This window comes from Fundulus heteroclitus, chromosome 6 (assembly GCF_011125445.2).
Source record: "Fundulus heteroclitus isolate FHET01 chromosome 6, MU-UCD_Fhet_4.1, whole genome shotgun sequence".
Lineage (NCBI taxonomy): Eukaryota > Metazoa > Chordata > Actinopteri > Cyprinodontiformes > Fundulidae > Fundulus > Fundulus heteroclitus.
The window spans coordinates 32,008,856-32,153,034 of record NC_046366.1 but is presented as its reverse complement, the minus strand read 5'-3'; the positions used below and the strand labels follow the sequence as shown (position 1 = coordinate 32,153,034).

At 41.0% G+C, this 144,179-nt stretch overlaps 1 protein-coding gene across 2 annotated transcripts; it reads right to left on the bottom strand.

The window, feature by feature from the left end:
• Positions 1–26,064: 26,064 nt before the first annotated feature.
• Positions 26,065–111,260, bottom strand: LOC105915959 (zinc finger E-box-binding homeobox 1). 2 transcript variants are annotated; one of them, XM_012850247.3, is made up of 8 exons: positions 111,183–111,260; positions 55,547–55,726; positions 42,534–42,695; positions 40,349–40,551; positions 39,152–39,278; positions 33,546–35,293; positions 32,344–32,500; positions 26,065–29,845 (listed from the first exon to the last, which is right to left on the bottom strand). In XM_012850247.3, exons 1-8 carry the CDS (start codon positions 111,238–111,240, stop codon positions 29,178–29,180), a joined length of 3,303 nt encoding a protein of 1,100 aa, XP_012705701.2. In that variant the 5' UTR covers positions 111,241–111,260; the 3' UTR covers positions 26,065–29,177. The 2 variants fall into 2 exon arrangements, with proteins under 2 accessions (XP_012705701.2, XP_012705702.2); XM_012850248.3 differs by lacking the exon at positions 111,183–111,260 and adding an exon at positions 103,647–104,174.
• Between the last annotated feature and the right edge of the window lie 32,919 nt (positions 111,261–144,179).

Genomic DNA, 144,179 nt, shown 5'->3' with positions numbered 1-144,179 from the left:
CAATTGTTTAAATAATAGGACAGCTGCAGAATTGTGTGAGCTCATTTCCATGCACATTTGGCAACTTGTTTATTATTTAAATATCAGAAACTCTGTCCAGACAAGAACAGGCTATGCAGTGGAGAGTGGCTGTAAGGCAGAAACTCTTTCCAAGACCATCTCTGCAAATTAAATGTCTACTTGGTCTCAAAAATACCTTTCTTCAGAGATGGGTTGTCAGGATGTCTGCTCCAAAGTTTAAAGGCTGTTTATTCTCAGGAAGTGCTGAGTTCGAGTTCTAACAGGTATGTGGAGTGAGAATAACCTCAAACTCTGTGTTTGTTTTGCTTTATTGCAACAGGGTCCTTGCTGATAAACAGAAACCTTTTTTATGTGTGTTTGTCAAGAATTAACCGTACCCTGTTTCAGTCGCCCCAGGTACCCAGAAAAAAAGTGGTCTTCTCTATTTTTATACTCATTTAGTAATAAAATGACTCTTGAGACAGAAACTATACTTTAACATAATTAATCTAAGAAGCCAGATGAATGTTAAAGTTTCAGTACTGGACTCTTGTACATAAAACCATGCATACAGGTTAACATCTGGAAGCGAGAGTGCCAAACTCTCGGTTCTTCCAAAAAAAGTAAAAAAAGTTGTTTTGGGCAGTAGTATAAAGCTTGATGCTCCACATTACTCCAGAGTTTTTGAGTTGAGAAAGCTTCCTGGAGAGGAGGCGAAACGTCTTTAACTACGGAAAACTAGTCCAGTTGCTTTGTTTTTTTACTTTTTTTGGAATGACCAAGAACTGGATGATTGAGAATCTTCACCAGCAAACTCTTGGTTACATCAGCTCATATGGATCAGCAAAGACCAGCTCCAAGATTGGTCAATTCTTCCCATGTCGTCTTTGGGATTCGTGTCCCTGTTAGACTGAAAGATCCAGGCTCCAGGATATCCACGTGTGCATTCTTCCCTGAGATAACTGTCCATTTGTTTATGCACGCCACATCTGTGAAGTCCTAGGTGTCCGCGAGTCATCTGCTGTTTCCCTGTTAGCCGCTTTCTGCAGCTTCAGCCTCTGTGATCGCATAATCCTTAAAAAAAATTTCTAAAATATTTATTCAGCTTTAAGTCAGTTGGCAGGCCGGCTCCCCCTAAATGGTGTGAGAAATGTAGCAACTCATGATTAGGATAAATAAAACCGGACTTCCTCTCTGAAGTCGTGCGTTAAGACGGTCGGAGCCACCAGACTGAACTGCGGTCTGCATCGTGACAGACGGCCGTTCAACGATTTTCTAACTCTGGTCTGGACTCCAGTTTGTGCAAAATGATTCAGGACACTGCATCTGCTTGTTGCTCCAATGATTAAATACTGTCTCAACTCTTATTGTTGATGTCAAACTGTTTTGCCAACCTAACTTTGTCTAGTGGTTCCTTTTTTTCTTGACACAATCCCAAAATCATGGGATATTGTTTCATTTGTCCCCTCATTAGCCCCCATCTTTCACCATCACTCTCATTGGAAAATAAGCTTGTTGTGCCACTGCAATGATTGTCCCTCGTCACCGTGTTTTAGGGCTGCTTGATATCAGGCGAAAATTTGCAATATGGTAATGGAGATGTTGATATCAAACATGTTTAATCCAAGTTTTTCTCACTCTTGTCGGTCGCCATCATCACAGTTCCCCCGGCCTTTTCTGTGAACTTAATTCATTCAGTCGCCTGAAATCAAGTTTGTGCGTTCAGGGCAGCGAAAGTCCATCCAACTGGCCAAAAGAAAGATTTGCATGCAGAGTATCAATGCTTGCATATATAATAAACTACCAAATATTGCATCCAAGCAGGTTTACCATCTTTAAAAGAACAGCAAGTAACTTCTGAACCATGAGTGCTTAAATGAAATCAAAGATGCATCGAATAAGAAATGTTTGCCTGTATTTTCTGTTTTTAAATTAATTTGAGTTTCAATGACTCTTTCTTAACCTTAATAAATAACAGAGATGTTAACTGAAGAGGGGGGGGATAACTGTCGACTTCCATCGTTCACGTTGTTGCGTTGGGTCTTAAACCCGTTTCTGGCCCAATGGACACACCCATGGTGCAGAACCAGTGTTGTTCTCAGTCTTATCCAAGCATTAAAACTTTCCCTGGCTCATTCCTACAGGTGACAGGTTTGCTTTTTTTTTTTTTTTTTTTTTTTGCAGAACTAGGAGGGATGAAATTCCTGCAGGGTCAAGACCGCCGTTGGTGGGTTAAATAACACACTAGCTATTGTTGTTTCTTTTCATCTATTACATGGCCTCTAAGTCACTGTTGCTCAGTGAACTGTGTTTTACTATAAAGGGGCCTTTCTTCTTCTTTTTCTTACTTTTATTTCCTCCAGCTACGTTGTGAGCTTCAGCTCTCTGTACCTTTACCCAACCCTCCTCCTGTTCACAGAACAACGTTCCGATCACTTCAATATTTCATTAATCCACTGGTCACTACAAGTTTAAACAAGGAACACGAGATTTTCTAACTCGAGTGCTGTCGGGCAAATTACTCCAATCACAGGACTTAGAAGGTGGATATTTGATTTCTACTAAATTAAAGCCTCGGTAGTGATCAGTGTTTTACTCTGTAAAAATGAGGACAGGTAATGAACTAGAGAAACGGGGAATTGTGGAGCTCAGTGAGCCGTCAGCAGTCTGCTGTTCTGTAAATGTGCATGTCGTCCATGGTTTAGAGCTGCTAATATAACCAAACTTGATCACAAAGCCAGAAAAAACAACTTGTAAAGAGTTAATTGTTCATTAGTTTGCTCTGGAAGCATTGATTTCACATCTGCAGCCATGGCAAAGAGAGTCAACCACTGCCAGCTTCAGGTATTGTTAGTTCACAGAACCGAGGTTTGTAGATCAGGCACTTTGTAGAAAATGTAGTTTGAGACACTCTGTTATCTTAACAGGTACATAAAAAAGGAAATTAGAATATACGGAACACGTTTATTTTGTCAAAATTGAGAAGAGAAACTTACTTTTAATAGATTCATTACACGTAAAGTGACACTTTTCAAATATTTGAGGGGGGGGTCGTGGCCGAGTGGTTAGAGCAGCGCGCTTGCACTCAGAGAAGGATGAAAGTACCCGGTTCAATCCCCAGCGCCTGCACTCTGGGTCCCTGAGTAAGACCCTTAACCCTTGATTGCTCCCCAGGCGCCGCACAGTGGCAGCCCACTGCTCCCCAAGGGGATGGGTTAAGATGCAGAAGTGAATTTCTCCATTGTGAGATCAATAAAGTTCAATTATTAATTATTATTATTATTTATTCCTGTTTATCAGGAAAAAATGCTAGTCCTATTTAAAACCCAGAAATTGAAGCCGATGGGTTAGGATTTTGGTGAAAACTGGAGATTCTCCTCAAAGTCTCAGCCTCTCATGGAGGCTACCTTTTACATAACAGATTTTTCTTTCAGTGAGTCGTTGATTATATTTGTTAAATATTTAAATTACCTCAGCGATAAAACTCTACTTGCACCATTTTGGACACTCGTTACAGTTTTGAAATTGCAGGATGTTTTCCCCTAAAAAATATCGAAGTTAAAGAAAACATCAGAATTGTTATTTTGAGTATATTGTGACATAAAAGTTGCCTCTAAATTTATTTTAGATAATTGAGCTTGTACTTGGTTAACTAAAGATTACTCCAGTCTCAAAGGGGTTAAATTTAGATTATCTTTACTTTTTGCAAACAGAATCAGTTGCAAACTAAATAAGGTCCACTGCACTTTTGCAAACTTTGAAGCGTGTAAACTTTAAACAACTTCTCGACTTTATTCTATCTCTTTGAATTTGGCCTTTTCTTAAAAAGTATCGACTTTAAAATAAACATTATTTCAGAGTTGCAAAGTCAATGATGACAAAGTAGATGAGTCTAAACAACAAAGTTCATCATTTATCCTCTGAGAATAGAACGGGGGGAAAAAAAGTAGGTTTTAAAGTTTTTAAATGTCGTCTTTTATGTTTCAGTAACACTGTGAAGAAATGTACTTCATGAAGAAATGTCATCCACATCGTCTGGGTCAGCCTGGTCTCCTCTCAAAAACCTGCTTTAGGAACGGTTATAATTTGCTCCCAAAGAGAAAAATTCAGCACTCAAAAGAAATCCAAGTTTTTTACAGTTTAGCTGGAGTCTTTAAAGCCACTTTTACCTTAAACTGACAGAGAGAAATGAATTAGTCAGTAGCTGGTGAGCAGAAGAAGAAGAAGATGAAGGAACAGGAACAAACTGCTGCTCTGCAATGAGGAAATCATTCTGTTTTCCCACTTTAAACACATTGGGACATACGGGTATTTAAAATAATTTTTAATTGGGACTTTAAGGAAAACATATTCGGATCGATACGCCGATGCAAATCAGGAGAGCAGCTGTGAACAGATGCAGCTTTGGAGGCATCAGTTTTCACGTCTGTGCATCGATGAGGCTCGATCCGTTTAATAATGAGAGACTCTACACTTGTGTTTAGAGACGAATGTGGGATTCTGGGGGTTATTTGTCTGACTTTCACTCATTTCCAGAAAGCAGACGACGTCCAGATCCTGTCTTTGGACTGCTTTGAAATATTTCTAAGCTTCAAACTCTGGTGTCAAAACCTGAATTAGAGATTATTATTATTATTATTACATTTTTTTCTCATTGTCTTGATTATTGTGCCAGCCTCTATATGTGCTTGAATAAGGAGGATCCAGGAAGATTCACTCTAATAAAGTTCATAGCATCCATGTTTTAAAAATACTAGTTTTTTGTTATCAGGTGACAAAAGAAACAAAATAGCGTGGCTTTTATTGCTAATTTATGCTGTATGATGCTACACGTGTACTGTTTTTACCTTGTACTTTCACGTTCAGGTTTTCATCTGTGTTTTTTTTATGCTTGTTTGAAGGGTGCTGTATGAGTAGTTTAGTATTACTGAACAACGATTAGCACCAGCAATGAGGCCGAGGCCAGGGGTGGCCGTCCACTTTCACCATTCAGGGCTTGGATAAAATCCAGCAGCATTGCAAAGAAAACAAAATGTCCACACATTAGTGACACGTTGAATGCCAGATAACATAAATCTAAACTGTCTTTAATATTTCCATATCAGATTGTCTAATTCATTCAACAGCTGAAGACAAATTTGTCCTCAGGATCATGCGGGGCAGTGCCTGCTTTCTCCGCTTAAAGCCCAGTAGATCTCACTAGATGAGATGTTTATTTGTTTTTTCTACTTCCTGGATGGAGGGGGGTGGGGACGTTCATGTGTGCTGTGCCAACAAGCAAAAATGAGTCGCTCGCAGTGTTGTATAAAGTACTGAAATCTCAGAGTCAAGTAAAAGTATAAGTACCTCTCCAAAATATGACTTTGGTAAAAGTCCAAGTCACTGACTCAAATGTTACTTGAGTTAAAGTCTTAAATTATCTCAAATGTCTTGTACTTATGTATGAAAATTACTGTAAAAGTAGATGTACTCAAGTAATGTAATAAAAAGTATAAGTAAAAAGTAAAACAAAACAAATGCAGTTTGAATGACATTTTTTAGATTTTTTCTCTTAAAATATACACAACCAAGTGCAGGAGAAATTTAGACCAAGTTTAGACAGAAAATACAACATTTTTGTAAGCCTCAGTTTTCCTTATTCAAGTAAAGTCAGTGCTATACACTTTAAAACTGTACACAACCAAGTGAAGGCAAAATTTAGACCAGGGAGTGTATACTAAGAACATGGTTAAGTGATAAGCCAGGCTTGGTCAACCTACAGGAAGTGGTAAACCTACTAATAGATACACCTGCAGGTGTCATTTAGTTAAGAAAATTAAGACTCCTGGCTCTACTATTAGATGCTTTACCTATACCACAAGGTTAACTTAACCTGCTATACTACTGAACCAGCTTCTTAGTATACCCCCCAGGTTGAGACAGAAAAGACATAGTTTTTGTAAGCCTTCAGTTTTTCCTTCAAGTAAGGTCATAATTACATTACACCACTTAGGTAAGAAGTTACCTCGATGTGTTTCTTCAAGTTGGACGGGGAGTTTTTGTAAGATAGAATTTCCATAACAGACACTTCATGCAGTACGACAAATCTTTAACACCAACAAAAGAGTATATTCTGTTTAAAAATAAGGCCACGGCCACGAGTTCTCATCACCAACTGGCGGTTCCCCTGTAACCGAGTCCAACGTTGTTGCAGTCGCTGTTGTTGTCTCCGTCTCCTCTTTTATGTGGCTGCTACTGATTGCGAGACTGGCTTTGTGTTTAATGGGAGAAGCGAAACAGGTGTATCCTATTGGTGGTGATGAACAAGCCCAGGCAAGTCCAAACTTCGTTGTAGTCAATCAGTAGGTGGAGTCAAAACGCTTGCGTTTCTCTCTCTCTCTCTCTCTTTTTTTATTTTTTTTGTAACGAGTAACTAAACCAAACATTGAAAATGTAATGGAGTAAAAGTATGCAAATACGTTCGGAAATATAGTGAAGTAAAAGTGAAAGTTATCAAAAAAATGTTATACTCGAGGAAAGTGTAAAGTACTCCAAAATATACTTAAGTACAGTAGTGAAATATTTTTACTTCATTACTATACAACACTGGTCGCTCGTTATAAAGTGATCTAGCTTTCTGGTTTAATTGTGCTGCCATGGAACTAATCTCTGAACAGGTTTTTTAAATTTCCACCTCTGATAGTAATGTGACAAAATATGATAAAGTTCAAGGGGTGTGAATGTTTTTTGCAAGAAACTGAATAAGTTTGTACCTGAAGAAATAAAGTCGTTGATTAAATAAATCAGTGCAAAGGCGAGAGTTGTGTCCACGCATTGACTCGACTCTTTCACAAAGTAAATCTCCCTTCAGATCAGTTCCTTAATCTTTTTCCCTTAACACATTAAAGGGAACAATCTGCCAATGCTTTACTCACAGCCCTTTGTAGTTTTTTACTTACTGCTGAGCTCAAGTATTGGTTTAATGGCATTTTCATTCCTCATATATAGTTCATATATAAATTGCTGTAACTGTAATGGCATTAAAGTGTTTACTTGTAAATTAAATGTGATGTTTTAAAACTAGGGATAAATCTGTTTGATCGATTATTTTGAATTTGCAATTTATGAAGATTCAGTTTTTGAAACTGAAGATTTTTTTATTTTATTTTTTGCACTATATCGGTCCAAAAAAGGGGAAATTGCTTTGGTAATAGCATGCACTGTTGAATACATGTTTAAGAGAATATGTTGTTAAAATACTCCTAAAGAGGAAACCTTTTTACCCTAAGTCGAGGCACTCTGATTTAGTCATTTACTTATATATTTAAGTTAGTTTGAAGTGAGGAAAGATGCTTCAGACAGCTGTGCACATGGATGATGCAAGCAAAAAAAGTGGTCTGTGCTGATATGTCATGTCACGCAAAGGATTGTGGGATACCTTAAGGCTTCTTAGCGCCGGTGAGGGACATTGCAATGTTCCTAGGCAAAACTAGGCAGGGCAAGGCAAGGCAAATTTATTTATTTAGCACAATTTAGTACAAAGAGAATGCAAAGTGCTTTACATGATTAAAATATAGCAAAATAAAACAGAATAAAAGCAAGTAGGAATAAAATTTAGATAGAAAATAGAACCAAAAAAAGTGGTGCTTCAGTTAACTAGAACAGTTGAAGGCAATCCTAAACAAATGTGTTTTTAATCTTGATTTAAAGGAACTCAGGCTTTCCGCACCTTTACAATTTTCTGGAAGTTTGTTCCAGATAAATGGAGCATAGGAACTAAATGCTGCTTCTCCATGTCTGGTTCTGGTTCTCGGTATGCAGAGCAGGCTGGAGCCAGAAGACCTGAGTGGTCTGGAGGGTTGATGCACTGATAACAAGCCACCAGGGGAAGCATCCAGGCTAATTTTCCTACCTCCTTCCTTACTGAAGGACTATTCGGACAGCGCTTAACATGGCGACCGCTGACGCACTTCCGCTTAGGCTAAAAAGTCCTAACCAAATATTCGGATGGAGCCACTGCTTTTATTTGGTTGCACTTTGAATTCAGACAAGATGATTGACATGAAAGCAAATTTACTTAAAAATTAAGTTTTGATTAGTTTTTATGAAAAGAAAGGGAAAAAATAGATTAATTTGTAAGATAAAGCTGGAGTTTTTCTTTTCAATACTATTTTAACTTGAAAAAACGCAACTGTGTCAAACTTGTCCTGCAGATATTCTTGGTGGTTTTATGATAAGCAGTTCTGTCTTTAAAGGCCAACTGTGTGTGATAGTGGTGCAATGCAGAGCAGAGCTGTTGTCCTGATGACTTTGTGTCATTGCAGAGTTCAGCCGTCAGTCTTTCATCCAACGTTCCCGGAGGAAGGGAAGCGTCTCATTGACGACTTTGATATTGGATCTTTTTTTTTGTTTGTTCCTGGCACGAGACAATCTTGGACTGCTACTTTTACTGTCCTGTTGCGGTCGTTGTAAAATTGATTTGAGTCTCTGCTGAGCAATAACAATGCAAACATGCAAACAGACTGACAGCTTGATTAGCTAGCGGTGGCAGACGCACTCCCCCATCTCGTCTTGTCCTTAAAAGAAAGGGCCATTATGCTGGAGATGTACGGCGGCGGAGGCGCAGCAGAGCAGCCTGTCGGATCAGCACAGAGGAGAGCGTTTCAGCTGCAGCCCTGGGATTATTCGGAGAGAACGTGGGACAATAAACAGGTTTATTATAGACTGGGCTGTCAGTGATCCACATGCACTATAAATGGGATGTGTGCAGAGCGCAAGGGTTCTGATAAAGGCAATAACAACTATAGTCTAAGCTGAAGGTATATGCATGAGACGCTGGAACACATTCCCACAGTAGCGTGAGTAATCTGTGACGGACTCAGGGGAATGCTGTGTGCTGATATGGTTCCTGTACTGTCTGCACATTCACCTACCGACTGTGCTCGCTCCTGCAGAGCAAATTTATGCAGCAAGAATACTTCGGGACAGGTGGGAAACTAAGGGGAAATGACAGAACCCTGATCCATCCGGTTTCTGCAGAGGGACATTTTTCTACCCTGGTCTCATCTGTTTGCAGCTCTGATCTTCAACTGCTCACATCCGGTCTGGGATATATGATTTATAAAATTATGCTTAAATACATGCATGAAGAAGGTGTAAACCTACCATATACAAGGTGGGAAGAGCTGATACACTGCAAAAACGGATCTAAAAATAAGTAAAATGTTCTTAAAGGTAGTGTATTTGTCCTTGATTTGAACAGGTAAACAAGATTATATGCCAAAGGAATGAGTATTTTGACCCCTAAAATAAGATAATTAGACATCCTGCACTTAAAATAAGACGATGGAGATGAGTTGTTCCTATTTTAAGTGCAAAAATCTTATTCCATTGGCAAATCGTCGTATATACCTGCTCAAATCAAGGACAAACATACTCATTTTAAGAACATTTAACTTATTTTAAGTTCTGTCTTTGCAGTGCAGAGGAGCATTTACAAGATCTGTTAAATTTCTTTTTCTTTTTTGTAACAATGGGTCTTGGCAATAAATCTTACACGGCTGAAAAGCCTGTTTAGTTTCCATTTAAATTGTGCAACAATGACCTGCCCTCCAGTGCTGACCCCAACCCCTTTGGACATGTGTAGGATCAGCTTGGGCATGTTGTTTGTGCCGGAGTGACCAGCACAGCCATATTGGCCATATTGGCTGATTGAATGAAGGGATAGCATCCCACAGCAGTGTGGGACCAAGATGGTGACGAGCATGAAGGGGAACCGCCAAGGCTGCTCTGCTTGTGTTTCTGTTACAAGCTCCTATCCAAAAAACACTGATATTTCTCGGCAATCCTTCTGGGTTTTGGAAAATCAATGGAAGAAAACTTCCTTCATATGGTCACGATCATCGTCGCAAGTCAGTCCAGCAAATACCAACGCAGCGGTGTTTTGTTGTTGAGGCGATGTTCAGGACAGATCTCTTCACTATTTGACTCATTTAAACTATTGAAGCGTTACCGCTCTGTTTATACGACTCAAAGATGGCCGCTAGGCATGTGCACTACGCTGCTCTAAATGTAGTAAGTTAAGAAATGTCTTATTACAATGTGGTGGGTTGCTTTTTGGACTTGTTGTTTTCATAGAGCTGGTTGCTTGTTTCTCTCGTAAGAACTGGCAACACTGGCTGCATCTTTTTGACGCAGCTGCATGGGCACAAATGCGTCTACTGTCAAGTAAAAATTAAACTTTAAGTCATTTATCCTGAACTAAAACAGCCATCCCCTCAAACATGCAGCGATTCACACGTTCGTCATGCTCCATGTGTGCGTGCAGCACCTTTTGTCCGAAGGCATGAGACTCAGAGTGACAGACAGTTATTGGTTAGTGGCTAGCGTTAGCTTTCTCAAATTTCCTTATTTATCATCAGTTTAGCGGTAGAGAAGCTGATATTTTTGGTACATATGAGTTTGTGAAGCTAACATTGTGATTAGCTGCGGCCACCACTGCCAAAGAGACAGTTGGTTCGGACCGAGGCCGGTTCCCATTCACACCTGGATCAAACCGCACCAAAGTCCATTTGGAAGCTAGACCCCTTCAAAAGGTGTGTCTGGGTCCGCCTGTTTGGTCTGAGCCAGGATTCCCTGGAGTGCATTCAGAGCTGCACAAAAGGTCCTGACCAAGGGGGGAACAAACTCTGCTCTGTTGAAAGTGGACCTAATGTGGCCGGTGTGAATACATCCTAAAACACTTTTCAGTTACAAGACGATTAAAAATGCTTTTACTATCCCAGACAAGAGCGACTGCTAACCCTGCTACCCGCCTTTACAGCGCCAACAACTAACCATTGAGTCAGCTTTCTCTAGTGATATCATAGAGATGTCACAAATGTAGTAGTTTATGGTATTGCAAAAGACAGGCTTCTACTAAGCACGGTTGAAAACAAGGGATTCAGCTAGATGGTTAAATTAATGGACCCTCGTTACCAACTCCCTGGGCACAAACATTCCTCCAGGATCACACTTTCACAGATGTATACTGAGTGTAGAGAGACTTGAGAAGGAGAAGGAGTGTCTTACTTTACATCCCAAAATATATCTATATTGACTGATGTGAAAAATATTAGTGTGATAGGATTTTCTTGTCATATCATCCATGCCTTGGTCAGGTTTTTCCCCAACCCCAACCTCAAAATCCAAAATGGCTCCCACCTTGCTTTTAACTGTCTCTACTTATGATGACCCAACATTAGTCATTTACAAAAAAAGTGTTAAATTAGGGATACATTGTAATCTAATATAATTTCTTCAGTTTAATCTTGTTTGTAAACTTCAACACACCCGTGAGCTTGGCTGAGGCTGTTTCAGCTACATTGGTAATTTATCCACCACTAGAACCCATTTGACTTTACTGCATAGCGGGATTTGTTTAGATTGCAATGAGCTATACAAGCATCGCCCCCTGCTGTGTTTCTATATTTGTCCTTTTACAGAAACAATACATTGGAATATAAAGTCTTATGTTCATCTTGTCCAGAACGCCTCTCCACTGGTTTCCTGTTTATTTTCACATAGGTTTAAAATTGTATCACTCTTAAGGTTTTACCTGGACTGGCACCCTTAATTTATCAGAGCTTCCTAAAAATTCGCCTCCGTAAGAAAACCAAAGTGGACCCCCCCTCACCCCCGCCGCAAGGCCAGGTGAAAGCAGAGAGGTGACCGAGCTTTTGCTGCGGCTGCTCCAGTTGTGTGGGATGAGCTGCCTCTCCTTAGCCCCACAGCGCAGTGCACACTTTTAAATTTATTTTAAACACTCATTTATTTTCCTTGGCATTTGGTTCCCGCTGACACCGTTTTTAGATGATCACATTTTATGCCTTGCAGTGTTTTTAATAATTTATGCACATTGTGATATACTTTTTATTGTTTTATGCTAAGTATCTCTACATTTTATTGTACATCACTTTGGTTGAGGTATGATGTTTTAAATGTGCTATCTAACCACATTTGACCTTGACCTCAGTCAAAGACGACCAGGTGCCAAGAAACGTTGAAAGGGTTTATAGTTTCCGTACCGAGGAGTGAGCCACATCCCTCCTGTTTGCAAAGCCAGAGGCCGACTACAGGAAAAAAAAGCATGTTGTGGTTGGAGATAAAGGTTTCACATTTGACTTTGAAATGGTTCGATTTTGACTGCAAATAACATTTTTTTGCCCATTTAAAATTAAAATCTGGTGTTTGCTGTGAACAACTTACAGAAGAAAGGTCCAGCTTGTTAAGTAAAACTTTTACCAAGCAGATTCCAGCCAAACTCAACACCTATCAAAACCCTTTTTCAATAATTAGTACAGTCTCAGCGTCATTTAACCCCATTACAGATCAGGCGGCGCACCGGATTGGGACTGGGATCTACCTCTGCTACTGGGTCTGAAGTGTATATTAAGACCAGGTTAGTGACCGACACGTTTGTGTGCATGCCATTTCAGATAAACGAGGTCACTAACCTGTTGTCTCCTCCTGCAGAGGCTCCCGCTGGAGACGCTGACGCCTCCCGCTCTGTGTCTGATCTTAATAAACTGTTAAACCTAAACTGTTTGTTTGCCTCGAATACAGGGTCCACCTGCTCTGAGCCTAACACGTTACTGGATTATGAAACGCTGAAATCCAGGATGTACTGATCCAAAAACACAAGAAAAGTCGTCTACAGTTTAATCAGAGACGCATTAATGGGTCAAGGAGGTTTTGGGATTCTGGTTTTTGGAGCGATGGATCAAAACTGGTGCTTTTGCAGCTATGGAACAATTATAAGTGTAGAAGGAGGGGGATTGGTCTTTCTCACTTTGAATGACTGCATTGCTGCATCGAAAGCTACTCCAAATCAAGGCAGTTGAGGCGAGCAATCCCCAAAATACCGATGAACTGGATGCTTTGCCCTTCAGCAGCGGACTAAGACCAGTTTAAGCTGGGAGTGTGGCTATTAAGTAAGTTAGCAACAGCTAAAGCTAATTGCATCATTTTGTTGTATGGCGTTATTTACATTTTTCCCATGTTATTTATTTCAAACAGCTTTGAATCATGTCCATAAACCCAACTTGGATTGCAGCTGTGTGTCATGTTTTACTGGAGACCAAATATTTATATTAACAAACGTGCAAAGCAGCTTTTAACCTTTTTCATCTAATTTAGTTTTAGTTTTTCTGGGTCGGCTTTCTGTCTCTCCAAACTGAAGCCAAACCGCGCCGTTCGTTTGTTTACTAGCGAAATCACTTCTAAAATCCTCTTTCTGACATTTAAAGTCGTGCTCGGCTTCTCTCCGTCTCTCAGCTTCGTTGCAGCGACTCCCTAACACCGTGTCTCCGCTGTAATGATGAAGTAGCTGCAGATATTATGAGCTGCTCGGGACGACTCCATCAGCCTGACGCCTGCAGTTTAGACGGAGGGATTGTGATGCACGAGGCGGGCAGAGAGACGAATACAAACAGAGACAGATATAGATGGAGAGGAGCCGGAGGAGGAGGGGGGGGGGGGGGGGATCTGAACCCAGAGCGGCCTCACAGGGGCCCGTGACAGACAAACTGTTCCTCCCTGCATGGCTGCTTTAATGACAGGCAACAAACTCATTCAGCAGGACCAACAAATCACTGAGAGGAGCCTCAGCAGGGCCTCTCACGCATGCAAACACTGCCCCCTGTTGGCAGCAAAAGAGAGGCGAATGAGGCTGCAGGTGGTTAAGACTGGATTTTATGGGATTCGGGTAAAAGTTATGACAATTTAAGTGTAAATGCTAACGCAGATGTTCCCCTTTCTCATTGTGATCCCCTTCTTGTTGCCGGTAAACCCAGACAAAGGTTTTCCCTTTGACAGACAGGTGTCATGTGCTGCCGAGCCGCCGTAAAATAAGCTTTAATTACAACCTGTTGTCGCAGCTCTGGTGTTGTTCTGCTCCAGAGGGCGCAGAATCACACCCTAAGCAGCCTGATTGTCGTCAACGCCGAGCAGGAAACGTCTGAAAAGGGAGTCCTTTGTGGGGGTGGGTCAATCGTTGTTGTTGCCCATCTTCCACCTTCTAAGCACCCCCCCAAAAATAACGCCAAGGAGAACAAAGCCGCCATAATGACAGGACTCAATACAGCTGATTGATGCTTTCAGATGGTGATGGGTTCAGAGCTGTTTGCTGTAAAAATAGACATTTCTTTCACATTGGTTTGTTCAGCGCAGTGTGGAAAATGGAGATGATGATTTTAGGTCTTTTCCTTAAGTTTCGACAAGAATAGAACAAGAAAGTAGTTTCACCTCCATCCATCGATATGTCCATCCATCTATTACCCACCCACTGATCTGCACCAGTCTTCATCCATGTGACCATCATCCTATTATCATACATCTCATGTTGATTTCCATCCATTTGTCCATCACTCTATTATCCATTGCTTCCTCCGCCATGTTTGTCCATTCATCTGTTCTCTGTCCATCTATTCTTTTGTCTCTTCTTTTTCTAAGCATGCAGCTGAACTGGGTGATGTGGACAACAGCTGCAAAATGTGCTGCTTTAGTCCTGTTGTGATACTGGACTCTGCATCACGTTTGCATCTTTAATAGGCACTACCAACATTGCCGAACTTTTATTATCCATTTAAATAGTACACAGCTTAATGTTTACTGCATTTTTGCACATATTATTTGCACTGCGCAATACTTATGCATACAAATGCCTTTTTGCACCATTATTTTTGCACATAAACAATGGTTGAACATTCTCTGCGCGCTGTTCTTGCACGCTGTTTTTCTCCTGCACTGTTACATCTGATCACTGCTGCACTTTATATCGTAATGCTGCCTTATTCCACCTGGCCCACCGCTCCCTATGGGATGTGTTGGGATGTGTTGAATGCAGAGGACACATTTGATCGGGGCTGCACAGTGGCGCAGTGGGTAGCACTGTTGCCAAGAAGGTCCTGGGTTCAAATCCAACCCTCGATCTCTCTGCATGGAGTTTGCATGTTCTCCCAGTGCATGCGTGGGTTCTCTTCCTCCCACAGTTGGTTGCACGTTGGATGACCTTCAGGCATGGACCTTCTTCCTTAGCAGCGCAGTTATATTCTCGGCCATCTTCATGTTGGAGGACAAAGTGACGAGGCAACCCCAGTTCTGCTGCAGACAGCTTTAGGTTTTCTCTCTAAAGCTCCACGTTCTCCCCCGTTCCAGATGCACAGATGCATCCGCCGTGTTTCACCGTGAGGACGCCTCCTTGGCTTCTAGTCCTTCTTATTTAAACACAACCACAGCATCTGTGGCCAGAGAACAACAGTTCTGGGTCATCTGACTGAAGAAGGTGTTTCCAATATGCAGAAGCTTTGTCCAGGCTTTCTCTACCTCAGTTGGTGTCTCTTCTGCAGAAAAGCGTTTTTCTCTGGGACCTCCTGAGCTCCAGTGACCGTCTGAACCTCCTGTCATCGGTCAGAGTTTTAACAGTTGCTCTCTGGTCCCTGGAAACATCTCTCACTAGTTTCCTTTACCTCCTCCCTCCGCCTGGCTGCTTCTATACGGTTTGGCACATTTCTTCAGACCTGGACCTGCTGTGTTAACTTTATGGATCTCCTGCTTTCTGAGCATCAGAAAAAAAAAATTCTCTCACTCTAAACTGATTTGTTTTAGTCAGTTCTTAAAGGGGGGAATAATTCGGACCGCTTTAGTTTGTGTTGTTTGTCCAATAAATTCATTTCTGTTAGAAAGTAAACGTGGGAGTTAAGAATGCTTCGTTCCGTTTAACAGAGCTTCTGGAAATACTTGTAAAACATAAACTCTTCATAGGATGGACAAACTTTTTTGTCTTTATGCTGCAGAATTTGTCTCTTCTCTCAGTGCTTCTCTTTTATCTGAGCTGGTGAAACATCCTCTCCTGTTGTCGTGCAGCCCGCCCTGCTTCCTGATTGGCCTCTGACTGACACTTTTAAGCCCGTTAATGTGTTTTTCTGCAAAGAAGGCCAGTCAGCAAAGTGATGCAAACTTATATATATATATATTAAAAAAGCTATAATAGGTGCCGCAAATGACTAGAACAGGTTAATTTGCACAGAAATACCCCACGGTTCACATTAATGCCTTCAACGTGCAACGCTTAGCTTTGGGTTATAACCGCACATTTTCATTAGCTGCAGATTACAATGGGAGTTCCCAGCTCTCCATAAAACAGACTTCCCCTCTGGGTGCTCAAGTGTCCAATAGGTTTTGAAACAAACGTGCTGATTTCAGGTAAAAAGAGTCGCTCTCTCCTGTCACGTCTCCTCCCTGCTGCCTGCCTGTCGTTGCACCTCATCGTCGCTCCACCATAAAGTCGTTCACACGGATAATTCCCCATTTGTCTCGCCGAGCTAAATAAACGTTAGATTACACAGATTTGTCTTATTGTTATTATGGAGCTCGGTGTAATTTACAGGCACAGAGACGTTCAGGCAGCTGCCTGCGAAATGTTTTCCAGCTTTTTTCCAACGACTTTAATCTCAGCCGGTCAGAAGCTGGAGGACGCAGCAGACTGGTGGTGAAACGTCGAGTCTTTACTGGTTTTCCCGTCTATTTCAGGAGGTTTCTGTTTGTTAACGCCAGAGGTGAGGCTGTGAAGTTAAATCTAATAACTTCTGTTCATGTTCAGCGGGTTGATAAGGTCTGAGTAAAATAAAACTGCTGCACGTGAAATTAATACAATAGTTCTGCCTAAAAGATATTTATTTTAAAACGTGCTGAGAAAAAGTGAGGGATTTAAGTTTTGGTACCAGAATCAGCAGTACGAGTCTTATTTGTTTTTTTTGTTTTTTACGGTTGTTTACAGGTTTATATATATTATTTTGTTGTTTAATGCAAAAGAAAACTAGTGGAACATCATTTTTATTTTATTTTTTTCTACAGAATAACTGCACTGAAGCGTTCCTGCAGATGATTCACATCAACAGGACATTTGATAGGGATTCAGACTAAAAAAGAAAGTAAATTTATTTATTTTTACAATGATCATGTTTGAACAGGTGGTTTATTTAAAAAAAAAAAAAAAAGTTAGTTGGGAAACTTCTCCGACTGTTTGACAGAGGTTAAAGCACTCATTCTTTTTTTGTTCTTTAGTTTAACACGTTAAAAGCTGTGTTAAAAAGATATTTAAAAAAAGGAAATTTCAAAATCTTTTTAATTGTGGTTATTCCTACTCATGCAAATGTAATAAAATGTTCAGTATTCCATTTAAAATGCAAACACTGATAATGATTTAGACTTGTACGCCTGCATTATAGGCTAAAATTGTTTTTTTTTCTAACATAGAAAGTACTCCTGGGTCAATGTGAGCTTCTGTGCTTTCTGTGTCTCTGCTCTGTCTTCTCTAACCCCCAGTGGGTCGAGGCAGATGAGCGTTCACACTGAGCCTGGTTCTGCTGGAGGTTTTCCTTCCTGTTAAAGGGGAGTTTTCCTCTCCACTGTCGCTTCATGCATTCTCAGTATGAGGGATTGCTGCAAATCCATCAACAATGCAGACGACTGTCCACTGTGGCTCTACGCTCTTTCAGGAGGAGTGAATGCTGCTTGGAGAGACTTAATGCAACCTGCTGGGTTTCCTTAGAGAGGAAACTTTCTGACCAATCAGGAGGATTTGATTGAATTTGACTTTGTAAAGTGCCTTGAGATGATACATGTTGTAAATAGGCACTATATAAATCAAATTTAATTTGATTATATAATTAATGTTCACTGTGGTCATACATTAACATTAACCCTTCAACTGCCCCACCAACTGCCTTTCTTATTACCATGAATGACTAATAACAACAATCAATGATAGTCTTTCTATAACATACACTTTAAATAAAAAAAAAAAAAAAATGCAGAAAACTCCTTCAGCAAGACCAACAAATCAAAGAGATTGTCATGATTTATGTTTTTTTTTATTTGTTCTGGGCTTTTCAGGACTAATTAGTTTTCACTCCCCTCAGCCAACAGCCATCTGTCCCCATCCAATCAGTGCAGTCCACTCATCAGTCTCCAGCCAATCAGCTCAGATCAGCTCCACCTGCTGCCACTAATTACTCTACTCACCTGTTCACCTGGCTACAGATACCTGCCTCTTTCATCCACTCACTGCCAGAAGCTGCAAATGTTACACGACCTTCTGAACATAGTCGACTAATCTTTGATAAAAATCTACTATAATAACTTTGTGGCCATTTTTTTTTTAGAGAACTCCCATTTTTCCTATTTTTAGGGTTTTAAAATAAAGAAAAACATGAAACATTTTGCAAAACAGGGACAGACAGATTTTCTTTTACACAAACTCCAGGCTGGGATTTGAACCCAGGACCTTCTGTTGCCAGCTGCTCCACTGTTGAACCAGATGACAAGAAAAAAATGACTGAAAAGATAAATTACTGGTGCTTTTTGTGTGATTCTGTCATACAAAATCAAAGTATTCCATTACAAAACCTGCATCTTTTATTATATCTATATTTATTTTAGTTGGTTGTTAATTTCTTTTAGCCAAAGAGCAAATGTGGAAGATCCAAAGTGATCCACTTGCCTTAATTGGTAACACAGTTTTATGTGTTTTATGATTGGCTTATTCTGACTAATAGTGGTTATTAAACCAAAGCATCATCAGTGAGGCAGGAGTAAAGTGCCACGGGAATGAGGAAGAAATCCCTCTGCTCTCTTCGCCCACCCACCCACATTTCTGTTCTTGCAGTTTGATGCATATTCTGGGTGGAACTTTTTTTTTCTTGCGTTACGTCCAAAAAATAATTTAGTGGGAGACCAACGAAGGCTTCCTGTGAGTTCAGCACTCTAGTTCCTGTGATGAATGAAGCATCCCTGCCAGCAACACATTTCCTTCCTGCTCTCACAGCCTTGAGTAAAATAACGAATCTCTCTGTACAGCCGGGACTCTGCCCTGACCCGCGGGACGGTTCCAGTGCTGTGGGGGACGTCCTGATGTGTTCAAGCAGCAGAAGAAATCTCATCTGTCGCTCCTGAATGACGGTAGACCTGTTGCCCTGAAAACACACATAACCAAAGGTCCGGGGAAGACCTTTCGCTCCGTTTGTGTCAGCAGATAAGCTCCTCTCAGGACCGGCTTGTCTGCTTGCTTAGGGTTGTGGGTTTGGACTTAAAGACACCGTCACACATCGGCTTCAGCAAACCCACTGTTGTCTGGAGGAAGCAGGACGCACGTTGAAGATCATATTTCTTTACTTATCTGGTGTATCTACCACGATTCAGCCTGATTTACTATGTCAGAAACTCCAGAAGATACGGGCAGAGGCCTTCACAAGTGTAGTCGTCTGTTTACCAGAATGAATTTTAAAGCTTAAATAGGGTTGGACGATAATTCAGTAATATATATGGATCGATAGACGTATATCAATGTCAAAGGGTCAATAAAAAGTACAATAGAATAAAAGGTTTCCTTCCTTTTGCATTCTAATGTAAGGTAAGCTTATTTATATAGCACTTTTCAGTAACAAGACATTCAAAGCCATGTAGTGTAAAACTACAGGTGTTACATCCTCCCAACCAATCACAACGCAGACCCAGGAACGCTCCGTCACTAAGCTCCGCCCCCGTTTTCTTCTTTCTTTCTTTTTTAAACTTGGAGTTTTGCTAAAAAGTTGGTTGAATGAAATGTTGAGTTTGAATTCATTGTGTGTTCTCTATATAAAAATAGGTCACTAAGCTACAGCATAAAATGGCCAGGGCTGCACTTTAAATACATGTTTTAAATTTGTTGATAATTATCAATATCGATCAATATTTCTATTTTATCTATACGCTTTTTTCCTATATCATCCAGCCCTAAGTTTAACCGACATCTCTCCAGTTGATTAAATAATCCACATCTTAAACATGCATTGATGGGCATGTGGATGAATCGTGGCCGGACGTTTCCTGCCTCTTCTTCAGGAAGAACCAACGGCGTGCCGCTTCTGTCCGCACCGTCACTTCCTGTTTTAGCTACCAGTCTCAGTTTTAAAGCGCCTATTGGAGCTTTTTTCACAAACCTGGATCTTTTGAGCGTCTCTTCAGCCGCTCGGGCTTCATTAGCACGAGCCTCGTGGACCAACGCGGCCTGAGAGGTTGCGCGCGTGACTGACAGCTGTGACGTGCTTCAGAGCGGCCCAATTAATTCAGACAAACGGCTCGACGTGTTCAGCGTCACGATGTGCAACGGCATGAAATGAGCTTTAATTACCGCCGGCCATCGCAGGTCTGACGCTCCTTGTGCTCCGCCGTGCTTCAGCCACTGAGCTATGGCAGGCCGCACCATAGACATCATAAACGTAGACGCCTCGTTGGGCAGGTTCTGCGTCAGAGCGTCCGCCATGTTGAATGTGGCAAATCTTCTTCTTCTTCCTTTCCTTTTGTTGGTGGATCGCAAACAACTTATATGTGCATACCGCCACCTACTAAGTGGCAAATCTGCTGTTAGTCTGAGTCACTTAAAGGCATACTATGCAACATTTTTCAGTTAATTAATGTATTCCATACAATTTTGGATGATTAAATGACTCATTTCAGGTTGAACAAAGGTTTTCTTGGCCGCCCTGGTGGTCTGTGGGGGAAATACCGTACTTGCAATTGCAAGAGCTCACGGCCCGCACCCACAGGCTCAGAAGTCTCGCTTTACGGCGAGAACTCCATGTGTTTTTGCCCTGCCATTCACTATATGCATGCGCGAAAGCAACAACAAAGAACCACGTGTTAACGTCAAATAAACATGCAAGCATATCGAGTCTTATTATTATTATTATTATTTTTTTTTTATGTTGGCGAGACGCGGCCGCGGCGAGGCCGCGTCTTGGCGAGGCGGTGGCGGTAGCGTCTCGCCAACATAAAAAATAATAATAATAATAATAATAATAAAACTGCTGAGGCGGCCGCCTCGCCAAGATAGCGCTGCGGGAAGCTTGATGTTCATACTTTCACTCTGTTAGTCATTGTTTGTACTGCCGTTTTTTCCACTTTTCGTTGCGTTCGCCTGTCTGCTAAGCTCAAAACAACCGCGCCTGGCTTGACGGAGAAACCAGAACAGCTGAGCATCTTTATGACAGTGCACTTTTACTTTCGCCCTCTGGGGGGAGCCTCGCTGGAAAATCAACCCCGGTTGATCTCAGACTATACTTTATATTCGTAATCTTTTTATTTTTATTTTTGTATCCCTGACTTTATTCTCATAAAGAATAAAAATAATAAAAAATAATGTAACCTGGCCCTATTACTCCAGGACTAAAATAGAATAAACTGTGACTATTCTGAAAATGTTCCCCCTTATTTCTCATAATCTAATGTTTTTCTAATAATATTACCACTTTTGTCTTTTTTTACTTTATTCTCCTATGACTTTTTTCTCATATCAATACTTTTATCTCTTTAATACTCCCCAGAAAAGTCTGTTCCTAATCTGTGTCTATACCAGATCTTAAAAGGTTCACACGGTTTTATGAAATAATGATGACCACAGTGTCTACTTTGACCAATTGAGTTTATATATATAGATAGATAGATAGATAGATAGATAGATAGATAGATAGATAGATAGATAGATAGATAGATAGATAGATAGATAGATAGATAGATAGATAGATAGATAGATAGATAGATAGATAGATAGATCGATCAATTTTGACTTTAATCTCAGAATTCTGAGGAAAAAGTCAGAATTGAATAGACTTTTTTTTTTGAATGGCCTTAATCCTTTTACGTAGTTCTGCCAATCTCTATTAATTAATCTATATATTTTCTTACAAGTATATATAAGCTCCATCTATATATTTCAGTCTAAATACTTAAAACATATACAGGGAACATAGAGGCTCACTACTTTCTGCCACATACAATATGGCGGTGACGTTGACGTGCAAACCTGCGTCCAATGGGGCGTCTACGTATATGATGTCTATGGCCCGCACGACAAGCTCAGCGTGTTTTATTAGATCTGCGCAGCAGTGAGCGGATGCTGTTTATTTAGAGACACGCAGGTATGAATTTCCCACCCCAGTCTGATCAGGACTTTGTTTTCTTTTTTTGTTTTTTAGCTCCTAGGATTGAGTTAAAATGGTTATGGTGTGTATTGATCTTTTAATGCTGTGGATGTTTCCAGGATCTCCTTTCCCTGTTTGGTTCCACTATTGCTTCCTCAGAATCTAATTTCCTAATTGAACCCTCTGCTTTTGTATCTGGCTGGTAACATCTCCTGTTTATATCAAGTTTGTGTCTCTTAAGCTTTCATTCCGGCAGTTTTTTTTTTTTTTTTTTTTTTTTTTTAAGTTTTGTTGCGTTCAAATATATTGTTTTGTAGTTATAAAATTGCTTATCCTAACCACTGATGAGTCACTGAAAACCTAAGAAGTCTCATGTTGTTGCAAAGCATTTTGAGCTTGACTTAAAAACAAAAAAATAAGCTGAATTCGAACCGACTTGAAAAGAACGCCCTGATTTCCAGAATAGTTATCATTATTTTTTTTATTTTTTTTTTATTGGTTATTGGGAAACTTTTTTCTGTTTCTATTCTGTTTGCGAATTCCCTTTTTAGCAAACGATAAGCTTTCCTATAATGCTTGGCACACTATTTAGCATCAAACAGGGTGTTGTGCCCCTTAGTCTGAACGTGTGTGATGGTACTGTATGGGAATTAATTGGATTTGGACATTTTTGCCTCGTTAAAGTGTCATAAGATGGCATTTAATTTAATTTACTACATAAATAAACTTGATAGGAGTCATAGAGCCATATTTGTTTATTCAGCTGAGGCTTCTTTTTGTTGTTGTTGTTGAAAGTGTTCCAAATATTTACCCAATAAAATCAAAGCCGCTGTTATGTTTTCCACAACTAAATTGGTGCTTTGATGATTAAACATTGCCCTCGCAAAGCAACCTTTTTGTTTTTGATATTTGAGTTTGCTTTATTAATCATTAATTGGATTGTGGTATCCATGGTCTCTAACAGACGCTGTAGAGACAACCAGCAGGACTCTTACTGCCACCTAGTGGTCATGTTGGAGAACTGCAATGCGCATCTCAAACCTGCCCCCCAGTGACCACCATCCTATCCTGGGTCAGATTAATCTCAGTGGGTCACAAAGTTCAGCATAGGCCTGTGATTGAGACAGCAGGTGCATTTCTACTCTGTTTTCAAAAGTAAAAACTGATATTTAGTACTACTGTGTGCCTAAAACATTTTATTTTATTTTATTTTATTTGCCTTACAAAACAACACCTAAATGGCTGGCCTTTTCTACCCCGGTGCTTTACAAGATGCCTTAAAACGAACATGAGATAAAAATCTATTTAAAAGACTCAAAAGCACAAAGTAACACAGAACAATGCTAGAAACCTTTACCTTACAATAAACATAATATGATGTAACGATAACTAAATGATTTGAAAAATAAACAACAGACCCATTAAGACAAAGGAATTAGAACGAAAAACGGTCTTAGGGGAGTTTCAGCACAAAATAATGTTAAATAAAATACTAAAAAAAACATTATGTCACAAAGATGGTTAGAAATCTATCGATTCTTCAAACAAGAACCAGATTTGACATTTAATTTGGGAATCTTCTTGTTTTTGGAGCTGTGTCTGAATTCTTGTTCACATAATGATTTTCTGTTAAAAACTGTAGCAATGAGTGTGAAAGTCCTTTTTAATCTTTCAGGAATCCACACAGAAAATAAACTTTTAAATTAAGGCTGGACAATATAGAAAAAAAGCATATTGATAAAATAGAAATCATATTGCTTTATATCGATAATTATCAACAAATTTAAAACATAGATTTTATGTGCAGACTGCAATATTAACCTACATGGTTAGAATGCATAAGGAAGGAAAACTGTTATTCTATTGAACTTTTTATTAAACCTTTTATTTCTATAATCGATATACGTCTATCGATCGATATATATATTGTTATTGAATTATCGTCCAGCCCTATTTTACTGTCAGAGTTCTGGTACATTTTTATGCAATCTTCCAAGTCAGAAAACTGAGCTCATCATTAACCTCCTCCAGCAAAGCCGTAGCATTTGTTTTTACTGTTTTATTTTTATCCACCATACCTAATTGGTACGTAACATTTGCAGCAGAATAACAACCATCCATACATATAATCTGTCATTTGTACTCAGGAGAACAAGATGGATTTATATGTAGTTAAATAAAACCATCAAACTCTTTTATTTTCTCTTGGCCTCCAAGCAAAATGACGGAAACTAGTAATTAATCAAACTCACTCAGGGCCCTATTCAAGGCCCGCTGCTCTCATTAATCCAGACACGTTTGTGTTTTGTTTTATAATGTAAAAACACGCTAGAAGCGGCTGCACTCTTTTTTTTTTTTAGGACCCTTGAGCACTGACCCTTAAACAAGTCAAGTTGATCCTGATTGAGTGAAACTGTGTTAAGATCTGGGAGCAGAATAAACATGTTCGGTACATGATATGAGTGGTTCGCACACCTGGATGTGTCTCATTAGGCACTGCCAATCAAAAACCCGGCATATTAACAGAACAGTATTCAGGCATTCATGTAGCCTTGAAGCAACAAGGTCCTGGGTTCGGTTCTCCCTGTGCATGTGTGGGTTCTCTCTGGGTACTCCGGCTTCCTCCCACAGTGCAAAAACATGACAGGTCTGAACAAATTGATCCTAGGTTGTTTGTCCTGAGATGGACGGACAATGCCTGCTGGGAAAAGTGTTGACACAAACTGTCTACTACCATTAAATAATCGCTTTTCTGTTTACCTGCATTGTTTTGCTGTTCATTCTATCATCTTATTAGTGGTTTTAATGTAAACCAATGCATAGGATCTTTATGTATTTTGCTTCCAATGTTTCCCACTCTAAGACTCGTTTCCTGTAGTTTTATTGAGTCCGTTTTCATTTCTAGCCAGAAGATTAAAAAAAAATCACACTCTCTTCTCTTTTAATTCAGATTCCACACTCGCATTATTAAGTAGAGAAGTCAAAAGTAGCAGCTATTTAAATATAATTTCTTAAATGATCATTAGAAGGGTGTCATATGTATCTGTCCTCCAAACAGGGACGGTTCAAATGGCCATTTCCAAACAGACTGAGGTCTGTCGTTCCAACAGAGAGAAAGAGATCATTCATGAGTGAAAGACATTTAGGACTGCTGTCAATTTTCCCAGGACTGGAAATGCATCCATCGCACTCTAAAAACTTTAGTACATATGTTAAATGTTTATAGTAATTAGAAAAGGCCTAAAAATGTATGAATCCTTATCTAAAGTGGACAGGTTAAATGGCTACGCTGGTTTTCTCCCTAACAATATGGCAATATGGCTAAGGTTCGCCAAGTTTCATCTAAATAAAATAGCTTACAATGTTTCTTTTGGACGTATTAAAGTAAAGTTGAGCTGTTTGGCCATAATGTTTAGAGAAAACCAAAACTTCTCCACACTAAGGCCGTTCATAGCAGCTCTCCAGCAGGATGGTGGAGGAAGGTTGGTCCGGGATTGTTACGCAGCCACAGGACGTCGCAGGCATCGAGCCGACTATGAACTCAACTCTTTGCAAAAGTAATCTGGACTCAAATCTGAGGCCAGTTTAAACATCTTAGATTAAAATTATTCTAAAACCTCGACAAAAATCAGATCTTTCTTATTATCCGATGTGAACGGTCGAGGCAGATGAGCGTTCACACTGAGCCTGGTTCTGGTTCTGTGGAGGTTTTTCCTTCCCGTTAAAAGGGAGTTTTCCTCTCCACAGTCGCTTCATGCATGCTCAGTATGAGGGATTGCTGCAAAGCCATCAACAATGCAGACGACTGTCCACTGTGGCTCTACGCTCTTTCAGGAGGAGTGAATGCTGCTTGGAGAGACTTGATGCAACCTGCTGGGTTTCCTTAGAGAGGAAACTTTCTGACCAACCTGGAGGATTTGATGGAATTTGACTTTGGAAAGTGCCTTGAGGTGACATGTTTCATAAATTGGAGCTATATAAATAAAATTTAATTGAATATGTAAAACGCAAGAACCGAAAGAGTGAGCGGGGTTTGTTTCAAAGCGTTTAGTGTAGCTCAGGGTGCAGAGAGGAAGTCAGTCAGAGATGCTGTCTTACATTTTATTGTGATGGGAGTCATAAAAATGGAGCAAACCTAACATGGAAACCATACAAAAAGACAGTGGATTTACAAAGGGTTGAATAGACAAACGTTATGCAGCCTTCAACGGTACAATGGAAAAAATACAAAGTTGGCACGCAACAAAAGACGGGGCGGCGGGACGATGCAGATTTGGCTTCATCAAATAAAAAAAGGGAGGATTAAACACTTCATAACAAGATCCTTCATTAAAACGGCGACGACTCATGCGTTTAAAGTCACAGAATTCAGTAGCTTAATAACGACGGATGCACATGTAACAGTTTCTATTTCTCACTTCATTCCTGTCTTTTTTTTCCTTTATTTTCTCAGCTTAAAACAAAAGTCAAGTTTACGGAGTACACTTTTTTAATTTTCTTTTTTTTTTTTCACTATTTTTTTTATTTATTTTTTTGTTAACAAACTTCATCTCCCAGAACCACATTTTGGGAATCCTTGTTTGTCTCAAGAGTATTTTTCATACTAAAATATATTATTGTATCAATTCAAACTACAGTAATGTACACTACAATGTGTAATAAATAACCAAAAAAAAAAAAAAAGAAAATATAAAAATAAGACACATAAATATAAAAAAGTTTTCTAAAAACTAAACCGGATTTTTTTTTTCCCTTGTGAAAAGGGTTGAAATACTGCTGTTATTGACACAAACGCATAAAAACTAAAAAAAAAAACAACAAAAAAAAGGAATAAAAACAAACCACTATAAATACTGTTTGGTGAAAAAAAAAAACTCAAAACTCTTCAGAGACCACATTCACTAATGTTTGTTACCTGAAGTGCGGACAGCTTGTCACAGTTTCTGTGTTTGGAGCGAAAACAAGTGCGCAAGAGGGAGTCAGGTCTAATTCGGTAGTATTTTAACTTTTCTTTCTTTTTAAGCCAAATTAAGATAGAAAAAAGATAACATTAACCTGGACTGAGGACACGTTCAGGAAATACGACATAATTCTGTCACGCTAGTTTACAGGGTTGAAGATACAGGTCACCAGTGAGTTGTCCCACTGGCTATAAGTATTTACCAACAGCAAATATGTAATTATGTGTAGAGAAACCATGTGTAGCTTGTTTCGCCCGTTAGGACCAGATGCAAGAACTTTGTCCACCTCACGCCTTTGTCCTTTAAGACCAGAAATGGCTCTAAATGGGTTTTAGGGAAAAGAAGCCAAGGGGACGTACATTTCAGCTTCAAAGACTGAATTCAACTAAATATAATATATAATCTTTTACTATTTATACCGCGACAAGATAAGATTTCGGCTTTTATTTCAGTTTATGTTTTTGCTCCTACTACAAAAATGCACATGAGTAAATCCTGATTTATAGCACCTCCTGCTGTGTCGTTAATCACTCTGGCTGCATTTTGGAAATTTTAAACCTCTTTCCAAATGTGTTTCTGAAAATAATTCAACGCTCACAAGTGAGTGGAGTAAAGAACAGGGGAATTAGCTCAATTAAACGAGCTACATACATATTAAAACCAAATACAAAAAGTTTTCAACCATTATTTCTACTTTGAATATATAGCAATTAAAAAGAGCAGTAAAATATACCGTAAATTTAAAAAAACAAAATAAAAAAAAATTAAGAACTCCTCAGCAGATGTTGCCGCGTTAAACGGCCCATCCTTGTTCCTGAGTTTTGAAGTTAAAACTGTTGCTAAAGTCTTTCTCAGTCTTTAAGGAAACACTTGGGTCAAACATGTTGCATCAGGCCTGAACGGGTTTAAACCGGTTTAAGGGACTTAAAAAAAGCCACATGGTAAACCTTTTTTAGCGTATGGTATTTCGCCAAATGATTCTAAGCGTACTTCATAGTTTGACAAACAAAAAAATAAAATCAACACTGTGGTTAAAATATGCTGTAAGTTGCTTTTTTTTGTGTTGCATCGTAAAATATTAGAAAAGTTCTGTGACAGGTTAGCTGTTCTGTGCGAGTTAACAAACATTAACCAACATGGGCCGTGAGTAAATAAGAGAGGAAAATAATACTGGCTACATGTGAAGAAGAAGAAGAAGAAGAAGAAGAAGAAGAAGAAATAACACTGTTCAATGGCACTTTTAACAGCACACAGGTCTTGCATAAGGCTGGAGGCATCGGGGGTGGAGCAGGAAACAACCTGATCCTTCACATACACTTCCAATATAAGCTGATAACACTGACACGGAAAATAAAGTCGGACCGTAAGCAGGAGAAGCTCGCGAGGATTGAGCGTGCGTGTTCTGGACCCGAAGCCCAGCCTGGACGCCGGGGGTGGGGGTGGGGGGGGGGTTCTGCTCTGAAGACCCCGGCCCGGTCCGAGCTGTGCTGGGCTGCAAAACAGAAGCGCCGATGCTGGCTTTGAGGCTGTGACCTTTTCCTTCCCTGATTGGACAAATTTGGTTATGGCAAACAGAAGCCGCCCTCTCATCCCCGGACCCGTCCCGCCCAGAACCCCCTCTCCCCAGGAATACTTTGTTTTCCTTAAGGCTAACAGTCGGAACTGAAAACAAAACATAATGCTAGCTAGCGCAGGCTAACGCTAACACAAACAACATCCGGCTAGCTAGCCAACATGTATAACACTGAAGGGCATACGATGCATGAGGCATGTATCCGTAGGTAAACTAGGAATACTGTAGTGCAGAGGTTTTTTTTGTTCGTAGAACTCAATTAAATACTGATTTAGGAAAAAAAAAATCATTGGCAATACAAAGGTATAGAAATCTTTCTCTTTACAGGTTAAAATGTTTTCAAACAAGAACAAGATTAGTAACACTGACTGGCTGAGAAAATAAAAGGACGTGGGAACTCTCAGTAACAAGTCTAACAAGATGATAGATGGTACTACTTCGAATCTGTACTTCTATAAACACTTTAAAACATGAATATTTCATTTTTCACAAATAAAGTCACTGTCTTGTTTTTTTTTTTTCTGTTTTTAAGTTCAGGCACACCTGGGTTTTTGTACACAGTAGTGGACCGTTAAGATTAGGCAACCTCCGAGACTTGCTTCTTCTTGATGTGGTTTCCGTCCGAAAAGACTTTTGACGAGCGACAAATCGGAGCCGTCCTGTCCTTCATTTGTTTGTCGCCGCTTCCTCTGACGGTTCGGCGCTACCCGAACCCTCCCTGATAGCTTTGTCTCTTTCTGCGTCGCAGTCGGCCCGTTTCCCGGCCGCTGCGCCTGCGGGTTCCTCCTTTTCCTCGCGCTTCACCTCCAACCTGCCGTTCTCCAGGTGTTCGTTCCCCAGCTCCACTTCCACCACGTCGCAGAACAAATCCTGCGCGTGCCCAGTCTGAGTCTCTTCCTCCTCCTCATCCTCCTCCTCCTCCTCGTCGAAGTTACCCTCGTAGATCTCGCACTCGCCGTCGTCCACCTGCACCACCCGGATGTCGTCCATGCACATGGCCTCTTCGTCCTCTTCGTCGCTCTCCCTCTCGTCGGAGTCCATTTGGGATTGTGGGGTGGCGGTCCGGCTGTCCGACAGAGCCCCGCCGCCGGGGCTGCCGAGCTCCTGCTGAGCTCTCCGTGACCCCCAGCCGGAGCCGGGGGCCGACCAGTCCTTCTTGCAGTAGGAGTAGCGGTGGTTCATGTGCTGCGAGAACGAGCCCGAGTGGGAGAAACGCTTCCCACACTTGTCACACTGGTAGGGTTTCTCTCCGGAGTGCAGCCTGGAGTGTTCAATCAGGTGGTGTTTGTGTTTGAAAGCTTTATTGCAGATGGTGCATTCATGGGGCCGTTTTCCTGCATGGGGGAAACAAGAGTCAGAGGGAAACGCTGCCAAGAGCTAAACATATATTTTATATCAGCATCTTTTGTTCCTTGCAACACTTTAAATTAGGGCTGGGCGACGATTAAAATATTTAATCGCGATTAATCGCATAATTTGCCTGATTAATCATGATTAATCGCATTGTATTTACAAACTCCAAGAATGAATTCAAAAGTAGTGTAATGAGCACTTTTATTTTAATGTTCTGCTGCCATATGAACAAAAGTGTTGTAACATTTGTAGCACTTATCAGTAACACATATTTAGTGTAAAGCTCAACTTAAACTTGTTTTTTTTAAAACAAAAAATAGCAATAATAATAAATTAAAGGTTATTGCCACTAACAGGGAATTCTCTTTATGGGGAAAAAATCTACCAAAAACAGGCAATTTCTGAGGTAACAGCAGGGAGCAGCATTACCATTTTATGTTCAATACCAAAGTTTAACTTGGCAGTGGTTACAACTAACTTGTTTCTGTCATATTCCATGCTGGAAGAACTTTAAACTGAAATGCTAGCTAACTCGATATGCATGCGTTGCTTGCGTTTATTTGACGTTGACACGCGGTTTTTTGTTGTTGCTTTCTCGCGTGCATATAGTGAATGGCAGGAAAAAACAAGTAAAAACACACGGATACTTTGAAACGAGAAGCGACTTCACCGACGGCGTCGATGCAGACTCCGCTCCGCTCCGCACAAAACTTGTTCCGTTCGCCAACTCACCGCCTCGCCTAAGCAAATTCCTGCGGGAAATACCGCCTTCCGCATGTCGGCTTTGTTTTTTTCCGGGCAGCACCTTTCTTCTTCTTTGAATCCGAGGCTGGGCTGATAGCGAGGTTATTGGCACATTATCGCCACCTACTGTTCTGATTCAAACCCCTACACCGCAGCAACAGACCTTTACAAAATAAAAGCATGTGAGCAACATGCGTTAATGCGCGTTAAAGTAAATATTGCCGTTAATAGTCTAATGAATTAACGCAAAATTAACGCGTTAACTTGCCCAGCCCTACTTTAAATAAGTTGAAAATAACTTAATTAACTACTTGAAATAAGTAGAAATGTAAACGAGTATTTTCAGCTTTCTTCAGGTAAAGCGATGGTTTCGACTTGTATCCTGCAACGTTATCAACACTGGATGTAGTAATTAGCTTCATAACTAGCTTAACCATGCAGCCACATTTGTTTTTTGTTTTTTTGTGACATTTTGTGATATTCCAACTTAGAAACTTCTCCCCATTTAACGGGACCTTGTGTGATCTAGCATCACAGAGATGGGAAAGGTACGGCCCAACTGAACAGCTACCAGGGGACGGCCGTCCACCAACACTGACAGGAATGGAGAGGATTAATCAGAGAGGCAGACCAGAGGCCCATAGTAACTCTGGAGGATCCTCTACTGGCACTTCACAAATCTGACCTTTAGCGAAGCGCGGCGACAAGAGAGCGATTGTTGGAGGAGGCAATAAAAAAAAACTCCTGGTTAAAGTTTGGAACAAACCTGCAGAGGACATGTTAGATGGAGGTGCTTTGCTCAGATGAGACCAAGGCTAACATCAAAACATCATGTGTGGCAGAAAACTAGAAGAGGACGTCCATGACGTAAAACATGGTGAAAACCCTGGAGGACAGCTTGATACATGAGTCTAAACATGCAGCCACAATGACATGGTTCACATCACACAGGCTAGACATAAATTTAACAAATAATTTTAGGCCAGATCTGAAAAACAATGTTAACAGAGGCTCTCCAACTAATTTGAGTTTGAGCCATTTTACAAAGAAGTCTCCCTCCAAAGCTGGCAGAGACTCAACCCCGTCTGACACAGAGGGGCTGAATACAGATGTATGACAGATTGTATTCGTAAAAATAAAAATTAAAAAAATAAAATTAATCACTTTCTTTGACAGTTGAACACTATTTTTGATTGGATCTGTCAAATAAATCAATAAAACACAACAAATACCATGACCTTAAGCCGTAACACAACTGAAAGTGAAGGAGTTTAAAAGTCATGCTTAGTACACATTTATGTTTGCTTTGCCTTTAATGGTCCAGAAAATACAGGCCTTCTAAATGTGACAATAGCGCCCCCTGCTGTTTGGTCTGTACCTGCAGTCAGTCTGATAAATACTATTAATAACTCATAGAAAAAGTAAAAAACGTAATATAACTGAGGGTTATAGCTAGTTAAAAGTTGAATGCAGGTACGAGTCGGGCTTAAAGCCATTTATATTGTTAATATTATATAGTTAAAAAAGTGTGGCAATGTAGAAACATTATAGTTGGAAACCATTGTTATTTGTTATAAAGGAACCCACTTATATGTTATACATTTTAAGAGGGATTCTGGGTAATCTTTAGAACGACAGTTTCAATGCATTTCAATAGAAAAAGGTAAAAGTTAAATGTTTGACCCACAACAGAAAACATCTGAGAACCAACATGCCTGTGCGTGTGAGGGAATACCTGTGTGTTCATATTTGTGTCTGAGCAGTGAGCTGCCCTTCTGGAAGACCTTGGAGCACAGATCACAGGGATAAACGCCGTTTTCCAGCCGTCGCTTCTTGGTCTCTAGCTCCTCTGCCGAGGAGGCGCCATCGGCGACGCTCTCTGGACGCGTCTCCTGCAGAACAGAACACATTCCCTCCATGACCACAGAGGAAAGGCGGCTCGGACGGGAGCCCAAACGACAAGCTGCGACAGCACCAACCACTGAGCTATATAATACACTGGAGTGCTGATTTTGCCGAAAAACTGAAGTCACTGGCCGCCATCTTGCTACTCCCTACTCTCACAGAATCCCATAGAATTTGGTTGCAACAAGCAGTTTTCTGGCTTTGTGAAAACGTTTCACAGGTAATTATACAGTCAGTGGATGTACTAACACCATCAACTACTAGGAAATTAGGTGCTGAAATATTTTACATGTTATTCATATTAAATATATATATATATGTATATATAAGTATGTGTATATGTATATATATGTATACACATATGTAAATATATGTTTTTGTATATTGTTATTTATATAAGTGTAGCTATTAGAGTAACGACTGCAACCATGCACCATAGCTGCAACAATAACTGTAATAACTTATGTGCAATAAGCTATTTAAACAAGGTGCTATAATCCGTGCATTAAGCCTGTGCAATAGTCCTGTATAAACTGTATATTAACATATGTGCAATAACCTATTTATACATAGGAGTGTACAGAATTGTATATTGTGTATAGCTGTATAACTGTATCTAACTGATTCTACTTACCTACTTTGACACCTTCTTCTGACTTTTGACTATTGAGCCGATGGGACAAGTGAATTTCTCCACTGTGAGATCAATAAAGCTTATCTTATCTTATATATTTATAAATGTTAAACATATATATTTAAATAAATAAAATGCAAAATATTTCAGCACATGACTTTCTCAGTACTTGATAGTTTTAGAACATAGCATAAAAGTATATGGCTTTTGACATTTTAAAGGTTTTAAGCCCCCTGAACATGAGAAAACCCTCGTTATTCGATGCTGTAGCGCACATATTCCCTAGTTACTGGAGGAAAATAGGGAGTACCAATATGGCGGCTGGTGGCTTCAAAGCGACTCGTTCTAACAGCGGGCGATTAGCACTCCAGTGTATAATAATGATCAGTGGGACCAACCTTGTGGCCGTTCAGCACCACGGTCTTGGCTCCAGAGGCGTTGCCGGCGGTAGCAGCGTAGGTGTAGGTGAGCTGGGGGATGAGGATGGTACGTTTGGTGGTGGCGTTGATGGCACTGAGGCAGCCCACCGCTCCCTGACCGGCGATGGCCACCAGGGTTGGCAGCTGGGCGGTGGTGACGATGTTGACAGGGTTCCTGGTCTGGGGTGTGGTAACGTAGAGGGTTTGACCGTCCTTCCTCAAGCAGGTCAGGTTCAGAGGCTGCTCCTGCTGCTTTGCAGGAGGCGTGGTTTTGCTCTCTAACGGCGGGACGTCTTGTTTGGGAAGAGACAGATCCAGAGGCTCTGCTTGGGGGTCTGCTTCCTCCGGGTCCTCTGGCTCACTTTTGACAATAACAAGATCCGTACTGAGGGACAGGGAGTCCGACGGGGAGCTGGCGCGTGACAGAGCTCTGTCAGAGTCCTCCTGGGTGCTGGTCTCTTTGTCATTTAAAGTGTCCTCTGAGCTGGAATCCGTGGCTTTAGTCTCCTCCGAGGGATCTGCGTCCTCGGCGCGACATTTACTCGTGCTTTTCCCAGAGTTCATCTTGACAAACCACTTCCTCACCACCTCCACGGGAATACTGACGGACTTGGCGATTTTCGTTAGCTCCTCCTCGCTGGGATTGGTGTTGGAGGCGAAATAGGTCTTGAGGAGCGAGAGGAGGTCGTCCACCGGCGGCTCCTCCAGGATCACGCCGGCTTCGCTGAGCAGCGCGGCGAAGGACGGGTCCAGCGCGGCCGAGTCCACGGCCTCGCCGTTGGCCGCTTTGCGATGCTGCAGGAGATGCAGCGCCTCCAGGTTGTCGGGGCAGTCGTCGCACAGTAAACATGTAGTGGCGGCGCTGGACTTGGGTTTCAAAGCTGCGTCTTTCACAGCTCCTTCAGCCGCTGCCTCCGTCGGTACGTCTCTAACGGGCTCCGCCACTGGGTTTCTCTTCACGCTGAGGTCTGTCACCTCGGGCGTTTGGGGTCTGTCCGTTTTTGTCGGGGTCGCGGGGGCAGCGGCCGCAGTGGTGACGGCGGGAGCCGGGGGAGGGTTGTTTTTAATGACGAGCGGCGTGGGCAGGGCGGCGGCGGTGGCGCCCGCTGCGGGGCTGATGCTGTAGTTGATGATTATCTTTGTGGTACCGTCGTGGTCCACGAAGGCGGGCAGGCTGATGATCTGCTGCTGTGGCTGCTGGACTACGATCCCCTGCTTCCCCTGCGTCACCACCCCGTTGGCCGAACCCAGCACCTGCCTGAGCACGTTGCCGTCCATCGCCACCTTCAGCACGCTCTGCAAGTCGTTCAGATTGATGCTGACCGGCGACATAAGGCCCACCGTTGGCACGACCATGGCGACGCCCTGAGGGAGGGCTGCCGCCGGCTGCGCCGTCCCCCCGTTCACCACTCCGTTGCTCCCAGTCGAAGTCGCCGGTGGCGGCATGACCGGCTTACACTCGTATTCCACAGGTTCGGATTTGATCTGGGTGACGGGCAGCTGCTCCTGGAGGGGTTTGCTTTCAGTCTTTTCTTTGACGGTCACTCGCGCTGGAGCAATTGCAACGGGTTTAGTCTGAGCGCTCGGGGATGTGGTCTTGACCACCGTTACTGTCACGTTGTTTGGTGCTGCGGCACCCACACACTTCTTGCTACTGATGTGGGAGCTGTAGGAGCCAGAGTGGGAGAATCGCTTCTTGCAGTTGGAGCATTCGTATGGCTTCTCACCTGGAAGAGTCAAAGACGGCAAAGACTAGTTTAAAGAGAGGCTCTTCATCCTTCGTAGTTTCAGTCTGCCCAGTAGTTCTATTAATTGTCTTACTATTACAATGTTATCTTTATTATAATCAATATTATAAGGCTCATTTGCAATTTAACTCTACTTTTATATTAAATGTTTGTTTTTTTGTATTTTACAGGGAACAGAAACGAAACCGGAAACGTTATTATTTTTTTTTATGTTCTGGAACTGGAACACTTATTTAAAAATAATGGTAACCGGTTAATACCGGTTTTATTTCGTTCCTCAAAGTTTTCGTTGCCTAATTAACTAAAAAAAAAAAAAAGTAATTATTTTCCTGCGCACGTTATCATGACGGCTGAGGTTCACTTCCTGTGCGACGTTCGCTGACTGAATGGAGAGAGAGTGGTGTCTCCACTAGAGCTACACATGTTAAATAAGAGGTAAATTACGATCCATCGTTAAGTAAAACGCTCATTCCAAACACAATATCAATAGCTGGTTTAAGCTGGATGAGAAAGATGTGACATAATTATATAGCTTTAAACAGCTGATAGGAACGAAATTAACCGTTCCGGGAACAGTATTTTTTTGTTCTAACCGGTTCGGGAACGTCAATTTATTGGTGGAACTCATAATCGGAAACGTTATAATTCCGTTTCTGTTCGGAACGAATCGATTGGGAAAAAAAATCGGTTCAAAGCCCTGATTATAACTATAGTTGGTAATCCTGTTCAAAAACACGTTTTACTATACTGGCTATAATCATCCTTCCATCCTGAAAGTAGTAAATACATTATGTATTCAGAAAAGGAGGTTAAAAAAGCTGCAGGCCTGTAAAAACTAACCAATCAGGACCGCAACTTAGAATCTTACAGAGGCGAAAGTTCTGCCGCGACCTACAATACAGCCGACTTTAACGTGTGAAAAAGCACTGAGATGTTTTAGCCAGCACAACAAACTCTGCGTAGACTGCGAGCTGTGCACAATCCTCATACTCAAGCAATTGCCCACGTTTCTAGTGACAAATTGATACATTTCCCACACTTTTGCTAGTTTTGGAGAGCAGGGGAATGTATACTCGAGAGTTTAATGAGATAGTTGAGCGCCTAGTGGCGTCTAGTCTCCACCATTCAGCCACTGCACACCTGCGGCGCAGAGAGTGACTGATGCTGCGCATCATTACTGCTCCCAGCTTGGAGTATCTGCTTGCCGTCACAGATAAAACAGTTAAATGTGCCGAGAAAAATTCATCTAGTTTGTGCAAATGTGTCAGCTGGACGTTCAGAGATGTGGGAGCCTTTAAGTAGCAGGCATAATGCTTTTATAATCCACTTCCCATGTGGTTTAAATATCTCAAATTGCTACATTTAAGAGGGTAAAAAGGACAAAACTAAAGTAGAATTTAAAAAATAAAATCAAATAAAGTTAGGTATAAGTCTTGAACAGCAGGGACGTTTACCCTTTATGGATTTCTCTCTGGGATTTCATAAATATAGTCAATTTGAAACTTCTCCCTGTGAACACAGGAACAGACTTCTTTTGTGAGCTCAACTTATCCCAAACTGTATTTTAAGATATACATGCTTACGTTCATAAATATCCTACCAGCCTGTAGAAAGGAGTTTATTACAGCCTGTTAAAAGAAATCAACAACATGATGAGAATAACATTAAAGCAAAAAGAGCTCTGGTATCGGAAAAGTATTGGTATTGCCAGATACCGATATTCTGGTATCGGATCGGAAGTGAAAAAACATGGGTCGGTGCATCCCTATATTTTATCAAGCAGGAAAACACACTGAAATTCAATCATCCCTGATTTACACAGGAGAACATAAAAAGTGTGAGAAGAGGCCAGGCTGTGTGTCTGACCGCAGACTACCTGATGTCAAGGAGAACCACTTCATTAATGTCAGTAACATAGCATCTTATTGATGAAAACAAGATGGTGTCTGTCCTGCTGGAGTGCTTTCAATTGAGCGAGAGACAAACAGCAGACAACCAGAGAAAGCACCTTGTGAGAGTTGCGAGGGAGAGGGATACTGCAGATAAAGTGGTTGCCTGCGTATCTAATAATGCGTCTAATGTAATAATAAGTTGGCCTCACCTTTTTTTTGTTTTTTTTTGCTTTGCCCACACCCTAAATAGTGGCTACAGAAAAACTGTGAGCCACCCAAAAGCAACTGGGGCTGGCCAGAAGACTGCCCAACAAGATGGAGGCCAACATTTTATATGATCCTGAGCGTCCTTCAGAAAGAAATGGCAGCAGGGACAACTCTAGCATCGACACATCCAAGACTATCCACCCTAACAGCAGAAGAGTGGGAGGAAATACAGCCGACACGCGACGTACTGAACCCTGTGAGGAAGTCGCTGTGAAAATAAGACGAGAAGGGTATGCGTATGACTTTATTTTTATAGTGTTGTGATAATAATGCGGTTTAGTCGGCTTTGTTTTAAACCATCACATAGAAAGTTATAAAACGGTCAGTTGAGCTGCCTGGCTTGAGCTAGGCAAGCCAGGGACAACATCAGGGACAACTTTTGGTTTAATGTTTCTATTTTCAAAGAAAAAATAGAAATAGAACTAAATGGAGCGTATAGCTTAGTTAGTTCTCAACAAATGTTAATGAAGAGCACAATTATCATTACTATTAGTAATAATTTAAATTAATTACAACAGCAATATAAACATTATCGTCCTTGTTGTTACCGTCAGGCCCAAACCTTGTTTTTCCTTTCTCTCAGAGATGCACTGATACAGTTTTTGCCGATCCAATCTGACACCTGGGCTAAGCGTATCGGATGACATTCCGGTACCGATCCGATACCCGGTACCAATCCGATGCTACTGTTGAATGAATAAACCGTGTACCTTGCCCTGTGAGTGAAGATATCAGGCTTGACAGAAACATTGTTAAAAAATAAAGTTCTGCATGTTCTTTAGCATGGTGCTGTTGGAGGTGCTTATTTAAGTTTGTGGTGTTGAATTTACCAACCTTACCACGTTCCTCACAACTCATGCATTGCAAATACTGCATGTTGCAGTTGGACTTGTTGGCGTATCAAGTTTGAAATGTTTCCAAATAGCAGACTTGCTCTATGATGCTCTATGTTTGCTCATCGCCGGCTGCTCTGAATGAATGCCGTTGCAAACATAGGATACAAGTGACTAAATCGCCGTAACAGCATTGCAGTGTATGAGAATGAGCTAAAATGGTGCATTTATCCTGAGGTGGATACAAGTATTTTAATACAGAAATCCAAACACAACGTCATGATTTGAAAGAACATGGCGCCACAAATTGTGTGTTGATTGTTTCTATCCAATATGTGCGACTAAGTTATTAAAGTTTAATACACATTAGATCAACTCAAAAGGCATAGCAAAGTGATCTCAATGTGTTACTTGGTTGGTTGCCTGATAACATGCTTTGTGAGGAGCCTGTCTGTGTAACATTTTTTATTTTTTATAAACAGTCTGTTTTTTTTTTGATGCACGTTTTTGTATTTGCACTTTCAAACCACCCTAATTAGTGGCCCAGTTCTTTAATCTGAGTCTGTTTTTAATAATTCTTATGTTGCAAATTTTCCCTCACTGTACAATTTCTATATCTCTTGTTTTTATATATATATTTTTTCTTACCATTTTTTGTGTATCTGTATTCTTCCATTTGGCTTTCACCTTGCTGCAGGTACACTTTGGGACAGTAAAGGATATTTCTATTCTAGCATTTCCTCCAAGAGGAGTGGATCAGTGGGTGCCGCTCCGCTGTGACAGACGGCGGTCGTGTGCGGATTTGAGCAGCTGAGTGTTTCTGGATTTGTTAGTGGGCTCCTTACCACTGTGAATGCGCAGGTGTTCCTTCAGGTGGTGTTTGTATTTAAAGGCCTTTGAACATTCGGTGCACTTGAACTTGCGGGTCCCACCGGTTCCTCCTGATCCTGTAGAGGACTGCGAAACGTGACGCTGTGAGACATAACAGAGGTGTTCGGAGAATCGATTTGCACAAATGAAAAACTGGTAGTTTAAAAACACACATCAGATCAAAGAGTAATGCATTATCTAAAAAACTGTACATTATCATGTTGTTTTGCTGATACGTGAGAGAAATAATGGTGGGTGTGGGTTTGTAACAAGCTATGACCTGTAATAGTTTGAGTCTGCCACTGTTTAGTTTTCTGTTTTGGGTTCTTTCCTGTTTGATTTCTGTTGTTGTTTATGTTCTGTCTCTGGTGTGTTTTTGAGTTCTGCTAGGATCTCGGCACTGATGCCTGGTCTGATTACTCACGCTGCACACCTGCTCAGCTCCATCCCGCCTGCAATCATCTCTCACCGGTTTCACCTGTTTCCACCTCCATATAAACTGTGATCAGACCAGTCATCGGTGCCAGGTCATTTTTCCGTGCCGATCCTGCTTGTTTTCTGTTTGCCTGCCTGTAACTCAACGTAGTTCTGATCCAATCTGTTTTGGTCTGGATAATCTGACCTGTTCTGCCCTTCTGTTACTTGGCCAGCCTGACTTCTGACTAGTTTATTTTAATATGTCGGCTTTGGGCTATTTTTGAGTTTTTGGACACTGACTCCCTGTTTTTTGGCTTGGTGCCCATTTTTGGTTTCTGACTGTTGACTTCTGTTAATAAATTGCCTTTTATTCCAACCTCTGCTTGTCTGGCTGAATATGGGGTCTTCTCTCTGTGACTCATAACACAAACAGCTTTCCTACTGATTCAGTGGCTTTTAATGGATGAGGAAGTGTGCTTAGCCCGGGGAATGTCATATTTTCTGTTAACTGTCTGGACCTGGTCGGTCCACGGCAGCCCTCGATTCCAACACCAGCTTTCCTGCATGTTTACTGAGTGTTTATGGTGGGAAAAATCAAATACTAAAAGGATTGAATCATGCCGCCTGACTAATCAGAAACCCTCAAATCAACCGGGAGCTGGCGGCTGTTTTTCCACTTTTAGAGCTGATTTCAGTCTCGCCCTGTGGCCTTGTTAAAACGTGTCGGATGACACCTGGGGGCCGTGAGGTGTTACCTGCTCCCTGTTGCCTCGGTGGTGGCTCATGTGCCTCTCCAGCTGCGAGCGGTAGGTGAAGGTGTAGCTGCACTGCGAGCAGCTGTAGTTGTCCTCGCTGGTCTCGTGGCGATACTTAATGTGCTCCTTCAGCGAGGCGTTGCGTTTGTAGCCCCGAGAACAGTACGGGCAAATGTGCAGCTGGGAGAAGCTGTCGGGCGTGCCTGCAGGGAGAAAACCTGGGGTGAGAAGTTCTTGAGGTTTTCCATTTTCCGTCTGCTTGAAGCGGACTGTGTTCCTCTTCTGTCTCTTCAGGGGAGTTAACAGATCTTTTTTTTTCATGTATGCAAACTTCCTGCACGTTTCCCATTTCAGTTTGTTTGCTTCAGATACTTTTATAGCCTACTTCCCCTGACATTTAGGTATGAAACCTTTACCCTGAAAACAGTAGTCAGAATCTCCCATCTGCATATGTGCCACACATCATGAAACCAGACGGTGTGGGAGAGTTCTTAGATCAACCAGCACGGTAAAAGCACATTTCAACGTTTATTTTAGCATGCTGCGTAACTTAAATCAGCACAAGTTCAGGGCTGGACAATAAATTGTATTTGCAATATAATCACGATTTTAATAAACGCAATTTCCAAATTGCACAGGTCTGTGATTTCTGACTATGTTACAATTAAAGAAAAAATGCGTCCTTTAGGTGTCGGTATTGTGTTTAAAGTGGGTTTGCCTCCACATGTAAGGGAAGAGAGTTGCAGCAGTGAGATAATCTAATTTTATTATTTGTTTTAGACTTTATACAATCATACTTTTTTACCATAAACTTTCAGGAATCTTACCACAGCATTAAGTACCGGTCAAACTGTTTAATCTGTTTAATACTTTGTGTTTAACCAGGATTGATGTCCAACTCAATTAAAAGCTATTCTCTTGAATAATAATTGTCTGATTAATACAAATGAAAAAAGGGCCAACAAGATTTATCTAAAAAAATCTTTTAAATAGTCTACAAACGTCTTTATCTACTGGCCATTTTTGTTGCTTGTGGTACTACTCAAGTTTAAAATAAACTCAGTCTGTCAATTGAGTGGATAACCCTTAAAAACTATGCTTATGATCTGTGATTTCTACTTAAAAGTTAAAAATCGCAGTCCTCGTGCTTTGCTGGCATCTAAACCAGATCCAGTGTTTGATTCATTTTAACAAATACAACAAACGTCTGTTGATGCATTTGGCAGACGCTTACAAATGAGGATATAGCAATGCGGTTTATATTAAAGCTACTTGGAAGCAAGACCACTTGTCTGGTTCAGTCAGAGTAGAAACAGAGAGCAGGCATGTAGGGAAGAGCAGAACGAGAGTGAAGAACAGGGAGGGAAAGGCTCTCTGCACAGACAGGGACGCTCCTCTGAGAGGACTGCAGATGTTTGGGGACATTACAAAATTACAAGACTTGTGAAATATAGTTATTAATACAATTAAGAAAATAGAGATAATGTATTTTAGCATGTCTTTATGCATTTAACTTGCTTGGAAATTAATAGCAATAATAAAAACAGCATCTAAAACAGAGCCTGTTTAAATTTACCAAGCACACTTTAAGTTTAAATGTATTAACTTTTTTTATTCTACACCCACGCATTAATGACTAGGTTTTCAGTCAGTAACTCAAAAGCCAAAATTCAGATGGTTAAACAAGTTAAAAACCCAAAATATTTCTTTTCAATCCAAATCCAAGACTTTTTTCTGAAGGTAAGAAAATTTGTGTTACTTTGTTTTTTCTTCGTTATATCACAACCTGTTAATTTCCTCATGACTTAAAAAAAGGATTTAGGAATAGTTATGAACTAAATAACTTTCGACTTTCTTCTTTCACATCCAGAACCACTTGATGCACTGATTGGTCGGCTGCAGAGGTAAAACGCACCACTTTGACCTTCAGCCAGCAGTTCTTCAATGTCCCTTTTTCATGTTTTCAGTCGAGTTTATCTTTACAAATGTCTGAAGAGACTCTTGTCCTGGACGCCATGCTTCACTATTCACTTTGACATCAAGTCCTTAAAAGTCATCTGATCCAGTTTCATTGGGATAATCAACAGGCTACTTGTTCTTTTGTAATGAAACAGGAAGTTAAACGCACTGCTACACAATAAAATCTCATGATTTTAATGCAACAAAAAGAGCAGCGCTTTGTTACCGTTTTCATCAGCGTCTGCTGTCTCGGCCGGACTCTGCACGTCTTCTGGAGCTTCGGGATAAATGATGGCTGTGTCGCCCTGCTGGAGAATCTTCTCCACTAGAGCGTCCTTCACCTCCTCCTCGTCCTCCTCCTCCTCCTCTGACACACACTCCTCCTTCACTGAAACACACACCGATGAGGATCATTTCAGCAGCAGAGGAGTTTACCCATACGGAGCGTTCAGACCAGTCCTTGAAATGAAATCTGTTGGATAGGAGGTTTTGAGACATTTTTCCTGTTTCTGTGCTTATTTGCGGACCCTCCTCATAGTGATATGTGAATAAATTATTTACTTAATGTTACTGAGTAACATATTAGACGACATATTTAGGCATAAATATGCTTTGAGCCAAATGTTTACTGCAGGAATCTAATAAAGTCCTGATTTAATACGGATTTTAAGAACCACCACTAGGGGGAGCCAAATTACTTTTAATAATTCTAAGAGGTAAACAACGAGGTAGGTTCTGACTAATTCTTGAATGTTTATAAAACTGATTAGTATTTTAAATTTACAAGTATCAGAAACTTTAAGGATAATATTTAAGAAATTGGTTTCATCAAAAGGTTAGATTTAAAAATCGAATTTGTTAAGTTTGTTCTTGTCAAAATAAAAAGCCTTTGAAACAAGAGGAAAGTCAGAATAATGATCTCTTTTATTTTCAGAATCCAAGAATAAAAGAATAAAAAGAAAAGAAGGCTTTTGTAGCGCTCATTCCAAGAATAATTCAACTATCATCATGCACTCTACAATTGCTATCAGTTCAAACAGACATTTTTAGGCTTTAGTTTGTGTTCATTTATTTATCAGAGACAATATCCCATGTTAATGATTGTTTTTAATTGCCACAACAGCTACAAGTCGATAATTCTGTGGGGAAAACCATGCTAAAAAACCAAAACAGGCAGGTAAGAGAAAGGAAATATAAAAAAACAACCCTTATTCAATCATTTCTTTTGTTGTGCACACAACACCTCCAGTCAGCAAAGGCAGAACTGACTGGATATTGGAGACAGACTGTGATCCATCAAGATGAAAGGTCAGAGTACCTCCTACCTCCTCTGTGTGCGCCCCAACAACACCACGGGTGAGTTTGCAGGCAGCTAAAGATAACAACAATGCTTGAGCTAAAGCTATAAAAGGGTTAGATATATTCTGAAATAATCTGATCTGGCTGGGGGGGATCTGTTAGGGGGAAAATCACGATAGTAGGGAGAAGGTGTGTAGCAAATATAATGCCGTCTCTCCACCACAAGCTCAACTATGGATCAGATCTTTAGTTTTTTGCTGCCTGGAAACTAACTTCTACCAAAGATATCCTCTTGATTCTTTTAAATCAAGATTAAAAACACATCTGTTTAAAATTGCCTTTGACTGTTCTAGTTAAAGAGTTTTACTGTTTTTAATGTTCTTTTTTGTTACTACATTCTATCCCTACTTGCTTTTATTCTATTTTCTATCTACATTTTATTATTTTGCTATATCTTAATCATGTAAAGCACTTTGTATTGTCTTGTACTGAATTGTACTATATAAATAAATTTGCCTTGCCTTGCCTTACTTATCTATTTCTTTGTTCTGAGAGGCCTTATCAATAAGAAAACAGTGGTGTGCTACAGCTGTAGTATATCAGAGGCTATACATTTATTAAACATTAAGTAAAACCCAACCATATATAGCAGATAGCTGCATCGTTAAGCTTTTATTTCGAAACATTATCAAGAAATGGGTTTAGTGCAATTTTTAGTGCAATTTTTTTAATTTTTCTGTCTCTACACTAATTAAATATTTATAATCATACTTCTGTGGATTTTTGGCTTTTGATGAGAAAGTTTTCCAAAGCAGCTTTTAGCTGCTTCTGTAAGGATCTAAACTTTGAAATCAGGACCTGCTGCATCAGAAAGACCTGCTGTTTACTGCAGCCTGTAACAGCAGGTGAAAAGGGAACTGGTGCAGAGGCATCACTTCACGTTCTGCGTGTGAAAGCGCCGGTAACGAGCAGTGAAGTGAAACTGTAACCACCCCTGCTATGGAAATGAAGCCATTTTAAATGCAGGCAGGACTGATGCTAAGGGGCACGCCTCTTCCTGCTGAGACCTGTGCTCACAGAACCAGTCATAAAAAGAGAAAAAGAACCAGTCTCTACTGAGCTCTGTGTATGGGAGCCTTCATAAAGAGGCAGGCTCAGGCCAAGCCCTGTTAAACCTTGTTTTAAACACAAATCTTAGCTTCCCATGATCTCACCCAAAAGCTCTCCAAATCTCTTTTCCCCTGTGAGACTCCCTCCGCCTGCCTTTCAGAGTTTCATCTTTACCTCAGTGTTCGCACTCCTCTGTCTTCTTTAATCACCCTCACTCCCATCAACCTAAAATCTTCCTCTGGTCTGTTCTGTATAACTCAAATGTATGCGTTTTGGCGCTTATGTTTAAATCTAAAGACTCAAACGAACAGTTCTGGTTGCATGTCCTCATAACTTGTTCTTATGGCATTATAAATTAAACCCTCTGAATAAAAGCTGATCAAAAATATGAAAGAGGTCAAGTTTAAAGAGGGGCTCTGCAACCTAATAAAAAGAGGTGTTTTTTGCCCTCAAATTTATAAAGAGCCACAAAAAGAACACGACCCTTCAGAAAAACCAATGCATTAGTTGGTTAAAGGAGCTATAAGTAAGATATTTACTGTAAAATCAGCCTAAATGATTCTCATCTGTCATCTGGGATGGAAGTAACATTCCCTATAAACAATCGGTCCTCTCCATCAACAACGTCTTCGTCACGTTTTTCTCCTTTGAAACCTAGAAGTACGGTCCAGAACAGAGTGTAGCCCGTCTTTACTTCCTGGTTCCTGAGCCAATCATATGAGAGTTCCCAGGGTTCCCAAAACAGAGCGCAGCATTTGGTATTTTATCTTGCCAAAAGAACAACAGAATGCAAACATGGAAACCAGTAAGAGAAGCGGCCCCAAAATAAAACAGAATACAATATTATATCCCTGTGCTGTGGAAGTAAAAGTTCACAACAGCAACACACCGTTTAAAAATGGTCTATTAGATTGTTGTGATTGGCAAGATGTTGTACTGATTTAATCCACAAGGTGCCAGTAATACTTATCGCTCCTTTAAAACATTAAACAAACAGCTGTCAATAAATAAATACATCTATATTTAGTAAATACATGTAGATTAATGAATAAACAATACTTAGTATGTAAAATGTTCTTGTTTTTGTTTTGAAATTTAAGAACTGAAAAAACTTTCTAGGTTTTAAAAGGAAGGAAAAACGTCACACTTTTATAGGAGAATTAAAAAAAGTATGCATTATTTACAGTAAATAAAAAAATATTAATTGTTTACAGCCAAAAGACAAAAAAAACAAACAAAAAAGCTAAACAATATCCAAATCTTCCTGATAACAATGATTTTTTTTCTATTTTAATGAATTCTTAGCAGCTATTTAATGAATACCAGTGAGATGTTGCTCAGAGCACCAGAGCTACACCAGTGCTGCCGTTTTTCATGCTTATGTTCCAAGGCTTTACAGCCGCAAATATAGACCCACTGCACACTCATGCGTTCTTTGCGATTTACAAACATTGCGGTTGTTGGTAAAAAGCAGGAGTCGACGATAAAATCAGCACCAGAAAAAATCTATATTGCACGGAGAAAGAATTGCTTAAATTAAAAAAGCAATAAATTAACTATAACTGGATCCAGACTTGCTGGGAACAAGTGGCCAAGGTCTCTATTTTATCCACCACCCACTATAATTTACACAGGACTCTCTGGAGTCCAGGCAAGTCAGTGGAGCTTCTACCTGATTTTGTTCGGGGCGTGTTATATTTTGAGGAGTCAGACAACGCCTTTTTCAGGCCTTTTTTTTCTTTCTCCTGGTGGTATTTACTCATAAATCAAGGCCGTGTCGGTCTAGCATGTATAGATTCGCTGTCAGGGTCGGCTATAACCCAAAAGATTATTTAGATCACAGTCTTCATTATTAATGCATCTGAAAACAAACAGGGCTTTAATTACAGCTTAGAGATTTACAAAAAGAGCGCTGCCGCTGTAGTGAAAAGCTTACTCACAAAGTCAACACAATAATTAAACAATATTATGAAAGTAAACAAGTGAAAATATGCTGGTAGAAAAAAAAGCACATGCAATAATGATCTGAAGGTTCCCACATAAAGGGGGAGGCGCAGGGGACATAGCTTATGTGCGATTAGGAAAAGGAATGAAGAAGATGACGACGACTGAAAAAGAAAAGCTTCTTCATTCACAGTCAGCGTCAGAAACTAACCAGAACTGCCTGCTGGGAGCTTCCCTCCCTAACAACGACGTGAGCTTTAAAAAACACGCCGCCATCATGATGCTTGACGACATTAGAAACAGGTGGGCCTATTTATGTGCGTGGGCCTGTAACGGGGCCCAGATATTACAACAGTCTCCATTTATGACAGGGCTGCATGTTTTTAACAGAGATGCTTACAATGTCATGGAAAAATTTGTTTTTTTTTTTTCGTTAAATGATGCTGTCAGATATAACATGGAAGGCTGCAGAGTGTGAAAAGCTATCGGTCCTTTTTCTGGAAGCCATCCAGCTCAGTGGTCCTCAGTGGTACCGGGGCGCGCAGAAAGACTAAATCACACATTATTCACAATTTGCTATCTGAGCCTGTTTTTATTTTGAAAAATGTTTTATTTTGAAAAATGACCACATTCTCTTTGTTACATCGCTCATATCAACAAATGTGCTAATTGCGTCATATTTGGTGACTAACTACATCGTTAAGGCTAAGAAGCCATTTCCTGTTGCTGAAGGACGGATCCTGCCCTGATCTTCTAGGAGACGTTGTTCAGAAACTTAAAGGAGCGTTGCTCAAGTTTAAAGGTTACATTTCTTAACTTTTTTACCCCATGCATTGGCTAACACCTGCCTGATATGTAAAATGAGTTTTCCTCTATTAACCACAGTTGCCTCTAAAGGCTCCATTAGTCAGTACAGGAGAGAGCTGCACGTTCTCGTTCACTTGGCTACTTTGTTTAGTCTCCGCTGCCATGATGCATTGGCGAGCTAACTTTTTAGCTTTTTTTTTTTTATAACTTTTTAACCTCAAAAGACGTTACGGCTCTAAACAAAAGACCGGTGCAGTCACAGCGGCACAGGTCCTCTTCTTCCATGCACGTGCCCAACGTGCATGGAAGAACGTAATATGATTGAACTTGATTTTGTAAAGTGCCTTGAGATGACATGTTTCATGATTTGGCGCTATATAAATAAAATTGAATTGAATTGAATTGAACACTGGCGTCAGTTCAACTTGTCGCCACAAGGGGCAAACTTCTGCAAAAACTCTGCAAATTGCGCTACACTCCTTTAAAAGTATGTGAGGCTTGTTGCAATGAGAAAAGGTTAAATTTCAGCTTAGACTTGGCCAACACACTACCCATTACCTATAGGGCTCCACTGATTGGGCATTATAGATTTTCTTTTTTATTTGTGCACTTTAGTGTCTTGCTTTGTTTAGTTCCTTTGCTCCCTTTCTCTCTCTTCACCTTCTCTTCTTTTTTTCTTTGTAAACCAGCAGTTTCTCCCTCCATCTAATCTTCTCTCCAGTTTGGTCACATCTGTCAAATATCCCCCCCCTCCCTCCTGCACATGCCTCACTCCCTCCTCCAACTTTCTCGACTAAAACTCTCTGCATATTTTCCCACAATGCCCTACAATTACACTTAATGCCTCACAAAATGCACTAATAACAACCAGAACCCAGCAGCACACACGGCGTAATGTAAGAATGGAATGAAAACAGGAAATCGGTTGGAGGACTCAAACACATTGCGCACACATTCTCGACCCGCGCACACACAGAGCTCCTCACTGTCTCACACACACTCTGCACTCCTATACCTTGCCAGAACCTGTCACTGAGAGTCCGTGTTGAATTTATAAAGCAGGATGGATTGAAGCTGCAGTGCGGCCCAGACTGCAGGGGGAGTAGCGCACACTAATCTCTCACCAGAGGATCTATTCAACACCAGCTGCTCTCCCCTCTTGCCTTTGACGAGGAGGGAAGGAGGAAAGAAAGGGAAAACAATCCAAAAATACCAGGCGAGGCTTTTCAAGGCTTTCCACTGTGGCTCTACAGCACAGCCACTTTTCTCGTGACTTCTCCCTGCCTAAACGACCAGCAGAGCTCCTCGGCTCGCTAAAACCGTCACTCCTTCCTGGTTTGTTAATGTTTCTCTAAAGGAGGGAACAGACTGTTTTTTACTGCAGGTGCAGCTGGAAAACTTCAGGTACAGCCGGAAACACGTGCCTCGTCTACCTGTGTTACCCTTTGAAATCAATTAGTTATGCATGGCAAATTACCAGAATGGGGAAAATATCTACTCCCATGCCTTGATTTTCCAAGAACAAGCCAATTCATTTGAGTTAGCAACTTTTCAAAGGGTAACTTTCTGAAACGGAAATATAAAAATAGCAGTCATCTTGTTTTTTTTTTTTTCAATCAGCAGGACCCAAACAGAGAGGTCATTGGTCAAATGCAGCATTTACACTCAACAAAAATATAAACGCAACACTTTTTGTTTTTCTCCCATTTATTTATGAAATTAACTCAAAGACATTCACGTGGTCTGCGGTTGTGAGGCTGGTTGGATGTACTGCCAAATTCTCTGAAATGCCTTTGGAAGATGGGTATAGTAGAGAAATGAACATTCAATACACCAGCAACAGCTCTGGTTGACATTCCTGCTGTCAGCATGCCAATTGCACCCTCCCTCAAATCTTACAACATCTGTGGCATTGTGCTGTGTGATAAAACTGCACCTTTCAGAGTGGCCTTTTATTGTGGGCGGTCTAAGGCACACCTGTGCACCAATCATGGTGTCTAATCAGCATCTTGATATGGCACACCTGTGAGGTGGGACGGATTATCTCAGCAAAGGTGAAGTGCTCTCTATCACAGATTTAGACTGGTTTGTGAACAATATTTGAGGGAAATGGTGATATTGTGTTTGTGGAAAAAGTTTTAGATCTTTGAGTTCATCTCATAAAAAATGGGAGCAAAACCAAAAGTGTTGCGTTTATGTTTTTGTTGACATGTAGATTAGCTTGCCTTCAAGGCAAGGCAAGGCAAGGCAAATTTATTTGTATAGCACATTTCAGTACAAAGACAATGCAAAGTGTTTTACATGATTTAAACATAGGAAATTAAAACAGAATAAAAGCAAGTTGAAATAAAACGTAGAAACAAAATAAAACATGGGAAAATAGAAACAAAAGCAAATATTAATAAAACAGTTGGACTACAAAGTTGAACTAATGATGTTTCAGTCATGTCATGCTCTTAGACCCAAACTTTTCATCATGAAATCAAACTTTCCACCCTGGGGAAAAGATTACCTTGGATGACTCTTGCTTTCCTCATCCACGTTTTTTTAAGTCTAATGTCCTTATTTTAGTTGACCCATTATTTTAGATGTGAAGAGTTTTAAGCACCAATGGAAACAACCGTCCTGGTTGATCTATTGAGTGCTTTGCTAAAAAAGAAGGAAACAAAAAATGTATTACTGAAATAAATGTTGCGCATCAACATTGGTCTAGTTGTGCAATTTACATTTTCTGACAAATTAAGGTACTAGGTTGAGTCTAACGGAAACTCAATCAAAAATATAAAAAGTGCTGTTACAAGGTAGTCAGTTTCTCAGGGTTTTCTGTGGTATTTTCCGCCAGGATTTTTGGTCTTGTAAGATAATCAGTACATACAGAGTACTAAGCAACATGTTTTGTGACATGGAGCATTTTATTATTAAAAACATGCACTTCTCATGGACTGCAGAAATGGTGGATGTCAGAGTAAGAATAATATGAATGCCTCCTAACACATTCTCACTCCCAACTCCTCGTCAAGCCCCCTGTGAGTCAGATACCGACTCTATGGGGCTACCCCTCTTGTCATATATTGACATACAGGGTGCATGACAGGTTGCGGACATTGTGTCACATGACATGCATGTGACCTGCGACAAAACTTTTAGCCAACAAAGTTGCTTTTGGTAGCTTTAATAGTGTATAGTAACACGTATACTAGTGTTTATTTAGGTTTAGGGGTTAAGGTAAGGAATGGGTTAGTGTTAGTTTCCCAATTTAAAGTTCATGTAAAACTTTTGTGGGTTCCTGCCACAACCTTTGAAGCACCCTGCATGAAAATAAATGACGAGAGGGTCAGATATTGACGTGACGGGGGCTTGTCCAAGCGTCAATTTTTGACAAATTGGGAGTGAGACTGACTTGGAATGCCCTGACCACCTTCCAGCCCCCAGGCAAAATTACGCTGATAAGATGTAAAATATACACCTTTCTGCCTTCTGTCCAAATAATCTATAAATGTGGCTGAAAAGTTGTTACTGCAAAAACCTAAAATAACAAAGTCTAACTTAAAGGAGCAATAAGCTAAATGCTATAATTTTAGATAGAAATAACTAAAAATAGTTTTGTGACGAACAAAAGGTAATATTTCAGATGGACTATGGTATGACATCACACAGCATCTCTCTGTGTTGTTCAGTGTCTTGTTTACATAGCCGGGCCGGCTGCTCGTGCAGGTACGTGCACGTGAACAGCTGCCACTCAGGGTTTAGCCCCTCCCTGTCCATAAAGATTTTAATTGAAATGTTCCCTGAACACATTCATAATTGCAACAATAGGAAAAAATAAAAGGCAGAGGGACAATAAACGAAGAGCCATCTGGGAGCTGTAGGAGGCGGCTCTAAAGGTGTTTTAGAGTAAAGAGCTAGATTTGCCATCTTTGCATGTCATGAAATAATAACACAAGTGAGCCGATGATCATATCAAACCTGCAATCCCAGTTTTGGGAAATGCCCTGTGTAAAGGTTTGTGAGAAAGGTTCACCAGATGGTGCTACAGCAGAGGCTTACCAAACACAGTGTGCAAACTCTGAGAGACAATTAATACCCAACAACAGAGTACGTATGTTGGGATTATTGTCACAAAAAGAATCTGAAAAGAAAGGGTATGCGCGCTTGAGAGAAAACCCTACAGGAAGTATGCAGCAAACTGAAAGGAAACCTCTGTGTGAGCTGTGAGTACACAGAGGAGAGGACTGAGCTAAGAGGGGTAGAGAAACGTGTTTGAGAGGGAGCAGTTCTCACGAGCACGGCTCCCACCATGTAAGGCTTTATTCAGCAACAATGAAACGAGGCTTCAGAGCAACGAGTGTCACATTCTCAACGTCTCCATGGTTTTCCCGCTTCCTGCCTGGCTGTAACTAACCGCAGCCGAGATGAAGGCGGATGCTTGCGTAGGCTGAGGTGTTAGTGTAGAATTAAGGAGTAAAAAGACTCTGAGAAACGGTGAAAACCTGAAACCAATCAAACTTTGCTGTTGAATGAATCGTCGTTTCTGCCATGTGCTAGTCTTGCTCTACAAAAGTATTTTCCTGCGCTAACAGAGGTAATTAGTAGAGATTTAAACTCATATATGTCCATGTCTGGAAATAAAACGATACTGTGGTGATTAAAACTGTACATACTGCTTGTGGCTGCAGAACCAGTGGGTGGTAGATTTATGAGCATCGCGTGGTCCAAAAGCTTTTACTAAAGCAAATGTGTTGAATACTTCATTACTAAAATTGTTCTGCATTAATCTCCGAGCAGGAGTGTGGTGTAGAGACACCTGTCTGCAGTGATGAACAATAAACAGTGTGGCTGACTCACCTCCCCCGCAGCCCCTCGCCCTGTCAGCGCTGGTAATGATGGGACTCATTTAGGTATGTCATTATTAGCTCAGTCAACACTGCCGCGCCTCTAAAAAGTGCGTAGATGGAATTGGATGCAACTGTCGCCACAATATAAACAAGCGTTTAACAGATACATCTCAGTGTAATTGTTGTACGCTGAGGCAAAGAACGCGGATGAGGAAGACGAGAGTCATCCATGGTTTATAAAAGCTTGGTCCGCGGGGAGCTGGTCCCTGTGCGCACCCTGGGCAGATGACGGTCCATCAGAGGATTAACGTATACGGCTAATGAGGCAACCATACTCTCACCTGAGGGCAATGAACGACCTGTAATTAACGGCGCACGGTAACTGTGGGAGGAAACCAGAGAACAGACGCGTGCAGGAGGAGGACAGGCAAACATCGACACAGAGAGGCCCCAGCCAGGATTGCAGGCAACAGGGCAAATAAAAAAAAGATATATCTTATCACCAAAGAGACATGGTTTTATACCATGTCTCTTTGGTGATAAGATATATCTTTTTTTTGCCCTAGATCCAACACGGACCCACACAAATTCGAGCACTGAGAGAATTCTGTTGTTTTTGCCTCAGACGTTATTATCGGATCCATTTAGTCCATTTGCAAATTTAGCTTCAATGAAATTTGAAGATGCAGAATCTTAGATCTGTAAAGACATTTTTGAGACACCGGTGCAGCAGTTCTACCCCGGTTGGAGGGAAGGAGATGACAAGAAATCCTCCTGAAGGATGTCTGTGTTTTGTCAGACAAATGACATGATGATGGCCTTTGGTCTGTGTGTTTATGCTATGCTAGTTTGATTAGCTGAGAGGACGAGGTGTTGCAGACATGGATCTGAATGGAAGAGAAGGAAAGGGCAGAGCAGCTGGTTCTGCAGACGAGCTGGTCCTCCCTGAGGCTGAGAGGAGGAGGATGAGGTAATGTGATCAAAGACCGCTCAGAAGTACGCGCGTAAACAGTCTTATACCACCGGGCTCTGAACCATCCGTGATAGAACTCGCTCACTCAAACCCATGTGGGTGCATGAAATCACCGCGCTCTAATTTTTCAGAGCTCCCAGTTTTTCCTTCATTTCGCAAAGAGAAAGATGATCGCAGTTGGAAGTCAGCAAACGAGAAATCGAACGTCAGATATTTAGATTATCACATGAATTATTTGTGTATGATAAACACGTCTTAATCCAGTGTTCCTCCAACCTTTACTTCTTACTTCATAAGATTTGGGGTTTTATAGTCACACCTTAGCATCTCCTGTGTTTGCACTGCGTGCTACTGTAGCAGCACATCTTTTTTTTCTACGTGAAAAAGAAACATTTAAAATCGTACCTAGAAAAATCCCAGAACAAATGTTGCGGTTACCTGCCATCCCACACCTCAGTAAATAGTTGTCGTTTGATTGAGGCCTAGCATGCATATGCACGCTGTATTTTGAAAGAACAAATATTGCCTTTAAATGCATTATTTAATTTTGTTAAATATGTGAAACCCAATATGGCAATAATCTAATCTATGAAATATAAAAACTTTTACTTTAAAAAATGCATGTGTGAATATTTTGAAGGTTCAAAATACTAACCTTCTAATTACCAGTTTAGACCCGGTTGCACTGTAATTTAGAGTCTCTTATTTTGAATAGTATCTTTTAGCTGTATTTCCAGGTCTATATTACTCTCTTGCTGGTTGCAGGTGAAGGCGGTTCCCATTTGGAATGTGGAAAAGTTTGTACTTATCTCAGCTTTAAGATGTACAAGGCAAGTTTATTTGTACAGTACATTTCAGCGGCAAGGCAGCTCAAAGTGCTTTATATAACGAAAATATAAAAACATCATAAACACACTGGTTGTGAGACCAGTAACAAACATTAAAGTGTATCAGGTGAAAACATCGATACACATCAGATATGTTGGTCAGTGTTCCTGTTATTATTCGTTCTGTACGCACTCTGTGCATACAAAATGACAATAAAGTTGTCTAAGTCTAAGTCTAAGTCTTATTATGGCTGAAAGGTCTGTGTTTTGACTGATTTGCAGTTTTCTGGGAGTTTGTTCCAGATTTGTGGAGCATAGAAGCTGAATGCTGCTTCTCCATGTTTGGTTCTGGTTCTGCAGAATAGACCAGAACCAGAGGATCTGAGTGGTCTGGAGTGTTGATACAGCAGCAACAGGTATTTAATGTATCAGTGATCTTCCTGATTTTAGTGAAAATACGATCAGCAGCGTTCTGGATCAGCTGCTGTTGTCTGATCTACTTTGTTTGGACAGACCTGTGAAAACACCGTTGCAGTAATCAATGCGACTAAAGAGAAACGCATGGATGAGTTACTCTACATCTGGTTGGGACATCAGTCCTTTAATCCTGGAAATGTTCTTCAGGTGGTAGAAGGCTGACTTTGTGACGGTCTTTATGTGTCCCTGAAGGTTCAGGTCTGAGTCCATTACTACATCCAGATTTCAGGCCTGATCACAGTTCAAGATGTAATAACAGAAGCTGTGTTCCTCTTTAGGATGCCCGTATTTAGGGTAGTGCTCTCAGCAATAACACGAGTGATTTCGGTTATTGGTGAAAAGATGCACGTACGTGAAGGAGATGTTGCTTAGTGGAAGATGGCGCGTTCGTTCCTGACGGGGATTTTAAAGCGCACAAGTAGCAGCAGCCTCATGAAATGCCGTCGTCACAAGGCATGCAGGAAAACGAAGAGGATCTACTGAACCCTTGAAAGGTTTGAGCTGGAGATTATGCAGGAAAACCTCTGCATGACTTTTAGCAACTTTACATTAGAGCTTGACTGAAGTATGTATTCCCAGTTCTCACCTCTTCCTTCTGCCTCAGTCTCTAACACTCTGCCTCTCAGTCTACGTTCTCACTTCTGATTGCTCGGATGTGGAAATGCCACAGCGCAGCTGTGATTGTGCCGATAAAAAAGTCTTTGTGCACATTAATGTACAGAAAAACTAAGCAATCACACTGCTGGCTTTGGTTAACGAGATACGTTCATTTAGTATAACAGAGCTGCCATATAATGCACTGAACATTTAAAGTAATACTTTTACCCACATACCTTTAACCGTAACTTACAGCAGTGATATGGATCAATTAAAATGCTGCTCCTCTCGCAGCAACTTTTCCACAATAACTGAATGCATAAACCCACATGCTTTAATTGAATTTTTACAGTTCACGGTGGTGTCTCACCTCCATTCCAGGAGCCGTTGTGGGGTAATACTGTTACGGCGGCATCATGGCTCTCCGGCGCTGTGGCCCCGTCGGCGTCTGCGGCGTCAGGCTCCAACAGGCTGTCCTCCTCCACAATGTGTAGCTTGTCCTCGTCATCTGAGTCTGAACTGGCCTCCAAGCCATTGTTGAAATTGGTTACTGGAAAAAACAAAGATTAATATCCAGTCATTTTCTCCAGTAAAGCACAAAGCAGTTTATAAGACGGGCCTAACGGTGAGGAGCTGGCAGCGGATGGGTTTCCCATGTGTGATCCACGTTAAAGCAATCAGCTCAAGTATGTGTTTGGCATCTGAGCCGCATGACAGGAAACGGACTCCATTTTTCTCATTAAGACAAGCCAAGTAACCTCAAGTTGCATAATTATTTAATTAAAAACCACTGGTTAAATTGTGTGAACTCTGAACCACCTTCCTCTATCCTTTGCTTACTCATCATAAAATAAGAAATTCAATTATGCCACCATAACTACAAACTCTAGATCTTACATATTGTTTATGAAGGTATGATGGCGAGATTAGAAAGAAAATATATAATATTTTTACATTTTTCTGGGCTTTTGTTGTGATACAAAGTGAGTTATTGTTTTGGTGCAACTGTATTGAGCAAGACAAGTAAGATTTTATATTTTAAAGAGATGAGTTAAGTCTAGTTAACTTAAACAAATAAAAGCAGGCAGACTTAAAAAAAAAACAAGATAAAGAAGTAGGACTTAGCAATTTATCGGGATTTTGAAAAATACTGAGATTTTTTTTAAAGATATAAAATGAGACTATATCGTTTATATTGAGATTGTCTATGTTGCGTTAGAATTATACCTTTACGTATTCCAGAAGGTTATTTTTCAGCTGTTTCTCACATTTATTTTTTAGAAATTGCACCTGTGGGACATTTGGGATAAAGCTTTGATTCAGAGACGCCTTTTTAAAACAAGTTTATGAAAAGAAAAACAAAACAAGATAAATATTGTAAATCAGAATTCAAACTAAAAATAGTGATATTACATATCGCCCGGCCCTACAAAGAAGTAATCAACAAATCTTTTTTGCTAGAGGTTGATGGGCCAATGTCTGATTTTCAGCTTGCACAGTGCTGACCGCTTGGACATTTAAACCTTTGCTTGTTTTCCAGTCAGTGAATGCAACACATCAACACTGACCGTATGTTTACAACACGCCTCAGTGTGGAAGCTGTTATTTAAGGAAAAGGACTCATAGAACGTATAAAGCACATAAGATAGCATTAAAAAGGCAGGGAATAATATTTCCTGTGGAGTTGTGTGTCAACAAGACTCCTCTACAGAGATGGAGCCGGCTGGATTTGAAAAATATTGTACTCCCTAGATCCAAGGTAAGGATCTAGGGAGTACAGAGACACACAGACTGTTTGCTGTTACTAATGCTAACATCTAATTGCTAATATAGGATGCTAAAGATGAATTTAGATGATTTTACCTATTTTAACCTAATAGAGTAATCTGCTGACCACATAAAAGTTCTGTGAGGTTCCTTTACAATGCATAAATCAATTAAAATGCTTCTCCTCTCGCAGACGACTCTCCCTGTGGCTCTACGCTTCTCCAGGAGTGAATGCTGCTTGTCAGGACTTTGATGCAATCAACTGGTTTCCCTTATATAGGACATTGTTTGACCAATCTGTATAATCTGATTGAATTTGACTTTGGAAAGTGCCTTAAGATAACATGTTTCATGAATTGGCGCTATATAAATAAAATTGAATTGAACTGAACTTTATTGTTACCGTAATCACGGCCCACAAAGTAAACGGACAACAGTAAAACAGCTTTCTGCCTGTCAGTACGAAGAAGAACATCGCTGTTCTTAATTTTTAATGAATCTCAAAAGAAAACTGTAGACCGTCCTTTGTTACGGAGCTCTTTGAACGAGTGGGGAGTGAAAAAGATTTCAGTGAGCGACCTGTGATTTAAAGCTGTGGCTGCTTTAGGTTGCTGGTAGCTTTGTAGGTACAGACACCGTTTGTCGTACTGGTAGATTTCCAGGGAGAGACAGCTAAGATACGTGGTATTGTTTTGGTTTTGTGCGTAGGAAAACAACTTTTTATTTACATTAATAAATGTTTTTGTGAAGAATGTGAAGGTTTTAGTTTAATTTGAAAGCAGAGAAAAAGATTTTAAAAGTGAGTCTGTAAGGAAAATCAGCTCAGATTGTGTTCAGGGGGGGACAGATGTTGACAGAAATTAGAGCTGAGAAATGGTCAACAGAGCTTTGATCAGCGCCTCCAAACCTTTTACATCTTTTACTTCTCTGCTTAAATGTCAGAAAGAACATAGCTGGTCCGGGCCTCCTCAAAGACGACGTTTAATAACAAGGACCGAACAGTTTTTTTGCACACAGACACACACAGAACCCATCACACCAGCATCAACGTTGCTCAGCTTGGATCGAGGAGCACACAGGTCCTCTCCTGATCCACCGAGAAGACATAAAAAAAGGCCAAAACGACAGCCGAGAGGACAATGATCACTTGTTTATCGCCTTCAGATAGCAAACCTGCTTCACGCTGCAGTCAGTGAGTTTGTCTGAGGGGCATGATTTCATAATGGGAGCTCGCTGTGAAAAATGGACCAAATCAACTACTCTGACTCAACCGGTGTGCGTCTGTGTGTGTGTGTGTGTGTGTGTTCAGCTCAGAAGTCGTACATGCCAGGGACAAGGAGCCGTCTGGGGTTTCAGGTGATGATGAGCAAAATGCTTTAGTAGGTGTTTCGTCGTCAGCAGCTGTGCGATTGCAAACTGGTGCAAATGTATGTGTGGAAACAAGGGTGTGTGTGTGTGTGCATGTGTGTGTGCGCTCTCTGGAGAAAAGCGGTACGTCTCACCAGAGGTGCTGCACACGCCTAATGAGGAGGAAAGCTCAGTGTGTTTGTTTATCACTGTGACAGCTGCACACAAACACAGAGGACGACGCCGCATCACTCTGTAGCTCAGGTACAACAGGAGCTTGCGCAGACATAACACACACCTGTTCAGGTGCACATGCTCCAAAAAGGGTCACACACACCTGTCAGCAACACACACACACACACGCCGTGACACACCCTGAACAAACAACCACCCAAACGCTTATTACGACTCCAACACCAGCCTTCCAGGTACCGTGCGACGCTTTCTGGGATCGATGCTGACACAGAGATGGGCTGCATCATGACTAACCTCTGTGTGAGGAAAGCAGGAGCTCCGGCTGTCGGTCGCAACAAGTCAGACAGCGAAGGGACTAAAACACCTGGAGACATTTGTTTGGGTACAAGCCTATTTGGTTCAAGTTGAACATCACTGGCGGGTTTGTGTCAAGCATGAAGGCCACAACAAAAAAAAAGCAGCTTTTATGCAGAATCTCCAAATAAAGACAAACCAGTGATGTTCATTAAAGTCAGAAGTTAACGAACCTTTGCTTTAATCCTGTTAACTGTAAAAGGCAACATGCCGTAATATAGGAATTAGGCTATATGTGTTTAAAAAGTGTGCTTTTACTTTCTAAAGTACTTGGAAAATTATAGTTTTTCGATAATACAAACTTGAATGACAGAAGTTACATTCATAGTGGTGTGTTCTTCTAATTATTTTTACCCTTAATTAATTACAACATACACATGTTTTTTTTTTTCGTTACCCCCCCTCAGAAGAAGACAAACTACCTGACAGTACAGCAACTGTTTAAACACAAAGATGGCAATAACAGAAAGTGGCAAACAAACAGATGACAGAGGGACTGTAGTGTGATGACTTCTTAATTTATTTGAGAATATTTAAGAATTTCAACACTCTCAGCACATCTAGTCAACAATGATTTGGCTGGTACCATGAGGCAGGACTAAATTATTGTGACCCGCGTGTCAGGCGTTGAAGACTTTAAGCAGGCCCAGTTCGTCCCTGGAGGTGTTACCTCTACTTTCAGCAGGGTGCCGCTCCCCCGGCAGCCGACAGAGGGCAGCAGAGGGTAAAACTGGGAGAGACTCCCACAGCAGATCCTCTGTACAGGAGCTGGTGACACAGGCAGACCTGTCCACATCATCATTACAATGCATCGAGTCAACTGTTAAGTCCCCATCTGGAGCTCTGCGAGGGGAGAGGCGGGAGAGAAGTCTAGACAAAAGCCTTCCTCCCTTCCTGCCATCCGTCTCTCTGATTACACCTCTTCCTAAATCTGTCCCTTCGTTATTACTTTTTGAGCTAATGAAACGTTTGATTAATTATAAAGGTCGGAGAAGAACAGCTCTGAACAACAAAGTCGAAACTTGCCTGAAGGGTGAAATTTCCCTTTTGTTAAAACAGGGTAGAATATCTCTTTCCTCTCTGAATTTGACTTGACCTGATCAAGGAAGCAGCAAAAGAATGTAAGCAAAAAATCTCAAAAATAGCTGCGTCTGACGCCACCCCTGCATCTGTCCCCCCTCTGCCTTTGTCTTCTGATTAAATCGGCTGAAGGACGCGGACAGAAATTGGCCGCCACACAGCCGGGCCCTCATCCTGACATGCGCCCGCGGAGCGGAAACGGTGTGCGTCTGACGCACCACAACACGACCCCGACTGGACCACATGGACGGGGATGTGGGTCAAAGGTTGGCGCCTGCGCAGAGGACGGGAGAGTGGGGGCGGGGAGAGAGGGAGTAAGGTGGGTGGGCTACACAGGCAGCAGGGAAGGACTCTGCAGGCCTCGGTTAGAGGCTGAGGAGTGGTCCTCTGAGGCTGCGCCGAGGCACATCGTCACCGTAAACGGAAATTAAACCAAATAAATCCTTCAAATCCTACGTATCGTGTCCTAAAATGACACGAGTATTTGTTTTATTTCATTATTTCATGGTCATGTGTTTGCAGCGTGTTAGAAGTTATTTTTATCAGTCAGCCTCCTGGTAGACCTGCTGCGGACAAGGTGATTGGTCAGCGGTGGAGTAGTTCAGGTTAGCCAATCAGGTGACTGAGATGTTTCGTCATTGTTGTTACTGAAAAAAAACCAGTGTAGGATTTTTAGACATAAATTTATTCAATTGTTTCAGTGATGAAGTGAGTTATTTGCCTATTAAGAAATACTACTACGTTATAGAGCTGCACTGTGTATTTAATCACAGTCATCGTTATTCTATCAATGTGAGCATTAATTTAGTCTTAAAGAACTGCTTGGATCCAGCTGAAACCAAATATTTACATACACCATAACATTTATTTTTCTTCTTCGTTTATTTAGATTACAAAAAATTATTTTTATTTGATAAACAGCTGATTAAAGAGGGAGTTATTATGTCAGAGCATTTTTTTTCTTCACTTTCAGATGTTTATATACAGTTCCTTTGTATATGATCAGAATAGTTTTTAAGCCGTATAAGTTGGGTCAGAAGTTTTGGATTTTTTGTTTTCTATAAGCTTTTCACAATCATGTGAAGCTTATAGAAAGTCAGTTGGGATCATCATCATCATTGTAATATTTTAAGTAATACAGCATTGTCACATTTTCCTATAATATTTTTCACATTTGTAAATAATATTTACTAATAAGCATTAATTTAGTGGCTTGTAGTACTTTTGTCCGTTGATAATATTCCTGTAGCAAAGTGGCACATTGAAAATGACTCTGTGTGCCCTTCTTTTATCCTACAGATTGCTCTAAAATGGCAACCGTCAACCTCATGGTGGCGCTACAGGAGAAGTGAGCTAATCACTGATGTCAGTAGGCCGCAACATGTGACACAATTTTATGACAGTCAATAAAAACCTGTCTTGATCATTTTTAACCAGAGACTACAGTGAAAGCCTCCTGGGAACATCAATTGTTCTCATCCTGCACATTGCGGTTAAACTATAGAATACGACAAGTAAATAAATGCGATACGGCGTCACCTTTGAGAATATAACGAAAGAGCTTATCGTGGCCTCCATTCAGCTGAGTAAACATCATTACATCACACATGAACAGCAACACGTTTACTTGTGATTTCTCTAAGAAGTCCTGATGACTGACATGAAGGGTGTGTGACGAGACCACAGCTCGTTCTCTGGGTTTGTTGTGTGTGTGTGTGTGTGTGTGTGTGTGTGTGTGTGTGTGTGTTGACCCAGTGCAGCTGTGCAGCACGGGACCTCTGCCAAACCCCTAACGCACAATTACCCCACTGTGTGTGTGTGTGTGTGTGTGTGTGTGTGTGTGTGTGTGTGTGTGTGTGTGTCAGAGACGACCAAACGGAGGAGACTACATCACTAAAGCTGCCTGTCTGCTAATACATGTGACCAGACTTTACGTGCTGAGCAGCTGCGGAGAGTCAGCCCACTTAAAGGTGCAGTCACCCGTTTTATTCTTGTCTTATTATTACACCAGCGAACCGACCCGCCATCTTTATGCTGTTTTCAGCTAAGAAGGCAACAATTAACCAGCAGACGACTGGATTTGCCGAAAATGTAATTTGTGTACGTCTCTACCCGCTTCGTAAATCTAGAGACTGAATTGTTGCCCACTTGAATAACACCTCAAGACCACTGAAACTGGATGGAGAGCTTCTGCTAACATATATTTATAAGTCAGATTCTTAATGGCATTTAGTTCTGGACTTTGACTGGGCCGTTCCAACACATGAATATCTTGGACCTTACTAATTCAGTCATAGTTCTGGCTGTTTATTTATAATATTTTCTGAAAAGCTTTGTAGTCTTTAGTGGGTTTTCCTCCTGTATTCAGCTCCATCAGCTCCTCTGCCCTGTTAAGGTGCGTTCACACCGAGCGCGGACATGGCAAATTTTCCGCATTGATCGTCTGCCGTTGGTTTCTTGACTTTTCGCCTCTCTTACATGCAGCAAATTTTTGTCCAGCTCCCTTTACTGCGTCATCAAATAGGTAGAGCGTCTATCCTATCAGCTTCACTCGCCATGGCGGACATGGATTTTAATGATGGCGGTCGCTGCTGCCCTCTGGGACTGTCACTATCCCATCTGTACCGGGTATCAGCTCCAGAATAACTCCCAGGAAGGCGATTTTTAGTTTTTCTTACTTTTATTGGTGGGATGTTTCTTTTTGTATTTCGTTGTAATTGTGTGACTATTGCATGATTTAAAGGGAATAAGAAAAATACAGAAAAAAAGGTTGAATCACATTTCAAATGACGCTTTGTCAGAGCAAAATTTTTTATTCATTTTAAAATATATATATATTATTGTTCTGTTCATTAATATATGTTTTGTTTTTTGTAATATGAACATGATTTAGTAGAAAATATTCTTTTTACTCTGAATTTAACTGTGCACTCCAACTGTGCTGATCAAAGAACGGCTCCGTTTGCGGTCTTTCGTCACATGCAGTTACGTTTTTACAAGAAATAAACGATGTGGCTGCCATAACAAGATCCTCTAGTGTCTGTGAAGGATCCACCAGGGGACGCATTGACAGTGTAAATGCCTTACAGCTTACTCAAGGTATTTTCTAATATATTTCTAATATACAATAATAACAGTTGTTATAAAGATAGCATTTTGTAGGAAAGGATGGAAATACTTTCTTTCTGGTCCTTTTTAAACTAATAAAGCACATTCAATGGCGACCCGGGAGTTATTCTGTTTGCGTATGCGCCAATGAGCCAGTGGTATGGATCGTGCTACCGGTACAGATCGGGTACACTGCAAAAACGGAACTGAAAATAAGTAACTTTTTTTTTAAATTAATGCATTTGTCCTTGATTTTAGAACATAAATAAGATTATCTGCCAATGGAATGAGTATTTTGGCCCCTAAAATAAGATAATTAGACATACTGCACTCTAAATAAGATGATGGAAATGAATTGTTCCTATTTTAAGTGTAAAAATCTCATTCCATTGACAAATCATCTTATTTACCTGCTTAAATTAAGAACAAATACACTAATTTGAAGAAGATTTATTTTTGCAGTGTATAGAGACAGGGACACGAACTCCAGGAGTCTACAGTCAGTAAATCCATCACTGCTCAATAGAAATCTAGCCTAATTGTACTGTCTAAATATGTAACATATATAAAATGTTTTTGTCTTAAATAAATGGATGAGGAGGACCCTTAACAAATTGTCAGAAAAGTTCAGATTGTTGACCTTCGCTCTAGACTAAACTGTTCGTATCGCTTGAAACACGTCGTTCATATCGCTCCTTAACGCGCCTTTAAGGGGAGAGGTGGCCTAGTGGGTAGAGCATTGTGCTTGTCCCCAAGAGGTTCTGAGTTCAACTCCCACACACTGCCACTCTGGCTCCCTGAGCAAGACCCTTAACCCCCAGACAATGGCAGCCCACTGCTCCCCAAGGGGGATGGGTTAAATGCAGAGAACAAATTTCATTGGAATATATGTTATAAAGAAGATTTATTACTATTTACATAGGGATAACATGTAAACCATTCACCTTGTTCGTGTTCGGTGTGGACGCACCTTTAGAGCAAAGCGTCCACACAGTGTGATGGTGCCGGCTACACGTTGGTGACATAGAGAGTTTGCAAAATGCCAAGAAAACACTAAATAATGGAAGATTGTGAATTATTTCAGGGACATATTTCTTTAAATTCTGCGGCGTTCTACTGTGACGAAGTTTGTCAACTCATGAGACGACTCTTACTTGAAATAAAGTCTGCTTTGATCAGAACAACTACACACAGTAGCATAGATTGAAACAATATTTAGTGAGAATAAGCGTTATAGCTTCAGGTTGAAAATAATAAACAGAATAATGATGCCTTCAGCTGGGAAGCTTGAAGTTAACTATGTAACACTGAGTCATACTCCTGATGTGGGCGTTGCATGTTGGCATCATGAGGTAAGGCTGAGGATATGTCATCCCCCCACACACACACACACACACACACGCACACTCACACACAAAGACAGAGGTGGCGTTGCACATTTCCTTGGCACACTGTACTAAGTTTCCATGCCCACCTTACATTTATAGAGCTGACAAGCTGTGGACAAGCCAACAGTGCAGAGCTCCAAACAGGCGCGCAGAGGAAAGCCCCTCTGGTTGCAGCCAGCAGCGTAAAACACAATCCAGACACCAAGTTCGGAAACAAACCGATGATCTGCCACGTGTTCTGTATATTCCTATGCGTCTCTGCTGCTGTGAGTGTGTGGGTCTTGTTATTCTGGCCCGCTAAATCAATGAAGACCAACCTGTCTCAGGCTTTGTGTGTGAGGCTGTGTGGATGTGAGACCCTGTTAATCAGAACTCTCCAGCTGCTTCCTGCTTGGCCCAGGTGCTCAATCAGACCTCTTTCTTTCTCTTTCAAGGCCCCCACCCTCCAGGGACTCTGGACAATGTGACAAGCCTCCTTACTCTACATACGGCCAACAACCTACACAAAGAGAGAGGGTTTGAACATTAAACTGGACCAAAGATGGCCTAAAATACTGGTCAGGTAACTTAAAGGGAATCACAACTATTTTATGTAGGCGGCAGACTTTAACAGTGTGTCTAAAAGTATCCAGACACAAAACACTGAAGTACAACTGAAGGGGGACTTTTTCAGTGCCTTAAAAAGCTATTCAGGACCCCTGTCTCTGTTCAAGATACAAGAAAAAAAATGCAGTCTCAAGTTGTCACAATACCCATGTCTTTGACTATATTTAGGTTCCTGGGGCTCATGCAGTCCTGTTTGTTTTCACATTTTAGTAATAATTGTCAGTCCGTAGATTCTGTTCCTTTCTCCACGCTTCCTGTTTTTATTTACTCTGGTCATCATGGACTCAGTTTGCTACTTTTGTTTCAGGTAGATCCTTATTTTCCTGCCTCAGTCTTCGGTTCTGTTAATGGCGGGCGTACACTGTAGGATATTTTCAGTCGTGGTACTCAGATGCAGCTCAAACTGTGGGACGACACCGCAGGGTTTAAAACTTCACGGCTCACCATATCTGTTCTTACACTGTAAGTCTGAAAAAAACACGGCGGATTCAGCACCATAGAGAGATGGCGCTTGTCGGACTCGTCTATCCGGAAGCCAAACGTAGACAGTAGAAGAAGAAAAAGGCGGAACTGTCAATGGGGAAATCGGCTCGTAGCTCTGCTTCACCAGCAGGAGGCGCTCACCATCATCTCACGAGGGCCGACTGAATTTCAGACATGTTTGCCGCAGCAGCACTCGCTGCTCGCTTAAAACAGTAACTGCAGATCGATCGATGCTTTTACGTGTTGTCACCCAAGTCTCCAACAACACAGAGAAAAGTAGCCAGTCGCTAGTACCATCCAAATGCAGTTTTAAATGCTGCAGTACCCTGGTACCAAATTAGTACCGGTATACTGAACAGCTCTAAACTGAACTGAGTTATATTTCAGTTTAATAAGTTGAAACCTAGGGCTTTGCAGCTTTTTTATTGTTGACTGAAGAAGTTTGCGATGCTGGCGCTCATTTTCAGGGCAGGTCAGAAATGTGCGCGGATCACTGTACATTTTCACACAACGCTTGTTTGTGTACATGCCGACTTAGCCGTTAAACACTGTGCTGCAAGTTTTAAGTGCATACATATAATTCGCAGATGAGGTCTTACTTACAAGCTAAGTATTTGAAGTTTAGACAGACATAAATTTGTACTGAGCAATGTTTAACCAGCTCACTTTAGATTTTCTCTCAACAGAACATCAATAGAAAGGAGATAGCTTATCGGTATCATAAATATGTAGAAAAAGAGGATGACTGCTGATTTTATACACATCAGTTTGATGCTGTGAAAACTGGTGCACTCTAAATTTCTCTGTTTGCAGTGAGTCCTGCTCTACAGGGGATGGCAGCACTTTGGGGTTTTACATAACCCTCTCAGCTGTGATCTCAGTCCTGCTACAGCTGCAATGGGAAAAAAATTACAAACTTCCCCACGTCTCTGTACGCCTTCATCGTCCGTCTAATTAGGCAGACTCGATCAGGGAGTCACATGAGCAAAAGTGGGTGGTGAGGTAGGGACAGAAACAAGTCTGAGGCAAGATTTCTACCCAAAAACCGCTCTGCCTCGTCTGCTAGAAGCAGGGCTTCAAGCTTACATCTCTATAAAAGCAGGAGTTCTGGCCGTTTGCTGCTGTGGAGTATTACCGGTACGAGAAGGACAGAGACTCAAAAAAGCGGGTAATGCTGCACACAAGGCTGAAGCCGGTTGTATGGCCATTTGCAAACAATTTTAATTGCACAAGTCTACCATTGTGCAATTAAAAATATTCTTCAGAACATCTTTTCCCAGTAGATTTACCCCAAGCCCATACCGTGCATTGATCAGAGACACAGGCGGGGACAGAAAAGAGCTCCACACCAACTCTACGGGCCACAGAAAGCTGACGTTCATGACTGGACAGCTACAAAAACACTGAACGTCTCTGGACACATGAGACCAAAGTCACCTCCCACCTCTGCAGCGCTGCAAAGAAGAAAAACCTACTTTGACTTAGTACTGATAAAACAAGCCAATGGATCATTGGGTGTACGTAGTTTTATCCCCGTTACTGTATGAAAAGTCATAAAAACCTTTTTATTCCGTTGACTGTAACAATCGCTCCCTCTTTATCAATCAAGTTGTTTCAAGAGAGGTGATGACAGATATGGTTCAAACCATAAACCACAGTCTATATACTTTACCCTAAAGAAGAAATATAACCTTATGGACCTTTTGAGCTGCTAAACATTCATGAATATGAATCAGGTATAACACACAATTTTATTTTTGCTAGCACAATGTATGAAAAAATCTAAATTGTTTTGTGAAAACACAAAGAGTTGCAGAGGAGGAGCGGCATCAGTGGAAAACGACTCATATTATTGATGAGTCAGAGAAAAAAGCAGAAAAGAAATAAAAGTGAAAACTAACGAAAGGAAATTAAGTGATTTTTGTCAAATTCGCCTGAATGTTTCTGCATCCACTCCTATTGTATTTTTTTTTTTTTACAAGAAATGCACCAATAAATCAACCAGAGTGTGACATCAGCCACTTTTTTGACTTGATTGGTTCTGACTCACAAACGGCAGTTCAAACAACCAAAAACCTGTTGTTTGTTTTTCCGAACTAAGTGCATCAAAACTAAGAAGTGAACCTCCGCCATTTATGGTCTACGAACGCAGAAACCAACCACGTGTCCTCTGAGTTTAATGAAAGTCAGATGTAAAGGTTAGGGACGGTGCTTTATTGGAATAAATGGAGATCATCCTAGGATTCTTCCCTAGATTCAAAACGGCTGCAACATTTTATATTAGAGCAATTATTGACTCAAACAAACGCACTACATTAATGTATGACCAAGTTCCTGTTTTTACCACCTATTTTGTCTGTGATGTTTATTTGCATTTCCAAAAATGACACCGGATGCAAGAGTGCTGCTTCTCGGATCCTATATTTCCTGATGCTCACCAGAGCAGGCAGAAACGTTACAGTCAAATAAAAGCAAATTAATTTACACATTTTAATGCCTTTATACAAACAGAAAGAAAACCCTACGGTACTATCCCTTAGGTTTCTCCACAAATCTGTGATGCTGGATTGGTAGAGCCAGTAAAGTCTTAGGTTTTCAGTTCAAAATGAATTCCTCTGACCGCTGACTCGGCAGAGGGATGCAAGACAATACAGAAGAGACCACAGAAAGTCCCACTGAGCGTATGAGTCCATCAGGAATGATCTGTCAGTGAGATTCATCTCAGTCACCTGCTGCCGTGGCTCACTGCTGCACGCCTGGGGAGGTATGCACGTTCAGTAGGACTCAACTCTCTGCCGACAACTGGGTCAAACGCTAAGATCGCAGCCGTTTGGAGGTTTCTCGCACACCAGCACTTAGAAACCCAGCCTAAACAGAGCTTTGACCTACATCAAAGCACGTCAGCCTAACCTTGCTAAGCAATGTTTTTCTGTGTTTCATGGTTAAGAAATCCTGCCTGAGCAAGCTTACAGTAAACAGGCTTTCCCCGAGAAAGAGGAAGTGAAGAATTGGGAAGTGTGTGTGTGTGTGAGGGGGGGGGGGGGGGGGGGATGACGTGGTAAGTGGTCACTTCCTGTTTACTTTTAGTGTCCTACCTCTTCCTGTCTCCCTTGTGAACCGAGGCCTCCTGTTATAGCAGCCCCTTCATTCTAAGCACAACCGACTAAAAAGGCAAGTACCTTTTAAAAGATATTCATACGCCACAGTGAACTCAACTAATGCATAAATAAAGATGAAAACTAGTATGCAACCCTTTAACAGTAATTATGACTGAAGACTTACGCTGTAGACGGCAACCTGAACTTCCACAGTTTTGACATTTTCCGTATACGTCATTCTAATAGTACATGTTTACATGATCTGCACAGTTTTGTATGACTTATTTTTAATTACTACAAACTAGATGGACGTTTTAGAAAGTTTAATGTCAGTGCATAAAGGTGGAATTACAGCAAACCCTTTGAAACAACTAAGTTCTTTTGAAGTTTGCAGGATGTAAAGTTAATGACGCCTAAGCTGATCTATCAAAGGTAGATCAATTTTTTTAATGGCAGAAATTCCCCTTTTCAAATAATTCACCTCCAGCTCCAGTACTGCTACACTTTACCAGACATATGCTTGACTCTTTAAAAGAATACACTCCAATGTGCATCATAACAACCCATCATTTAATTTCGGCTCTGTAAATCAACAATTACTGATTTAATCTCTAGCATGTAGGGAAAGTGGTGGTTGTGAAAGAGGTTATGATGCACCGAACATTTGGTCAGTGGTCAAAATCGGCCAATGATCTGCTGATCAGCAGGTCAAACAGACAACAGTTTCTGCTCATTGTTGTATTTCTGCTTAATGTGCCCCTTAACAGAATGTGTAAGTCATTCAAAATAAAATCGGAATCTGCACCTGACAACTCAAAGAAAACCGCTAGTCGGTACTGGCCAGTAGAGGCCTAATCAATGTATCCATACAATGAGGTTTCTTATTTGTGTATTTTCAGGTAATTTAATTGATCTGTAGTCCTATCACGTTACGTCTTAAACAAAAACAACACAAGAAATGAGGCATGTCTCCTCAGTGCGAGCATCACCTTTTTAGGACATTACAACCTGCAAAATAACCTAAAATCAGATTTTAGTCAGTTATTTTAGATCCAAAAACTTCTCTGTTAGCTTCAGAAAAAAAAGAAGAATCAACGTTTGAGCTCAGCATTATACTGTTTGCCAAAACAAAACCAAATTTCCAAGGTTCAAAATACCCATCTCCAATATATACGTCCACAGCTCTAACCATCCATTTATCCACCCTAGCATGTTCCCAACACTACATTTAAGGACTCTCTAAGTATTTAATTTGCTTCTTCACAATTAATATGGTAATTAAAGGGAAATGTCCCAAATAACTTTAATAATAAATTACTGCTAACTCATTATTTTTGACCTACACCTGCACAACCAAACAACCAATGGCAGAAAAAAAAGCTGTTAAATTTCACTCATTTTTGACCTTTTACATATTCTCGTTTTAACAAAGAGCTTTTTAATGTTGATCTGTCAATCATCACTAAAGGTGACGACGTCTCACCAAGTTTCTGAGCAGTGGGTCAACATCTATAGCTGCCTGTTGCCTGACATTTCGTCTCTTTCGTCCTGAACTCATGTCTGATTCAGGGCTGGAAACCAAACAGGCCCATCAGCAAAAACAGAGCGCAGAGATGGAAACTCCCTGCTGTTGGTCCGGCACTTTAAAACACACACCGTCTATTTATGCCTATATGTACGCTAGAGAAATACAGGATGTTGATCACACAACCTGCATCATCAGTCACTCATAAACCGCCGCCCACCTCTTTCACTTTTCCTACATGCCCCTAAGCTCCCACACAGCCTCAGTCTAGCAGGGCGTTTCCCCACCTTCTGCAGAGTGAAGCCTAAATTTTATTTAATGTTGCAAGACATGCATTAATCTGCCGCTTCGGGAGACGCGCACACTCAAACGCGCTAATCTTTTTCTGCCAGGAGTGCATCCGTACACCCTCGACACCTGGATTAAACGCTTTCAAAACAGTAATCTATCATGGAGGATTTGCTGCATACAGCCGCTGTTTGTACACCGAAACCTTCGTTAGGTTTTACCCTCCTGAATGTCAATTTAGTCAACGATCCGAGTGGAGATGCTAACAAAAGATAACAATGTCTAGATAGCTGCAAGGACGCTGTGCATTTAAAACGATCCCCTCAGGTTCTTTCAGAAAATAAATGTGCTTGGACTAAAGATTTGATCAAAAAAACAATCAATAGTCAAACATCTCAGAAGTGTTCAGGAGGACAAATGAGTCCTTCTGATTTACCGTCAAGCAAAATATCCTAATTAAGACAACATTACCTTTGATCTAAAAAAAGTAAAACGTAAAAATGTGGTTGAAACTGAAAGGTGACAACAAGGCTATACAAATATGTCTATTTACACATAAATGTGGTTAGAAAGTTGATAATATCGGCAAACCAAAGCCTGACTTGCTTTGGTTAGTCTTTCTCAGTTTAGATAGGAGATAAAACTAAAATAGTCATGTTTTCTATGCATTTTATGTGGTGTCCAATGGGTGTAGGAGTGGCTTTCACATAATTAACTGAGCCTTTGTGCTATTGGGTCACTCAGGAAATAACAGTCCAAGAAATTGTAGGACTTTCATTTTAGATTGTATTGACACATAATACATAACTTAACAGTTAAGAAAAAAAGTATTCATCCAAACTCTCAATGGAACTAGGCTCAATAAGACATTTAACAGAGTAGCTCTGATAATCTGTCTCTCAGTATTTTTCAAGGCTTTGCTAATTTACTCCATATAATGTAAAACCTGACTTCTGAAAAGCTGGAAGGAGTCAGCGTCTTAAATTTCCTCACAACCTGTCACTCACTTTTAGTTTAAAAAAAAACCAATAACCTAGAATTACTTCTGTTAACATATAGAAACCCCATCCATGGGTGTTTATTCTGAAATGTCAAAATGTAACTTACTCTATGAATCATCAGCAAAGACTCTCAGTATAAAAGAAGCGCAGAGAAATTAAAAGATAGGACCACTAGAGCACTGATGCAATTAGGCGCTGTATCACAGTTTACAAACGTTTTAAAAAAGTTATTTAAAAACCACCAAATATCCTGTTTCTCCATCCCTGCACCCTAAAGTCTTCATAAGGCAATAGCCAGAGAAAGGGTCGGTGAGCCAGGACTTTTCTCCAGCTGTAGGGAAAGCAGTGCAGCGCTCCCCCTCCCCATCCTGTTGCTGTGCATTGCTGGTCAGCTGGCTGAACGGTCATAAAAACAAATCCCTACATCCAGGGAGAGGGGTGACCTAGTGGTCAGAGGGCAGGGTGCATCCAGGAGAGGCTGCAATGTTCCTAGTTTGACTCCCACAGACCTCAGGAGTCATATCAAAGGTAACAACTTTCCTTAAACAACCGACTGCAGGCGTACAGTAATATACAAGCAAAAAAAACAAACAAATCAACATGTTCATTCTGTCAACGCAATGTCTTTACCTGTTTATCGTCTGATTGGGTGTAGGGGGGATGGAGCAAGAGGCGGAGTACACCCTGGACAGGTCACTTCACAGGACAACACAGGACTAACAACCATTCAAATACGCAAGGTCAATTTAGGGTAACCGGCTAGCCTAACAATCATGATTTTGGACAGTGGTAGGAGGCTGGAGAAAGAGGTGTATTTACCCCCCCCCCCCCCCCCCCCCTCGCCTTTTTACCTATTTTGTTACAGTCCAACCTGTGATTTAATGTTAATGTAGTAACAGCAGATCAGCAAAAAGTAATAATATTCTCTGCAATAAGCTGTTGAAAGCTGTTACATTTAGTGGCTGGGAATTGTAGACGTTAGCTTAGGTCTGTCTATCAAAATCAGAACAAGAATAAATGCTATAGACAAAAACATAGGTGTAACAATCAGCTATGAAAAAAACAAAATGGTGGCCTATAGGAAAAGGTCAGGGTCTGGAAGTCAGAGGACAACTTAATGTTTTTTTTATTATGCACATCAAACACCATATTTGATGGAGTCGTTGATGTTTTAACACGTTGTTAATGAGTTTAACCAACTCGGCGATCCAGCCTGGCCACAGCCGTGTGATTCTGGGAGGGCCTGTGTGGATGACAGCTCTGAAGGAACATTCTGAGCGTCTGGTCAGAAAATAGCTCAAGGAGAGATGTGTGTGAGTGTGTCAAGGTTGCCCCGCCAGGAATAGGTGATTAGAAGGAGATGACCCGGTTTTCTAGTGGCCACTCCGGCAGACCCATGGGGATAAAGGACTCGAGGGGGTTACATAAGAACACACCCAATATACAGCCTGACCTCCGCTGTCAGGGAGACTGTGGAGGTAAGTGGTAGATACGTTCATAAAATGAGGCCCTGCAGCAGGTAATTAGTGCCTTCTTCTGCTTTAAACTCTGCTTGATCCAGTTGATTATTCAGAGCTTCTTTGAAACATCAAGCAGCACAGATGAGAAGCTGGTGCAAAAGAACCAAAGTCGATCTAATAGCTTGACTTTCCGTGCCGGGGGCCACACAGGAGCCCCGGGGGACCTATGAAAAACTGATTGAATTTACCTGAGGAGCCAAGGCCAGCTGTTATTGAGAAAGACAAAGAAAACAAACACCACAATATCTCCGAAAAGACTGAACTGTCACCGGATTGAATTATGTCTTCACCTGAGCAGAAGCAGGAAACCAGACGTTAAATCTCATTTGCTAGCCTGTAAATGCTGCCCAAAAACATTACAGACATAGGAAAAACAAAAGAATAGGTTAAGTAAATCCTTGACTAAACTTATTTCATACATGAAAAACCTAATTGTTTATTAATAATAAGAAATAAGCTAAGCATATTCTTGTGGATTTTTGATCAAAAGTAATTTTGTCCAACTTTTCCAAAGCTACAAATAGAATAACTTCTTGTTTGATTGTTCCACTGGAACAAGCTTCATCACTAAAAATTCAAAGCATAATTGTTTATATTCATATAGCTGAAGCTTGAGGTCTTTGATCTGACCTTTCTGACACTACAGCTTAAACAGAAAGCAGCAGAGTAAGGGAAAAAGCACAGTAGAGGCGGTGTGTGTGTGTGTGTGTGTGTGTGTGTGTGTCTCACACTAAAATATCCAGGCGCTTCACTCCCCTCGGCATGCTTGATGCTTAAAACTGAAAGTGAAACTGATGACGTAGGACTGTTATTTATCTGACAACTTGATGGCACTAATACACCATTTAAATTTCACTCCAAACCAAGAGCCAACCTTTAAAAGTTTAGAAAGGTTGCTGCTTGGCCATTCACGTTAACGCACTAGGAGCGACCAAACTAGGAGAAGCCATCTCCTAAATGGAAAAAGATGAGGATACAATCAAAGGCTACGTTCACACTGCAGGGAAATGCGACCCAAATCTGATCTTTTTGCCCATATGCGACTGATATCTGTCTTTTCACCTCCCAAAAAATCCGATCTGTGCCACTTCCATATGTGGTAACAATTCAGATACGTATCGGATTTTTTTCAAAGCATCCGCAGTCTGAACGGTCATGTTGCATTTTTTTATCCATCTTTCGCGTCACTCTCCTGTCTCTCACTACACATCCACACACAACAGTGGCTTTTAGCTCTCCATAAAAGACCGTTGTTAATAGCGGTCCTTCTTTCTTCTTACCTTACTTCATCTTGCTGTGATGCGGTCTCAACGTTGTCTTTACAAAACTTTACTGAACACTTCTAGAATCAATTCCATTCACCATTACTTCTGTAAACAGTGCGCTGCTCTGTGACGTCTCCTCCTGGTATCTGCGCGTGCGGCTCGCTTTGCGGTCTCCAACCGTTCAGACAGCCGTATGACGACGGTCGCATTTAATAGTAGTATGAACGGCCACCTCAAAAAAACTCTGTTTCAGCAAAAAATCTGAATTGAGCATCAAGACCTGCAGTGTGAACGTAGCCTAAGTCAGTGACCTGAGCAGGAAGAAAAACTCAAAGCACATGGCCTGTTAGCCACATTACATAGCTGAGCTGCAGTTTGCTTGAATCAATTTCAAATCACTTTACTCTGCAGCATAGAGAGAAATCTGAGCCTGCTGTACTTTATTATTACATAAAGATTTGAATTTCTATCTGAATGCCTGAGCTTCTTTAGCTGGAAGACTCTCAAAATCTGTGATTAAAAATCTGAATAAGCCATGAAACTTTCATTGTTGTACACAACAAGCCTACATGTTTTTCCCAGTAGCATAAAAAAACAGCATCTGGCTTTGCTGTGAGATTTAAAGCTACTGCTGTTAGCATTTATTGTGAATTGGTGCTATATCAATAAACTGAATTGAATTTATGATCAGCAGCTTGTTTTTTTACTCTCATTACAAACACCTAATTTCATCTGCCCAGCAACCACCCACTGAGCAAGAGAGCATGAGTGCCTCAAGCACAGCAAGAGCAGCAAATGGACTAAGAGCCACTTTATGCTCTCTCTGAAATAGTTTATGAGACATCCAACCAAATCAGATTTAAAATGTTATCCCTGAACCAGACTGGCTGCATATGGACGCGATGCCAAGGGATAAAACAGTCTTCTCTGTTTAACTGGAAAATCTTCCTTTTTATCTTAAACATCTACTCTGTCAAATTTTTCTATTAAAAACATTTATTTTCCTTTAAAAATTTAAATTTTTAAAGGATTTTTAAAGGATTTAAATTTAAATTTAAAATTTAAAAAAACTAAAATTTTGAAGATTCTACATAAAAGTAATGCTAAAGGAAGAGAAACATATAAAAGAAGCAACCAGGAAAGCTGGTCTACTTAATTCCTGACCGAGATGCAACATCACGTTGGATCAGACAGTTTACTGCTTTCAAATGCATCTCATTATGCACATGATGCAAATAGTAAGAGCACAACCACTCAGACGCCAACATATCAGTAGGAGAGTAAACACAGATAAATCCCCTTTTTAGGATATTTGGACTCGTTCTTGAAGGGGGCATCGGCTCAACGACACAACGCCAGCAACCGTCCAATGTGGCTACGCTCTCATCCAGGAGGAGTAAATGCTGCAAGTCACTGACTCGATGAGATCTGCTGGCTTTCCTGAGATAGAAAACGTTTTAACCAATCTGTCTGGATGATTTGATAGAACTGACTTTGTAAAGTGCCTTGAGATGACGCGTTGTGAATTGGAGATATATAAATAAACTGAATTGAGTTTAATTGAATTTAAACGCTTAGCAGCAAAATACATTAAATACCTGTAGTTGCTGTATCAACCCTCCAGACCACTAAGAACTTCTGGTTCTGGTCTACTCTGCAGACCCAGAACCAGACCCAAACATGGAGAAGCAGCATTCAGCTTCTATGCTCCACAGATCTGGAACAAACTTCCAGAAAACTGCAAAACAGTCAAAACACTGAGTTCCTTTAAATCCAGACTGAAAGCCCACCTGTCTAGAGCTGCTTTGGGTTAGGGTAGGGTCTGATGTGTATTGATGTGTTCACCTGATAAACTTTGTTTCTTACTGGTCTCACAACCGGGGACTGGCTCGATGTTTTCATGATGTAAAACACTCTGAACCACCTCGCTGCATAAATGCGCTACACAAATAAACCTGACTTGAGTTAGCCCTGTTAAATAAATATTATTTAGGCTAAGTTAGAATTACGATAAATCTCCAGATTTTTCTCAGTAATCCTAAAGTTCAAGTACAATTCAGCTGCCACACAAATAACAAGGTGCAGGAATAAACAAAGCCGTATACAAGCTCTAACTCTGAATGTTTGAACATACAGAAAGGAAGGACGGATATTGGTGTTGGCTTGTTTTGCTAACTGTAGCTAGCAGAGAGACAAACAATAAATCCCACAGCTCTTCTGATTTCCAACTAAAAGCCGTGGAACTCAGATGGGACAAATTCTCAGATCTTAGATCAAAGACACAAATCCAACACAGCACCAACGTCGAGATTTTACAAACTAGGATTCTCCAGGTCAATTTATAAACACATCATAGCCTTGTCGAAACACAACATTCAAGTGGATCACAGGAAAATCAATAATGGCCAAAACCTGACCAACGATCAACTCCTGAGTGATCAATTAAATTAAATTGTATTTATATAGCGCCAATTCATGAAGCATGTCATCTCAAGGCACTTTACAAAGTCAAACTCAATCAGATTATACAGATTGGTCAGAAAGTTTCCTCTCTAAGGAAACCCAGCAGGTTGCATCAAGTCTCTCCAAGCTGCATTCACTCCTCCTGAAAGAGCGCAGAGCCACAGTGGACAGTCGTCTGCATTGTTGATGGCTTTGCAGCAATCCCTCATACTGAGCATGCATGAAGTGAGACTGGAAAGAAAAACTCCCCTTAAACAAGGAAGAAAATCTCCAGCAGAACCAGAACCAGGCTCAGTATGAACGGTCATCTGCCTCGACCCACTGGGGCTTAGAGAAGACAGAGCAGAGACACAACAAGAGAGATAAACGAGCACAGAAGCACACAATTAGGCCATTTACACTACCCTTTTTTAACCGTGCCGAGAACGGTCCGAGCTCGGTAACTGAGATAACTTTAGACTGTAAATGGATCGCAAACTGAACTGAACCGTGCCAGACACAGCCGGACCGCGCTAGATCTAGACCAGTTTGATGAGTGGGCTCAGCGCGGTTTTTCAGTGGCTCTTTTCTCTGATAACAAAGAGCGCATGAGCAGACCGCGTCATCTCCTTTCAGTCAGCTGACTAATTTTGCGGTTTTAGACATTCATAAAAATACTAGCTTCCTTAGTGATGATTCTGCTTAGCAGTGATGAACCTCAACGTCTATCGTTGTTTCCTGCGTCTGTAAGCACTGATTGGACGTTTGTTTGTCTTATCAACTTCCAAAAAGCCAACTCTGTCAAGTAAATTCACCAAAGTTTGCCTTTTTCGCCTGACTCTCCGCAAACAACGAAATATCACCATTATAACTAAACATAACTTCCTAAATGTTACGGGCGCCGACATTTTGATTTGCTTGAGTCCCTCCTTCAATCCTAGAGAGCAGCAGTACCGCAGATCGTCACTAGGAGGCGAGGAACCGTGCCAATGAGATGTGTAAATGGTCGTCAGAACCAAGCTCGGCATCGTTAACTGATCCAAGCTCGGACCGATCGGTTTAACAAGGGTAGTGTAAATGAGGCTATTGTCACAGAACGTCTCCAGGTTCCTCTGAAGTATATAACAATCAGAAGACAGGTATGTGAAGCCAGCCTTTTAGAAAGAAGCCCCATGCATTGCTGTCAATAGTAACAATTTGGCCAGTAACACAATGACCGGCCTGAAGAGAAATGGAGCAACATTTTATGGACTGAGAAAAGGAAGATTGTTCCTTTTGGCCCCAGGCGCCGCAGACAGTTTGTCAGATGACCTCCAAACACCCAACGCACAATACGCCGTAAAGCTTCGTGGCTGAGGAATGGGCTATCGGGCCTCTCTGTCCCATACCAAGTCATGTTTCTTCATGCCATAAAAGAAATACAACAAACCAGTAAGAGAGCAAGAGCTCGATTCCAGAGCAGTAAAATAAATGTTTTGGACTGGTCAGCACAATGCTCGGACCTTGATCCAGTATAATCCAGAAGAAAATCTGAAGAAAAGGCAAAAATACAGGCGACCTGTGGATTGCAGTGAAATCTTCCTGTTCAGAAGGAGCCAGAAGTTGGTCGACTCCATGCAACGTAGATGAAACACAAGCTATTAAATATAACGATGAGCATTACTTCTCTAAACACACTGCTGCTTTATTTTGAACGCAGCTCTAATGTACATTTTCTGCTGAGACGCGATGCAAACAATGATGGATTCTGTTTACCCAGACATCAGAGGAGCTGAAATCAACACATCAGGATTGTAGATGTAGAGTAAAAATGTGCTGCAAAACTTCAGCCACTTTACAAAAAAACTTCAGACCTTTTTCTTCTAAAAGGGTAATTATTTTGGCTTTACACAATTACTGTTATTTTCATTTTACAAATTTGATTTGGCCAGTAGACCTAGAAGACAGCAGAAAGGCTCCACTACAGGAATAAATAGGTGCAGGTTTCTATCTGAATTTAACTGCTTCTCAGTTTTTATTGATTCACAACACAGATTTATTGCTAGAAGTGCTAGCTTGATATGTAACCATAAAAATCTTTAGGAAAATACGGTGCACATCTGGAGGAGGTCTTTTAAACAGCGTATTATTCAGACCCAGATCTGTGTGAAATGTGCCGATACATCACTTTCCCTGCCACGCCGTGCCTTCTAATAGACAAAACAAACTAACAAGCAGACACGTGGCAGATGAGACTCTTCTGAAAAGAAGAAGCCACTCGGGCTTTTATTTTGGTTTTTTTTTGCAGCCTAACTGGAAAGCATCCTGTTTTAGCGCTGGCCTAACAGATGCTGCTGAAAGAAAATCAAGGTTGGCGACGTTGTTTAAGAATTAGTATCTGTCCCAGAAGTGTCACAACATGTTGTTGTTTTTTTAAACGCTACGCACCGGCCTGAGCAGCGCATTAAGACCACAGACAGACGAGTTGTGATTAAAGACCCGCTATTAACAGTGCATTACTTTCTTTGCTTCACTGCAGCAAAAGAAAAACATGAAAAAGAAGTACATTTACATTTACAGGGACATTTCTCAGTTTGTTATAGACTTATTAGCACTAACATTATGAGAACGTCTCTATAAACGTGTAGATTCCTTTGTGTAAGAAAAACAGCACGGACCAAATTATTCCCACACTTGGATTAGTCTCTCACTCAAATCCATCCAATCTTAGGTTAGACTAAAATAAAATCTATATAAAACAGGGACAACTGCAACCCCCTTCTACTAGAATACAACCATTTGACCTCCGACACAAGGCCGACTGTCAAGCGTTGGAGACGACTGTGCTTTTTTCTGTTTAGGTGTGAGAAGGTCAAGGCGCTGCTCTCAGGCAAGCTTTTCTACATCTGAGCTCATCCCTGAGAGTCACAGCTGTAGACCCAGTAAGAGAGACGCTGTTATCATAAAAAAAACTATACTGCAATATTTTAAAGCAGCAACGTGTACGTTTTGACCAAAGTATTAGCTTAATTTGAGATATATTAAAGGATTTTTCTGGTCAATATACAGCACTTGGTGCGTATAGATGCTCAGTGTGGGCTGCCTTTTCTCAAAATCTCGCCTGTGTAACTGTAGAGGGTTGGATCCATCGCAGAATGGACCTACAGCGTCGCTCTAGGTCACATGACCTATAATCGGATTCCAAAACACGGAGGGAGACAGACATTTTGAGACAGTGCCTTCAGGGAGGCTAAAGCTGGAAGTTACAGGTATAGCGCCCCTAGTGGCTAAAAGTTACACGGAGCTACTGTAACAATCTACAATTAGAAACTTTGAAGTTAAAAATAAATATGGAAACAATACAAAAATGATGGAAAATTGGAATTAGATATGCTTCCTTGATCTTCCTTACTGCAGGTTTAAAGAACTTTGAACTTAAAGAACATTTCCCAAAAACTTTCTGTGACGTGTCTGAGGCAGCACGGGCTAAACTCACATGGCTAAAAGCCGCTTTTCCTTACAGGTCAGGTAGTCTCATGGCTGTGAGTAAGATTTTATTGTAAGATTTCATTACCAACACTGACATCTATTGCTCTACTGAACCTATTCAACCTGGTTTAGTTTTACAGCTGTTCCAAATATTGGCTGATTTGTGCAGGGTGCTCCTTTATGGGCTAGTAGTCCCTGCTGATTGGCTCAGGCTCAGTTGTGCTGTGAACAACATCTTTTTTAAACGACTCAAACTTAAAAAAAAACTCTTTTCCTAACACCGATCTGTGTAAACATGAGAACAGTAATAAGTGAGGTAAGGAGGTCTCTGGATGCGCTGCAGGGTTCGGCATTTTAACTCAGAAGCACAACGTCTCAACGTCAGACGTGACAACGCCCTGTGGGTGCCGATGAACAGCCAACAGAAAAAGACTATATCGCCCTGAGTTGTTTCTTTAAGGTTAATGTCCTCTATGAAGTTAGGCTTGATGACTGTCGGCGACATTTTCCTCAGAATAAATGTTGAGGAAACTTCTCGTCTGGAATATGGAAGCGCATTCGATTGATTGCCGCTGTCCCTTCACATGTTTCTGACCAAATGAAGCTACTTTAACTGTGCAGAAGCATCCATGTATCCTTCCACATCCCTCCGCTTATCTGAGATCAGATCGGCGGGGAAACAGGTCCAGGAGAGAAACCAGGACTTCTTGTGTACATCCCCGCACTGCAAAGAGGGAACTAAAAGTAAGTGAAATTTTCTTGAAATCATTGTATTTTTCCTAGATTTCAGCAGCTAAATAAGACTATTTGCCAATGGAATGAGATTTTTGCACTTGAAATAGGAACAATTCATCTCTAAAATAAGATAATTAGATTTCCTGCACTTGAAATCAGACAATGGAGATGAACTGTTCATATTTTAAGTGCAAAAATTTTATTCTGTTGGCAAATAGTCTTATTTACCTGCTCAAATCTAGGAAAAATACAATGATTTCAAGAAAATTTCACTTACTTTTTGTTCCCTCTTTGCAGTGACGGCATCATCCTCCAGCTCACTCTGTGGGAACCCCGGGTGTTCCAAGGCCAGATGGGATAAATAGTCCCCTCAGCGAGTTGTGGGTTTTCCCCGGGGTGTGAGGGCGGTGGTGCTAATCCCTGGCATGCATGGACTGTGCACAGACAGGTAAGATAAAAATCAATAAAATCTAAACTAGATGAAAATCTGAAATATTCTATACAGTTAATAAGTGCAGTTGGCCAGTATGTTTCTAGGAAATGATACTGCTGCTCTAGTAGAAACAGATTCCTTCTTCAAGGTGAACTGATGACTAAAATAAGGCCAAGTGCATTATGTTCGGGCTTTTATTTTGTAAATACAACAATAACAAGGGTTAGCTGTGTTTTATTTGCTGGAGTTGGTATAAAAACTGTGTTATTCTGTGTCTTTAGTGTCTGTTTACATTTTAGAGCATGCAGTATGTGATGTTTTAGCAATCATAGATTTAACTCAAATAAATTGGGTTTTCCTTTTTGAATCAAAAAGATTTGTTTAGAATAAATATGAATAAAAAAAAGTGTCTTTTCATTTTCCTTTCCTTTCATGGTGCAAATCAGAGACTAAAGTTCAGATTAGCTTATTGTTAGCATTGTTGACGTATATTGTTCCTGTTCCAATGTACTCATATCTCTATTTTTGTACAATAACAAAGGTAACATCTATGAGCCACTGTTTCACTGGGCCAGAAACAGGATAATAAAACGGTAACATGTTAGAAAGCCGATAATCTGATTAATAACTACAAATCTGTTCCCATGGAGACATAGTAATGTGAATGTATTGGGTGTAATCCCTCTCCAGATATTTTTTTCCTCTACATCTAAAATATCTAAAGGATGTTGCTATAAGCATTGGTTCCCCTCCCCATGTATGTTTTACTCCATCTAACCCTCTTCTTTTAAACAGACCGTGATTTTAAGGCAGAGTTTATCACCCGTCTCGCCTCAAACCTCCTCTGACAGTTTACAGAATATGAGACAGCCCCCTCCGTCTTATCAATAATAATATCCCGGGCCTGATTTATGCCCCAGCAGGTACTGCCCCGCTGCCCTGGTCCTGTCCTCCCACACCCCACCGCCTCGCTACATTTTCCTCTTTTCTTTCTCACCTGCTCAGTATTCAAATCACACACGCGGGCCGAAAAACTCCTTGGGAAAACAAAAGCTCTGAGAAACAGCGGAGCTGTTCTGGTTACTAAGAGCTGCTAAAGCCAGCAACAGCTGGGCACCGTGATGCACAAAACACCACATCTGTGAGTTTAACTGCGTCTCTGCACGAGAGAGGCGCCTCTCCGACACAAAGCTGCTCCGCGGGGGGCCCGTGTATCGCCCTGAGCAGTTTCTGCGTGCAGCTAAGCTGCAGAGAACCGAGCGCTCGGCTTTACACCGAACCGGGAAGACTTTGAGAGGAACCTGAGCGCACTGGCAGCTGCTGGCCTGTCAAAACTCTCTGAGCACCTCTGGATACAAGCAGGTGAACAGAAGTTAAAATGTTTGGATGGATCTGGAAAACATCACACAGACAACCTCAACCCGGATTTCCTGAATTAGTGTTTTTTTTTTCTTCTTTTCCCGCTTTTATTAAATAAAAAAAGAATAGTATGTGGAGTAATGTACTTTAGACCAAACATTTGCTGTTTTTTTCTTTAGAAACAAGTGGGCCAGACGAGTAGCTCGCCGTGTCCTTCTAAGCCTGACAAATCACATGTTTCACGCCATCATAAGTGTCCGGAAATGTCTCCCAGCTTGGTTTTAGAGTGAAGAATCAAACTGTATTTTCTGAAAAACCTCAGTTCTCAGAAAACATAAAATGGACCTAAAGTTACACAAAAACATAAAATTCAAGAAGGAAAAGCGTTTCTTTTTTTTCCCACAAGCGCATAAGGAATAGTTTTCATTATTTAAATTGCAGTATATAATTTCTAAGCTCATGTACAAATATAGCAAACAACAGATGAATTAATATAATTATTTGTTTATTCGTGTTTTCTCTTTCATATTTTTTACTCACAAAATAAGCTTAACAATTAAAGGTAAAAGCTGCAGAAAGTGCCAATTTGTTACCCAATTAAGCATCAGAGTAATGGACAGATAATTGTTAGCTGCAGGCCTGGTGTCTACACAAACGCTGTGCTGCTGCACATCCACACCTTTTCCTTCTATAAAAAAAAACAAAGCGTTTGGAAAAAAACTAAAACAGCCTTTAAGAGTTTAAATTATTCAACAATATTAATCAAGAATCACAGCTATGACAGCTATGACATGCACTTCTCTGCGGGTGCTCCCGTCCGTGAACACGACAGCCAAAACAGAAACCATGACGTAAAGCAGCGCTCTCTGCTCCCGTTCTTCACTTTCTTTCTTACAGACTAAGTCTTTCTGAAGGGCTCTGCTGAGGCGGCCTGAAGCTTAATTGCATAACTGCATCATCAGTGAATAACATGTCCATTTTCTTGGTCCGGCACCCTACTTCACACAACCCCGCCGTATTCCTTAATCAGACCAGTCTTTCCCCAGCTCTGCTTCCCGTCTACTGCATGTCAGGAGTTGGCCGCGGCCGGCGGGAGCTCTGCAGGCGGCGCGCTGGCGCAGAGCCTCGGCTGGCACGGCGGCCGGCGCTAAATGAAGACCATCCGCTGCCGTCTGGATGTGGGGCAGCTATGTGTCCCGCCTCGCATGGCTGTCATCATCAAGCTGGGCTACCGTGGAGCTAACCGTGTGGAGGGACGGCACAAAGGCAGAGCTGGGGTTCCAGACGTCTGCACTCAAAGTTCAGCCAACTATCTAGGACTGGGATGGTTGGCGCGGCTTCATGGAACCGGTGGCGGGTGTGAACTCGGAGCTCCATCTGGGAATATTCCAGTGGAAGTGTTTGTATGATCTCTAGTTTATTAACCGACACGCGAACAGATCAAACTGTCATGTTTAAGGCATCAGCGTGCTCGTCCTGGCAACTCTGTGCAGCTTCTTAAGCGCGAGCAGCGGCAATCTAGCCTCGTGAGACCATCCTGATATCGCGAGCTTTCAAGGTTTCACTCGCAGATCAGTCTGGCTACCTTCCGTTAAAGAAAATTTGGAGCCGTTCACCAAACGAACGTCCAATCAGCGTTGGCTTTGAGGCGGGTTGAGGTGTGACGCAACGGGAAGCGCGACAGCTCAGTCTAAAGAACATGGCGGCTTCAGCCGATGAAACTAGCGTTAGCGTGGCTATCGAGCAAGTTTTATCGGAATTACAGAGTATTTCTTCACTGAAAGAAGAGCAAAACACTGCTCTGGAGGCGTTTCTCAGAGGAAAAGATGTTTTTGCTCTTCTCCCGACTGGTTTCGGCAAGAGCTTGATCTATCAATTGGCTCCTCTTGTCGCTGTTAGTACGTCATATGCTTCGTTGATCTGATTGGTTTATTTGGCCCGTCTATCACCAACATAGGCCAATCAGCTAACCAGTATTTTCGCCCCTTCCCAAAATTACTTCAACGGAAGGTTTCCAGATGGATATGCGGAGCAAATCCATCTGGTTAGCGGCAGGTTAGCAGCAATCCGTCCTGTCTCAAAAACACAACAAGACGCTAACCCACTTTGGCTTCGAACGGTGGCTGTTGGGGAAACATCCAAACAACGACGAGCTCCGGTTGCTCTCCTCGTGGACGGCATTGTCCCAAATCTCAAGTAGGTTTGGGTCACCGCTCCACAGAAATGTCATCTGTGTGAGGGTCAATGGTCCCAATTAAAAGTCCAACCGAACACGGAGGCTTTGCTGCGACCTCTGGCAGATGATGCGCCACATCTGCAAGAAGACGAAAGGCAAACAAAGGTATTTTAATCGTTTTTTCCAGGAAGCCTGATTAAACTGGACTCGAACTTCGGCGTCGACGTACAGTAAGGCCTCGGAGGAAGACTCGGTTTGAAGAAATAACTTTAAGAGGGAGCCGACGCGTATCAGGTTAAGGAAAATCAATTCATTGCGTTGTTTTTTAAGAAAGCAAGTCTGAAACGTGATAATTAAGCTGAACAATAAAAAAAAGCAGCTCAAGTACGAAGGCTGAAGACCCCCCTTTGTGAGAGAGTAGGCTGCTCGGGTCTGTTAAGAGCTTCGGCGGAGAGCTGCGGCGTTCCTCTCCTAAAGTGGGCCATAATATGATTGTGCTGAGGGGCCGCGCGCCACTGGAAGAGGCCTTTATACCGAAGCCTGCCTGCTGTAATGGTGTCAGGTGGTGTTTATGAGACTCGTGACGGCGCTGAAGCTTCGGCACACCTGCTACACAGGGAAGGCGCTTCAACTAAAACCCGCAAACACAAATTTTCAGCTTCTTTCAGCCTGGCTACAACTGCTAAAGACGGTCGCACCGTAGATGGCTGACGCTGCAGGACTTACCTGATCTCAGGCAAACAAGTATTTACTTAATCTATCATTTATGTGAACCTATTCACTGAAAGGTGGGGGGAAAAAACTACGAGCTGATACGATTATAATTATATTTTTGTTAAATATGCAGAAAAAGTAATACATTTATTAAAGTAACAAGCGAGAACTGACTGTAAAATTAATCAAACTCACTTTATTTATACACATGACCACAATTGAGAATCTGATTAGTAAAAAGTTATTTAATGTCTCTGATCAAAACGTTAAACCTATAAATAGGTTTGTTGCACACAGCTATGTATATCAATTGTTTATGTCTGTTACTTTTGATTATCAAAACAAGATTTTTTTTTCCAGTTTATGGCCTTCACCATCATGGGGAAGACAGCAGCAGACAGTCACTAACACCCTGCATAAGAGGCTATGCTACAAAACCTGCTTTAAAGAAAAGGGGATCCCTTTGACTTGCCTGATGAACTTCCTTTAAAGCTAATCTATGAGGCTCTGTCCAGAGGAAGATGAGAGACTCCATGCCCAAAGACAGAATATAATGCTCAGTGTTACTGTCATTACAACATACAGTTCAATGAAATTAGTCCTCCTAATTAAACCTACTCCTTAGGGAGCAGTGGGCTGCCGCTGTTCAGCACCCGGGGAGCATTCTGGGGCTAGAGGTCTTGCTCAGGGACCCGCAGTGGCAGTGTGCGGGATTCAAACCAGGTACCAGCATCCTTCTCTGTAAGGATGCTACAGAGGAGGCGAAGGCCACCATTAAAGCAACTTTCTGAACACCTGAGCAGAGCCACAGGCTGATGGACAAGCCTATCAGGAGAACTTCATTTATTTTCTTTCTCTACTTTCCAAAAAACTGAATTTTGGCCTGTCATGAGATGTAAGCCAGCATTTAAATTAATGAAGGGAGGGGGGGGGACTTGTGTCATGCGGCTAGAAGGAGGAGCCACAACGTTGACGTACTTTGCGTCCAGCTAATAACAGCTAGCGTGTTAGCTATTAATACCAAGGTGCTTTCTTTACTTAACTTTTCATGTTGCTCTCAAACATCGACGCATTTAAAATAAACATATGACACTTAGCCTGGCTATATATATCTATATATATATCTATCTATATATATATATATATATATATATATATATATATATATATATATATATATATATATCTATATATATATCTATATATATATCTATATATATCTATATATATAGATAGATAGATAGATAGATAGATAGATAGATAGATAGATAGATAGATAGATAGATAGATAGATAGATAGATATGGGAGTCAGCTCATTAATCATTACTAAGGCCAGCTGATCACCTCCATTGTTATGCCTCATGTGATGTCATCGACCCAAATGCACACAAAGCAGAATTCCCATTTTTCTGATGTCAGTGTAGCTTTGTTAGTGAGAACAAGTACACCGACGGATGGTTTCTTTAAACTACTCCCCACGTATGAAGTCTTTTAGAAGCAGAGTGACTGCTGAGTAATGAGCCTCTGCGCATGCTCCCCTCAGGTCGGTGAGACAGACACCAAACGTCGCTGAGCTCACATTTAGACGCCTGCTGCAGGAGACTGAAGAGGAAGACAAACAGTGCTGATGAGAAGCAGTCAAAACAGCGAATGCTGCGGCCTCTGAGTTTGCACCTGTGCCAGCACTCCTGCTCCGATAACATGAAGGAAAACTGCAGCTTAGACAGCCTTTAGTTCAGGTTTCACCCTTAATTAGGCTGGGAAATTAAACTTCACACAGCCAATTCATAATCTGACAAAACAACACCGACACCAGCAACTATCATCTCTCTGAATGTAAAAGAAAAAGATATTTATAGAGTCTCAAAGTTTTGCCATTCTTTCTGAGGGCCCAAGACAGACGCCCTTACGAAGCTCTGGCCTACAAACAGCAGCAACACAGGCAGGAAAAGATGAGCAAGCGAGCACAACTGTTGCCCCGCATCTCCTGAGCTGACGCCTCAGAAGTCCCGCTGCTGCAACAGCAGCAGCCCTGATGCGCAAAGTGCTTTGATCAACAGCAGCCCAGGATCACGGCGGCAGCCTGAATGGCAGCTCTGGAGACTTTAACCTGAACACTGAGAGCTCAGCAGTAACAAGGCATGCGACCCAGAGACGATAACCAGACAGGGCGATGACAAACGCTGGTGAGAGGAAGCACTGGAAATAAACTGGTAATTTTATGACGCATAAACTTGTGTTTTGTGAAGATCAGGATTTGTTACTTGTATGATTTGTTTACCTTTAAATAGGGGGAATATATTATACTATCTGCGAGTTGCAATTGATCAGAAAATCAATTACTTATTTCAGTTTTAAGGTATGTGGTGGTGCTTCCTAAATTATGTATATCTTCCTACTTTCTCCTCTCTTCTAGGTTTTGTAAAGCAAAACGTTATTTACAGAGCCCTGCACAGTTTGCATCCCCAATGGAGCTATGTAGAAATTAATTCTTCTATTACAACAGCACAATCACAACTGTATTTGTGAACATTCATTCACAACAGAGAATAACTATCCACATTAATCAAAAATAAGATAAGATAACATTAGTTTAATTCCTCTAAAATACATGTTACTGAAGCTTAATAATTTATTAGAAATTGCCTTTTTATACTAGCAGCTTGTCGAGTATCAGAAAGAGCAGAGAACAAGTTCAACTGAGGTCACTTTCACACAGGTCCTGTCAGGGTCTAAAACTAACACTCACCAGACGCCAAATGCGAGTAAATTTTCCGTTTGGCGACTAAATTTCAGAGGGCTAGCTGCCACATGGCGAGTAAATGTTTGCACCAAAGAAGTCGTGTTTTTCAGTCATCATTTGGGTGGATGCTTCTTTATGTTCCTCTACTGACAGCTCGCATGTCAACAAACGTACGCAAACACTCTCACATGTGATGCGAGAACTACAGCAACTACATCACGTCTGTTTGCTAACAACTAGCGTTTAGCTAGGCTAGGCTAGCTAGGCTAATTACGTAGCGCGGGATTAGGTGGAGATATTTAGCAGGAGTCAATCAGTCTTACTTTGCCCGGTAAAAAATATGCTTGGCCGGTTGATTTTTACGTCTACCTGACAACTTGGCCAGTGAATCAGGAAGTTGATTTCGGACACCGGGTACAGTTTGTTTCCTTTGGTCCAAATGAGTTCATGACTTTGTTAAGTTCTAACTTGTTCTGGTTCCATTTCAGACAGAGAAAAAATCCAAACGAACCAAAACCTTATGCAACAAACCGTCTGAGAACGATCCATCGGTCAGATATAACCTGGTAATTTTATATGTATAACCTGTTGTTCCTCCGTGTTCGGATTGCCTGCCTTTGTTGCCTGACCCGGATCCGTTTCTGAACTTTCTGAGATTGCCTGACCCCTGTCTGTTTATTAAGCCTGCCCGGTTAACATACCTGCCAGTCTGTCATCCCGGTTCCAACACACAACCTGTCCTGATAATAAACCTTCTTAAATCATACCTGCATTTATCTGGTTCGAATTCTGGGTCCATATATTCCGATTCATTACATGTTTGGAGGACGGAAAAAATGCTAATTGTCTGGATCATATAAAACGGCTGGTAAAATATACAGGAAGCGACACAACCAACTGCACAGAGTGTGTTCATCCAGTTATAAAATTATCTAATATGTGCAGATTTAGAAATGGCAAGAGAGTAGAGAGCAAATCCATATTTGTTTGTACAACATCTCAAACCAGTGTAAATTTTCCACTTCACTGTCAGACTGCGACTCGTGTACCAAGCTAACAAGCCCGCCCTGTTTAACCATGACGCTGCTGCCGTGAACCACAGCAAGGTGGGACAATGGCTGCAGCCACAGCTTTGGTTCTGACGTGTCGCTTCATACCTGCAGCTCGTCCACGGCCGAGCACTCTTCACAGCCGGCGGGCCGCATCAATTACAGCGGCTCCGCTTCATCAGTCCATAGGCTGGGTGCAATTCATCGGCGCTGGGTGGCATCCATTAGCGCTGCTCCGTGGAGAGAGGACGGCCTCTGAAGCAAAGCACTCAGGGAGCACGCTGGGGCCCCCGCACTTTAGCCTAACAGCTTCATCGAGTCTGCATCCCCAGAGCCCAACACACACGCTCACACGGAGGACATGCGGCATCTCTGGAGGGCCCAATTAGCAGCCATCACCTGTAATTCAATAACACTCCCATTCTTCCAGCTCTCCCTTTCACTCCGCCGCAAACTGGCTTCTATGCTTTGGAAAGCGCCGAGGCTAATTGTCTTTAGCATCAACAAACAAATCTATATCGACTGTTCGGGGGATTTAGATGGATCTGCATATTTTGTGTGGAAGCACCTCCTTGGGCCTCCTTTAATTTGAAGTCGTGTTCGAGGTAACAAGGCCCATAAATCAAGCTGGGAGTGCACTGGATGGAGAAGAGACAGAGAAAGCATCCAGAGCTCCTATCTAAGGCTAATCAAATTCACTGTTCCCTCTCCATGAATCCTGCTGGGTGGTAGGCGGAAGCACAGCGACAACACCTTCATCTTCAAATGCAAAAGGAACCTAGAACATTATTAATGAACTGGATTACAGACAGGGCTGCACAACATATGACAAATACAGCTTTACCGTAATATCACTGTATCAAATACCGCAAAGAACTGCAATAAATGACACCTGGTGAGGACCATCCATTGGTGACACCTGTGTTTAACGTAGAGCCAAAATGTTTTAGGATGTAAAGTAGCGTTAATCACTAATATACCTTAACTAAGTTGTTTCAATGCCGTAACAGCCAGCTGGCCCAAAAAACAACAGACAAAGTGCAAAAAACACAGAAGACAGAGTCATAACAAAAAGCTTTTAATTGGGTTGTATTCTGTTGCCGCTGTCCTAGAACCTGCAGTATTTCATTCATATTGATCCAGAGAGATAACGCTGTATGTTTATGCTTTTTCTTTTTTTTTTCCTTTTTAGAAATCATTGTTTTATCTTACGGTAAATATTTAATTGTTAGACCAGCCCAATCTCTATGTTGATGTTTATGTTTATTTGGTATATGCTTTTATCCAAAGCAACCTATAAATGAGAATACAACAGTGCACTTAATAATAATAATAATAATAATAATAATAATAATAATAATAATAATAATAATAATAATAATAATAAGGCAGAACCTGGGCACTGGTCAGGTTCTGTCAGGGCTGACAGGGGAGACCGGACATTAATAGAGGGAAATGCAAAGCAGTGGGACAGCAGAGTAGGTAGGGAAGCACAGGGTAGACATTAGGGTAGGACAGCTCCTTTAATATTTATAAATTCACCAGACAGTAAGAACCTTGTTGTTATTTAAGTTCTTAAAGAAACATCAGAACCAAATCAAATCTGAGCCGGCAGGTCAGGGCTTGACAAAATCTGTGAACCAAACTCAGCTGCTCTTCTCTCATTGGTTACATCTCTAAACCCAATAAATCAATTAGTCAGTGTAATGAGATAGAAGAAGAAACATCCTTACATGTGATATAGCATGTGGATTTTAGTAACTCGGTAGAAGAAGAAGAACTGGGGATTGAATCTCTCTCTGTCTGCTGTTGGAGGAAAACAGCAGGACAAAGCTGAGGTGTCCGCAAAAACACAACCAGTCAGGACACAGAAATCTGCGTGAAACGATCCAAAAGGCGAAGCGCCAACAGCGGGCAAGTGCCATCCAAATGTAACCTGAATAAAGAGCTACCACACTGATGAAACGGCATGGAAACAAGCGCAACGAGCCCATCGTGCATCAGTTCTTAATGGGAACCAGTAACAGAGAAAAGACACTGTGAATTTAAAGATGTAAATAAAACTGGTCGTTTCCTGAACATCAAACCCTGACATAAAACAGGGATGACATCAGTTGGGTGTGACAAAAAGGGATCCAGACACAAGCAGACACATTAAAATAATAGCAGGCACATCCAAACGGCAACAAACAGTGTCCACTTTCATTTTCTGCTTCAATTACAAAACAAAATCCCTAAATGGAGAGCAGCATAAAAAGGGGGCCGAGTAAATCATTCTGCTGTGCCTGTAATCTAATTCTCTGCTCCTCCACTCCCACCTGTCCTGCTGCCGCCGGTCCCTCTGCGGTCTCTGGAGTGTCTTTAGCGAGTCAGGCCCCTCCTAACCCACCTGTCCATCTCCCATGATTAATGTCTCCTGAGAGCAGCGGCCCTGCTCGGAAGCCCCCCCCCCCCCTCCCATCCTACCGTCGACGTTACATTGTTCTGTTGAGCTCATCCTTATTTTGGTCGCGATAATGAAACAGAAACGGTTTGATTCCTGTACAAAAATCTGTCCTGCTTGGTGCAAACATGAGTCCTTTAGTTCAGGCTAAATATTTTCCATACCTAGCTTCGTAATCAATAAAATCCTATAAAGGATTTAAAAAAAATTTTCTCCAAATAAAAATAAAGGAATCAGTCTTTTCTGTCTTGATTGCAACATTATTTACCCTTTGGGTCCCTTTTTGATCCAGACACATCCAAAATATTATTCTTAATATCCCTTAAATGTTAAGATTAGAAATGTCCCTAGAACTTTTTCATTAGATTGCAGGTTCTTTAATGCCTCAAAATGTTTTTTTAAAAAAGCTTTTTGCATAAAAAACTAAACAAATTAATTTTGCAGTTATGTAATTATTGAAACTTCATGAGATTAAAATAAAAGCACCAGTTAGTTACCGGCATTAAAATTTAAAAAGTTACCCTTTCACAACTGCTTAGACGTTATAATGTTCACATTGGGCAGCTTGTCAATAGGGTATGGTGCCACCCCAAACAAAGATGCTGGAAAATAGTGTAGACAGTAAATATAAATAACAAAATAAAAAGTAATTATCACACCTTTTCTCTCATATATGTGTCTGACTTGATGTTTCAGCATCCCCACTCCATTTTTGCGTTTATTTGTGGTTATTTTCTGCGTAGGCCTCCTAATTTTAACGTTTAAACGCCATGGGGCACTGGACAAATGAGTGCGTATGTACCTTTTACTGCTTTTGTCTTCCATGTGACTTCATGCTGGTCTTTTATTGGTTACTTAAAGATTCCCCCAGTGGCAAATCAATGCTTGTTGTGTCTTTCTTCATCCAATCAGATTAATGCATGATACGCTTCATAGCTGGCAGCTTAGATGCACCCAAACATACAGAAGAGTCAGACTTGAAGAACAAAAATACCTCCCCGACCTGTTACTGTAAACTGCTGCCTAGCTGGCTGAAGGACACCTCACTAACTCTTCCGTTGGTGACCAGGAAGTAGGGCTGGGCGATATGGAGCAAAAATAATATCTTAATACTTTTAGGCTGAATATATATATATCATGTTTATCTCTATGTTTTTCTTTTTTTTAGGAAGTAATTATAAAAAGGCATCTGAATCAAAGCTTCATCTAAAAAATCTCAAAGATAAAAATTTTAACAAACAGCTGTAGACAGATATGAGAAATGGCTGAAAAATAACCAACTGGAATACATAAAAGTATAATTGTAACGCAACATAGGCCGTCCCAATATAAACAATATAGTCTTGTCTTATATACCTTTTAAGGAAATCTCAATATTTTACCCGGCCCTACAAGGAAGACAATGTCAGATTCTGTGCTTTCTGTGTCTCTGCTCTGTCTTCTCTAACCCCAAGTGGGTCGAGGCAGATGAGCGTTCACACTGAGCCTGGTTCTGGTTCTGCTGGAGGTTCTCTTCCCTGTTAAAGGGGAGTTTTCCTCTCCACTGTCGCTTCATGCATGCTCAGTATGAGGGATTGCTGCAAAGCCATCAGCAATGCAGACGACTGTCCACTGTGGCTCTACGCTCTTTCAGGAGGAGTGAATGCTGCTTGGAGAGACTTGATGCAACCTGCTGGGTTTCCTTAGAGAGGAAACTTTCTGACCAACCTGGAGGATTTGATTGAATTTGACTTTGGAAAGTGCCTTGAGATGACGTGTCTCATGAATTGGCATTTTATAAATAAATATAATTGAATTGAAAATTGAATCTACTCATGAAAAGCAGACAATTGTGGCCTGGAAATGCACAGCTGGTCAAGTCAGTTGATTTTGAAGCCGTAAAGCCCATTTGAAATAACACCAGTTCACCAAGAAATCCTCAGTAGCTTAAACAGTTAATTAAACAAGGAACAATAAAACACCACCACGTGAAATAAAATAAAAAAATTGTATGGCAAATAGCACAATAAAACCCAAATTATTCTGCTCAACTGGAACTAAAGGCCAGAGAATAGAAGTCGAGTCTTGTAATAATCTGTGTAGCTCTCATGTGCAAACACAGGTTGCAAAAGTTGCAGTGTCTAAAATTCATTCATTTGTGGATCCTTAAAGCTCTGGATGGAGTTCCAGGGTCCCTCAGTTAAGACAAATATAGAGCTGCCATACCATGAAGACTCTTAAAATCCAGCAATGAAACATCAAACTAGATCCTGGAATGAACAGGAGGCCGATGTAGAGAAATCAGCACGGGTGATCGGAGCAACTAGTTCTTGTCAGAAGGTGTGCGGCAACGTTTTGAACAACATACAGCTCCTGACTAGAAGATTAATCAGGTTAGAGTAATCCCAGCAAGAGGTTAGCTCGCTATGAGCAGCATGTCTGTGAAACGCCTGAAGTTATACAGTTTTCACAGCAGCCTCATAGGGGGTGAAAACAGTGGTTTACTACTACTCTACTGAGAAGAGGAGGAGTATAAGAGAACAAATAATGGGAATTCTCCCCAGGAAAGCAACGCTGCATTTTCACTTTGTTGTTTAGTCAGAAATAACTTCTTCACATGAAAAAACTGTGTTTTCCATATAAATAAGCACAGTCACTGTTTTTCTTCTTCTGGTGGACCGGGTGGGATGAACCAGTTAACGTCAGTTTGTTTATGTTACTCCTTAAGGACTAGAATTTCATTTTAATACTTTAACAATCACTTTTTGCTTAGGTCAAGGTGTTGCATTAAAAAAACGTAACCATTATTCTACTGTAAAAAGTCTGTTATGTTATTTTTCCAGAAGTAGAAATAATTATTTTTTTGGAGCTTTAACCAAAAGTTTTTTTGTGTAGATGTCCTGGAACTGGGATATGTTTTACTCAAGGGTTTTATACCTCCTTAGAAGCTAAAAATATGTTTTAAAGTTGTGTTCCAGCCCTGCTGGGCTTTCTGTGTTATTGTTGCTGCTGTTTTGCCTTGGAGATCTGTTTTAAACCCAAATGGAAGTGCATCGCCGTCTTTCCCACACGGCTGAGGTCCACTTCAGGGGATTCCTGCTGTAACAGCGCCCCCTCCACTCCGCCTGGATGCTGCGCTCGGAGGCAGGCGGCGGCTCTGAGCTCGCCTTCTGATCCACTTCGCCTCTCGGGCTGAAGAAAAGCAGAGAATGGGGCTCGCAGGGGTATGCAGATTTCCCCGCCACCAGAGGAGAGGCAGAAAAGTTTCCCACCGGCTCAGTGTGTGTGTGTGTTGTCTCCTTTTTCTCACTTGTAGCAACTTTAATGGGACTCTTTCTTCTAGCAAACACTGGCCTGCGCCGACACGTCCGCCACACAGATCCAGAGGTACGACTTAATGCCTGCGCTCATTTCACTTTCAAACTGATATATGAATATATTCAGAGATGCACGGAGCCGCTTCACCACAAGGTGGCTTTCAGAGCGCCGCCTCTCAACAGCGGCTGAGGTGGAACTTGTAGCTGGGAGCTTCTGAAACACATGAATATTCAGGTGCTTGAATGAGAAGCGGGGTCTTCGTTTGAATGAGCTGAGACACAGACTTCAGTTCTGGTTCCACATTCGGTTTGGTTTAAGGCTGCATCTCTGCATTTAAAGTCTTTACAGGAGGATTTTTTTTATTTTTGACTTGAGGCTTCAGACTTGAATTTCACATAGTAGGTTCCACACCTTCAGGTTGCACCTGTGTTTACTTGTTTTTGTTTTAATAAATGATTTATTCCTAAATTACCTTCAAAGTGTATAAACAGGCCCTAATGATGAACAATATTCTATTTCTTTTAAAAAAAGAGTTTTATATATATTTAAAGAGAACCAGAGTCAGCTAAGCTCAGACAGAGCGACACAATTAGTTGCTCTCGGTTTCGTTTTAAATCAGAGGGCAGCGCACCATTTCCCTTTCACCTTGACTAAAAATAAGCCTGACGCTGAGCGTTCGCAAGCAGCACCGACAAGTCACACCTGCACAGCAGCCAACACGTCTGCGCTGGGGAAACGGTTTGGGTATCTGTGTCCTGATCGACGCATCGTTCTGAACATTTAGTTTAGAGCATACAGTGCCTCGCAAAAGTATTCACACTCCTTGAGCTTTTTTTACATCATGTGCAACCACTAGCTTCAATGTAATTTATTGAAGCTAGGGCAAATTTGTGACGTGAAAGGAAATTAAAAGGTGATTTTCCACATACATTAGAAAAAGTGTAGTGTGTATTTCAATTCAGGTACTTTACTTCAGAATGTATTGTGCAGAAGTCTGCTATATGGTAAACTGTGTGTCTCAGTTTAGGTTCAGGCTAAATCCAGCTGTTCTGTGGAGGCCTCTGAGGTGTGTAAGAGAACATTAGTGACCAAACAGCCTCATGAAGACTAAAGAACACAGCAGAGAACGTTGGAGAGAAGCTTAACGAGAGTTAGGTTATAAAACGGTAACTCAAGCTTTTCAAAAAGCACTGTGCAATTCTTCCTTCGAAGCAACCCAACCAAAACATGGCCGTCCACTGAACTGACTAACTTAGCCAGGACTAGGGCTGAACGATGATTCATTAACAATATAAACAATAGACATGTGTCAATAGAACAAAGAGGCTCAACGAAAAGTTCAATGGAACAGTTCTCCTTCCTGTTGCATTCTAGCCAATCATGTAGGTTAATTCTAGTCATTACATCCTCCCATCCAATCACAAACACAGACCCAGGAACGCTCTGTCACCAACCTCCGCCCCCTTTAAAGAGTTCAGAGAGCACACTTTCTTTCTTTTTAAAACTTGCAGTTTTGGTAAAAAGTTGGTTGAATGAAGAGTTGAGTTTAAATTCAGTGTTCTTTATCTAAAAATTGGTCATTAAGCAACAACCTAAAATGGCCAGGGCTGCACTCAAAATGTGTTTTGATAATTATCCATATCAATCAATATGGTTTCTGTTTTGCTATCAGATTTTACAATGCTGCACTGTAATTGCAACTGTGACCATAACTATAATAATTAATGTGCAATAACCAAGGTGCAATAATCTATTTAATACACTGTCCTACAACCCGTGCAATAATCCTGATGTAGTGACTTCTGCTGCTATCACCACCTGAACATAAGTCAGTACACATGTATGTATGTACAAATGTATACAATGTATATGCATGTATATACGCGTAGGTGCGTATGTAAGTAGGCGCATAGATATATGTATATATTTAAGTATATAGATATATATATATATATATATATATATATATATATATATATATATATATATATATAGACCACTAAGAATGTAAATGAGACATTTACATTCCTATTTCCTTTTTTGTATTTTTTTTTGGTATTCTTTTGATCCATTGTAGATATGAAGATTCACTGTATATAACTGAATGCACCTTCCCTACTCTGCACCTTCTTGTATGAGCCGATGTGACGAGTGAATTTCTCCATTGTGAGATCAATAAAGACTATCTTATCTTATCTTATCTTTATCAATATGCTTACTTTTTATATCATCCAGCCCAATTAATCAGAGAAGTAGCCTGTAAGCCCTTGCTAACTCTGGAGGAGCTGCAGAGATCAACAACTTAAGGGGGGGAATCTATTGACAGGACAATTACTTGTACTCTAAATATGGCCTCTATTGGTGAGAGACAACAAGTCCCATTTGGACAATGCAAACAAAGTGCACTGGTCGAGAGCCACCAATCTTTAACTTTGTGGCCCTACGTTCTCTCTGACCATCGCCTTAATTAGACCATCCCTACAGTGACACATGGTGATAGCAACATCATGCTTCTGCAATTAAGAAAAACTACAAGACTTAGAGGTTGCATAAGACGAGAGACGAAGGTTCGCTTTCCATCAGAACTACATCCCAAACAATACATCCAGAGCAACAACCGAATGTTTTCCATCTAACAATGGGTCAGAAAGGCCTAGTCAAAGTCTGAAGACGTTAAAAAAAATCCCCTTTTACATGTTTACTGTATAAATGTTTAACACTTTGTTGCATTTTCCTCCCATGTCATACCAGAGCATCGATACATTGTGTTGCTCTGACACACAAATATGTTTTAGGGGTATGAACACGTTTGCCCTTTTCATCAGACAAAGTTTAGCTAAAAACACGCAGCAGATAAAATAATAAATGCTTATATAGAAACTAGATAAACACAATACAAGGTAGAAAACCATCATAATTTCCTTAATGTGGCTTGAACCTGCTGATCTGCCCTTATCAGGGTCTACGCTGGTTTTATCTAACAGACTGACAACAGCAGCGCCGTAAATGCTGAGCTTTCTTACCTCAGTGGTTACGTGTTAATGCATGGAAATCCAAACCAGGAGCTTGTGTTGTTATGCAAAGCCTAAAGGAAAGTAGCAGCTTCCCACATCCACGCTCAAATCCACAACACACACACTCCTCAATTAGTCCCATCAACAGCGTCGCTGGCCCTGAGGCCCCGCCCCCTCTGGCCCATAAAAGGCAAAGGGGCGGGGTCACCGCTGACTTGGGGGGGAGACATCCTGTAGTGCTTTGTCATTCCAGCGGCCCGTTTGCTCACAGGAAACATGCAGCGCCGGGCTCTCCGGCATCAGGAGAACAATCACAGGTTAGGAATCGGTTACAAACCACTTTTGCAAACTTTAAACAAATATGCATCATTAAATGCTAACATAACACTCCTGGAGGAAAGAAAATATATATATATATATATATATATATATATATATATATATATATATATATATATATATATATATATATATATAACCATTTAGATCCATTGGTTTTGGGAAGCATGGAGGGAGAAATATCCAGCATGCTGCCACAATAACAAGTCAGATAACTGCATTTGCTCATCAGAGCACTGAGGTGAATCGTGTCTACGGCAAATCATGTTAGCAGCAAACATGCTCAGCGTTCCCTTGGAGGCCGGACGCTCACATGACTGCTTTGCAGAGCAGAACAGCTGGACCTGGAGAACCTCGGGCAGACTGCAGCACATTCGCACACAGAAAAGAGTCGCTTTGACTTCTTCGCGGACGGTGTTCTAATAATGGTGAACTGTTCAGGTAGAAGGTAGAAAGCTTCCCAGCATGATATATGAATCCCTTAATGGTGCTCTACAGCTTGAGGAGCAGGACAAAGGAAATATATTGAGAAAGGTTTACCAGTCAAACAGCAAACTGAAGAAGGTTTTACTGATACAGAATCAGTTTAAAACAAGATTTTTGGTGCGCTGATGGATAAAAGCAATCACTGAAAAGGCTCCTGAAAAAAGAAACAGACCCACAGCTGCAAAAAGCTCTTACAGATCAAAAACTGTGCTTTGTGAAAACAGGACAGCATGAACTCCAGGACTAAAACCGGGAACACAAACACCAACAACAACAGATCCACTGAGTAAAGTTTTCACTTCCTGTGGGCAGAGTTGTTGCTGACTCCCAGCAGCGAGCCGCTGCAGGCTGGGAGGCGGCCGCTCTGTTTATCCTGTAAAGGTATGTTAACACCAGGCTGCATTCCTCCGCTCCCTAAATTGCAGCGTTACAGCACGGCGAGCACGCATCCGTGGACATAGAAGCGCGGGCCGCTTTGAAGGCGCCGGATAATGAAGCCGTGACCGCGGCGTCGGGACGAAGGTCAACACCTTTCATTTCCAGCAGAACTGCAGGCGGTCGGTTTCCGTTGTGCTGATGGAACAACGCCGTCTGTTTCAACTCAGTGTTGCAACGAGGGGGAGACGGTATTAATCTGTAGAAACGGGTGAAAACGAGGGTTTCCGGAGGTCTTTTGTGTGAGATTCCACTTTGGGTCGATTATGTTTGAAAAGCACTGCAGCAAGTTCATTTTCCTAAATTCAGATTAATGTCAGCTGGTCAGGATAAGTGACACTTATGTCCCATTCCCTTATGAGCCGACTCTTTAAGGACAGCACTTGGTGAAATACTGAAAACAACGGTATTAAAGCACAGATTTAAAAATATTGCCGGTGGGTGCAGCGTAGGGGCAGAAAAACCACAGGTTCAAATCCTGACCTGGCACTTGTCAAATAAAGGCCACTAGGGCCACCAAAGAACAAATAAACACACAGCAAACCAATAAGCAGCGTCTATTGTTAACATTTCCATTTCTCACCTGTTTGCCCTCAGGCTGGCGCCACAGAGCGCTAACGGCTAAAACGAGCCGACACAGAGCCAGCCGTCAATGTTTAGCCTAATTACAACACGCCGACATCTCTGACAATCTGTAAGCTCTGCACTGGTGGAAAACCGTCGACTAATGAGTTTGTAGTGGCTCGCTAAAGTATAACTGTTCACAGCTAAATCTAAAATCCTCACTGAGATGACACAAAATCCATAAAGGTTTTTTATGCAATCACAGAAACCTTATTTTCTATCATAGAATCAGAAACGTGGCAACAGGAAATAAACCGATAAAATCTATTTACTAAATAGATTCTTCTTTATGGCGCTGTTTCCAAGAGACAGTTATGAATCAGAGCTTCTTTTTCATCCCTCTCAGTTAGAAAACCCGGTAATAACGTGTTTAACGCCGTTCTGTAACGTTTTACAGAAACTTAGAACACCAAACACCGAATCAACTGGAAAAGCTTTCTCTAGTAGCTTAAGTTTTCAGCATTATGCCTTGTTTTCGTCCGATGTAGAATTGACCATGTTGGCAACTTCCTGTAAGACACAAGCAGCTAAAGCAAAACTGTTTTCATCCGTAACTAACTGTATGTACCAGTCTGTATTTTAGAGGCAAATGGTTAACATTTTAACTCGATTTTATTTGTCCGTTTTGATAACAACGCTCTTTTGGTCATGTCCAAACATGACCGCGAAGTTTGCTGGTCGATGCCACGCCTTCGCCCAGATGAAGCATCAGCAGGTGTGTCCAAGATTCATTTTCTGGTTACCAACAGAGGAATTAAGACAAATGAGGTCCTACTGAAAGCCAAATTGTTTATTATACCGGTACTTACTTACACTGCCTCAATCAAAGACCATAAAAGTCAAAAAACAAGAATAAACAGCAAAACTATCACCTCAGCCGGAGACATGCACGTTTCTAAGTTTTGCATCTATTTCGAAGCTTGAAAATCAAATAATGTTTGCCCAAAATCTTAATTTCTAAGTTTGACGACAAAGCCACATCATGTGAACCTGTTATTTACTTTCAAAGTGAAAACCTTTCATCCTGACATAGGAACCTGATATATGATAAGATTAAATCATTTTTATCCATCAAACCTAAAGTTTAACAATTTGCCACCATTTAAATGTTGCTTTCAGAGGCAGTCAAACTGGATTATTAAACTAAAAGCATAAGAAGATCTTATCAAACTTTTCACCTTTCCAGGAGCAAAGTTTCAGCAAAGCAGGATCAGCCATAACTACACTTAAAACGGATAATTTCAACACAAAGTCTGAAATGACACAGCAAACAGAGAGGTTCCATGGTTGATACTTGGAGTGATAACATTTCAAACAAATTCATCCTTCACCAGACTCCAACAACATTTTTCTAAAACTAAGTATAAGTACTAAAATTCATCGTCAACTGGCTCATGATGAATAGGAAATGTGTAGAGACATGTTTCAATACAGGCCAGTCTGAATACAGCACTATGCAAAAAAACATGGATGAATAAAATCTGGAATACCACTTTTTCATTTTTTTTTGTGGAAATACTTAAATTCAATTCCATACTTCTGCAGGCTGTGTACGCACCCTGAAAACATCTGAAATCTATATTTATAAGGCATATAGAAAGAAATAGTAAACTTTAGCATTAAACTTTGCGATGGACTGGCAATCTATCCACGGCGTGCTCTGCCTCTTGCCCGCTGAACATCTGGAGATAGGCACCAGCCGACCCAACCCAGGTCCAAAACATCAGTAACCATTGCAAACATCTAAAAATTAGGTCACTTATAATCAACGATGCAAAATATTACATTGTCTCAGTTTGGCAGTTTTATTTAAATAATTTCTCTGTCTTGTATTCGTCAACTTGATATGTTTCCAGACAAAAATGAAAGCAGTTAAGAATAAATTGTGTTTCCTTCAATAGTTTCACGTATTGATAACTGGACTTACTGTGTACCTTTAATGGTGCTTTTGTTTTCCCCTTTATGTGACAGGATAAGTATGCTACAAGGCTGCAACAAATCTCTTTGATTTTTGTGCAGCATTATGCTGAAGTTGGCCTCTGATACGGGGCCTGAAGCGTTTGGCATATATCTCTTTGTGATCGTGTACATGAGCAGCATCAGCTTCGCAGACAAGTATGGAATACGGTTATTTTTAAATCCTATATTATTTTTAACTCAGCAACTGAATTTGACTCAGAGAAATTTATCTCATATATATATATATATATATATATATATATATATATATATATATATATATATATATATATATATATATATATATATATATATATATATATATATATATATATATATATACTAATATAGCTGAGCCATGGTTGAGCCAGATTTTTAATTAGAGGAGATCATGGCTGAGAACTTGTAGTTATTGTTTTAAAACTAATTTTTTTTTTATTTTACTGTGTTTTTATTGTGATTACATGGTGACATAGAGACTGGACACCTGTGCCACCTTGAAAGGTGCAGTAAGAAGTAGCGGTACTGACTGAGGACAGACAACAAGGGTGGATTAAGTCTACTAAGTGACCAATGGGGGAAATACCGATAACCAAAATAATGATTCATTCCAGCCTTACGTTTTTTTAATAACAGATGTTATTATCAGCCACTTCAAGTTTCTAATTTAATAGAAGCACAGCGGCCGTCTTCTAAAAGACTTTTCAACAGAGCTCAACAACCTTTGAATATTTAGGCATCTTAATTTAATGTGGTAATCACTTAAAGTGAACTGAGCGTGTGAACTGTTTTGTAAATAGATCAAAGCTTTTTTTTTTTTTTTTCTTAAACTGCAGCTTCTGAGATGTTCTGGCTGGTATCAGCAGCTGTTTGCCTAATTATGGAGGTGACTGGCAGGGGGTCTTGGTACCATTAGCACAGGCTAATGAAAATCAAAGAGGCGCTTGTGATCAAACCAAGACAGACGCGCGTCTGAAACGCAAAGGGGGGAGGAGGCGGACGTTGCGCTGCGCAACCACGCTCCGGACACCTTTTTGCCATCTTGATTGCGCGCCTCGGCGTTCCTCTGCCTCCACAATGAGCTTCGTTTGCGCTTGTTTGACAAGAAAACAAACGAAACCAACCGGAGGAAACGATTCACACCGAGAAGCGTCGCTTTTAGCGGCGGTACAACCCAGTAAAGACCGGTTGAAATACACCTTGATAGGTGTTGCATCACCTTGCCGTACCTGGCTGTCTCCAGTCCAGGAGAGAGAAAAAACCCCACCTTCACTGCAGTGACGGCACTGACCGCCATTACCCCCCCCAGCTAAAGGGAATTGCATAACGAATGCTCGCAGCACCGCAGATAGACAGCAGATCTTTGATAGATCTGCTATTTTTTGCACCGCTGTGTTGGGGTATTACGGTGAAATAACCACCTTACAATACACACCGCTCGTTTTCCACAGCGCGCGCACACACACACACGCAGCGTGCACAGATTGACACGGAGAGCGTGGGGTGCACTCGACCAAACGGGGCAATCGGTCCACACAGAACGAGGCACATAAAAGAAGAGATAAAGCATGCACAAGTGGGTCAGAAATGCGATAAATCCCGCGAGAACAGAGGGAGGCGAGCATCCAAGCGAGGCAGCAGGCATGGCACACGGCAGAGAGAGAGAGAGATAGAAAAAACTACCCAAAAAATATATATATAAAATAAATAAAAAACCCAGCTCTCTACCTGCACAGGCGGACATTTGGATCGCTAATCCCGGCTCGTCGAGAAACGCGGAGCCTTCGGGAAGAAAAGGGCGAGAGGATCCGGAGAGCCGCAGGTGTTAATTGTGTTTATTTCTAGGCCATTTGTCCGCCCCGCTATCCGCGTTCAGGTAAACATGATGATGATGATGGTGGTGGTGGTGATGATGATGGCTCCTGTACAGACGCACAGTCACCGTGGTGGCGTCAGCAGGAGAGAGAAGAAGAAGAAGAAAAAAAAAAAAGGTGCTTTCCAGCCCCTCGGCTCAAACACACACACACGCTCACACTCATATAACGCTTTATAATAACCGAGCGTTTCTATTTATGGGGTTTTATTATTGGCTGGGGCGAGAGACGAGGCGGAGAGGACAGGTAGGGAACCGTCCAATCAGACGCTCTGTCTCAGAAAGGTTGCCTAAATTTAAAGTTATTACGCCCATCCGCGGTTAAATCCCGTTTCGGAAGCTTCCACTTCGTCAGAGGAACAATCCGACCCAGAAACACACATTCCGGGGTTGTTTTAGTCGGGATTTTATTCAGCTCAAAGCGGAAACAAATTCGGTATTTATCTGCTGTGGTAATCTTTCTTCAATCGTTTAGAAAAGACAAAATCCGGCTTTCCTGACGTTTGAAATTACAGAATGGGCTTGAAGTCAGATACATTGGGACAAAGCATGAGCCGATAACTATGCGGGGTTTAAAAAAAAAAAACACCGTTTCATTGTATTATGAGCTTCCCTCACACATTTGAACATGATAGGGCTGGACGATATAAGAAAAAAAACATATTGATAAAGTAGAAATCATATTGATCAATATCGATAATAGTCAACGTAAACAAAACTTATATTTTAAGTGCAGCCCTGGCCATTTTATGCTGTTGCTTAATGACCTATTTTTAGATAAAGAACACACAAAGACTGAATTCAAACTCAACCCTTTATTTAACCAACTTTTTACCAAAGATACAAGTTTTTTAAAAAGAGAAATGTACGCGTGCTCTCTGAACTCTTTGAAGGGGGCGGAGCTTAGTGACGGAGCGTTCTCTGGGTCTGTGATTGGTTGGGAGGATGTAACGACTGTAGTATTAACTATATGACTATATGATAGGCTAAAACGCAAAAAGAAGGAAAACTGTTCTATTGAACTTTTTATTGATCTGTTTTTCGATCATCGATATACGTCTATCGATCCATATATATTGTTAATGAATTATCGTCCAGCCCAGCAATATGATTATTTTTATTTAAAACAATTTGAGCTCGTAGCTTGCTAACATGTAGTTGGTAACCTTAAAAGGTTAAAGCGAAAACCTTTTCAGCAAAATGATAATTTAAAAATAAAATATTACATTCACAGAACATCTAGAGAGGTGAAGAAAAAAAGTACAGGTATTAATTTTACTGAATGGTAAATGGTATAAAGATAATTGTTTTATACATTTTAACGGGTCCAAAATATATAAATATTTACTTCTGGTGACGATGCCAACGTCAACATGAAAGGATTCTGCACCAATACGAATAGTAGGGTTAGGGTTAGCGTTGCCGGATGTTTTTGTAGATACGTGATAGCGCTAAGAAACGGCTTCACCCAGATTCAAGCGGACTAAAAAAGAAACAAAACGAGGGGGGGGGAGGGGGGGGGTCGGTCAAACTTTTGAGCGTTGGATGCTTAAGGACGCAACGGGGCTCAGAAGCCATGCGGAGGCTGCTGCTTTCCGTCTGGACAGCTAAGTTAAACGTTCACTAATGCTAACCAAAGGTTCAACTGAAGGTGGGAATGAGAGTGGGCGAGTTCGTCACCTACTAGTTAAACTTGTAGCTATCTCCTTTTAAAAAAGGTTGATAGGCATCACGTCTTTAGTTTCCATATAACCGATGCTACCAAACAGCCAAATTCATCTTTGCTCTATGCACAAGAAAAGTGTGGAAGCCTTCTTTCAGCCAGCTGACCAATGGTGCACAGCAACAGTGGGAAGACGGGGCGTGGCTTGCCACATTATTACTCTGTGCTTCATAAGGCAAGAGAAAATGGAAGCCGATACAGGTTCTCTCGCTCCTTTTTTTTAAAGGACTTTAAACTTTAGTAAGAGAGTGGTTTTAGGTTGTTGCTTTTTTTTTTTTTTTTTTTAACCTGAGCATTGTGGTGACAAGTCTGTGGCTACCCGCTGCGGTAAATCAAGTAAAATGAGACGTACCAAGCATTTAACCTCTTCTTTAACACTAAGAGACGCTTGACACGTGCCTCTGTGATTTTCTACACATGCAGATTTGATTTTTTCATATCTGACGTTCTCTGGTACCAATCTGAGTTGTAAGCTATGCCAAATTTAAAACCAACAATAACCACCTTTGTACCAGCTAAAGGGGATGTTTCATACCTGCTGTGGCAGACCACGATTTAAAGTAAACGTCTTTATTCTACTCTTAGTCTACCCAAAGCCCAGGAAAGGAGCCAGAGGGGGGCTGAGGGGCACTGGGCCCCCCTGATATCAAACTGCGGACACCAGAAGACTGACATCAGGACACTCCTGTCCAGTAGGTGGCACTATGTAAGACGTAGGGTTGCAATCCACCCACCTTGAGGAAGAACGTTACAGTGCATAAAAGTGTTTCATGAAGCAGTCACATCAACCAAAAACTGAAGAAAGAATGGCAGAAAAGGTGAAATGGGGAATAAAAAGCAGGTTTTATAGAATCAAAACGGCAGCAGCAGAAATGAGAACTCGGAGAAGGAGCAGAAAGGAGAAAAGACCAACAACAAGAAGAAGACTTGGACATACAGGACTTATAATTAATGATCCACATTTTAAACTACAAAAGCACAATACAGGGAACTGTGACCACTGTGGGGAAGATGAAACCACAGAACATGTTATATACACACAGCAAGTTGTGTTTTAGATTTTATTTGGTTTTGTTACATTGTTAATAACCTGCAAATTACATATACAGAAATCACCTCTGTGTGTATTTAACGTTTAGAAGCAATTAGAAAAGATTGTTTGAGAAAAACAATACTCTCTCATAGTTTGGGGAACCCCTGAGACAGTCTGGGTCCTCTCTACCCCATCCCCCCCCCCACCACCACCACCACCACCACCAATAAAGGTCTAAACCCGTCACTGCCGAAACATGACTCAACATGACCCAACTGAGGTGACATCACACTGAGGTGGGCGTGGCCAGCATTAAACATGAAGTTGATCCCTAAAGTCAAGAGCTAGGAGTGTGCTTCAGATAGATTGCCATGTGTTGCATACAGGTGCATATTTTTATTCTTAGAATGAATAATATCATAATAAAAGATTCATTACAAGGAAAAGTAGGTAAAAATACTGATATATAGTCAGAGACAGCTACAGGAAGAAAGTAAAAAAAAATTAGGTTTAGTTGGTTAGAAGAAGGAAAAAATGGAGGGGGGACAAGATGAGGAGAACTACGGAATAACATGGAGAAATAAAAAGGCAGACAGCAGCTACAGGGCAAGAAATATTCTCAAATCTACCTTTCCAAAATGGCAATAGCATCAGCAATACCCTTCATACGTACAGCAGAAGCTGTGCCAATACAGCTGTTCTCCAAATGATCAAACGTGTCACTTAAAGTTGTTTTGTGTCATTTACAACAAAAATGTAGAGCTATGTTTTCATAGAACATCATAATGCAATTCAATTCAGCTTTTTTATACAGCAGCATTCACAACACGTCATCTCAAAGCACTTTGCAAAGTCAATTCACAACGAGCAAGCTTAGCGACAGTGGGGAGGAAAAAGTCTCTTTTAACAGGAGGAAACCGCCAGCGGAACCAGAACCAGGCTCAGTGTGAACGGCCATCTTCCACAACCCACTAGGATTCCCAGAGTGTGGTGCCCCCAGAGTGTGGTGCCCCCAGGGGAGCGCGGGCTGCCGCCAGGGGGTCCACAAGATGAAAAATGTCATGACGGTCTGATAATTACACAATTGTGTAATGTAACACACACACAATAAAGACGTTTAAACATTTCCTTTGTCAAAAATTAAAATAAAAAGATGTAATTTCAATCAATAAATCAAAATGTATTCACACGCACAAATTTATTTATTTAGAAGAAGTTTTCTTCAACGCTTCATTTTAAGATGAACTATAGAAGAAGTTATCTTTCTCTACGCATTGCGCTGTATCTGCACACCTAGCTTGTGGCCTCCACTTCATTCATACTCCCAAATAATAACAATAACACATTTTTTGTTACGTGCGTTCTGATCATTTGGGCATCCTTAAACATGGTGCTTTTAATATGGCTATAAAGTGGCTTGTTGCATTTTGTTTTTTTTATTTTGAAGGTGTGGGGGTGAATGAACCCAGTAATATTTACTACACGGCTAAAATGCATAAGGGAGGAAAACTTTTATTCTATTGAACTTTTTATTGACCCTTTTTTTCTATCATCGATATACGTCTATCGATCGATATATATCGTTATTGAATTATCGTCCAGCCCTAAAAGAGATACATCATATAGCTTCATTACTCACAGTGATATATTTCAAGTGTTTCACTCTGTTAATTCTGATGAAAACCTAAAACTATGTATCTCAGACTAATTACATTAATACCAGAGAAAAAAAAAACAATTTTAAACAGAAATGTCAGTCTGCCGAAGAGAATATCCACATACGTTACTGAATAAACACCTAATAATTGGTTGGGGCTCCTTTTGCATCAATTACTGCGTCCATGTGGCGTGGCATGGAGGAGATCAGCCTGTAGCCCAGCAGAAACCTTAACGTTAATGAGCCCATGGCGGATTTAATCCTGGCCTTCAACTCATCGGCATTGTTGGCTCTGGTGTGGATTGTCTCCCCCTCAACAATAAATCATTGATTCTCCGTGCAGTTTAGAATCAGAGGGTTTTGCAAGTCGATCCCGCGCAGTGATAGCATGATCATTAAAGCAGATATTGGTCCTTTTGGCGGTGTGCGGTCAGGTGCCAAGTTCTGCTGGAAAATGAAATCAGCATCTGCTTAAAGCTTGTCACCAGATGAAAGCGCAAAGATTTCCTGGGAGACGGGTCTGCTGGCCTCATGCAGTTGTGATTCGGTGCTTCTCTACTCTTCGATCAGACTGGGAGACATTGGTTTTCCAAATAAAATGAAAATGTTACTTTATTCCTAGCCCAACATTTTTTTTTTGTCTACCGTATATTTTAGGAATGGGAAAGAAAATGCTATCAGGATCATATTCAAGGATCCAAGGATTTTTTTAATTGTCATACCAGTTCACATTTTAATGCTGGATGCACGAAAACATCACGATATCTGGCAAGTATTGTGATAACGATAGCCTGCTTCGTTACAGCAGAGGGATTCAATTATATTTTCAAATATAATAATTTATTAGGTGCTCTTGTGAAACCCCAATTGGAAAAAGGATAAACCTAACAGCAAACATAACAATCCCAACCAAACTGACAGTTTGGAGGTTTTGGAGCTTGATCAAACAGGTAGAGTGTATCATGGTCACGGTAATTCAGAAATATTCACATTTTAACTTATTTTCCACGATAGCAACAACTGGTGCGATAACTGCCCATCTCTGGTGTCTTGTGCGCCTTTCTCTTGCCACATGTTTTCCTTCCACTCAACTTTCCGCTAATCCTTGGAAGAAGCAGGCCGAGTACAGCCAGTTTCTTTAGCAATGACCTTTTGTGGCCTACCCCTCCTTATCAGTGTCAATGACAGTCTGCTGGACAACTGTCAAGTCAGCAGTCTTCCCGTTGGTTGCGTTGACACTAAAATGCACGCAACACAACGTTTCTGTCTAAAAAAAAAGGCTTGTTTTATTGATCTTACGTAACATTGTGTTTTCTGAGAAACTAAAACATGGGTCCTTATTAGCTACAAGCATCAAAATGGACAAAAATAAAACGATGGAATTATATCATGCTGAGCGTGATGAACATATAAAAAAGGGGTGTGAATGTTTGAACTGTATTAGTAAAATAAATTAACGTCCTGATAATGTTCCGACTAACTGAGATACTCCAAAACAAAACAACATGAAAAAAAAAAAACTTGTTCTATTGGTCTTACGTAATATTCCAATTGTGGGCTGTTTAACGAGCTGTAAAACTGTGTCATCAAAATGTCCAGAAATTTATTCTCGCTATTAATCTATTTGTGAGTAATACCTGTATAATATATGAGTTTCACCTTTTAAAAAATTGAATTAAATGAAACGAATAAAGTTTTAATGATATTCTAGTTTACTGAGATGCACCTGTGCGACCATACTGGGAGGGGTGGGGGGGTGGGGGGGGTCGTACTGTACAAACTACATATTTGATAGCAGTGTAGACTATGTAGACTTTAACGGAAAGGCGTGCAGGGAACATGTGTGAGCTTTCAATGCAAAAGGAACATGAAAAAACGCACACGAGTACAATGATAACAGTTGCAACACAGCTTCTAGGGGTGTGTTGTCAGATTAAATGTGTGATATCATGAGTATTTCACAGCATCCTGTCATGTAGCAGTAACAGCCAAACCCTGTGTGCACAGAGGATTATATATACATTTATATATATATATATATATAAACACAAAGACAGGTGAAACCTTCTTCTTTTTGTATGCATTCGCTGAAATAAACTTTCTTGAATGGTTTTAAAGAGGCCAAACCCCCGCCAGCTTTCCTTGCTGTTCCGCAGGTGCACAGAGCATAAAACGTGGGGAGAAAATGTCGACTGTTTAAAAACAGCAGCTTCTTTTTTATCATTTCAACTCTTACCTCAACAAAGCCGACATGTGTTGCTGCCGGAGTTGTGGCGAAGACGCGCTCTAATCAACAATCCCACAGCAGCACCGAACACTGAACACAACACCAAAACTCGCTGCTTTTCTCCTGTCCACCATGCGGCCATGAAAGCAACACGGGGAGAAGTTGACTTATGGTGAACGACGGGAGGACCGGAGCAGGCAGGCTCGGTCCCGGCCCATAAAGGTGGCTCCGAGCTAGCATTGCAACTACCAACCCCGCAACAACCTCGCCCCTAAATAAAATAAATAGAAAAAAAACTAAAAGTAAAAACTGCAGCAGCGGGCCACGTTGTTAACGCGAAAAAAAAAAAACCTCAAGTGTTGCTGCTCGGCGAGAAAGTGCTGAAATAAATAAATAAAGGAGCACCGGGAGCAAAGATGGTTGTGTTTGTGTGGGGAGGGAGGGGGGGGATAAAAAGTGAAGGGAAAGTGGAGGATCCATCTGGGAGCGAAGCGTTATTCTAACGGGCGGATAACGGTTCTCTAACGGCCAGGCGGCCCCAGCGCACCGCCAGGCGGAGAGCGGCCAGGAGACAGCCAGGTATAACGGTACGCTGCCGCACTCATACGCCCCGTCAGAAAAAAATAAATAAAAAAAAAAGTCCCCCAAATCAGCTTCAACTCGCTCCTAAAAGTGTCCGGGAGGACTTTACCGAGCGGCAAAAGCCCGTCCCGTTTCGCCCTGAGGCGGGGTGAGAGGAGTTTGGACTTACCGCTGCTCCTCTTCGGGTTCGCCTGTTTTCTGCGCTTACACCTGGGGCCATCCGCCATGATCCTCTCGCTGGGTCTGAAGCGCAGCCGTTCGGCGAGTCACCTCCCTCCCTCCCTCCCCCCGCCTCCCTCCTCCTCACCCTTCCTCACCTCGCTCTCATCCCTTCCCCCAGCTTAGCGAGAAACACCTGGTTTGCGACACACCAGCAGCTTTTTACGGCTCCTCCGAACACCTCCACATGGCCCCTCCTGCTGGCCGCACACGGGTGGGTTTCCTCAGGGCGGTTCTGCTGGGCTCAGCCCGGTGCCAAACCTTCCGGGACCAAAGGTGGTCCCTGAAAGGTGGATAAACAATAATAACTTTTAAATAACTTTTTTTTTCAACAATATTGAAAAAGAAAAAAAAAACGGTCAAAAATCAAGATAAGTGTTACCTATATGTTACCTACTAAAGAGTCAATATCAAACTCAGCCACTTTACTACAAAAAGTTACTCGGGATTGGAGAAAGTTGCTGAAATAAAAAATAAAAAAATTGTAATTAAAAGAGAAAATAATTAATTTATTTAACCCTTAATTATTATAAATGGTAATAAAGCTGCTTTATACATAGTGACTATATTTTGCATACCTATTATTGCAGTAATCAACTAAATGTATTGTAGAGCTGTAAACATAAAGTGTATTTGCCATTTTCCCCAAACAATTTAAAAATGTATCAATCTTTATTCTGTCATTCATCAAACAGATCATTTTGACATTAACGATGACATTTGTGACTGCTCTAACAATCTATCTATCTATCTATCTATCTATCTATCTCTATATCTAGATAGATAGATAGATAGATAGATAGATAGATAGATAGATAGATAGATAGATAGATAGATAGATAGATAGATAGATAGATAGATAGATAGATAGATAGATAGATAGATAGATAGATAGATAGATAGATAGATAGATAGATAGATAGATAGATAGATAGATAGATATCTCTCTGTCTCTGCCCCCTTCTTTTTGGCCCACTCATATCTGCAGAATTGTTGTAATTCAGCCACATTAGGGCGTTTCCATTATGAACAGCATTTTTAAGGTCATGCCACAGCATCTCAATAAGATTCAGGTCAGAACTTTGACTAGGCCACTCCAAAGTCTTCATTGTGTTCTTTCTTCAGCCATTCAGAGGCGGCTGTTGCGTTTTGGATCATTGCCCCACAGAAGAACCCAAGTTGGATGTTTTTCTACACAAGCAGAATTCATGGTTCCGTTTCTCACAGCGAGTCTTCCAGTTCACGCAGCAGTAAAACAAACCCCAGACCACCACATTACCACCACCATATTTTACTGTTTGCATGAAGTTATTTTTCTGAAATGCAGCGTTACTTTCACGCCAGGTGTAACGGGACACACACCTCCTCAAAGGTCAGACTTTTGTCTCGTCTGTCCGCAGAATATTTTCCCCAAAGTCTTGGGGATCATCAGGATGTGGAGGAGTCTCGAGGCACTCTTGGGGTAATATCAATTTTGGCCACTCCTGGGAAGCTTCACCATTGCTCCATGTTTTCTCCATTTGTGGAAAATCGCTCTCATTTCTGCAGCTCTGGGACTCCAGAGCTGCAGAAATGCTCTTGTAACCCTTTTCAGAACAACGGATCTCAGTTACTTTCTCATTTGTTCCATGACCTCAAGCTTTTGCGGGTGTTTTGGTGTACCGCACTTGGTGAAGGCAAGGCAAGGCAAATTTATTTATATAGCACAATTCAGTACAGGGACAACGCAAAGTGCTTGTAGTGGTGAAGTAAGTCATTCCTTCACTGAGAACAGGTGTGCCAGTAATCAGGCCTGGGCGTGGCTGGAGAAGGTGGGCTACACCACAGTTAAGTTATGTTTTAATAGGGGGCGCCGCCAATCACTTTTTCACACAGGGTTTGGATTCTTTTTTTCCCATAATAATGAAAACATTCATTTAAAAGCTGCATTTTGTGTTTACTTCTGTTGACTTTGACTAATATTTAAATCAGTTTGACGTTCTGAAAGGCTTAAATGTGACAAACATGCAAAAACATAAATAAATAAGGAGATCATGAAATCATTTTCACGCCACAAAGGTTCTGGCAGAGCTATTCTTGTACCTGCAGAGGATCAGGTTCCTGGTTAAGACATATACTAGGTGCTAAAGGAGAACCACACGTCTCTTTAGCCTGCCAAGCTCTTCTGGATGTCCCGGCATTTGTGCGGAGGGCAGATGGGTTCAGCAGGAGAACAGAGAGAAAGGGATTGTTAAAAGATGCTCCGTGCTTTTTAGCCTGACAGCAGTGAAACATGAAATGGGTTACTTGGGTTTCATGACGGAGGAAAACAGAGTGCTTCGTCCGTGATGTTGCAACAGCGTGCAACTTATCTCTAAAAGTCCTCACCTGCGATCATTCCGGTCTAATGAGGCAATCTGTAACGTGTTGTCTTGTTGCTCTGTTTATAGTTAATCATAAAATAGCTTCATAACAGATCAACTGAGTGCATAACAGTATAAATCAAAAGAAAAACAATGTCGGCTTGTGAGTGACACGTCTTTTCTAAACTGCAGCAGTAATAAGATTTTTGACTCATCTATGCTTCCACGCAAAATCTAATCTTTTTTTAATGCGTGTTCATGTACACTTTTACTCTATGAGTGGAGAAAACCTCTAATGTTTGAGCCCCAAACTCTGAACAAATCCTTTTTGCCGTTTATATTATTAAGACAAAAGGGTTATGCTCCGACGTCACTCTGCAGCTACCACAGCTTCATTCTGGTGCCAACCTGTTCATCAGGTCAAACTAAGCCCCCCCACCACCAAACAACAAGCAACTCAACCCTTCTCCACATCAGTAATGCTTTAATTGAATCTCTCCCTGGCAGGATATGAAGCGCTATAGAGTCCCCCCCCCCCCCCCCCCCCCCCCCCCCCCCCCCCCGCCCCCCTGCTACATCACAACATCTCTACAGGCCGCTGCTGTCCTGCTGCCTGCAAAGTGAAAGGGGAAACGGATGCCATTATTCAATGCTAATTTTGGTATTGACACGAATAGCTTCTGGGCTCAAGAGGCTTTTCTCTTCTTTTTAGTGATTTCATTCTTATTTATGCAGAAAAGTCCTCCTCAATGAAAGGTCAGACAGCGTACTACAGTAAGAGGGTTGTTGTCGGAGGAAGAGCCGAGCCCCCAGGCTAAATCCCAGTTTCTTTGGCTCTTCTTCAGCTTCTTTTGTCTCACGTTAGGTAAGAGTTTACGAAGATAAGCCCCTGACCAACACGAAACAATTAAAACCTCATCGATTCAAATATTTTTTGCAGCAGACAGAATATATTAATTAAAAACGGTTTCCAGTTCAATTCAGTTTTATTTATATCGTTCCAATTCACAACACATCATCTCAAGGCATTTTACAAAATCAATTGAAATCAAATCCTCCTGATTGGTCAGAAAGTTTCCTCTCTAAGGAAACCCAGCAGGTTGCATCAAGTCTCTCCAAGCAGCATTCACTACTCCTGAAAGAGCGTAGAGCCACAGTGGACAGTCGTCTGCATTGTTGATGGCTTTGCAGCAATCCCTCATACTGAGCATGCATGAAGCGACAGTGGAGAGGAAAACTCCCCTTTAACAGGGAGGAGAACCTCCAGCAGAACCAGAACCAGGCTCAGTGTGAATGCCCATCTGCCTCAACCCACTGGGGCTTAGAGAAGACAGAGCAGAGACACAGGAAGTACAGAAGCACACATTGACCCAGGAGAACTTTCTATGTTAGATGGTAATGACAGATGATCTGCCTTCCCCTGGATGATGTCATAGCTAACAGAACGCCAGACCAGGTGTACCTTCTATGAAGAGAAAAATAACAGAGAACAAAAACTCAAAAGTTGAGTGAGAGAAATAGATCTTTCCAATTATACAAAGTCTTTCTGGGTTGCTGGGCAGTGAATTAGAATAGATTGTCTGCATCTGGTTTGTAGATAGATAGCCCCAGTGTTGACCGGTAACCTGAACCATTTGTGATTTTATGAACAGCAAAGATTCAGGAAATTAAATCCAGATATACAGAAACCTTGTAATAAGACATACTCCAAAAGAGAGATGAAAGTCTGAGATGCATAATCCTTGAACCGTTTCACATTTTATTACACAACAACCACAAACATTGTTGTAATTCAATGGGATGTTTTTTTTTTTTTTGATAGACCAACACAAGCGTGTTCATTATTTTTAGGTGGAAGGGAAGGAGTATATAGGTTTTAAAATGTTTTTACCAATACAAATCTGAAAAGTGTAATGACCTTTTGGAGACACTCCAACGCTTTTTTGTGGCTCCACACTTTAACCGCTGCAGTTACAACTCTAAGCATTTCGTATATGTCTCCACTGGCTCTGCACATTTAAACCATTACTTTTTTTGCCTATTACCTTTTCCTAAGCAGCTCACGCTCAGTCAGATTGCTTTTAGAGCAAATGCTTCACAGCGGTTTTTGAACAGGTCGCTTTCCTTTACGCTGTGCACGCTGTGCATATGCTCTTTTTGCAATTTTTCGACTAATTGCAGGCTAACTGCTCATGTGCTAGGAATTGCCCATACAGGCGGATTCAACTTTTGCTGTGTATCCTTAAATCCTTCCGCCCTTGAACCGGGTTGTAGGTCGTCCCGTTGTGGTGTAAACGAACAGTGGAAACAGAACTAAACATTTCAGTTTTATCCACACACACACAAGAAGAATGAAAAACAAACAAAACTAAATATGTTGTGTGCACAGGCTGTGACCATGAATAATCAGCCCATCAGGTGAGGACGAGGCACTTTGAAATGCTAATAGAGGGCTAACATCCAGTGCTAACCTCCAACCGTGATCACAGCAGTGGTAATGCTGCAATGAACCTGCATTAGTGCCTTTGATGCCTGCAGTTCTCAGTCAAATGTTACCTGTTGGTCATAATATGTTTGGCCTTTGAATTAGCTTTGTTCTTCCAGGCTAACTAGCTCTTGGTTTTGCATTTTCATTCAAGGTCAGGTGCTATGTGGAGCATCATCATAGTTTTTTTCTCTCTTCAGTTAAAAACGAGCAACAAGCTTCTCTCTCTCTTCCATGTAGTAATCTGCGTAAAGATGTAGCATTTCTAACATAAAACTCCAATAAAATCAATTAACCCCCTCTTTACTGCCCTTTGCTGCAGCAGAGTGAAGGCAACGTGGACCAGAAGATGAATAATGTACTTTTTGTCAGGATGACTAATGCGTGTACAGATCACTTGTCGGGATCTGTGTCTGGGGAGATGACGATAATAGTGGGTCCTCTCGCTGAGAGGATACAGTGGGACGAGAGATATTTGTCTTCTGTCCGGAGCACTTTCTCCATTAAAGGCTGCGTGGCTGCATCTCGTTACGAATGAAACAAGGAAAACACGAGTAATGAAATGTCCATATTGTTTTTAAGAAAGATTTCATTTTAAGATAAGAAATTCCTTTATTGTCCCACAAATTTGGGATTTTGATTTTAAAGATTTAGATCAATTTCAATCATGAATTTACACAAACCTCTTTACATCTGTGGAGGTTTTCTAAAACTTTGCTGTGGCATTGATGTCTCACTCATGTCTGGAGCTTAGTGTGAGCTTTCCAAAGTTTTATTATTATTATTATTATTATTTCTGGTTATTTAGTTTAGATTGCAGCTTATTGCTGCCATTGTTAGACACACAGGTAAGCCAGGGTCAGTTTGTTCTTTGCTCTCAGGTGACTGGATGGTGAGTGGTTTGGAGTAAATGCCAATGCAAATGTTAAATAAAGAAATGTAGCTGTTGTTACCCATATGCTCAGGAGTAACCTGAAATTCAAGACACTCTGTATTAACCATCATGGTGGGCCTTCATGCCTATTTCTATCACAGTAAATATTGTAAAAATGGTGTTGGTGTACCTTCTGCATTGAGAAAATACCTCATTGCCATAATTGCCCAGCCCCTAACTTTCTGCCCCTTCCTCTTCTATCCTCTCCTCATCCTCTTCACTACCTTCAGAGCAACCTTCATTTTCCTTTTCTTTCCTTACGTCATCCTCCTGACGTCATCCTCCTTCACATTCTCTATCTCTTTCTCTTTGCTACAAAGACGATGGAGCCCATGCAAGTAAAATGGATAGAAGATCAGCTTAACCTGATTCTCATCATTCAAGTTGCTTAAGAGTTGCTAAAATCTGAATAATTTAACTGCCTACCTGAGCTCACGTCCTCAGTGCTAAAAGATGATGAGGGATCTGCTGCCGCCGCTGCCGTTTCTGATACTGTGGGCCATAAAGCTCATTATGTGAAGTTTGCTAATGCTGAGATGTCAAAATGCCAGAGCGGCACCCAAAAGGTGCCACTGATAAATGCGTGATATGGATTGTACCGCTATGTTTTGGACTGCAGTTTTGTTCTACTCATTCCTCTCTGTATTCTGTTAACCCATATGACGCTTTTTCATTTCGTCAACACTAGTGTTGCGCCGATGCCATTTTTTGGCCCCAATACCGATACCCGATACCTGGCTGTGCAGTATCGGCAGATACCGATACCATACCGATACCATTACTTTGAAATTTATGTGTGTGTGTATATATGAAGAACAGCATACTACTTGGATGTAAAATAATTGCTATCATGGCTTTGTCAAGCTGCTACCTTATTAAAGCAGGAAAAAAGACTAATACAAAGTGAATCCAGTAGAACTAGCGAGTGTCGGGAGAGAGAAGGCTGCGTTCAAGTGACATACAAACATCAAAATGGTATCTGTGACCTATTTGTTGGTACTCGCCGATACCGATATCACCATTTTAGTGTGGTATTGGCGCCCCGGTACCGCCGATATATATATATATATATATATATATATATATATATATATATATATATATATATATATATATATATATATATATATATATATATATATATATATTAGGGCTGGGCAAGTTAACGCGTTAATTTCGCGTTAATTCATTACACTATTAACGGGCGATATTTATTTTATCGCGCATTAACGCATGTTGCTCACATGCTTTCAGTCAGTGTCAGTCAGCACGCGCTGACTGCAGCGCGCTGTCACGGCAGCACTCTCCCGCTCCCCCTCCCCTCTCGTACATGGCTCAGCGGCGTCAGCCAATCAGCACGCAGGCTCAGCCTGGCCCGCCCACTCAGCTCTCACACAAACTTAGCAAAGAAACAGCTGAGAGAGACCGCAGCAGCGAAAAAACATGAACAAGGGAAGTAGCACCGTTTGGCTTTATTTTAATACCGTAAATGAAATCAAGCTGTATGTTTTGTAAAAAGCCGGTTCATTTCAGTGGAAACACAACAAATTTATCTAAGCACGTGAAAAAACATGAAAACGTCGAGCCCCAGAAACGGAGAGAGGAGACGAAACTTCTCTCATTGCCCCGACAGACCCACAGACGTCTCTGACTGAGGCGTTTCAGTCCTCCAGGGAACATCCAGGTAGATCAGTGGATGGATGGATGGATGGATGGATGGATGGATGTTACTGGAGCCCACACATAACATGTAATTAAGACCTTGAAAGAACCCAGTACATATATTAAAAAGTGTTATTTAAGATAAGATAACATTAGCTAATCCTTTTTTTATCCCACGACGGGGAAATTTATAGGATTAAAGCAACAGGCAGGTGCACATAACACAGACAAAATTACATAAGGATTGAAATATATAAGAGGTGGATTAGCGAAAAAACACTGAACATAACATTATTATTATTATTATTATTATTATTATTATTATTATTATTTAATTGTAATAATAAAATAAAAACCACAAAACCCAAAAGGTCAACAGTTTCATGATACATCAAGCTTAGGGACTGGCTAATATACAGCAGGTCAAAAAAGGCCATATTTTGGCTGCAGTTCTCTTATGAAGAAAAGATCAAGTAGTGCACTAAATTCAATAGATGGGTTGAAAATATCCAGTATAAAATAAGTGCTACAAATGTTACAACACTTTTGTTCATATGGCAGCAGAACATTAAAATAAAAGTGCTCTTTACACTACTTTTGAATTCATTCTTGGAGTTTGTAAATACAATGCGATTAATCGCGATTAATCGCGATTAAACAGGGCGATTAATCGCGATTAAATATTTTAATCGTTGCCCAGCCCTAATATATATATATATATATATATAGATATATATATAGATATAGATATATATATAGATATATAGATATATATAGATATAGATATATATAGATATAGATAGATAGATAGATAGATAGATAGATAGATAGATAGATAGATAGATAGATAGATAGATAGATAGATAGATAGATAGATAGATAGATAGATAGATAGATAGATAGATAGATAGGGTCCCAGGGTCCAGACCAGGAAGCAGAGCCGTAGTTTAACACACCTCTCTGCAGCTTCTGTACTGTTACCCATCCATTATCCTATTGAGACGGTGTCTTTCCCACGGCCAAAACTTAACAGATCAAAAACTTATCTAAAAGGAACAAATCATAAAAACCTAATAAAAATCAATATGGTTCACCTTGAACCTAAAAATAAAACAATTAAATGTGGTCTATTAAATATAAGGTCTCTCCCTCCAAAGACTTTGTTAGTTAATGAATTGATTTCTGATAAACAGATTGATTTGTTTTGTCTCACAGAAACCTGGCTACAAGAGGACTACGTTAGTATAAATGAGTCAACTCCCTCCAATTATTCAAATTTCCACATTCCCAGATCTGTGGGAAGAGGAGGAGGAGTGGCAACTATCTTTCAGTCTGACAGACTAATTAGTCCCAGGCCAATTAATAACTACAGTTCTTTTGAACATTTAACCCTCAGTTTCCCTCATCCAAGCTGCAAAGCAATAAAACCTCTTCTGTTTGTTGTTTTGTATCGTCCACCAGGCCCTTACACTCAGTTTTTGGATGAGTTGTCAGATTTCTTATCTGATTTGGTGTTAAATACTGATAAGGCTATTATAGTGGGTGATTTTAACATCCATGTTGACACAGAATGTGATAACCTTAGTGTAGCCTTTAAAACTATCCTAGATTCAATTGGTTTTGCTCAAAATGTGCATGAACCGACGCACTCTCGGCTCCATACTTTAGACCTTGTTCTGACATATGGCATTGATTGTGAAGAATTAACAGTATTTCCTCACAACCCTGTCCTATCTGATCATTTTTTAATAACATTTGAGTTTAATCTAACTGAGTTCTCCACCCCCAAAAGAGGGTTCCATTATAGTAGATCTTTATCGGATAATGCTGTATCAAAACTTAAAGAGTCTGTCCCCTTTTTAATATCCTCCGTATTGCAGAAATGCCCTGCAGATTGCAGCAATGTTGTTTCTTCCAATTCACAAATAGATGTCTTTGTAAACGGTATGACTTCGTCATTGCGTTCTGCATTAGACAATGTAGCTCCCTTGAAAAAGAAGGTGATTATTCACAGGAAGCTGGCTCCTTGGTTTAATTCAGAGCTGCGTTCCTTGAAGCACAATGTTAGGAAATTGGAGAGAAAATGGCGCTCTACACACCAAGAGGAATCCTACCTAATCTGGAAGAACAGTCTATTGTTGTATAACAAGACCCTTCGCAGAGCTAGAGCAGCATATTTTTCATCATTAATTGAGGAGAATAAGAATAATCCTAGATTTCTCTTCAGTACAGTTGCCAAACTTACTCAGAGCCACAGCTCTGTTGATCCATCCATTCCCTTAGCTCTTAGCAGTAATGATTTTATGGGATTCTTCATAAATAAAATTGATTCCATTAAAAATAAAATAATTGGCATCCTCCCAAACATGATTACCTCATCCTCAGTAAGTGAGGCAGCATTGGAGGAATCCTTAGAACCTGCGCAGTGTCTGAACTGTTTAAAAGCAGTAGAGCTTTCTGAGCTATCTAAAATTTTAGCTTCATCTAAACCTTCTACCTGTATGTTAGACCCAATCCCAACCAAGTTGTTTAAGGAGGTATTCCCTCTGATCAGTGGTCCTATTTTAGACATGATTAATGTATCCTTGGTAAATGGATATGTACCACAGGCTTTTAAAGTAGCTGTTATTAAACCTTTACTTAAGAAACCTTCTCTTGATCAAGATGAGTTAGTAAATTACAGACCTATATCTAATCTTCTTTTCTTATCTAAAATTCTTGAGAAAGTAGTTGCTAATCAACTATGTGAACATTTACAAAGTAATGACCTACTTGAGGAGTTTCAGTCAGGCTTCAGAGCTCATCATAGCACTGAAACAGCTCTGGTGAAGGTCACCAATGATATTCTCATGGCCTCAGATAATGGACTTGTGTCTATACTTGTCCTGTTAGATCTCAGTGCTGCATTTGATACAGTTGATCACAATATTCTCCTACAAAGACTTGAGCATACTGTAGGGATTAAGGGAAAAGCATTAGGCTGGTTTAAATCTTATCTGTCGGACAGATTCCAGTTTGTTCATGTTAATAATAAATCTTCCTCAAACTCTAGGGTCACTTGTGGAGTACCACAGGGTTCAGTCCTTGGACCAATTCTATTTACTATATATATGCTTCCGATTGGCAAAATTATCAGACAGCATGGGATTAATTTCCACTGTTATGCTGATGACACTCAGCTATATTTATCCATAAATCCTGATGAATCCAATCAGTTACTTCGACTGCAGTCATGTCTTGATGACATCAAAAGCTGGATGACTTTAAATTTCCTGCATTTAAATTCTGACAAGACAGAAGTTGTAATCTTTGGGCCAGAGTCTTCAAAAAATAAAGTTCTTAATCAATCCCTTAATCTGGATGGCATTAACTTGGCCTCTGGTAATAAAGTTAAAAATCTTGGTGTTGTTTTCGACCAAGACATGTCATTTAAATCCCATGTTAAACAGGTTTCCAGAGTTTCCTTTTTTCACCTCCGGAATATCGCCAAAATTAGAAACATTCTGTCCAGGAGTGATGCTGAAAAACTAGTCCATGCATTTGTTACTTCAAGGCTGGACTATTGTAATTCTTTACTATCAGGAAGTCCACAAAATGCAGTTCGAAGTCTTCAGCTGATTCAAAATGCTGCGGCAAGAGTTCTGATGAAAATCAACAAGAGGGATCATATTTCTCCAATTTTAGCTTCCCTTCATTGGCTTCCTGTTAAATCAAGAATAGAATTTAAAATTCTCCTTCTAACGTATAAAGCCCTTAATAATCAAGCTCCACCATATATCAGAGCTCTGATTACCCCGTATGTTCCTAACAGAGCACTTCGCTCTCAGACTGCAGGTCTGCTGCTGGTTCCTAGAGTCTCTAAAAGTAGAATGGGAGGCAGATCCTTTAGCTATCAGGCTCCTCTCCTGTGGAACCAACTCCCAGTTTTGGTCCGTGAGGCAGACACCCTATCTATTTTTAAGACTAATGTTAAAACTTTCCTTTTTGACAAAGCTTATAGTTAGAGTGGCTCATACCCTGAGCTATCTCTATAGTTGTGCTGTGATAGGCCTAGGCTGCTGGAGGACATCAGGGTCTAATTTTCTCACTCTACTGATTTCTACTGTTCTTCAGTCTACTGTTCTCCAGTTTTGCATTGTATTACATTGAAATGACTGTCGTCATTTCAGCTTTTAACTTTTTGCTCTCTCTCTTTTTCTTCATAGTAGGTACACCTGGTCTGGCGTTCTGTTAACTGTGACATCATCCAGAGAAGACGGCTCACCCGCTACTACCATCTAATGTAGAACAGATTACTAGATCAATGTGTGCTTCTGTGCTTGTTTGTCTGTCTTGTTGTGTCTCTGTTCTGTCTTCTGTAACCCCAGTCGGTCGAGGCAGATGACCGTTCATACTGAGCCCGGTTCTGCCGGAGGTTTTTCCTTCCCGTTAATGGGTGGTTTTTCTTCCCACTGTCGCTTCATGCTTGCTCAGTATGAGGGATTGCAGCAAAGCCATGTACAATGCAGACGACTCTCCCTGTGGCTCTACGGTTCCCCAAGAGTGACTGCTGCTTGTCGGGACTTTGATGCAATCAACTGGTTTCCTTATATAGGACATTTTTGACCAATCTGTATAATCTGACCCAATCTGTATAATATGATTGAACTTGACTTTGTAAAGTGCCTTGAGATGACATGTTTCATGATTTGGCGCTATATAAATAAAATTGAATTGAATTGAATTGAATAGATAGATAGATAGATAGATAGATAGATATGCTCCATCTATATCTTCCTATCTAAATACTTACTTAATACTTAATCACTGGTCACCGGTCAACACTGGGGATACTTAATATATATATATATATATATATATATATATATATATATATATATATATATATATATATATATATATATATATATATATAGGAATGAAGCATTGAATCCGATCGGCGTTCACTACTCTGCCACACACAATATGGCGGTGACCTTGATGTGCAAACCTGTGCCCAGCCCAATGAGGCGTCTACGTCTATGTGTCTGTGGGAGTGGAGGTAGAGAGAGGCGTGGCTTGCCACACACCTTGTTTTGGTCTACAGATGGTACTCAACAGACCCGCCTAGTGGTGAAATGTTGCTTATTGCTCCTTTAAAGGGCCAGGAGCAGCAGATCATAGAACCTGGTATTCAAGCCAGACACAGTTTCGTGCTTTAAACGTATATTAAAAAAAATAAAACAATTAAACGAAATCACATGTGGACATGAAAATGTCCAGAGTGGAACAGGCTGCTCACAGCAGGAGATGACAAGAAAAAAGGGGCTGGGCAGGAAGTCCAAGAGGGCAGAAAGCCGATGAGGTATCCAGCGAGGGCAAGGCAAACAGGGAATCCAAAAGCAGAGAAACTGGTCAAAAACAGCCGATGGAAACACTAACACTGCATGGCTACTCACACGAAATCATGACATAAAGCTGAAGTATGTACCTACCCTCTTGCATCTGACAACTTTTTGTTACACTAGTGGCCTTTAGTCACAGTAATAAAAAAGGAATGGGCAGGGGGGGAGAGAAGGGGGCTGCATGTGCCGAAGGTCCCACGGTTGGGATTCATACCCAGGACAGATGCTTCCAGAACTAATGGCCTCCGTAGAGGGCGCTTGCTCTACCTCTACACCATATCTCACATTAATCCACTTTTAACCTTGAATGATGGTAGATCATTAGGAATTAACAGTAGGGTTTTTTTTAGATTTATTACAATAAATGTTCCAGAGAATGTGATGACAGATTACAAGGAATTCCCTGATGCTAAATGTCTCATGATACATTTCTAGGTAGGGGTTAAACTACTGAGAAGGATGGGTTGGATGGTGGTGCCAGAGGGGAGGTGACGTGATGATTCAGGTGGGCCCTCATAGGACGCAGGATGTGCAAACAAAAGGTGAAAGGATTGATTCTGGAGGCAAACGTCTAACTTCAAATAATCCTGGAGTTCCAGGTGTTTTTGAGGAGAGCTAGACCCAGACCGGGCTAAAATGAAGGTCCTGATTGGTGTTGGCTGCGACATTGTTTCATGTTTGGAGTTATTGATCTGGAAATTGCAGACCGTGCCTTGATCCAGGGCAACCAACATCACCGGACAAAGAGTTATGGTGCATGTATCTCAAATTTAGTCTCGTGGTGGTCAAAGATAAGGGGTGGAAAGCTATGACAAATTTCAAGAGGAGAAAGAGAGCTCCACCAAAACATGCTAAAGAGGCCAGGGAGATGGTTGAATGGAGGCAGAGGATCTCCGAAAATGTCCAAGTTGTTGGTTGGCTTGTTCTGTCCGGCTGTTTGTTTGTGGGTGGTAACCAGACATTGGTGCTAAAGGAGGCCCCATACGGCAGAAAGCCTTCCTGGCCTACAACAGGACTAGAAGTGAGTTGAAACAGGGCCTCCAGGAAATCTTCTTCGGATAAAAAAAAACTCTAATAATAATGACTTCCCAAACGTTGGTTTCAATTTATCCAAACTCTACCATTAACCCTTATTGGCATCCATCATGCAAGTTGGAAAAACAATGTCTGGAGTGTTTTTAAGTCTTTAAGATAGGCTAGAAAATATATAATCTAGAAAAATTGTTTGATATTTTTGGGTGTGTTGCTTGTGGGGAACATTGTAGGATAATGGTGCACAAGTGAAAAAGAAAGAGTTTTACTGGTTATTGTTCCAAATTTATGTCATTTGTTTAATAGATGGTGGAGAAGATGAGTTTGAAGCGCCACCGGGGCCTTTCATCAGGGAGTTTGTACGTTCTCCCTCGTAGATTGCCCTTCAGCATGAGTGTGCTTCTGCATGGTTGTGTGCCAGTTCTCTGATTATGCATAATCTGTTCATATGTCAAGTACTCGTCAAGCTCAAAACGGAAAACCGAAAAATGTTAGCAATTACACGAGGAACATGGTTCAGCACTGGCAGTGCAAGAAATAACGATAAGTTGGGGGGGGGGGGGGGGGGGAACGATTCAAATGAAGAATGATTTTTTTAGAAAAAAAATCTTTACAGCTCTTGCAGGTTGTCGGTGTATTCCTCGCAGACGCAAGGACACAGGCAGCCAAAGCTGCTCGAAAAACACAATACATCGACACAACATTCATTTCCTGCGCAGCGGCCAGGATCCTCCTCCCATCAGGCCGGGGATCAATAGGCTCATGTCCACTTCAGGTGATTGGAGCGCTGATAACCTGGCCTGTTTGCTCGCGTTCAGCAGAGATAATGCTGAGCCTCCAGCAGTCAGCCTTTTAATGAGTCACATGCAGAAGCAGGAGCGACTGATGTCATTTTGCATCACTTCATCCTCACTGTGGGCCAGACGCCCTGTTTGTGTTTATGTATGATGCGTCTGTGGATCTGCAGCGCACTGTAAGCTCTAATATGTGCACCGTGTGTGTGTGTGTGTGTGTGTGTGTGTGTGTGTGTGTGTGTGTGTGTGTGTGTGGAGCAGTGTGCGTCCTGAGGTTCTGCCTGCTGTTTAAGCCCATACCTGGAGGCTGACCTCATTTGTTGCAACACTGCAGCTCAGGCCACACTGAAGTCACATGACCAGGCCCTGCCAAGTCCATATGGAGCTCAAGCCTCCTGCTGCAGACCCCGCTGCGTTTATTTCTCTGTGGTCTTTTTAGCTGGCTTTAATAAAAGAGAGGACTTCACTTCTTCTAGACTTGGGCTTCTTAAAGTGCAGTTTCTGCTCTTGACCATTTGCTACATATTGTGGTTGTGTAGGAATTATGTCCTAAAAACCAGAACATTCTTTTGAGTATGAAAACATCCTCGGCCTCTGATTATGGCAGTCTATACTCTTAAGTTGTTTACATGTATCGTAGTTTTGATCAGTTAGTTAAAGGGGACATATCATGCAAAATTCATGTTTTTAGCTCTTACATTTTGTTGTGTGCTTGGAGTCTCTGAGAGTGCAGAAAAGTTGAATGTAGTCTCTCCAGGAGTTGCTTAGATATATTAATATTCTGTTTGGGTCGTATTTTTTATGTGGTTCAGTTTTCTTTATTCTCTATTACTGTTTTTGAACAACTACATCACAGTATCTGCTGCGGAGCTCCTAAACGAGGTCATGGACTTCTAGCTTACTAATTTCCACAACTTTTATTTATTTTTTTTTGTCATGATTTTGTAGTCCAAGCTAAAGGAATGTGGAAGCTACAAATGGATAACTTAAACTGTTTAATTGTTGGGTGTATTAACCCACACAATTCATTACACTCTCCCCCTGAATACCACAAAAATGGCCGAACGGGATGAAGTGGAATGCTCTGCGATATGTGCCTCCTTCAAAGAGACATTAAAAAGCACAATATGTCCCTTTAAACTTCTTGAGTGAATAGGAACTTTTCTTTTTTTAAAGAAAATATCCTTTTTAAACATTTTTTGTATTTTAAGCACAGAAGAGTTGAATCCCATTTATGGGGTTATACTCCCTTTACTATTGCCATTTAATTCAATTCTGCAGAAGACTTGCATGTATAGAAGAATTGAAATTGATATGATCACAGCATTGTCAAGCTACTAAACTACTGATTACAATGGCTGTTATGATGGTGTTGTATTTTAAACTGAGAAAGGTATTTTTCTTTTTCAGTGTTGATTGGTTGTGTGTTATCTAACAAAATATCTCACAACACTAAAAACCTGTCATTATAGTGGTTATTGTCCTCGTTATGGGGTAACCCATGCCTTCAGATAGGTATCTTACACAAGCAACCAATGATTACACAAATCTGTTCCTTTTGTTACATCTGGCTGGCTTACAGAGTTGAGTTGCTCTGTGTTATGATCTACTGTGAATGCAATAACTCTAATGGCGTTTCAGTTACTTGGTGTTAATATGAAGGATTGCCAATACGTGCTGTTTGTTTTCATCTTACCTTCGGGTGTTTTTTTTTCCAGGGAAAAATGTCAAACAAGAACAGTTTGGCTCCAAAGCCTCGTGTAGACAAGCTGGTTGTGAGGTGGTCCATTAGTGATGGCCTGCCTAAGGAGTGTTTGTGTGTCCCACATGATTTAAAAAAAAATGGAAGCATATAGCTGCATTAATAGATCTGGGTATTGCTAAATATTATGTATGTTTTGATTGTTTGTCATTTTGCCATTGTGACTGAACTCCAATCAGTGTTTGTCTCGTAGGAGGAGCTCCGAGTGCAAAGCCTTGAGGAGAAGCTCCCATGCAAGGGTTATGTAGTTTCAGCCTTAAGAAACACAGACAGCTTTATAGAGACGGGCCAAGTGCTGTCTTGTCATTTTGATACGAATTCAGTTCATTATTATTATTTAAAGATTTTTTGGGGGGAGAATTTCTTCACATTTTTGTTTTTGTATACCGCTCTGCAATGCGCTTCCACTTGCTGGGGAGAAATAAAGTCTTAAATAAAAGTAAAATATGAAATAAAATTAAATATTTTTGACACAACTATTTTCATGAGTACAATCCATTTCATTTTTGTGCCTAAACCAAGCGGTCCAAGTCCTCAAACAACTATCTCCCAGCTGTCCACAGTTGTGAATCTACAATGCCAACACCCACTATTGGGTTTTCTTCAGGGCAGAGTCTGTTTTGTTACAATTTAGCTGAGAAAATTAGGAGTCTTTAACTGATCTCTGCTAACCATTGGTATGAAGTAGTGACATTTGTAAACAATTTGGCGTCAGTGATGCATACTATAGCATCGTCATTATACAATATTTAAGAAACACAGGGTCGCCCATACAAAAGGAAGAGGAGAGGTCCAAGCATTCATCCCTGTGGCACACCACAGGTCAGCAGTGCTATAGAGGAATCAGTATCACCAGTTATCACACAAGATGTAGAATTTTTACATGAAAAATCCCAGTCCATTTACTTTTCAGTGGTCAATGGGTACATCATTATGTATAGTATCAACTGCTGCTGAAATTTCGAGCAAAACTAAAATAGAAACGTCATCATAATCAAAAATAACAACGGTTCCAAGCTTTGAGTCTGAGCTGTCCTTACTGAAAACCTAATCAAAATTGTGTCATTTACAGTGGGAAAGTGTTTTTTTTCTTTTGGTTATTCTTTTAACCATATTAACATTTTCTTTTTACATTTTGTCACATTAAAACTACAAATTTTGCTGTATCTTATTTGGGTTTTATGTGATAAGCTAACACTAATTAGATCATAACTGATTTCACTTTCCACATAGAAATTCAAATCTTTGCCTGTTCTTTGTAAAACAGCTTAATCTCAAGTAGATGAAATAGAGAGCATCTTTGAAAATCATTTCTAAGTCACACATGATCTGTTATCAGTAGGATTTCAGTAGGATGCCTCTTGGTTGCTTCTCTGTTTAATGCTCCCCTTGGTCTTGGTCGGTTTGCAGTTGTCCTATACTCTTTCCATTTTCCAATGATGGTTTGTATGGTACAGTCTGTGAGATGTTCAAAGCCTTGGTCATTACTTTCTAAACACAACTTTTCTTTAAACTTCGCCACAACCTTTTTCTTGACTTTTCTGCTTTGTTTTTCTGTTTTCGTGATGCTTTTTATTTCATTAATGTTCCCCAATAATATCTCTGAACCCTTCTTGAAAGATCTGGATTTATACTGAGTTTAAAAATAATAATTTAGGTGATAGCCTAAAATAAAGCCACTATTTTCAGATTTTCTTAATTGTAAAGAAAATTTAAAACCACGCTAAATTCTTCTTTCACTTAAAAACTCTGCACAGCTTTGTGTTGGTCTATCACAGGAAATCCAAATAAGATACATTGAATATTGTGGTTGTAATGTGACAAAATAAAAAAAACATCAAGGGGCATAAATGTGATGGCAAAGCCTTGTATCTCATTTTCTTTCATTGTTTTCAGCAGCTGTTTACACATTTTCCCAGAAGTTTCAGATAAAATGGTTAACATTGATCTGGGTTAGTGGTTTACCAGTGACTGAGGGTTCTTGGGGTTTCTCGAGACGGGTTTAGCCAAAGAGCTTTAAAAATGCAGGTCCAATAGCAAATTAATGAACTATGTACAGCTGGTTTGGTGCGCCAACATTGCTGGGTACTCAAGAGTGCCCAAAGAAAGTCCTTGGACAATGCGAAGTAGCTCATTAAGAGAATGAAAGCAAAAAGGCTGAACATTTGATGGATCAGAGCTCTCATTGGAGTTCCTGAGATTTTATCCGACTCCTCTCCTGTGCTTCACTCTGAATGTGTGCTACTGAACTCCGGAAGAAAGTACAGGATCCCCTTATGCAAATATAACAGATATAAACATTTGTTCATTCCCATTGTCTATAAAACTTGTTAATGAGCGCATGGTTTGGGAGGAGAAGATTAACAGGGGAAGGACACGCAGGTAGCCACATCTATGGTCTCTTATGATCTACAGCAGCAAACTGGGAGGGCAGTAGTGTTTGAAATTATTCTGTTTTAAAGGTTGATTGGCACTGTTTTTAATATGATCGATTCTGTAAAGAGTGGGGCAGGGGACTCAGTATTCAGCCAGACGAGCAGAGGATTCAGGAAAAAAGGGAATTTATTAATGGAAGGTAAACAGGTAAAACCAAAAAAAAGTGTGTAAAGCCAAAACTGGACGACAGCATCCAAAAACAGTCCAGAGATAATAACCAGCAATTAAAAGACTTAACAAGGGAACAGGCTAACAATCATGTCAGGGAAAGATCCGGTCAGGCAACAAACTGGCAGTCATTACAAACAGGGGTCAGGCAAGTAAGAAAAGTCCAAGAACGGGTCCGCATCCGATAACACAGGAAGGCAGTCCGGTACCGACCAGACGGGCAGGCAAACAGAACCAACAGGTAAACAGGATAATCAGAAGACAGGGTGGCTAAGATCTCCAGAGGTAAACAGGGTCAGAATCAACAGGCAAAAACAGAATGCTGGATTTAGACTCACCAGCAGGCACGGAGAGGTGATCTGGCACTAATGACTGTTCTGAACACAGTTTATATGGAGGTGGAAACAGGTGAAACTGGTGAGAGATGATTGCAGGTGGGGTGGAGCTGAGCAGGTGTGCAGAGTGAGTAATCAGACCAGGCATCAGTGCCGAGATCCTGGCAGAACACAAAAACAAGCCAGAGACAGAACATAAACAAAAACAGAAATCAAACAGGAAAGAACTCAAAACAGAAAACTAAACAGTGGCAGAGACTCAAACTATTACAGATTCATGAACTTTTGTTGCTATTGTATATTTATTATTTTAATGAGACTCATTTTATTAGTGATTGAATATGTAGTACAATGCAGCTGATCCTTGTATCCAAAGCAAATTTCTCCCAAGGGAGACTAATAAAGATACTTTTGACTTTTAACTAATCTTACAGATTTGGTCATTAAATAAGGGGAAAATGGATTGGCAGTGTCCTCCTAAGCATTATGTCTTATTGGACATGGGGACTATTTAAAATATAGTTAGTTGCAATGTGTGGCTCCTGTTTTATACCCATTAGCCGGTGAGAATACATGACGCCTCAGGACCAAAGCTTGTAGTCAGGCAGACAAGCGTGCCAACATTTTTGTCACAGTCTGTGTTGGACATTAGCTTCAAGTATAAACACAGTGGGCTCGTGTGGGATTATAAAATGCTCTTTATGCATAAGCATGCAAATTCTATCAAATTAAACCATACAGCCATGAAATTTACATGCATATGAGAGGAGATTTATGGAACAGGCAGCAAATCAAAGGGCTTGCGGCTTTAAAACTCCTACAGCTGTGATGCATTCACTGCTAATGAACTCTGAGAGACATTCAGGCTTTATCAGTTTAAAATTCAAATATATATGAAACTGAATTTCCTTGTAGAATGTGTAATATACCCCTATTGTTAGGTACCATTTCTCTTATACTTCCAGGATTGAGCTGAGTAACTTTATATTTTTGCTTAGCACTCCCTCGGGGAGCTGGCGGTGATTTCATCCCCAGAGTACGATGGGATATGGAGCCGTCCTCGCTGTGAGCCGTGCAAGTCACTGCGACGACGCCACGTGACTCATCCAAGTTGACATTATTTAAGATGAAAGTCAGACTTGCTTCTCGTCAGTAATAACTGGAGGTAAAGGAAGGAGTTCAGAGAGAAGAAGGGGAAAAAATCCTCATATTTTATTTATGCACCTGGCAGAAATAAGAACTACAACCTCAATTCAGGCGTGCAAGAAGATTTATAAAGGCTGAATGTACAATGTGTGGGTAATTTGGCATGGATCGTATTTTTAATCTGAGGGAAATTACAATTTTCCAAAGGATTTCACGTCCTGATGTTGCTAGCTCTCTGCTCAAATCATATAAGTGTAACTAGGACATAAAGAGAGATTACACATTAAACTCCTGGCTCTTGTTTCTAAAACCACCATTTATATCCTGACATAGTATTTAGTTTAACATTTACACCAACAGCTGTGAGAGGATCTCGACCAGGGTTGGCAAACCCCATTCCTCCAGAGCTACTATCCTGCATCCCTTCTCCAACACACCTGAATCACATGCCTGGCTCCTTACCAGGCCTCTACAGAGCTGAATATTCTGGGAATTAAGTCATTAGATTTAGGTGTGTTGGAGAGGGGATGCACATAAACGTTGCAGGATAGTAACTCTGGAGGACAGGAATACCTAGACCCTTCATGCTAAGCAGTAAAGCAAAAACAAGGTGTATCCTCATCTTAGGTTCCCTGAGACCAGTAGCTCTCCTAAAAGCTAATATATGAGCCATTACAGTTCATGGCTTCTGCTTCTTGCTTCAGTATCATCTATTTTGGTGTTTTTCTTTTTTGTACTTAAACCCCATGAGAAAAATGGGAAAAAAGAAGAGCTCAACTCTATTACTGCACTGCTATAATCTCAGATTAATTTTTCTTTAGAAACATTTACTTTAATTGCAAGACACTGCTCAAAAAAGGGAAACATAAAGGGAACACTTAAACAACACAATGTAACTCCAAGTCAGTCACATGTCTGTGAAATCAAACTGTCCACTTAAGAAGCAATGCTGATTGACAATCAATTTCACCTGCTGTTGAGCAAATGGAATAGACAACAGGTGGAAACTAGAGGCAATTAGCAAGACCCCCCCCCCCCCCCCCCCCCCCCCAATAAAGGAGTAGATCTGCAGGTGGTGACCACTGACGACTTCTCAGTTCCTCTGCTTTCTGGCTGATGTTTTGGTCTCTTCTGAATGCTGGCGGTGCTTTGACTCTAGCAGTAGCATGAGACGGAGTCTACAACCCACACAAGTGGCTCAGGTAGTGCAGCTCATCCAGGATGTTACATCAATGTGAGCTGTGGCAAGAAGGTTTGCTGTGTCTGTCAGCATAGTGTCCAGAGCATGGAGGCGCTACCAGGAGACAGGCCAGTACATCAGGAGACGTGGAGGAGGACAGAACTACAATCAGAGCAATAATATAAAAGTGTAAAACAAATCAAACTATGACAAACATATTTTAGGTACATTTATAGTATATTCATGTTAGTATTGTTTACAAAATTACTTGTACCAAGGGCCACTTTAAATTCTCAAGACTTGAAAGCTGGCGCATTCATTAAATGCTGCTTTTACTATCTTCAACAAAAGTGAAAATAAAAATAAAATATTTAGGTCTGAATTACAAAAGATATACCCTTAAGAATGAATGTAAAAAAATCGATTCAACACATTTATTAGTAGTCAAACTTTACTACAAGCTACAATACTCACATGAAACTGTGAGGCAGACAAAATAAAGAAGGTAAAAACGTCAAAGTTACCATCCTCTGGGTATTTTCTATCAGATCAATTTAACCTGTTATATAATTAGAAGTGTATAATGCTTTTAATTCACAAACATGCTGTTTGTTAATTATGACTCTTAAATTACACGTGATTAATGTATTAAACACAAGTTGGAAGAACCATCTTGTTTTCTGTCTAAAACAACCTCATTTCAAACCGAGTTTACTGACAGAGAACATGGGTTTAACAGCAGCTCCACTGCAACAAAGAGGCAACATATATCTCCTCACATACTCCCTTAAATGGCTGCATCTCTATCCTCTGAGTACCATTTATCAGCATACAGGTAACACCCCACAGCCCCATCCTGTCATCGCCCTCACATCATCCTTCTCCACAGAAATCTTCCACCCTCCATCTCCTCCTTTTTGACACTAATTGCGCTTGGTCGAGATCAAACTGCCTCCTTGGGTTTCTCTCACTCTCCAAAAATCTCTCTGACACTTGACAGTCACTAAAAGGGGCTTTATATCTCACAATTCAGACCGACATGCAGTTCCAAGTGATAAAAGCCTGATTTATTATTTAAACCTACTTCTTTTCAAAATACCCATCCCTCTCACCTCAAACCTTTGCCTGCACCTCACAGCTTCAAAATCACTTTAATCTTTGGGTTGTTGTTAACAGGGTAGATTGATGGAAACATACTCTCCGCCTGGTTTGATTTGCTGCCATGGCATGTTATCCGTAGTCTCATAAATGAAAACTCCTCCTGCAAAACCCATCCATCCATTTTCTGCTTATCCTTCCAGGGCAGCGGGGCAGGATGTATCCTGCCTTTCATTGGATGAGAAAGGCGGGATACACCCCGGACAAGTCACCAGTCCGTCTCTGGGGAACACAAATGCACACCCTCACTCCCAAGGACAATTTATAGAAACAAATCAACTTAAAAGTAATGCTTTTTGGACTGTGGGAGGAAGTCGGAGTACATAGAAAGAACCCATGCATGCAAGGGGACCTTCTTGCTGCAAGGCAACAGTGCAACCAACCGTTTCACTGTGCAGTCTCCTCCTACAGAATGGTGCCTAAATGCAAACAAATAAAAGGAGATAATTATCCAAAAATCAATTTCACTGCAAACTTGGAATCTTTAATCTTGTATAGCACTTAAACTAGTCTGACGACCTCAAAGCGCTTCACACTACAGTCATTCACCCATTCACACCCTGACGGTGGTGAGCTATGTTAGTAGCTACAGCTGCCCTGGGGCAGACTGACAGAGACGAGGCTGCCATACATCAGCACCGCCGGGCCCTCTCACCACCACCAGCAGGCAGTTCGGGGTAAAGTGTCTTGCTCAAGGACACAAGAAGCAGGGAATCGAACGGGCAACCCGCCAATTGCAGGACAAACTCCCTAACCTCTGCGCCCCAGGAGTTTTGTTTACCTTTGCTATCTTCATATTATAACTCAAAACAATGGCCATTTCAGAGGATTTTTGCTAAAAAAAAGTAAAACAAATGCTGTCTTTACATTTCTTTGATTTTTTTTCAATCATGCCTGAATCCCATACAGACTCTCTATAGCTTTGGTTAAATTCCGACATCAACCAGACGTTCTAATGAAAGTAAATGGGTTTATTAGTTGCAAGAATTAAAACTCAAACAACCAGCGGTATGGTAAATCTGAGAAAAATCCTTTGTGTCAGTGTTTACCGTCCATCCGTTGCTTCTTGCAGAGTTTCGGTCTGTCCTGATTGGATGTTGTTCTTGTACAGAAGTATGTTCTTTGGTCTTCTCACAAGCCAGTTCTGCAAGTCGTGCACTGGTGGCAACTGGGTTCTCTATGGCATTTCTCTGTAGGAAACGGTCCTGGCACTTTGTGGATGCCATTAATAGCCTGAAACCTTCGTTATTGAAACTAAACATCCTATTTTGAAAACTTAAGCAGCTCACACATTTGGTTGCTACATGCAAGGAAAACCATTGCTACAGCATCTTTTCAAATGTCGTTTTTATTGGGGTGAGTTACACTTACAGCAGGCACAGTTTTAGCCACTTTATACACTTTATAAAAGGATATATGCCTCTACTTTATGACATATGCTTTTTTTTGGCTCTTGAGGGCCGGATAACTTACCTTGACGGGCCGGATATGGCCCGCGGGCCTTGAGTTTGACACCTGTGTAGTAAGGGAAAGTGGTTTTTATGTCTTTCAGCAGCCTCAGCCTATAGCAGCATAACTCAGGATAACCTAAGACACTCTAACTATAAGCTTTGTTAAAAAGGAAAGTTTTAAGATTAGTCTTAAAAGTAGACAGGGTGTCTCCCTCATGGACCAAAACTGGGAGTTGGTTCCACAGGAGAGGAGCCTGATAGCTAAAGGATCTGCCTCCCATTCTACTTTTAGAGACTCTAGGAACCACCAGCAGACCTGCAGTCTGAGAGCGAAGTGCTCTGTTAAGAACATACGGGGTAATCAGAGCTCTGATATATGATGGAGCTTGATTATTAAGGGCGTTGTACGTTAGAAGAAGAATTTTAAATTATATTCTTGATTTAACAGGAAGCCAATGAAGGAACGCTAAAATTGGAGAAACATGATCCCTCTTGGAAATTTTCATCAGTACACTTGCTGCAGCATTTTGGATCTTCTGGAGGCTTTGAACTGTGTTTTATGAACTCCCTGATAGTAAAGAATTACAATAGTCCAGCATTGAAGTAACAAATGCATGGACTAGTTTTTTTTTTAGTGTGACTGTCGGACTGGATTTTCTAATTTTGATATTATCTTATATGAACTTTATTGATTTAAAGGAAGAGTCTTGTTAGAAGCTGTAGAAAACAGTGAAATAGATTCTAGACCGAAGCAAAGAATAAGACGCTGCAAATACATGATAATTTTATAGCCAATCGAAGTGCTGATACTGCACACAACACTGTAGGGCAGGAGGGAGGGTTAGAAAAGCAAATAATCAATAGAAAATGTGTTTGGGTGGAACTAACAGATAACTTTGAGAAAAATGTGTTTGGTGCTCAGATTCCCTAAAGGCTGCACCGCCCTTGGGCACCAAGCCATATCTTCCATATCAAAAACATTCACAGGTGCTAAGACTTTGCTGGAAAAAGGTAAACTCTTTGAAAAGAATCACCATGCATGCAGTCGCTCTGCATTAAAGTGAACCCATGATTTGCATTTCACATTTCTTCGAGAACACTAAAATCACTAGATACATTCAAACAAATCTTCCTCCATGCTTAAACACCCAGCAGCTCATCTCCGGCGTCAGTCTTGGTCAACGTGGAAGGTAAACACTGAAATACCAACAAGCACGTTCACCACTCCCATCCCCGCGGCTGCAGAATGTCTCCTCCCAGCACGCTACCGTCAAACTACCTTGGCAGGAGCCCTGGCAGCACTTACAACATGGCAAATGCATAAAGGACTGAATTATGAATGGAGATGCAGAGAAGCAGAAAAAATTCCCGTGATAATAGCATGATGGCATATTTAACTTGCAGATAATTGCACTTTGGATGCTCTTAAGCCATTCGAAATCGGCAATTCAAGATTGTTGTCACCTTGGAGGAGCCTTAAAATGCGATGTGATAAAAAAAAACTGGGAAGGATAATAGACTGTCAGCTCCTTTAAAAAAAAAAAAAAAAAAATAAAATAAAATATATATATATATATATATATATATATATATATATACATATATATATATATATATATATATATATATATATAGGCAAGAAAGAGATGAAAAATGTGACTATGCTCTTTTAGACTTTTGACATCATGGGAAAGAGCAGTAGGTGTGTGCAACAAAACAAAAACAACTATGTGATTTACCTACATATTTACCTTGATTTAAACATTTACCTCTGCGAGTTCAATCATTTAACAAGATAGAACAATGGATGGAAAAGTTAGGTTCCCATAACACCGCAGTAAGTGCACAAAAAAGGAAACTTTTACTCGCACATGGTCATCTGGCTGACTTTGAAACAGTGGGATTCTCATGCAATAAATACAGGTCAAAAAAAAAAATTCTGTGTTCACTTTCTGGACTCCATAAAAGAAAGGTGCTTTCCTTCAGCTGATCAGCCAGATGATCAGAGCGAATGCCAAGAAGCTGTGAAGAATCACAGAGCTGAGGGTTGTAGAGGACGGCTCGGAGCGGAGAGAAACGGTGAGATTCTTCCATGTACCTGTCAGCCTGAAATGATGACCGACTTCCTGTGAGTTGGAGAAACACTAATCGTCTCCAGCTGGACAGAGGGAAGTCTTCGCCATGTGTGTGCGTGTTTGCTGCTAACAGCAGGAAACCTTACACCTATGCTAGGTCGGAGGATTGCTTAAACACATGTGGATCTCTGTGTTCACCTGGTGCGGTACTTTCCCGGTCGAAAAGAAGGAAAAGGGACCGGGACTTTCTTGAAGTCTGAAATCTGTGACTCCTTCTTCGCTTTATGCTATTGCTTCCATGATTTAATGAAACATGTGTGCGGATATTCAAAAAATTTTAATGATGTTCTCACACCTTCTATTATCTAAACTCAGATATGTTGTAAAAAGTACTCAACCCCATTGGCTTTTTACCTATTCTGTAACATGCCAGCCTGTAATTTAAATGTTTTTAATCTTATTTTATGTGATGGATCTGCACAAAATAGTCAAATTTTGTGAAGTGAAATTAGTGTGTAAAGAAAAAATAAAAACCTGGCTTGTGTAAATGTATCCACCCCCTTTGCTATGAAGCCCCCAATACATTTTGGTGCAATCAGTTTACCTTCAAAAGTCCCATAATTAGTGAAATTAACTCCATTTGTATGCTATCTAAGTGCCATATGATCAGTCAGTATAAACACACCTTTTCTAAAAGGTCCCATAGGCTGCAGCACCACTAAACAAGAGGCATCACACCATGAGGACCAATGAGCTCTCCAAACAAGTCAGGGCAAAGTTGTTGAGAACTACAAGTCAGGGTGGGGATACAGAAATATATCTAGATCTTAGACATTCCCTGACCTGACTCACGCCAAATGGGTTTCATTCCACTGAGCTCCACACATCCATGTGGGATCACTACATTGGAGATATATTTCAGAAGGAGGGGTCTTAACAAAAATCCTTGTATATGATTAGATAAACCACTTGTCCGTCATCTTTACTGACGTGCTACTTCGACCAATCACATTGAAACCAACATCAAAACCAACATCATAACCGAATCCATCGTTTCCACTAACAAAAGTCTTCAAAGCTGTTCTCTGGTGTTCTTTTAAAGAATTCATATTCTGTAGATTGGAGAACACTGATGAAATAGCAGCATCAATGTTGCCTCTTGCTTCCTCGCTGCGAGCCGCCATTGATGTCTGAATCCAAACAGTTGTTTCTCTGATACGTCACATCTATGAAAATCACGCCTGGCAATTCTGACCGACTCGTCCATTTTATGTGGTACTGAAATTCCGCCCAATGGCAGCGATTCCAGTTGGATGTGTGGAGCCGTGTGGAGCTCGGCGGGAAACGACGTCCATCTGGCAAGAGTCAGGTTAGACGTTCCTAGTATCAAATCCATCATCTTCAGATGGAAAACAATTGGTACCACATTAATCCTGCCAAGAGAGGGCCCCAGCAGAGACTGGAGGATCTGTCCATACCACGATAAGCTGTACTCTCCATAGAGCTGGGCTTTATAGGCCAGAAAAAAGCCATTATTTAGTGTTAAAAATAAGAAGGCACACTTCTATCCAGCGTCTATCTTTCCCTGGACCCCCAGGGAAAGATAGACGTTGGTAAATACAGGAATATTGTTGAGCAGAACTGGTCAGTCTGCCTGTGATCTGAGACTGGGACGGAGGTTCACCTTCCAGCGGGACAGTGACCCGGAGCATACTGCTAGAGAAACACTCGACTGGTTTAAGGGGAGACATTTAAATGTGTTGCAATGGCCTGGTCAAAGTCCAGACCTCAATCCAATTAATAATCTGTGGTTAGCCCTGAAGATATCTGTTCCTAAGTGTAAACCATCCAACATGAAAGGTCTGGAGCAGTTTTTTTTTTCTTGAGGAATGGGAAAAAATCCAAGAGGCCAGAAGTGGAGAACCCATAGAGACTGATCCAAAGCTACTCGAAGCTGTAACTTCTTTTTTTTTCTTCTTCTTCTTCCCAGTGTCCTGTCTAGCAATGTGGCAATAAGAATTGATGTCTTAATGCCAAATAGAGCTCGACAGATTTTGCTTTCACAAGTAGAGCAAACAGCTTTCGCCATAGTGCTCTGCTTGATTTGTGCATGTAAATAGCTTTATTGTGATTCCTGCTGGGAAGCTGTAACTTCTGCAAAAGGTGCCTCTACAAAGTACAAACTTTAGAGGGGTGGACAGTTATGCACACTGAGGTTCTCCGTTATTTTGTCACATTTGTTGTTTGCTTGACAGTACAATAAAAAAAGAATACATTTTCAAAGTTGTAGGCATGTTCTGTAAATGAAATGGTACAAACTCATAAACAATCCATTTCAATTCCAGGTTGTGAGCCAACAAAACATGAAACATGCCAAGAAGGTTGAATACATCTGCGAGAGACTGTAAACATGCTGCGAGCGTGCAAGCAGGTGCAATCTGACACGGAGTCACATTAGCAGGAAAAAATGGGATTTGTATTTGTTCTGTGGTCTGAGCTGCAGTTGGTTCTCACAGAGTGACCTGATAAAAGTGTAAATCATGAGGCAACGTCAGTGAAAATAAAGCCTAAAAGTGGTGATTGAACTCAAGGCTCAGATTTCTTGAATTAATTTTATAATAGCCACAATCAGAAAACCATTATTGCACAAGACATACTTGGATTTCTCAGATTGTTTAGGTCAGTAAAGCCGTTTCCGTTTGCAGGGATCCTCTACCTCACAACTGAACAATTAAACACCAACAAGGAGGTTCAGTTCTTCACTGGCTCTATAAAAGAACTAGTTTAGTTTTTCCACCATTAGAGTCAGTCTCCAGCCAGGTTGATTGTTTGGGGATCCAGTTCCTGACTAAAGATCGCCTTTTTCCTCTGGCTCTGCTAAGGATAGGTGCCAAGATAGAGCTTCACGATTATGTAATGTAGTCTGGGAATCTACTCACTGTGACAAAGCTGTGCGTAAACCAGCAGGAGATTCACAGCAGTTATTTTTCTTTCAGAGTCAAAGCGACATCTTGTCCTGCTGGGAAATATTTTTTACCCTCCCTTTAAAAAGTGAAACTCCTCCCCGGCCCTTCGTCATCACCACGTCTGAGTCCAACGCTCGTTAAAACCAAAGAGGTCAAAAATGAAAACAGGTAGCAGCTAAAACAAACCACATATAAAGGAGTACAAGACCATAACATGTTGAGTTTATATCTTCATTTTGAATGATTTTGCTCTTCTACAAAGCCAACTTTTCGAATATATATATAAAAAAACTCGGCTAGCTAAAGGAATTCAGCAATTTCCACACAAAAAGTCTGTGGGCAGACAATGAAACTAGGTTGGAAAGACGTGTAACCACTCCAAACCCGGCGTGCAGCGCCCTATTTTGGATGGAGAAAAAAATATTAAAACCTTTGCAGACTTTCCCCTCGGTTAGCTCTGAGGGTAAAGAGAAGCAATCTTAAGCTCATCAAAATTTCTCTTTATTCAGGCAAGCACTTCCTCTTGTAATCCTGTCATGTATGTTTCATAACGGCGACATCCACCCGGTTCTGTCATCTCTCAAATCGCAGTGCGATTGCTTTGATCTGACAGGGGGAAAAAAAAAAAAACTGCAATACCTCTCTCTTGGGGAAGACAAAAGCATTTCTCACTAATCTCTAACACACATTCAAGTGTTTCCTCTGAAGATATATAAGCAAAACTTCAAAGACGAGTTTGGAAATAGCTCCTTGCGTCGGGCCCTGCTGTGTGTTGTATCAGTAGTTTGGAGTTTACTGAACACATTCAGACTTTTGACTATTCAGTTTAAGCTTGTTTGGGTTTCTGTTCGTAGCTGAATTCCCACAAAGATATTCAAAAATGATTTAACTCGGGTTAGATCTTGTCAGGCAGAGGGAGTTAAGCACACTGAAACCATTACGCAACCTGCGCCGTTTTGGCTGTTTTTCAGCGTCTTTAAAGTACGAGCTACAGTCAAACCGCACTGCATACTTTAGATATCAGGCTGGAGGAATGTGTGCGTGCGTTTGCCGTACTTCTTTCCATCCAGAGGTGTGTTTTCAAGGTCTCAGGGATGCAGGGGGGGGTCCGGTGTGCAGACCTGCTCCACATTAAACCCACATGTCTGTGTTTTCCTTTCCTCCAGGCATGGGGTACCTGCAGCTCTCACACGCTTCGGAAAATTAAAAAGGCAAACCTCCACCAGCCATCAATGTCCTGATGTTAATCGACGTGAAAGATTAATCAAATCGTCGAGGTTATAAACGATCATATGTGCAAAAATACGTGACTCAGATATGTCGGATTAACTGGCCAAGCCGAGGATGAAAAATTACCAGGATCCACTCGACTGCAATTCGTGTATTTTTGGGGGGAGAATGGACCACGAAACACTTGTCAGTCAAAGTCTTGAACAATGCCAGGAAAATATTGGATGTCATTATTAACATTTTCCATATGTGCCTTATGAGCTGCTCTAGCCGGGACCACCTCTCACGTTGGGTACAGTCAACCTGGAGCCGAACACAAGAGTTTTGGACTGTGGAAAGAAGTCAGAGTTTGCAAACTGAGCTCATGGAGTCACTAGATGGGCAATTAGATGTGATAAAGAAGAACAGATTTATTTTTAAACTATATGAACCTTTTTCCCAAGATGTAAGTTTGCTATTCGCCATGCCTCCAATGATACACCTGATGTTTTCTCTTGTAATTGTTATAAATATCCCATTTTATATCTACTTGCCATATTTTTAAAACTTAGAGTAGAATTTCTTCATTATTTTTTAATATAGGATTTTAAAGTTGTCCTCTCTGCATTGTGGATGTTGCTCCAAAACTACAGCAGTTAATTTGGTCATTTGTATTTTTGATTCACTTTTTATATTCATTATTTTTTAAATAATGATAATCACTGCCTGGCAGTGTAGCATTAAGAATTGCTGTCATAATGCCAAAGAGAGCCCAACAGATTTATTTCGACAAGTGGAGCATTATTGCTTTCGCCATAATGCTCAGCTTGATTTATATGCAAGAACCGTTATTGGATTTTATTCTGGGGCTATTTCACGCTCAGTGGACACAGAAACAGAAAGGTAGAGGAGAAAAAAAGGAAGAGAAAAAGATGAGACAAAATGCTAAAAGGGAGAAAAGGTGAAAAAAATAGAGGAGAGTAAAAGGAGAGAACAAATCCTCAGTCTGCTTCTACACCTGCAGAGAGAGATATGAAAAGAACAGCAAAACCAACCAATAAAGTAGCACAGATACAAACAACCATAACATGAATGAAAAATACGTAGGATTATTTCATACAAGATGTATACAGTGAGCATCAAAGCTAATTATAGGGTTTGTCTGTATAGAAGTGAATCTGTGACCACCTAGATCCAAACACTTGTATATGTAGTTTTTTTCATTAGAAAAATGCTCAATAGTGGTTGTTAGGAGCCAAAGACCTGCCCCCCAGAGCACTGAGGCTGACACCGGGGAAACCAGAACCCCAGACACCCGAAAGGGCCCCCAAAGCAAAGGGGCCCAAGAGGGACCAACACAGGGAAAGCTCCCCCCCCCCCCTACCCCCCCCCCCCCCCCCCCCCCCGCCCCCATCCCAGGGAAGAGCAGAGAGGAGCCCCCGGGAACCCCCCAACAGCCACAGTGCCTAAAACCCCGGGAGCCGCCGCAATGAGCCTGTAGGCTCCACTGGCAGCCAGCTACCCCGGAACGCATCCAGCCATGGGCCCAGAGACGTGAGGCCCAGGGGAACCCCACCCACTCGGTGGGGTCCTGACAGAGCCATTGAAGCCCAGGCCCAGGCCCCAAGAAGCAACCACCAGGAGTGAGTCAGCACACACCCGAGCACCCAGCCCAGGACACTGAGGACCACCAGCGCACCAGCGGGTCAAGGCAACAGCCACCGGAGGATGGCCTGACATGTCCCCTGGAGAGGGGGCAGTCAAAAACCCAACCTGACAAAAAGACAAACAGAAAACCAGGTACACAGTCACATTCAATTCAGTTCAATTTAATTTTATTTATATAGCGCCAATTCATGAAACATGTCATCTCAAGGCACGTTACAAAGTCGAATTCAATCAGATTATACAGATTGGTCAAAAGAGATTCCTATCTATGGGAAACCCAATAGATTGCATCAAGTCTTGACAATCAGCATTCATTCCTCCTGAAGAAGCGTACAGCCACAGGGACAGTCGTCTGCATTGTCCATGGCTTTGCAGCAATCCCTCATACTGAGCAAGCAAGAAGCGACAGTGGAAAGAAAAACTCCCCTTTAATGGGAAGGAAAAACCTTCACATTCACACCTTCTCAACCTAGTGACCCCACATGCAGACCCTCTTTCCCACACAAGAAAAAAATAAATAAATAAAATAAGGGACTCTGTACACACACTCGGACTCAACTCACACATCCTTTACTCCCAAGTCCAGGTACCAGCACCACAGACCTGGGAGGTGAACCCCATCATCTGGGGGGCATCTCTAATCCAATAGTCCCCCAAACCTGACATACCTGGTCCATACTCCAGCCCCAGCCCCAACTCAACACCCAGGTCCCAGCCCCGTCAACCCACAAGCCCATCCACCTGGAGATGGGGCCAACAC

What these genes read in the sequence shown, in the direction of transcription:
- LOC105915959 (XM_012850247.3), bottom strand. Translation starts at nt 111,240, where the DNA reads ATGGCGGATGGCCCCAGGTGTAAGCGCAGAAAACAGGCGAACCCGAAG. An exon ending in ACCGAGGCAACAGGGAGCAG is followed by an intron (nt 39,279 to 40,348) that starts GTAACACCTCAC and finishes TATGTCTCACAG; the next exon opens with CGTCACGTTTCGCAGTCCTC. An exon ending in TGGTGCTGAACGGCCACAAG is followed by an intron (nt 32,501 to 33,545) that starts GTTGGTCCCACT and finishes TCTGTTCTGCAG; the next exon opens with GAGACGCGTCCAGAGAGCGT.